Raw genomic sequence first — 144,179 nt, 5'->3', positions numbered from 1 at the left:
CAAGAGGAAATGGAGGAGAAAGAAGCCTTCATCTAATTACGAAGTTTAATAAACTCATTCCAAGGGGAATGCTTATTTTTTTTGTGTCCTTTGGGCAGACATTGTTTCCACATGGCAGGCTCACATGACTCACTGGCACAAATAAACACATCTCTTCAATATTTTCACACTTGTTACTTTGTGTCACCTTGGGTGTTTGGGCTCTTTTGTCTCACGGTGGAGAGACCCTTATTCTTTATTCTTCTTTCTTCCACTAGGTTATTTGCAATGCCTGAAGTTAATTGAACTTTTCGCCACATATTTTGTGTCTTCGATAGAGTTGAGGCTAAACTAAACAGATAAATACAGACACATTAAAACATTACGCATTTACATTGATTGTTCAGTTCAAATCAAATCAAATTTGAATTGTCACGTACACTTGTTTAGCAGATGTTATTGCGGGTGTAGCGAAATGCTTGTGTTCCTAGCTCCAACAGTGCAGTAATATCTAACAATTCACAACAATATACACCAATCTCAAAGTAAAATAATTTAATTAAGTAATATAATTGGGTATGGAATACAAGTGTATGTAAAACAAGCTGTGAGTATGTAACACAAGCTGTGAGTATGTAAAATAAGAGGGGAGTATGTAAAACAAGAGGGGAGTATGTAAAACAAGAGGGGAGTGTGTAAAACAAGAGGGGAGTATGTAAAACAAGAGGGGAGTATGTAAAACAAGAGGGGAGTATGTAAAACAAGAGGGGAGTATGTAAAACAAGATGGGAGTATGTAAAACAAGGTGGGAGTATGTAACACAAGATGGGAGTATGTAAAACAAGATGGGAGTATGTAAAACAAGATGGGAGTATGTAAAACAAGATGGGAGTATGTAACACAAGAGGGGAGTATGTAACACAAGAGGGGAGTATGTAACACAAGAGGGGAGTATGTAAGTCAAGGTGGGAGTATGTAAAACAAGAGGGGAGTATGTAACACAAGAGGGGAGTATGTAAAACAAGAGGGGAGTATGTAAAACAAGAGGGGAGTATGTAAAACAAGAGGGGAGTATGTAAGACATGCTGGGAGTATGTAACACAAGAGGGGAGTGTCCATTGACTTCAGAAAGTCCATACAACTTGACTTATTCCACATTTTGTTGTGTTACAGCCTGAATTCTCACCCATCTTCACACAGCACAGCATAATGACAAAGTGAAAATATGTTTTTAAAAATGTTTGCAAATTGATTAAAAATTAAATACAGAAATGTCTTGTTTACATAAGTATTCACACCCCTGAGTCAATACATTGTAGTAGTGATTACAGCTGTGAATCTGGGTAAGTATCTAAGAGTTTTCCATGCCTGGATTTATTTTTATTTTTATTTTTTATTTTATTTTTATTTTTTTTCATATATTGTACATATATTGTACAATATATGAACATTATTCTTTTCAGAATTTATTAATGGTCTATCAAATTGGTTGTTGATCATTGCTAGACATTTTCAAGACTCTGCAATAGATTTCCAAGGAGATATAAGTCATTCTGTTTTCGACTCTCTCTCTCTACCACACCGCTGTCTCTAACTCGGAGTGCTCAGGTATGAAAAGCCAATTGACATTAACTCATGAGGTACTGACCTGTTGCACCCTCTACAACCACTGTGATTATTATTATTATTTGACCCTGCTGGTCATTTATGAACGTTTGAACATTTTGGCCATGTTCTGTTATAATCTCCACCCGGCAGAAGAGGACTGGCCACCCCTCAGAGCCTGGATCCTTTTTAGGTTTCTTCCTAAAAAATGTTTTTTACAATGATGGCCTACCCCAGCCAAACCCGGACGACGCCCTACTGGACTCCCAATCATGTCCGGATGTGATTCAGCCTTCTCACTGAAAAGGACTGTCCTCTTGTTATAGGAATGTCAACCGTAGGACATCCTTAGTGTGTCAGTCATTCCTCTATATTGGTTACAACACCATTGTTGTATATTTCGATACTTCTTGGTCTAAGCATCACAGAATCTACAACTATAACCTTTTCATGTTATACATGTTATACATGTTATACAATGCCCATGCTTCCATGTGTGTGTGTGTGTGTGTGTGTGTGTGTGTGTGTGTGTGCACCACGTGCCTGTGTGTTTATGTTGGAGAGAGAGGGGTTTATATATTATACATACCTGTTACCACTCACAAAGCTTGGACAAAATGTCTTGGGACTTATAGTCTAAATTTAAAATTCACATTACACAACTCCTACTTTCCAGAATGTTGAAATTCTCACAGGAAACAGAGATGTTATTTGTGTGCCAAATTCACATTACACAACTACTAATTTCCAGAATATTGATAAATATCTTGCAGTATAGAGTGGCATGGTGGCCAAGCGGTAAGACATTCTGGGAACATGCAACTCTAAGCCATCAAATACAGTCTCTCAGTCCGTCCGTCCGTCCGTCTGTCTGTAATCTCTTACTATTCAAACATTTTCCACCTTGTCCAGTTTGCTGTTGTATTTGCCAGCCAACTAGCTCTTTTGTCATCACTAGCCAGGTATCCACCGCCCAAAATACATGATCAATATTTTTGTGTATGCTAAAATATGACACTCGTTGAATGTAAATGCCGTGCAAGGTTAATTGATTCGATAGCTTCCAAGCAAATGCCAATGGGACAAGGTGACTGAATCCCAGTTGGTTCTATCCATGCTGATGGGGCGATACTGCTGGCAATCTTTATCTGGCACAGAATTATGATGCCTGAGATACATTACATCTGTAACACTCAATTCATTTGTTCATTTGTTCTGTCATTCATTCATTCAGTTATCCATCCATTCACTTAATCAGACATTTGTTCATCCACCCGTTCATCCAACCGTTCCTCCACCCTTTTATCCCATCCATCCATCCATGTAATGTAGTTATTTGTATATATGATAGGGTACCTTATCACCAGTGTGAATATACAAATAACTACATTTAAACATTTAAACAACACATTGTTGAAACTTGGATAACTGCTTGAAAACAGATATGCCTCCCTTGCTTATTTGATTTCTTAAATTTGGAAACATTTTAAAACGAGACTCTCACTTGTTTGAGCATGTTGTCTACGTCAGCCTCTAATCGACTCTGCTCAGGGTCAAACCATTTCTAAAACATTATTATTGTACTGTCTATCTTGGTTAAACAGCTAAATTACAGAATACCAAAATGGTTCCCTTGGAAACAAGGAAGGTTGACAATGACCATTTTTTTTTTCTATGCATTTCTTTACATAAGAGAACCTGGACTCCTTCTAGAAAGCTCCATGGCTTAAAGTAGCTTTCCAGTGTGTAACCTCAGCCCTAACTGATGTGCTGTCTGTCACCTGAAGCAGGATGGCAAATGGTCCTGGAACACAAGGAAAGCACAAAGGACAATGCCCAAGAACTAGTCACCCCCTCGCCCTCCTAGAGACCCCAACATGTGCTGTCTGTTACAGTATCCAGAGGACTGAATCCATATCTGGTATCTAACTGAAACATGTCCCCTAAAGAGGACTCTGAAGCTATCTACGGTGCGTTCAGAAAGTATTCAGACCCCATGAATTTTTCCACATTTAGTTACGCGGCAGGTAGCCTAGTGGTTAGAGGATTGGACTAGTAACAGAAAGGTTGAAAGATTAAATCCCTGAGCTGACAAGGTTAAAATCTGTTGTTCTGCCCCTGAACAAGGCAGTTAACCCACTGTTCCTAGGCTGTCATTGAAAATAAGAATTTGTTCTTAACTGACTTGCCTATTTAAAGCCTTATTCTAAAATTTTCTCTCACAAATCTACACACAATACCCCATAATGACAAAGCAAAAACAGGTTTTTAGAAATTTTTGTAAATGTATAAAAAATATAAAACAGAAATATCACATTTACATAACTATTCAAACCATGTACTTTATATTTTGTTGAAACACCTTTGGCAGTGATTACAGCCTCGTGTCTTCTTGGGTATGACGCTACAAGCTTGGCACACCTGTATTTTGGGAGTTTCTCCCATTTTTCTCTGCAGATCCTCTCAAGCTCTGTCAGGTTGGATAGGGAGCGTCACTGTACAGCTATTTTCAGGTCTCTTCGGAGATGTTAGATTGTGTTCAAGTCCGGACATTCAGAGCCACTCCAGGACATTCAGAGCCACCTCTGCTTTGTCTTGGCTGAGTGCTTAGGGTTGTTGTCCTGTTGGAAGGTGAACTTTTGCCCCAGTCTGAGGTCCTGAGCTGTCACACCCTGACCTTAGTTCCTTTTTTATGTCTCTATTATGGTTTGGTCGGGGTGTGAGTTGGGGAGGGCATTCTATGTTGTTTTTTAACGCTTTCTTTTATATGTGTTTGGCCTGGTATGGTTCCCAATCAGAGGCAGCTAGCTGTCTATCGTTGTCTCTGATTGAGAACCATACTTAGGTAGCCTTTTCCCACCTGGTGTTTGTGGGTAGTTGTTTCCTGTTTTGTGTTTTCACACTTTCAGGACTGTTTTGATTTTAATTTCTTACATTCACTTTGTTATTTGGTATTTTCGTGTTCTGTTATAATAAATAATCATGGACACTTACCACGCTGCGTTTTGGTCCGATCCTTCCTACTCCTCATCCGATGAAGACAAAGATCGTTACATGAGCGCTCTGGAGCAGGTTTTCATCAAGGATCTCTCTGTACTTTGCTCCGTTCATCTTTCCCTCGGTCCTGACTAGTCTTCCCTCGGTCCTGACATCTCAATGATGATCAATGGAAACAGGATGCACCTGAGTCCAATTTCGAGTCTCATAGCAAAGTGTCTGAATAATCTGAATAATTAATCGGAAGTCTGAAGTTTACAGACTGACAGACCGACAGACCGACAGACAAATAGGCAGATAAATAGGCAGATAAATAGGCAGACCGACAGACTCATTTGAAACAGACAACATGTAGGCAAATATTTGGATCAAAATGTGTAGGGCTATGTGTGCACACAGGCACATAAAAGACACAGTACCAAATCCATAATTCTATCTACTTTCAGCCTTTTCTTTCCTCTACAAGATCTCATTCAGAAGATTCCCGAGGGGACCACAAAACAGTCTGATGAAGCCCAGAGAAGGAGAAACATTCAGTGCTCACCCTTCCCAAGGCCCTTCCAGGAACTGGTACACACGTGACAATTGTTCTGAAGTTTGAAACATCTATTATTACAGGGAAGTGTTTACCTCTGTAGCTCAACACATACATCACTCAAAATATTTTGCCAAAATACCCTGTCCATGGTCCTTCAATACCCTTGTCTAATAACGGCCATGGCCAACGAATATTAACTGAGTGCTGAGCCTTTGAAGACAAAAGGCTCACCTGACATTTCTGTTGAAAGAGATAGAGAGTTGTGTGCTATTTTTAAAAATTTTTATTAAAAGAATGTTGGGCAGTCTGCAATTTTCACTCTTTTTATGAAACATCAATATTTCAGCTAAAGAGCCTCTATCAGGCTGTGCTTTCTGAAGAGCAATTATCAGCCTGTGCTTTATGAAGAGACTTCATGTAGATCCTTTATCAGGCTGTGCTTTAAAATGAGCCTTTATCAGGCTGTGATTTATAAAGAGCCATTATCAGGCGGTGCTTTCTGAAGAGCAATTATCAGGCTGTGCTTTCTGAAGAGCAATTATCAGGCTGTGTTTTAAAACGAGCCATTATCAGGCTGTGCTTTCTGAATAGCAATTATCAGGCTGTGTTTTAAAATGAGCATTTATCAGGCTGTGATTTATATAGAGCTATTATCAGGCTGTGCTTTCTGAAGAGCAATTATCAGGCTGTGCTTTCTGAAGAGCAATTATCAGGCTGTGCTTTCTGAAGAGCAATTATCAGGCTGTGCTTTATAACGAGCCTTTGAGCTAGATTCAATCCAATTGCCCCCTTTTCTGCAATTCACCTTTGAAAGGCAATTCTTCTGTGTTTGCAGAGACTGCATTCACTCTAAATATATACATTACCTTTAAACATCAATCACGCTTTAACATGGATATCCCGCGATCTGGACTGAATCTAAGCCTTCTTCAGGCGTGTTTTTTTTAGAAAGAACAAAAGGAGGATGCATAAGCCTTTGTCCATGAGAGCTACTGGCTGTGTAGGCTTTCGTTCTAGCCCAACAATAACACACCTGATTCATCAGATCTGTGTCATTTTGACTAGTGCACTTAATGCTGAAGGATCAAATAAAACAACCACTGTCAGTAACGACTGAAAAACAAAATGATTTTGATATCTGGTTCAGGACTATCCTTGTCAATTCGTACAGACACAAAGGTCATCTTTGACTGTGAGACGTTTCTCACTTGTTTGTTTGTTATAATTTTGGTTTAGCTGTCCCTCGAGATGCCCGTAGTTGTTCGTTCTATATCAAAGGAAATAGGATGACAGATACAAGCTTCTCTGCCTCTAGGGAACCAAGTGTCACAATGGGACTCATTGACTGACAGACTTGGCTTCAAATACTATTTGAAATAGTTTCAAATACATTTTCGGTGGTTGTTTGAGCTTGCCTGGCTTAATGAACCGATCGAAAAGTCAGGAAACTGCAAACCCTGCACATCTGACACTACAGACAGACTCAAGCAAACGCTCAAAGTATTTGAAAAATGCCAAATTTCTTTTGAACCCAGTTATGCCTCGTATTACTATTCTAGATGTATTTGTCGAGCAATGAGCAGAATGTGACTTATGTCAAGAGTGATGGACAAGGAATAAGGATAAGCCATCATTTCACATGTTAACCATATACTGTATCTGTCAGCCATGGTCAAAGAAACCTTGACTAGTATGTAACACAGGAATAATGACTGTAATTAAAATGTTCCTTCGCTTTTGGCTCGATAGACAAACGGCTTCATGTACTGTACAGTATGCTTCAAGTTTTAACGTTTTCAAAGTTTATTCGTCATGTGTACTGGATACAGCATGTGTAAAGCAATACAGTGAAATGCTTACCCGCGAGCTCTTAACACAACAATTAAGTAAAGTAAGTAAAGTACATTCTGTACCATCACTCATTCATATATCTTTATGTACATATTCTTTATCCCTTTACACTTGTGTGTATAAGGTAGTAGTTTTGGAATTGTTAGGTTAGATTAGTCGTTGGTTATTACTACATTGTCGGAGATAGAAGCACAAGCATTTCGCTACGCTCGCATTAACATCTGCTAACCATGTGTATCAAATCAATTGGATTTGATTTGATTTTGAAGTAGTAAAAGTAACACAGTAGATAATAAAAAACAGAAATACAAGGGAGGATCAAATATATACAGATCAGTGCCAGTACCATATCAATGTGTTGAGGTAGGTACACATTGATATGGTACTGGCACTGATCTGTATATATTTGATCCTCCCTTGTATTTCTGTTTTTTATTATCTACTGTGTACTTTACTTACTTTACTTAATTGTTGTGTTAAGAGCTCGCGGGTATATGTATAGGTATATACTGCACAGATAAACAGGGCTAAAAAAAGAGTGATGGACAAGGAATAAGGATAAGCCATCATTTCACATGTTAACCATATACTGTATCTGTCAGCCATGGTCAAAGAAACCTTGACTAGTAGTACAGTTGTGTCAAGTTGGCTGCATGTCCTTTGGGTGGTGGGCCATTCTTGATACACACACAAAATTGTTGAGTGTGAAAAACCCAGCAGCGTTGCAGGTTTTGACACAAACTGGTGTGCCTGGCAACTACTACCATACCCTGTCTGTTCAGAGGCACTTCAATATTTTGTCTTTCCCATGCGCCCTCTTAATGGCACACATACACGATCCATGTCTCAAGGCTTAAACATCCTTCTTTAACCCGTCTCCTCCTCTTCATCTACGCTGATTGGAGTGGATTTATTAACAGGAGAACTCAATAAGGGATCATAGCTTTTCACCTGGACTTACCTAGTCAGTCTGTCATGGAAAGAGCAGTTGATCTTAATGTGTTGTACAGGCAGTGTATATAAACAGTATAACAAAAGACAGTGTACGGTAGTAGACATCTTAGAATAAAGGAAAGGTAGATAGCTAGTCAGTTGTACAACTGAATGCCTTCAACTGAAATGTGTCATCTGCCTTTAACCCAACCCCTCTGAATCCGAATAAGCTGCAGTGTATATATATATACACAGTACATATAAATATACACAGTACATAGAAATATACACAGTACATAGAAATATACACAGTACATAGAAATATACACAGTACATATACATATACACAGTACATAGAAATATACACAGTACATATAAATATACACAGTACATATAAATATACACAGTACATATACATATACACAGTACATATACATATACACAGTACATATACATATACACAGTACATATACATATACACAGTACATAGAAATATACACAGTACATAGAAATATACACAGTACATATAAATATACACAGTACATATACATATACACAGTACATATAAATATACACAGTACATATACATATACACAGTACATATAAATATACACAGTACATATAAATACACAGTACATATTTATTTTACCTTTATTTAACTAGGCAAGTCGGTTAAGAACAACTTCTTATTTTCAATGATGGCCTAGGAACAGCCTGTTCAGGGGCAGAACGACAGATTTGTACCTTGTCAGCTCGGTGGTTTGAACCTTCCGGTTACAAGTCCAACGCTCTAACCACTATGCTACGCTGCCACCCCTTATACAGTACATATAAATATACACAGTACATATAAATATACACAGTACATATAAATATACACACAGTACATAGAAATATATACAGTACATATATATATATATAAATATATACAGTACATATAAATATATACAGTACATATAAATATATACAGTACATATATGTATACAGTACATATAAATATATACAGTACATATATATATATACAGTACATATACTCGTAAGTAGATACAGCGCCTTCAGAAAGGTATTCACTACTCTTGATTTATTCCACTATTTGTTACAGCCTGAATTTTAAACGGATTCAATTTGGATTTGTTTTGTCACTGGCTTATACCCCATAATGTCAAAGTGGAATTATGTTTTTTTGAAATGTTTACTCATTAATTAAAAAGGAAATGCTGAAAATGTCTTGAGTCAATAAGAATTGAACCCCCTTTTTTTTAATGGTAAGCCTAATAAGTATTCAACCCCTTTGTTATGTTGAGGAGCCTAATTAAGTTCAGGAGTAAAAATGTGCTTAACAAGTCACATAATAAGTTGCATGGACTCACTCTTTGTGCAATAATAGTGTTTAACATGATTTTTTAATGACCACTTCATCTCTGTACACACATACAGATAATTGTAAGGTCCCTCAGTCGACCAGTACATTTTAAACACAGAATCAACCACAAAGACCAGGGAGGTTTTCCAATGCCTTACAAAGAAGGACAGCTATTTATACATAAAAATGCATTTAAAAAAAGAAGCAGACATTGAATATTAAACATGGTGAAGTTATTAATTACACATTGTATGGGGTATCAATACACTACAAAGATACAGGCGTCCTTCCTAACTCAGTTGCCACAGAGGAAGGAAACCACTCAGGGATTTCACCATGAGGCCAATGGTGACTTTAAAACAGTTACAGAGTTTAATGGTTGTGACAGGAGAAAACTGAGGATGGATCAACAACATTGTAGTTTTACTAACCTTTTTGACAGAGTGAAAAGAAGGGATCTAGAACTATTCCAAAACAGACATCTTGTTTGCAATAAAGTAATACTGACATTTTTTTATATATTACAACTGGGTCAAATATATTTTGCACAGGCAAAATCCTTGAGGAAAACATGGTCCAGTCTGCTTTTCCACCTGACACTGGGAGATGAATTCGCCTTTCAGAAGGACAATAACCTACAACAATAAATACAACGTCAAATCTACACTGGAATCGTTTACCAAGAAGACAGTGAATGTTCCTGAGTTACAGATTTACAGTTTCGACTTGAATCTACTTGAAAATCTATGGCAAGACCTGAAAATGGTTGTCTTAGTAATGATCAACAACCAATTTGACAGAGCTTGAAAAATGTTGAAAAGAATAAATGGGCTAATATTGCACAATCCAGGTGTGGAAAACCTCTTAGAGACTTATCCAGACTCACAGCTGTAATCGCTGTGAAAAGATGATTCTAACATGTATTGACTCAGGGGGTTGAATATTGATCTAATGAAGATATATTAGTGTTTTTATTTTTCATAACTTTATATTTTTTTAATTATTTTTACAAAATGTTATAATTCTTCTTCCACTTTGATATTACAGGGTGTTTTGTGTAGATTGTTGACCACAATTAAATCAATTTGAATCTCACTTTGTAACACAACTAAATTTTGGAAAAAGTCAAGGGGTGTGAATACTTTCTATAAATAATAATACAGTATATATATATAAGTATAAATAAGAATCTGGTGTGTATAAACAGCGTAAAAAACATGCAATGTGCAGCAGTATATTGAATGAGATCTATAAAGAATACAGTATATGAATACTCTGTGTGATAGACAGCAACAGAAGAAACAGTGCTTAATGTCTGTATATACATGGGACAGCAGTGTTGGCTGTGTGTGGGTGTGTGTGTGTGATGTATTGTTGTCTCTACCTTCTTGCCCTTTGTACTGTTGTCTCTGCCCAATAATGTTTGTACCATGTTTTGTGCTGCTGACATGTTGTGCTGCTACCATGTTGTTGTCGTGATGTGTTGTGAGTGTTGTGAGTGAGTATGGGTGAGTGAGTGAGTGAGTGAGTGTGTGAGTGTGTGTGAGTGTGTGTGTTTGAGTGTTTGAGTGTGTGTGTGTGAGTTTGAGTGGGTGTGTGTGTAAGTGCGGGTGGGTGTTTGAGTGAGTGTTTGTGTGGGTGGGTGGGTGTTTGAGTGGGTGTTTGTGAGTGAGTGTGTGTGTGTGAGTTTGAGTGGGTGTGTGTGTGGGTGAGTTTGAGTGGGTGTGTGTGTGGGTGGGTGGGTGTTTGAGTGGGTGTTTGTGAGTGAGTGTGTGTGTGTGTGTGATTTTGAGTGGGTGTGGGTGTTTGAGTGGGTGTTTGTGAGTGTGTGTGTGTGTGTGTGTGTGTGTGTGTGTGTGTGTGTGTGTGTGTGTGTGTGTGTGTGTGTGTGTGTGTGTGTGTGTGTGTGTGTGTGTGTGTGTGTGTGTGTGTATGTGTGAGTTTGAGTGGGTGTGTGTGTGAGTGGGTGTTTGTGAGTGAGTGTGTGTGTGTGGTGTCAGGGTAGAGACCTGTGGATGGGCATAGAGTCAGTGCAGGTATGTTACAACAGCGCAACTCGATTCACCAGACTTGACTATAAACCCTGAGGTAAACAGAAGCATAACCTATTGCCTCAGAAGGGCATTTCACACATGTTGTGTTTAGGTGACCTGACAGGCCAGATCAATCAGATGGTTGGTTACACACTGCACACGCTTCACAGATTTAAGGTGTATTGCATTGTTTGTTGACAGTATGGTTCTGCAGCAGTTTGGAAAGATTCTTTATAAGGTTGGTCATCCCAAAGTATTGGTAAGCTTGATAAAGCTTAGCAAAACATACTGTGTACAAAAAAAAGAATACAAATACCAAGCTATATTGTATGCTCCAAAAAAATTGGGAAATTATATTATTTTATGCTAATACAATTTCTCAGAGAAAAATATTTTATTTAACAAGAAAGAAAAGAAAAATCTATAAAACGATATGTAAAAATTAATGGCACCCCCTAAAGATTATTATATATAAAATCAAACAAAAATAAATCTGCATTATTAACATTCTAACTTTTACATTTTTATCTCAGCTAAAGGAATTGTATTGTGGCCTTCCATTGCTTCCTGTTTCACCGAGGTATAATAACAATCTTCAAGTAAAACACATGTAAAAATCACTTTGTCATTCATCAGCATGGGGATCCACAAACTATTCAGAATTCCCCTTGTCGTTGACGTGGGGGGGAGGTCATTCTTGGCAGGTGTGCCCCCCTCTACCCAACTCTATGGTCAGGTGAGGCTATTGGTCACGTGAGGTTCCTTTTCAAAAACGGGTGCTTCACACATCCAAAGTTGAGCAGTTGAAATATAGGTACCTTCGCTTTTATCAATGTTGAAGAGGACATCCTCCATTTTGTTTTGCGTTTGATTTCGCTAATGGCAGCTATATGCTAATGGCTCAGTCAAGGGGCCATTTTCTATAATTGATCTGTTCACTTGTTACATGTAGCCGGTAATCAAAAAATATATAAATATATATAATATCGGTTTTGCAACTTTTTGTGCTGTCCATTTTGTTATGTTGCTTATGACTGTTTTAAATTGCTATTACTTACTACTTGCTTATTTTTTCATTAGCTTTATTGTTTGTTAGCATGTCCCACTTACCCAGTGGTGTGTATTCATGAATGCCAAGTGAACAAATTATTCAGAAAAAAAACATACAAAATCATGTATCTTTTGTCTCTCTGTGTTTAATATATATTTCCTTCAATTCTTAAGATGCTGAATGTATCTCAACGGAGAAAGCATCCAAGTGAACAAAACAGTGCCCCTCTGTCTCTAAATATGTAGCCGATTTTATGTCTATCTGGTCAAAAAGAGTTTGACATTGTTGCCACCCGTAGTATTGAAAGCAACGGAAGCCAGCAAGTATTTGGCCTCCCTTGATAAAAAAAATAATAGCCAATCAGCATTGAGCTAAACTGAGTGAGCTCAGTTGTGATTGGTCCCAGAATAAGTGTCAAGGGAAGCCAGTTTGGCTTCACACCAATCACATTACGTTAGAAGCTCAGAGAAGCCAAACAAACATTTACAGAAAACTTTAATTGTTGCCGTTGTTCTCAGGTGACTAGCTAGCTAGCTAAAATCATCCCTTTCCTAAATCCACCATGGATGAAGATTATTATTTTTATTATCTTTATTTAACTAGGCACGTCAGTTAAGAACAAATTGTTATTTTCAATGACAGCCTAGGAACAGTGGGTTAACTACCTTGTCAGCTCAGGGATTCAATCTTGCAACCTTACGGTTATTAATCCAACGCTCTAACCACTAGGCTACCTGCCACCCCTAGGGATTTGGATTTGGAATAGGGATAGAGGGATTTAGAATATGAGAGTTCAACATGTAGCTAGATGTAGTAACATTAGCTTAATGCTAACCAGCTGGCCTGGCACATTGTTGCCCATGAAAGGAAGTTAGGCTAGCGAGCAATTATTTTAGCCAGGTAGCCTAGGACAACAAAAACTAAAAGCGTGTACTGTATGAAGAGTTGCAAAGGGTCGGGATTTTGCCGGAAATTTTCCATGGGAAGTTAAGCCCTGGAATTTGGGGAATTTTGCTTAAATTCATCCCAAAAAGTTAGCTTATAACAGTTAACCTTTTTTGTGGGATACACATAAGGCAATTATAGGCATATTGTGGTTAAACTATCCCCAATTCAATGGAATTGCAACCCTCTGAATGCACGGTGCATTCTTCCATCACACGTGCAATGCACTCTTCCATCAAATGTACACCTGATTCTCATGATCTGCACACTGATGAGAAGCTATTGAGCCCACACTTCTACACTGTCTGAGCAAAGGACTACATACTTTCTGGTAAGTTTTTATTACAATACTGGGCGGGGTGAATATTTTATATGACATACATTATTTTTGGTTAACTAGTAAATAGTAGCCTACAGCAAAGTGTGTTTAAATCATTTCTAACTTGTTAACAATTTCTGCTAGTTAGTTTTTGCTACCATGTGGGGTTTAGCTTGCTTGGGCCTGCTGACTGAGGAGTATTATTTCACCTGTTTCCATACATGTTTCATTTTAAAACATTTATCTAACAAATGTGTTGCTACTATTTATCTGCACATGGAATTGTATTTGTATTTCTTTTTTTTACTCATTTTTTTCTAATCAGATAGTGCCATGGGCACTTACAACAAGCAATTTCTGACAAAAGTCCCTCTACTTCTATTCAAGGTGAAAATTATGAATCAGACACCTTATCGATAGCAACAGCTCATGGTCCTCCTGGAATCAGATGTTTTTTTGACTCAATGAGGGAACGTAGTCAGAGAAATGCTGATGAATGTCTTGCTCGAGCTGCGTATGCAACTGGTTCCGGTCTGATGCTCACAGGCAATGTGTATTGTATCAAAATGTTCTTCGTCCAGCATACACCCCTGCAACCAGACATGCTTTATCCACTTAGTGGCTCGATGCAGAGTTCAACAGAGTTCAAGTGAAGGTCAAACAAATCATAGAGAAAGCAGACTGTATTGCAATCATCTCTGATGGGTGGTCAAATGCTTGTGTGCAAGGAATAACTAACTACATTATCTCCACCCCTCAACCAGTATTCTACAAGAGCACAGACACAAGGGACAACAGACACACCGGTCTCTACGTTGCAAATGAGCTGAAGGCAGTCATCAATGACCTTGGACCACAGAAGGTATTTGCACTGGTGACAGACAATGCTGCGAACATGAAGGCTGCTTGGTCTAAAGTGGAGGAGTCCTACCCTCACATCACACCCATTGGCTGTGCTGCTCATGCATTGAATCTGCTCCTCAAGGACATCATGGCACATGAAAACAATGGATACACTCTACGAGAGAACCAAGTAAAATGGTTAGGTATGTGAAGGGTCATCAAGTTATAGCAGCAAAGTGAGAAGAATAAGAGCACCACATTGAAGCTGCACCGGGAACAACTTTTGGGGTGGAAGGAGTCTCTCCAAGAAATGCCGATATGGACAGCCCCATCAAGAGGATCCTCCTGGATTATGTATTTTGGGAGAGAGTGGGAAGCAGCCTGAAACTCCTGAAACATATAGCAGTAGCCATTGCACAGACTGAGGGAGACAATGCCATCCTGTCTGATGTTCAGACTCTGCTTGCAGATGTAAGAGTAGAAATATGTACTGCCCTTCCCACTTCCCTGTTGCTACAAGCAGAGGAAACTGCAGTTCTGAAATACATCAAAAAGCGTGAAGACTTCGGCCTGAAGCCCATACATGCCGCAGCGAACATGTTGGACCCTAAGTATGCTGGATAAAGCATCCTGTCTGGTGCAGAGATCAACAAGGCCTATGGTGTCATCACTACTGTGTCTCACCACCTTGACCTGGATGAGGGCAAGGTTCTTGGCAGTCTGGTGAAGTACACTTCCAAGCAAGGGCTTTGGGATGGAGATGCAATATGGCAGTCGTGCCAACATATCTCATCAGCCACCTGGTGGAAGGGACTTTGTGGATACTGAGGCTCTTTCCCCTGTTGCCTCCATTATCCTCCAAATCTCACCAACATCAGCCACCTCAGAGAGCAACTGGTCCTTGTTTGGGAACACACACACCAAAGCACGCAAAAGGCTGACCAATACAAGGGTTGAAAAATTGGTGGCCACCTGAGTCATTTTGAGCCTGACAACGAGCCATCCTCAACAAGGTTGGAAAGTGACCGTGAAGATGAGGACTCAGAGTCTGATGTTCAAGGGGTGGACATTGAAGAGGTCCAGGGAGAAGACATAGAAGCCTGAGAGGAAGACAACCAAAGCTTTAGTTTCTAGACTATCATTTTACAGATGTATGTTGAAAACGTTTTTGGGAGATGATGGATCATTTGGGATAATTCAATATTCCCTTTCTTTTGTTGTTCAGTGAAATCATCCCATGTGAAGAGTTAACTCATTTAATTAAAGATCAATTCGTAACAAATGTTTTTATTTTTTATTCTATTGAAAGGATTTAATCATTTGCAATTATGTCTAATTCTGCCTCCATGTCACGGTTTTCTTTAGGTGAAGTAGAGTCAGACCAAAATGCGGCGTGGCTATTGCGATCCATGTTTAATGAAACAAAGTAAACATGATCAAATACAAAAACAGTAAACGTAACACGAAAACCGAACCAGCCTAATACTGGTGCAAAGTAACACAGAGACAGTAACAAGGACAATCACCCACAAAACCCAACACCAAACAGCCTAATACTGGTGCAAAGTAACACAGAGACAGTAACAAGGACAATCACCCACAAAACCCAACACCAAACAGCCTAATACTGGTGCAAAGTAACACAGAGACAGTAACAAGGACAATCACCCACAAAACCCAACACCAAACAGCCTAATACTGGTGCAAAGTAACACAGAGACAGGAACAAGGACAATCACCCACAAAACCCAACACCAAACAGGCTACCTAAATATGGTTCCCAATCAGAGACAATGACGAACACCTGCCTCTGATTGAGAACCATATCAGGCCATACATAGAACTAGACAAACTAGACATGTAACATAGAATGCCCACTCAGCTCACACCCTGACCAACCAAAACATAGAAACATACAAAGCAAACTATGGTCAGGGTATGACACTCCATATGATATGGTAAATATATCCAATGCAAAATAACATCTACATTTAAATGGTATTAATATTAATTCCCATATATTCCCGTTAATTCCCATATATTCCCATTAATTCCCACAGAAAGTTTCCACCTCTGAATATTCCCCAAAATGTACACCCCTAACTGTATGACAGTCATAGACCGTTTCAGCAACATGAAAGAGGATGGCATTGGCGTTTCTCTACAAGTAGGGTGAGTCAGCATGTTTTTTCTACTTGCACACACACACACACACACACACACACACACACACACACACACACACACACACACACACACACACACACACACACACACACACACACACACACACACACAACAAATCAGTACCATAGGCAAACTCATCATATTTAGCTTATGTTGATTGGACTAAATAGTTGTTGATATATTTTAGCTGCCACTCTATTAGACTAAGCATTGGTGATTTGATTATGTTGAAATGGTGCTGGAATAGTGGAGGCAACTCCTGTTTTCTTTGCGACTTGCGGTAACTCTCAGTGGTTCTAAATCAATAGTTGTTTTTTAGTCCCAAAATGTCAGAAACATTAAGTTGCTTGTAGGTCGTGTAACTGGTTGTTACATGATGTTTTGTGGACTTCACCAGACAGATGTTGCTCTCTAGTTTTGTGCTGAAACAAAGGTGTGGTTGAATTTATTCTGCCACTGTGTCTTCTTATTGTCTCGGCTTTTAGGCCAATATATCACAGTGGCAAGGCATATGAACTAACAGGTTATAGAGCAAACAACGCAATTATCACAACACATAGATTGTAAAATGGCTTTTTTCCTCCCCATGTGTCACGCCCTGGCCATAGAGAGGCTTTTATTCTCTATTTTGGATAGGCCAGGGTGTGACTAGGGTGGTCATTCTAGTTTTTTTATTTCTATGTTTTCTAGTATGGTTTCTAGTTTCGGGTATGGTTCTCAATCAGAGGCAGCTGTCTTTTGTTGTCTCTGATTGGGAACCATACTTAGGCAGCCTTTTTCTCACCTGTGTTTTGTGGGTAGTTATTTTCTGTTTAGTGTCTGCACTGGACAGAACTGTTTCGTTTTTTCACTTTGTTATTTTGTTTGAGTGTTTTTGAGTACTAAAGAAACATGAACACTTGCTGCGTTTCGGTCCAAGCCTTCTGACGCGAGACGTTACACCATGACTTAGCTTTCCCGGTGATTTTACCCGACGCTCTGCTACTTCACTTGCCACTATTAGGGCAACAAGAAGTTTAAAACCACTGGAACAGTGGTAAAACTGCCTGGTAGAGGACACATGCATATCTTGTCCCCACGCACAGGGAGGAAGATGGTTCAGGAGGGAAAGAAAAGCCCAAGGGCCCCAGTTGGAGAATTACAGAACTTGGTCATAGCTTGTGGTCACCAAGATTCCAAATCTACAATTAGATGCCACCTCCATGCTCCTTAGAGTTTCTGGAAAAGAAAAAAAAACTTTATTGAGAGCAACCCAAAAAATGTAAACGTCTGGAGTTTGGTAAACGGCATTGGCACTTGGATTGGGACCGGGGTGGACATATCAGTCCAAAATAGAGCTATTTGTAAAACTCTAAAGAAGGATAGTGAAAATAACCTCATACCTACTCGGTAGCGGTGTGTACAATCACAAGCCAAGCCAGTAAAAAAGTCATATTACAAATCAAATCAAATGTTATTTGTCAAAATGCGTCGAATACAACAGGTGTAGTAGACCATACAGTTAAATGCTTACTTACAAGCCCTTAACCAACAACGCAGGCTTAAGAAGGTACCTAAAAAAAAAAGTAAGCGATAAGAATAACATCTAATTAAAGAGCAGCAGTAAATAACAACAGCGGGGCTATATACAGGTGGTACGGGTACAGAGTCAATGTGGAGGCTATATACAGAGTATTACGGTGCAGAGTCAATGTGGAGGATATATACAGGGTATTACAGTACAGAGTCAATGTGGAGGCTATATACAGGGGGTACGGGTACAGAGTCAAAGTGGAGGTTATATACAGGGGGTACCGGTACAGAGTCAATGTGGAGACTATATACAGGGGGTACAGGTACAGAGTCAACGTGGAGGCTATATACAGGGTATTACGGTACAAAGTCTATGTGGAGGTTATATACAGGGGGGTACTGGTATAGAGTCAATGTGGAGGTTATATACAGGGGGTACTGTTACAGAGTCAATGTGGAGACTATATACAGGGGGTGCCGGTACAGAGTCAATGTGGAGGCTATATACAGGGGGTACTGGTACAGAGTCAATATGGAGACTATATACAGGGGGATACCGGTACAGAGTCAATGTGGAGGTTATATACAGGGGGGTACCGGTACAGAGTCAATGTGGAGGCTATATACAGGGGGTACCGGTACAGAGTCAATGTGGAGGCTATATACAGGGGGTACCGGTACAGAGTCTATGTGGAGGCTATATACAGGGGGTACCGGTACAGAGTCTATGTGGAGGCTATATACAGGGGGTACCGGTACAGAGTCTATGTGGAGGCTATATACAGGGGGTACCAGTACAGAGTCAATGTGCAGGGGCACCGGTGTTAAGGTAATCGAGGTAATATGTACATGTAGGTAGAGTTATTAAAGTGAGTATGCATAGATAATAACAGAGAGTAGGAGCAGTGTTCCAGAGGGGGGAGGGGCAATGGAAAGAGTCTGGGTAGCCAGATACAACCTACAGTATGTTGTGATAATTGCATTGTTTGCTCTATAACCCATTAGTTCATCTGCCACCGTGATATACACTAAAGCCGTGAAAACAAAAAAAGACAACATTCACACAGTGGCAGAATAAAAACAACTACATGTTTGTTTCATCGCAAACCCGGAGAGCAAAATCTGTCCGGTGAAGTCTACACAGCAATTATTAACCAACAGTTACATGACCTACAGCACGTTCAAGCAACTTAATGTTTTCTTCAGTTTACTAAACAACAACTGATTTAGAACCACAGAGGTACCGCAAGTCAGCACAGAGACAACAGGAGCCCTGCCTCCGCTATTCCAGCACCATTTCAAACTTAAGGGAAAATAGGATTTTGAATGGGACTGAATTGTATGTCCCCACAAGGTTAACTGTACAAGACTGTGTGAGTGTGTGTGTGTGTGTGCGTGTGCGTGTGTAAGTTTAAAAAAAAGACAAATAAATTGGGACTCACCCAATGCCATCCTCCTCTCTTTCATGTTGGCAAAACGGTCTATGGCTCTGTCATGCAGTATGCTTTTAGTTTTTGATGTCCTAGGCTACCTAGCTAAAAGGCTTACTAGCCTGACTTACTCGCATGGGCAACAATGAACCAGCTATGTTAGCTAGCTAGTTACAGCTAAGCTACATATTGAACTTCAATCGTCTCAGGCCAAAGGCACAATGTATTCATTTATGATTAGATCAGAATCACCATCATAATCATTTGCCTGTAAAGAGAATGAATTCAAAACCACCAGTCCGAATCTCCATTCATGTTTTATGAAAGGACCAAACGCAGGACGTCAACACAAAGCAGACCAGAAACAGACACGTTTTTTCCAGACAATTACGTTTTGCGTTGAATATGATTTGAGTGGCGGTAACATATCGTACTCTAAGTCCATGCAGACTTCAGATACATGGGCTACACATACTGAGACAGAGGGGGCGCTGTTTCCCTCACTCGGATGATTTCTCCTGTGAGATTCAGCCACTTGCGATTTGAAGGGAAATTATCAAAGCACAGGGAGATGAAATAAATTATTTTATCATTTGTATTTTTTTTTAATTGGTCAAATATTTGGGGAAGCTTCCATGAATACACGCAACTATACCTACTGTAAAATATGATGGCCAATCTTTGATGTTATGGGGCTATTTAGTTACCAAGTACCAGGACATTTTAGCCAAAAACCTGGTTGCCTTTGCCAGGAGGCTGAAACTTGGCCACAAGTGGATCTTTCAGAGAGACAATGACCGCAAGCCCACACACAAATCTACAAAGAACTCAATTGAAAACATATTGGGTTCGAATTGAAAAAATCAGTACATCAGCGCAGACCGAAGGATATCTAGTATCTGGGAAATATTCTGTATGTAGGAATGGTCTAAGATCCCTCCCAATGTGTTCTCCAATCTCATAAAACATTTTAGAAAAATGTTGTGTTGTTATCCTTACAAAGGGAGGATTAGGGAGGATTAGTATAATAAATAATGTATTAATATATAATATAATGTTGCATACAATATAGCTCAGTATTTCAATTATTTATTTTTGTATTTTTTGCTAATCTTTAGAAAGGGTGTGACTTTGTGTCAATTTCATCCTCATGCCTTGTCTGCAAGACATGTTTTTGAGTGACAATAATTAACACAAGAGCAATCTATTTTATATATATCAATCTATTTTCATGTTTACACAAGAGCATTGTGAGAACACACCAGTATTTTGGTGGTAATTAGCCTTGATCAATCCTACTATCCTACTGAATTAATTCTAATTCAAAATCATTGTTAAAAAAAAGAATTGCTATGTTAACGTATGCCAATAATATTGTTGAGCCAAGAAAAGTAGCCTAGAGCCATGCGCTTAACTGCCTCCAATTCCACTAGATAAGATGCCATTTGAAGCAAGCTTCAGGACATTGTTTCACGACCGGTAGTTAGATTTTTCTCCAACTTTTCCCCCAGTATGCGGAATCGTTCTCGGTCTGCTTCTCGCTGCAGCTGTGACTTCTCAATGGAGATCATTGTAGCGACAACACGTAGTTGGAGCTAGGGAGCTGAGCACCACAGTTATTGCAATCACGTTGAACGCGCCACTGTCTGTGGCAGTGGCATCGTCCGGACTGTGTGTGAGAGAGGAAGACATCAAACGACAGTAGTGGTAAGGGAAGGTTTATAAGATGTTACAGCACGGCTTTCTCAACACTTCAACTGTGGCAGTGCCTTTACAATGTGTTGGATTCTTTTTTGGAGCAATGGCTATGTGATTGCGGGTTCCTTTTGAGTGCGTTCCAGAGAGGAAAAGGTATGAACCGCTATTCACTTTATATGTTAATTAACTGTCCAAGGTTGCGATTTTAAATTCTAGTTAATTTCTTTAACATAAATGTTATGTATGCACTAAAAATGTGTTTCTTCAAAACTCTTGACTGGATATGTATATTTTCTCAGCAGAAATTGCCCTCAATAAATCTGGAAGAATAAAAACAAATTGGAATATTTTCAAATCCGACAATATCTGTTTTGCCTAGCCTATTTCTCCACAAGGTGTGTAAACTGACAGTGTTGTTTTGTTTCATGGGATTTATAATTGCATTTGATAGTGAGGCCTCTAATGATTATAAAAAAGCATCGTTGATTCATGAATTACTATTCTGTATAATATAAAGCTGTATATGTATGTATATTTAAACATGTCAACTTTGTATTAGTTTAAACTTTGATGTATATTAACCGAGTTACTATTTTATATTACTTTTTGGACGAATGTGAACTATCATTAATACTTCAACTGAAAATGTATCTAGGCTATCTTTATCATTACACTTTTGAGTGACAGTTTGGGTTTCACAATAAATACAGGCAGACATATGTCAGAAAATGGGGAAGGTTAACTTTTGCCGATATGAAATGACACAGTATCTCTCGGTATCGAACGTCTCTGCATCGTTCATCATTCGAGTCAATGATAGTGCGGTCTGAACAACGGAACTGTCCCTCCAGGTCCAGCGTGTAGGGTCTCTTTTGTCCACTGCGTGGCGTGAATGGTGGTAGCCAATAGTTTAGTAGGCAATGCAAACGTATTTTCGCGATTTCAGTCTCACAAAAATATAGCAATAATAGCACGTTTTTGGGCTTCTTCGGCAGTGTTTACCCGATTAAGTAGAATGCTGCTTCCTGTTGTCATGGATTTTTTATTTACAGTTTAGTGTAAAACAAATGGTTTAAATGTAAAAATTCATAATCAATATGCTGCAATAGGTCGTGATATTTTGCTAAATTAGTACTTAGATTATAAATTGCACAGCACCAACATTGGCCAACACTCCTAAAAATAAATGAGCTTGTTCTACTGTAGTCAGTAGCATGTGCAAATGAATCACTCACATCGATATTGTATTAAAATCAATGAAACTGGGACAATAACAGCAGCCAGATGTACCATTTGCTCTCTTCTAAAAGGGCACATCGGCAGATTTTTTAAAACTAGTCAAGTCGGCGATACAAACCAGCAACCTTTTGGTTACTGGCCCAACGCTCGTAACCGCTAGGCTACAAACCACAAAAAAACTTGGGTAAACTACAAATACCTGTCGATTAAATAATAGATGGCCAAAACAAAATATGAAAAAACACTTTTTTGCCTGGATAATTTCAAAGAATCATCACCTCACAGGTAGTTCTACATAGTGACATACTTTTTCATAGCTGACTGTCAAATCTGGGTATTTGTTTGTGAACAGCAACTTTTATGCAGAGAGTGCTCCGAATGATTTGTGCTGTTCGAAAATGACAACTGATGTCTTCCATAGGGTGGCTCACAATTAGCACAGCGTCTTCCGGGTTAGGCCGTCATTGTAAATAATTTGTTCTTGCCTAGTTAAATAACGGTTAATAAATGTATAAATAATAATACAAAAATCAACGAACATGCTAACCAAACTGGCTCCGTGCGTGCGTCCGAGTGCGCGCCATCGTGCTCAAGTTGATTTTATCTACAGCCTACCAGACACATTCCTGACACACAGGTTAAGATACCAAAAGCAACTGTGAACCAACTACATTAATTTAGGGACAGGTTGAAACACACATGAAACATTCAAGGACATTTAGTTAGCTTGCTGTTGCTAGCTAATTTTATCCTGGGAGATAAACATTGGGTTGTTATTTTACCTGAAATGCGTATGGTCATGGACATTTAGCTAGCTTGCTGTTGCTAGCTAATTTTATCCTGGGAGATAAACATTGGGTTGTTATTTTACCTGAAACACGTATGGTCATGGACATTTAGCTAGCTTGCTGTTGCTAGCTAATTTTATCCTGGGAGATAAACATTGGGTTGTTATTTTACCTGAAATGCGTATGGTCATGGATATTTAGCTAGCTTGCTGTTGCTAGCTAATTTTATCCTGGGAGATAAACATTGGGTTGTTATTTTACCTGAAATGAATATGGTCCTTTTTTTTACTGGATCTTTGTAGAACGTTGACCCCTTTTTGGAGTCACACAAAATCCTGTGTTCTCTACTACAACAATTCATCCACAAATGACAGGGGAATCCTAGATAGTTTTTAGTGAGTTTTCTTTGATAAAATCTCACCTCATAAATGTTTCTTCTTTGCAGATTTTATATGGCGGTTGGAAACCAACTTTAGGATGCATTACTGCCACCAACTGGACTGGAGTGTGAAAACTTGTTCATCTTTGTAACACCCAAGTGTGTATGTGTACATTTATTTTGCAATGGCTCCCTCACTAAACGTGGCCGGTTTGGTCAGCATGTTAGTCCAGCGATGGACAGAGGCGTATGATAAAACCAACGGTACCAAAGCAAAGATATTTGTCAGTTTAAAGCCACTCAATTATGTGTGGTGAAATTGCAAGCTTGTTTAAGGTAAGACTAACTGTTTTACATTAGTGAAATTAGCGCAATATAAAATAATTTTATTGCAAAAAAAATTCTACTTTTCAGTTTAAGATAATAAGATATGTTGCCCACTCAAATCTGTTTCTCACTCATTTAACCATTTGGAGAGTTTAAAAAACACAATTCAGTCGGGCGGTCAAGAATACAACCTTCATACTGTCCGTTGTAGCATGCTGAAAGTCCAACTTCCCTTGTTGTAGCAACATGTGAGCTGTAGGCCTATACCCTATAGTTATTCGATTTAAGTCATCTGATTGTAACATTTTTGTGGAGAATGCAAAGTCAACATTTTATGTTTTGAGGAACATATATTCAATTGGCAATATATTATGTAGGCCTAATATTACATTTAATGTTTATTGATTATTTTATGGCTTTTATTGGATGGTTTCGTTATGGTCACAAAGTTGACTCTCTCCATTAAAGGTCTTCATCTTGCTCCTGACCAATGTCCAAGGGGAGGAACAATTGACTGTCAGGACTAGTGAGACAATGCTGCATCTTCGTCCCCTCTGGAGGCCTTTATCCTATGGAGGACACTATGTCTACAAATTGAGATGTCTATGAAGTTGAATCAAATTATAATTTTCTTTAACAATTTTAGACAATATTTTTTCGAAATATATATATTAGGCTGCATTGTATCTTTAAAGGTATTTCTTCCCAAACAGATCGTTGTTGTTTTATTCCTTTGCTAACGTTGGCCTATAAGGTTGTGTATTGACGCTGCTGTGCACACCTGTTTATTATTCGGGCTGAGCTTGAACAACAAGACATGATTGAGGATGATGGTGTAGACCTTGTTTTTTGCCCGGCGGTAGGGACATGATAAGCGATCACGGCGGAGGCACTGCTTCACATGTTGATTATGTCCCTATACCGCCCTAATGTCCTAGTAGAGATGCTAATATGGTGTGTATGTGTGTGTGTGTGTGTGTGTGTGTGTGTGTGTGTGTGTGTGTGTGTGTGTGTGTGTGTGTGTGCCTTATTCCTTACAAAAAAAGATTGCAGTTTTGAAACTGCAGTAAAAGTGCAGTAACTGCAGTCAACTGTGGTATTTTGGACCCAGTGATTGCAGTGTACTAGTTATACTGCACTGTATAACTGCAGTTACACTGCAGAATGTCTGCAGTAAAAAAAAAGAAAACAGTGTTATTTTGGACTTCAGCCTACTGCAGTGCACTGCAGTTATATTGCACACTGACTGCAATCTTTCTTCGGTAAGGGATGTCTTGCAGAAAAGATATAGGCCTATGACAAATAAACAAGTAGAATCACGTGGCTCCATTTCAATGTTGTTTTTAATAGCTTACCTCTGTACTGGCATGTAGCCTATGATTCTTCAGGGTTTGATGTGTTAAATAAGAAGCACATCAGGCGGCTAGCGGCAAAGTGCAAAACGACTAGGTTATATTTAATGGTGTTGGTTAATAATGCCCCTCAGAAAAAGCTAGGGTGATGTTTTATGTTGTCGTTATTTTTGAGAGATGGTTTGATATATATTTATTAAAGCTTTTGTAAGAATCAATCCAACATAGGTTAATTAATGGGTTTAGGTCGGGCTTCGGGTTTGCATCATCATGCCTATGTCTCCAAACTGTTTCTCAACCACATGCATGGTAACTTCTCCCTCAGTCTCAGTCTCTACCACAATAAAGAGCTGCAAATTGAGTCGGCTGGCGATAATAATGAGGCCATATGTTACCAGTCACTGCCCGCGCTGTGCTTGATGTCCAGATGCCAGGAGCGGCGGGCATTTGAGCGTTCTGTCCCCAGCGGAGACTGCGGTCGTTCCCACAGCAGGGGCATGTGCTCTAGAAGCCTGTGTTCGCAAGTCGCTTCGAGGCAGCTCTCTTTCTCTAGCGAATGAGTTGAGGAGCGATAGAGAAGAATGGGAGCTACGGTACAGTAGTGGGAGAGGGGAAGGAGGGGTGTTGATGTGGAGGGATGGTGATGGTGCAAGCGCTCAAATTGCGCACTGTTTAAGTGCGCTCTCCTCTGGCTCTGTGGATTTTACAGTTACTGGTCACAGCGGGAAACGCGCGCTTGCCGCCTGTGCAACTCATGTCAGATGGCACGAGAGTCTAATGAGACTTCATCATCCTGTCTCAGTCCATTTGGGCGAGCCGCAGAAAAACTGTGTCCGTCGTGCAGTGCCAATACCGACAGAGGGCATATTTCCGGACAGGGATGAAAAATAAGTGGGGGAGAGAGAAAGAGAAAGAGAGAGAGAGAGAGAGAGAGAGAGTCTTCTGTTGTCAAGTCTGCTTTGAGCTATAGAACAATTTGCCCTGTGAGAGTGAGGGAGGGATCTTGGCCTGGGGGACCCATGGTACCCTGGTGTGCACTGTGTACATATCAGAGAGGAGAGAGGATTATTGTTTGTGTGTGTGTGTGTGTGTGTGTAGGGGCTGATGGGGGGTTTGGACACTCGTTGGCAAATGTTTGGGAGGGGTCTAGTGAGACCCAGCTGCTGAATAAAAGATAAACATACTGCTATTCTGCATTCCAAATCGCACCCTATTCGCTACATAGTGCTCTACTTTAGACCAGGGCCCATAGGACTGGGATTCAATCCGATCACGCTTTGTCTGCTTTTTATAGGCACTGTTTCTGTGTTTGCAGAAACCACATTCATTGTAAAAGCTGCATATTTTGCCTCAATCGGAAATAACATTTATTAAATGGTGCATAGCCGACAAAGCGCGATCAGATTGAATCCCAGCCCTAGTCTAGGAATACCTTGTTGGACCTAGACTCGGAGCTCCGGTACCGCTTGCCTGGATGGCAGGAAGCTTGGACCCAGTGATGTACTGGGCCGTACGCACTACCCTTTGTAGTGCCTTGCGGTCGGAGGCCGAGCAGTTGCCATACCAGGAAGTGATACAACCTGTCAGGATGCTCTCGATGCAGCTGTAGAACGTTTTGAGGATCTGAGGACCCATTACAAATCTTTTCAGTCTCCTGAGGGGGAATATGTTTTGTTGTGCCCTCTTCACGACTGTCTTGGTGTGTTTGGACCATGATAGTTTGTTGGTGTTGTGGACACCAAGGAACAGCTCAACCTGCTCCACTACAGCCCCGTCGATGAGAATGGGGGCGTGCTCGGTCCTCCTTTTCCTGTAGTCTACAATCATCACCTTTGTCTTGATCACGTTGAGGGAGAGGTTGTTGTCGGCAAACTTAATGATGGTGTTGGAGTCGTTCCCGGCCATGCAGTCATGAGTGAACAGGGAATACAGGAGGGGACTGAGCACGCACCCCTGAGGGGCCCCCGTGTTGAGGATCAGCGTGGTGGATGTGTTGTTACCTACCCTTACCACCTGGGGGTGGCCCGTCAGGAAGTCCAGGATCCAGTTGCAGAGGGAGGTGTTTAGTCCCAGGGTCCTTAGTTTAGTGATGAGCTTTGAGGACACTATGGTGTTGAATGCGGAGCTGTAGTCAATGAATAGCATTCATATAGGTGTTCCTTTTGTCCAGGTAAGTGTTCCGACTGGTTAAAAAGCGACTGCTCCTAAAAAGCATCGTCTCGTTTTAAAAATGGCATTTGTGGCATTGATAGGAGTCAGAAACATTTCACGTAGAGTAAACATTTACTATTTACTACATTTACTACAAAGTGTAAATAGGATCATTTTGGTCATAAAGTCAGTCTGGTCCAAAACAGAGATCTTTGAGATGACAGGAAAGAGTGGTATGAAACAGAATGAAATGTACCGTAACAGTTTTCCATGGGTTGGGTTTATTTTAATCCTGCCCACATGGCCACAGCTGGAAGCACCCAAGTTATCATCAATTCGGAGCATGCCAGCACGCGACCCAATTGATATACCCATGGTCAATTTGGTTTAACATTCGTTATCCATATGGGGCTAGTTAAAAACCATCAGTAAATTATACAATAAATATTTTAAAAGAGCAGTAGCTCCAAATTTGAATCACTTAAAAACCTCAAACCAACTTTAAATTGTAGAAATTCACATACAAATATTGAAAGCATTTAACGAGAGGACTAAAAGAAAATATTGTCCCATTTGCATTGTGTAATTTATTGATAGTCTCTTACTATCCCCAGAGATTGGCTATCTGAAGTCAAGCACATCAGCCGGTTGAAGCTAACTGGCTAAACAATTTGTCTAACTCTTTCCATTCCCGAACACACACACACACACACACACACACACACACACACACACACACACACACACACACACACACACACACACACACACACACACACACACACACACACACAGCATCCACATCAACCACACCCTGAAACCAACTCACGTTAGAATTCAATCATGGCTATTTCTTAATGAACCAAATCTAAAACTGGTTATGGTAAGGGTTAAGGATTATTATTTTTTTAACCAGGTAAAACCCATTGAGGTTAAAAACGTATTTTGCAAGGACGACCTGACAAGAAGGCAAAACATGGAAATAACACCGTGTCCATAAAACATTACAGAGAAATACAGAATACACACAAAAGACAAAGTGTCACAAGTTAAAGATACAATTGAAGATTAGAAACAACTGCAGTTATAATAAACAGTGTTGTCGATCAGAGTCTTTAAAACAGGCAAGGACACTAAACTCCCCTAACTTTAAAGTCTTCTGAAGCATGTACCAGGGTGAAGGGGCGTTATGGGAAACAGATTGTTTCCCCATCTCAGTTCTAGTCTTAGGACAGCAATGACTGTGAACGAAGACTATATTGAGTGACTGATCTGGTCAATAAGGAACAGAGATACAAAGGGAGTTGTCCCATCAATGATTCGTACACAAAAAAGTGTACCAGTGCTTTAGCCTCCTGGTGGAGCGACAGGTCCATTTCACCATAGCATGCAGATCACAGTGATGGGTGAGTGATCTAGTATTGGTGATGAATCTTAAAGCACCATGATACACTGTGTCCAGAGTTTTCAAGATACTTGCTGAGGCATATAGACAATATCACCATAATCCAGCACAGATTTTTTTTTAAAAGTGCTTTGAACAAGATCTTTTCTAACCAACATTGAAAAGCAAGATTTGTTCCTGAAATGGAAATCCAATTTCAACTTCCGTTTCTTGGTCAAGTAATCAATGTGAGTTTAAATTTAAACTTTTCGTCTAACCTAATCCCAAGATAATAAGAGGTGACCCTATCAATTTGCTGGCCTGTTATAGTTCAAAATCTGCAGGTGACTCCAACTGTTAACTTTCAGGGAAGAGAAAACCATGACCTTTGTTTTCCTTGCACAACTGCTTTTGAATACCTTCAAAGGCCAACTTCTCAATACTAGCTGAGAATAAATCATTGCGTCATCAGCATACAGATAGAGATTTGCAGAGTCAACAGTCTTCCCTAAATCATTTATATGCAGTGTGAAAAAGGATCGGACCTAAAATTGAGCCTTGGGGAACTCCTTTTGTAAGCTTCCGAATCTCCGTTTGTTTTTGTTTTTTTGTTTTTTTAACCTTTATTTAACTAGGCAAGTCAGTTAAGAACAAATTCTTATTTTCAATGTTGGCCTAGGAACAGGCCAACATTCTGCCTTGTTCAGAGGCAGAATGACAGATTTTTACGTTGTTAGCTCGGGGATTGAATCTTGCAACCTTTCGGTTACTAGTCCAACGCTCTAACCACTAGGTTCCATACCCTCCTTAGCTACCCACTGTGGTCTGTCAGAAAGATAGTTTTGGAACCAATCCATCAACACTTAAACCAACCTTTTTTAGTCTATACAACAGCAGGGCATGGTCAACAGTGTCCAAGGCCTTCGATAAGTCAATAAAAAGTGAAACAGTGATTTGTCTTGTCCTGATCATCTAGAATATCACCTACAACCTTACTTACAGCAGTAACTGTACTATGCTTGGTTCTAAAACCAGACTGGAATTGAGATAAAATTGAGTTATTATTAAGAAAGTCTTTCAACTGTGAGTTCACAAGGTATTCCAAAACTTTTACCAGTGCAGGCAGTTTTGATATGGGTTGATAGTTATCCAACGGACAGATCTAAACCTTTATGTAAAGGCGTAACATAGGCTGCTTTCCAGACCTTTGGAATGGTATTACTCACCAATTGAAGAATGTAATATATGAGTGAGAGGGGCAGCAATGAACTCTGCACCAATTTTTTTTTTGAAAATGTGGGTTTAATTCATCCGGGCCAGCTGTTTTCTTAATATCAATAGATTTTTACTTCCTTTACAACTTCTGAAAGCTCAATCTCGGTAAAATGAAATGGATGAATCATAGGCCTGCATGTGGCAGTTTCATTCACAGTCTCATTTGAGATGTTAGGAGGGAGTTCATTATCAAATTAAACTCAGCTTTAGCAAAATGCTCATTAAACATGTCAAACAGTTTATTCTTGTCAGTCACATCCCATTGAATTTGAGGTCACATTCAGCAGAAGACCAGAGGAGTTTGTATTAGCATTCATGGATTTAAATGGTTTTCCATAATTTTGTTGGGTTATTAAGGTTTGCCTCGTAAAGCCACGAGCCTTTACGAGGTTGTAATAGGCAGTCATGTTGCCGCTAGTAGCCGGTATTGAAGGCATCTCCCGAAGACCTGGGGACATGGACAAACGTTGACATCTGAAGTTGATCTGGTGTGACCTGGCTGGGAATAACATCACTTAGATTACCATCAAGTTTATACACAGTAGCACCAACTCTCAGGGCTTTATTCAGTCGAATCTGCATTACAGTATTTTTGGATCTAAACTTATGACTTCTCGCAATGACAGCTATTAAAAATATATCCATGGTTATGCACTACGTAAAGACAGTCTGAAATTAGAGTTTTCTAGTTTTCTATCCACCAAGAATGGATCTCAGATCCTCTGTCTCGCAAACACATAATACTGCCCTCCTGCTATCGTCTTAGCCAGCCGTCCAACTGAAAAGCTAGCAATTTGAAAGAGGTATTGTTAAACTAGCAGCGTTATATTTGTTTCATGTGCATGACCACTCCTGTTGGAATTTTGTTGGCTAATATAAAGAAAGATTTGACATTGCCAGATCAGGACAAATGCTTCCGTTGTAAGTGTGTAGTCATCAAGTTCTGCCCCGCTCTACTCTCATCTGTGGTCATTGCACAATAATGACTCATATTGCAAGGGTTAGGGTGAACAGGGGTAGGACATAACATGTACAGCAGAGTTTCCCATAATTCCATTCAGGTTTAAAAGCGTTTGTTTTCTTTTCATATATTTTAATAAAGCTAGTTTCAAATCGTAGAAATTGGCTGTAACCCCTCAGTGTTTGCATGTTTGAGGGTTCTGAGTAGGACTGTTTGATTTCATGGTGCCAGATGGGCAGGCTTTGCACTTTTGGGGCAACTCCATTGGTTCCATTGTGCAGGGCAGAAACATACCAGTAGCAGTTGATTCCAGGTTTGAATGTCAGGTCCATTCAGGTCTGGTAGTGGAGATGACCCAGGACAGAGTTTTGGAAACCCAGATCTAGAATAGTAAAAAAAAGAAGAAAAAAAAAGAAAGGCCCCCGGCATCTACATGCGACACTCTACGAACTGAGCCAAACAGGAATAGAATAGTGAGACGTTATCTGATCATCTAGGTGGTAATTTCCTGTGCCACTGCCAATAGCTGTTTAGCTCTTCTTGAACTCTTTACTTCTTCATTTCAAAAGACTGCATGTACAGTATGCTGTTTAAAGAGAAGACATCTAGTCAGTTACTAAGCGCTTGTAATAACTCCATGTAAAGTGAGGCTTATAAAAGAGATTAGAAGGTTTAGATAAGACATTTCCCCTTCATGCATCACCTCAGAAGCACTGCAGCGTGTGGGAAGAAAGAGGGACGAGAGAGAGAGAGAGAGAGAGAGAGAGAGAGAGAGAGAGAGGGGGCAGAGGCAGAGAGTGAAAAACAGAGGCAGGGAGAGAGAGGGGGGGGAAGAGGCAAAGAGTGAAAAACAGAGGCAGGGAGAGAGAGAGGGGGAAAGAGGCAGAGTGAAAAACAGAGGCAGGGAGAGAGAGAGGGGGAAAGAGGCAGAGTGAAAAACAGAGGCAGGGAGAGAAAGAGAGGGGGAGAGGCAGAGTGAAAAACAGAGGCAGGGAGAGAGAGAGAGAGGGAGGGAAAAAGGCAGAGTGAAAAACAGAGGCAGGGAGAGAGAGAGAGAGAGAGAGAGGGGGGCAGATGCAGAGAGTGAAAAACAGAGGCTGTGAGAGAGAGAGGGGGCAGATGCAGGGAGAGATAGGGAGGGAGGGGGGATGATCAAAGAGAATGGCATAAATTCATCTTGCCCCTCTGAACAAAGGGCCTTGCGAATGGTGAAGAGAGTCTGTGGGTTTATGTCAACACAACTTCCAGACTTACGGTACCCCATTTCAAACTTCTAAACAGCCAAATACGAACCCCCATATTGAACCAAATACGATATGTCACCATGTCCTGTCAGCCGTCAATCAAACTGCACAATAACAGTGATGTCATTCACTCGTTAAACTGATGGTTAGGTTGAGGAAATAATTCCAAGAAATTAGGGTTAAGGTTTGGTGTAGGTTTAGGAATGAATTCCAAGAAGTTAGTGTTAAGATTTGGTGTAGGTTTAGGAATTAAATTCCAACAAGTTAGGGTTAAGGTTTGGAGTAGGTGTAGGCTTTCATTCAGGGTGGTAAGGTTAGAGTTAAGGTTTGGGTTTGGGTAAAAAACAACAACAACAAAAACAAGTTCCTAGCACTGGGTACGAACCTGCGATGTTCGAAGCCATACAGTATATCACAGTTTAGCCCATCCTCAACCCCATTGACAACACCCTTAGTGAAAGAGTAATTGTCACGTAAATACATTAACTTGCCATCACATTATTTCACCATGATGGGGTTGGTGTAGAAATGTGTGGCAGGCGTGTAATTCACTGGAGCTTGGATTTCTTTATCTCAGACACAATGGATCTCAATACCAGACACTATGGATCTCAATACCAGACCCTATGGACATCAAGACCAGACCCTGTGGATCTCAAGACCAGACCCTGTGGATCTCAAGACCAGACACTATGGATGTCAAGACCAGACACTATGGATCTCAAGACCAGACACTGTGGATCTCAATACAAGACACTGTGGATCTCAAGACCAGACACTGTGGATCTCAAGACCAGACACTATGGATCTCAAGACCAGACACTATGGATCTCAATACAAGACACTGTGGATCTCAATACAAGACACTGTGGATCTCATGACCAGACACTGTGGATCTCAAGACCAGACACTATGTATCTCAAGACCAGACACCATGCATCTCAATACCAGACACTGTGGATCTCAAGACCAGACACTGTGGATCTCAAGACCAGACACTATGGATCTCAAGACCAGACACTATGGATCTCAATACCAGACACTGTGGATCTCAAGACCAGACACTGTGGATCTCAAGACCAGCACTGTGGATCTCAAGACCAGACACTGTGGATCTCAAGACCAGACACTATGGATCTCAAGACCAGACCCTGTCGATCTCAAGACCAGACGCTATGGATCTCAAGACCAGACACTGTGGATCTCAAGACCAGACACATAGTGGCAACAAAAAAGCAGCCTTTGGGTGCATGGTTTCCTGCTTGTTGATAGCCTTGTAAAGTTCAAGTGCCATCTTGTTGTTTTTGTTGTTTTCCTGAGGTGGAATGTGTACACCAGTCACGATAACAGATGAAAACTCTCTCGGGAGGTAGAAGGGTCGGCATTTGAGCTCGAGACTTCCACTGAGCTACAGTCGGCACACCATTTGTTGTTGATGAAGAGACATACCCCTCCCCTCTGGATTTTCCTGAATCCAATGTTCTGTCCTCTTAGTGAATGGAGATTCCATCGCATTGAATAGCCATAGGAGGTACAGTATCTTGTCCAAAGGCCACGTTTCAGAAAAACTGAGAATATTGCAGTTAGAGAGGCCCGTTAATAGCAAATCAGTGATCGGAGGTCATTCATCTAATTATCAAGTACATTTGCTATTAGAATTGAGGGAAGTGGTGGCCGGTTTTAACCTTCTAAGTCTCACCAGGATGCACGCTTTACAACCTCTTTTTTTGCCTGACTTTACTCTTGGATAAGATTGGGATGGAGGTACACAAAGGGCCCAGGGCAGATGAGTCGAAGTTGAAGCCGGATTTGAGGGTCGTAAGTGCTGATCTGATGTTCAAAAAAAGTTAAGAATCAGAAAATAGCAAAGTTGGGTCGGAGTTTGCATGACGGCAACCATACATTCGTGCTCCATCTTGTTCCAGACTCTAAACCAGGGATGGGCAACCGGGGGCCCATTGATCTTTGTAAGTCAATCTCTAACTGATAATTTCTCTCTCTCTGTTTTATTCGCAAGGTGTGTGGGGGGGGGGGGGGGGGTCTAAGGCCAGCTGTGACTGCGTGTGAGTATGGATGTCGGTACGCAGACTCGCGAGCCACTGCGATGAGTTCAGATTGTTTATGGTCCCTGCTCTAAGTGTTTGGCTTTAAAAAGACTCTGCACTCTTAGAAAAAAAGGGTTCCAAAAGGGTTCTTCTGCTGTCCCCATAGGAGAACCCTTTTCGGTTCCAGGTGGAACCGTTTCTTGGTTCCATGCAGAACTCTTTTGCCGTTCCATGCAGAACCTTCTGTGTCAAGGGTTCTACGTGGAACTCAAAAGGGTTCTACCTGGAACCAAAAGGTTTCTTACCTGGAACAAAAAAAGGTTATTCAAATGGTTCTCCTATGGGGACAACCGAAGAAACCTTTTAGGTTCTAGAAAGCACCTTTTTTTTCTAAGAGGGTGTACTATACTACCGAAAGTCTTTCGCTCACTTTATTCCCCTAGAAACACTGTCGAAGGATTCTAAGATTAGATATTTCGTCACTTGAACTAAAGGTTATATCCATTTAAACTCCAGCGAATCTCCTTATTAATCAAGCGCTGATGTGGAGTTGAGTTTTACTCGGGATGAAAATCTTCACTTTATTTGTCCCAATAGTTACTTTCTGCCATCTTTTTTTGTGCTCGCGTCATCAGTTATACTGAGGAGAAAAGAGGGAGAGTTCTTGTCAAGCCGAAGGCTGTACATGACCGTTTATTCTGTTTATTTTAACTTTGGTTGTTGTTGTTGTTGTATAATGCATCTTCAAGGTCTCCCTCGAAGGGAGCGTGCTGAAGCTCTAATGACACACACACACTCTAATGCCATTGCCTTTTAGTAGAGCTCAGGGTGATAAAATACATTTGTTTCACCCAACACACACATACACTGGTACACACACGGACACACACATGATCCTGATGCCCTCCACGAACCCAAACAGTTTCCGTGCTAAAACAATTCAACATGGTTCCATGGCCTGCCCCTCTCTTCCTCTCTCTCCCTCTCCCTCTCTCTCTCTCTCTCTCTCTCTCTCTCCCTCTCTCTCTTTCTCTCTCTCTCCCTCTCTATCTCTATCTCTTTCTCTCTCTCTCCCTCTCTCTCTCACTCTCCCTCTTCCTCTCTCTCTCCCTCTCTCTCTCCCTCTCTCCCTCGTCTCTTTGGAACTCCACCATTAGTTTTATAAGTGACGAGTGATTTAATCATCTCTGAAAGGAAAACTTCCCCAGTCTTTCGAACGGTACAGAGATGATCGAGGCCTTCCATGGCTAGTTGCCTAGTGAAGTGAATACGACCCAGTAGTGAAATACGTGTAGTTCAACTAGTAATTTTTGAAGTAGCTTAGTGTTAGTTAAACACGTTTTCAAATCTTGGTAGATTCAGTAGTTGTAGTTAGCAACCATTTTCTTTCTTTTTCAGCAGCAGACCTGAATAATTCTCACTTGACATTTTTTGATAGGCTACATTACACATTCTGTGAACATCTGACTTCTGTCTTTCAATTTGTAGTCTATGACATTTCAGATTTAGATATGATAATTTATCACAAAGTAGTTTTGATGTAGGGAACTACTATTTTCAAAGTAACTTTAGTTAAATACACTAAATCTCGATCTTCGCCTCTCCCGAGTCCGTATGGGAGTTGAAACTGGGAAAAAAAAGAACAATCTCTCTCTCTATCTCTCTCTTGCTTCTCCTTCATTTTGGAATAAATTAATTTGTTCAAAAATGTTATGCACTGCAGTGCTAGCTAGCTGTAGCTTATGCTTTCAGTTCTAGAGTCATTCTTTGATCCTTTAATTGGGTGGACAGCATGTCGGTTCATGCTGCAAGAGCTCTGATAGGTTGGAGGACGACCGGAGGTTGTCATATCTACTGTGTAAGTCTATGGAAAACGGGGTGAGAACCATGAGCCTCCTATGTTGTGTATTGAAGTCAATGTACCAAGGGGAGTACGGAAGCTAGCTGTCCTCTGGCTACACCATGGTGCTACGCCTACAGAGTGCTGTTGAGGCTACTGTAGACCATTGCAAAACAGTGTGTTTTAGGCAATTATTTGGTGACGTGAATATAGTTAGTCTAGTTTTATCTAAAAAAGGATAACTTTTTAAATGTTTTAAAATGGTTCTTTTTATGAAATTCACTGAGGGTTCTCCCCTTCCTCCTCTGAGGAGCCTCCACTGGTGTATAGGCCTACTACTGAATGCCAAGCAAACGCCATTGTAATGCTGTGCAGCTGGAGTATTCTCGTCATATAGCTGCCCACAGGCATAGCGCTCTTTTATCTCTTACAGTAAGAGCAAACAAAGGCTTCTGGAAGTGAGCAGACTGCTGATGTCATTTCCACACAACTCAAAAGGCATGGGCTCTACCAGGAGCTACAGTAAGTCACACAGAGACAATGAGAGAAGGTTTTCTCCACGTTGATATGAGCAGACAAATCGCTCCCAGGGAATCTGCAGAGTGAGCAGTTCTGTATTATATGACTGCTTCCTTGTTCCTTCGAGCATCTAAAAGGAAGTGTCCACTTGTGTTATTAATGCTTGTTATCATATACGCAAGCCGTGGCATGAGAATGTTCATACTTACATTTATTCCCTTTCTCCACCCCACCTTCTTTCTCCCTCTCCCCCTCCCCTCTCTTTCTCCCTCTCCCCCTCCCCTCTCTTTCTCCCTCTCCCCCTCCCCTCTCTTTCTCCCTCTCCCCTCCCTCTCTTCTCCCTCTCTTCTCCCTCTCCCCCTCCCCTCTCTTTCTCCCTCTCCCCCTCCCCTCTCTTTCTCTCTCTCCCCCTCCCCTCTCTTTCTCCTCTCCCCTCCCCTCTCTTTCTTCCTCTCCCCCTCCCCTCTCTTTCACCCCTCCCCTCCCTCTCTTTCTCCCTCTACCCCTCCCCTCTCTTTCTCCCTCTCCCCCTCCCCTCTCTTTCTCCTCTCCCCCTCCCCTCTCTTTCTCCCTCTCCCCTCCCCTCTCTTTCACCCCCTCCCCTCCCCTCTCTTTCTCCCTCTGCCCCTCCCCTCTCTTTCTTCCTCTCCCCCTCCCCTCTCTTTCACCCCCTCCCCTCCCCTCTCTTTCTCCCACTGCCCCTCCCCTCTCTTTCTCCCTCTCCCCCTCCCCTCTCTTTCTCCCTCTCCCCTCCCTCTCTTTCTCCCTCTCCCCCTCCCCTCTCTTTCACCCCCTCCCCTCCCCTCTCTTTCTCCCTCTGCCCCTCCCTCTCTTTCTCCCTCTCCCATCCCCTCTCTTTCTCCCTCTGCCCCTCCCCTCTCTTTCTCCCTCTCCCCTCCCTCTCTTCTTCCTCTCACCCTCCCCTCTCTTTCTCCCTCTGCTCCTCCCCTCTCTTTCTCCCTCCGCCCCGCCCCTCCCTCTCTTCTCCCTCTCCCCTCCCCTCTCTTTCTCCCTCTCCCCTCCCTCCTCTTTCTCCCTCTCCCCCTCCCTTCTATTTCTCCCTCTCTCTCTCCCTCCCCTCTCTTTGTCCTCTCCCCCTCCTCTCTCTTTCTTCCTCTCCCCCTCCCCTATCTTTCTCCCTCTCCCCCTCCTCTCTCTTTCTTCCTCTCCCCCTCCCCTATCTTTCTCCCTCTCCCCCTCCCCTATCTTTCTCCCTCTCCTCCCCCCTTCTATTTCTCCCTCTCTCTCTCCCTCCCCTCCCCTCTCTTTCTCCCCTCTCCCCCTCCTTCTATTTCTCCCTCTCTCTCTCCCTCCCCTCTCTTTCTCTTTCTCCCTCTCCCTCTCCCCCTACCCTCTCTTTCACCCTCTCCCCTCCCTTCTATTTCTACCTCCCTCTCCCCCTCCCTTCTATTTCTCCCTCTCTCTCTCCCTCCTCTCTCTTTCTCTTTCTCCCTCTCCCCCTCCCCTCTCTTTCTCCCTCTCCCCTCCCCTCTCTTACTCCCTCTCCCCCCTCCCTCTCGTTCTCCATCTCCCCCTCCCTCTCTGTCTCCCTCTCCCTCCCCTCCCCTCTCTTTCTCCCTCTCCCCCTCCCCTCTCTTTCTCCCTCTCCCTGTCCCTTCTCTTTCTCCCTCTCCCCGTCCCTTCTCTTTCTCCCTCTCCCCTCCCCTCTCTTTCTCCCTCCTCCCCCCTCCCCTCTCTTTCTCCCTCTCCCTTCTATTTCTCCCTCTCTCTCTCCCTCCCCTCTCTTTCTCCCTCTCCCCCTCCCCTCTTTCTCCCTCTCCCCCTCCCCCTCTCCTTCTCCCTCTCCCCCTCCCCTCTCTTTCTCCCTCTCCCCTCCCTTCTCTTTCTCCCTCTCCCCCTCCCCTCTCTTTCTCCCTCTCCCACTCCCTTCTATTTCTCCCTCTCTCTCTCCCTCCCCTCTCTTTCTCCCTCTCCCCCTCCCCTCTCTTTCTCCCTCTCCCCTCCCCCTCTCCTTCTCCCTCTCCCCCTCCCCTCTCTTTCTCCCTCTCCCCTCCCCTCTCTTTCTCCCTCTCCCCTCCCTTCTCTTTCTCCCTCCCCCCCTCCCCTCTCTTTCTCCCTCTCCCACTCCCTTCTATTTCTCCCTCTCTCTCTCCCTCCCCTCTCTTTCTCCCTCTCCCCCTCCCCTCTCTTTCTCCCTCTCCCCCTACCCTCTCGTTCACCCTCTCCCCTCCCTTCTATTTCTACCTCCCTCTCCCCCTCCCTTCTATTTCTCCCTCTCTCTCTCTCTCCCTCCCCTCTATTTCTCTTTCTCCCTCTCCCCCTCCCCTCTCTTTCTCCCTCTCCCCCTCCCCTCTCTTACTCCCTCTCCCCCTCCCCTCTCTTTCTCCATCTCCCCCTCCCCTCTCTTTCTCCCTCTCCCTCTCCTTCTCCCTCTCCTTCTCCCTCTCCCCCTCCCCTCTCTTTCTCCCTCTCGCCGTCCCCTCTCTTTCTCCTTCTCCCCTCCCCTCTCTTTCTCCCTCTCCCCCTCCCCTCTATTTCTCCCTCTCCCCCTCCCCTCTCTTTCTCCCTCTCCCCATCCCCTCTCTTTCTCCCTCTCCCCCTCCGCTCTATTTCTCCCTCTCCCCCTCTCTTCTATTTCTCCCTCTCTCTCTCCCTCCCCTCTCTTTCTCCCTCTCCCTCTCCCCCTCCCCTCTCTTTCACCCTCTCCCCCTCCCCCCTCTTTCTCCCTCTCCCCCTCCCCTCTCTTTCTACCTCTCCCCCTCCCCTCTCTTTCTCCCTCTCCCCCTCCCCTCTCTTTCTCCCTCTCCATCTCCCTCCCCTCTCTTTCTCTTTCTCCCTCTCCCTCTCCCCCTCCCCTCTCTTTCACCCTCTCCTCCTCCCCTCTCTTTCTCCCTCTCCCCTCCCTTCTATTTCTACCTCACTCTCCCCTCCCTTGTATTTCTCCCTCTCTCTCTTCCTCCCCACTCTTTCTCTTTCTCCCTCTCCCCCTCCCCTCTCTTTCTCCCTCTCCCCCTCCCCCTCCCCTCTCTTACTCCCTCTCCCCCTCCCCTCTATTTCTCCATCCCCCCCCTCTCTTTCTCCCTCTCCCTCTCCCCTCCCCTCTCCTTCTCCCTCTCCCCCTCCCCTATCTTTCTCCCTCTCCCCGTCCCCTCTCTTACTCCCTCTCCCCCTCCCCTCTCTTTCTCCCTCTCCCCCTCCCCTCTCTTTCTCCCTCTCCATCTCCCCTCTCTTTCTCCCTCTCCCCCTCCCCTCTCTTTCACCCTCTCCACCTCCCCTATCTTTCTCCCTCTCCCCCTCCCCTCTCTTTCTCCCTCTCCATCTTCCCTCCCCTCTCTTTCTCCCTCTCCCCCTCCCCTCTCTTTCTCCCTCTCCATCTCCTCCTCCCCTCTCCTTCTCCCTCTCCTTTCTTCCTCTCCCCCTCCCCTCTCTTTCTCCCTCTCCCCCTCTCCTCTCTTTCTCCCTCTCCCCTCCCCTCTCTTTCTCCCTCTCCATCTCCCCCTCCCCTCTCTTTCTCCCTCTCCCCCTCCCCTCTCTTTCTCCCTCTCCATCTCCTCCTCCCCTCTCTTTCTCCCTCTCCCCCCCTCTCTTTCTCCCTCTCCATCTCCCCCTCCCCTCTCTTTCTCCCTCTCCCCCTCCCCTATCTTTCTCATTCTTTCTGATAGGCTCCAATTATCAACTGCAGGTGTGAAGTAGATGTGTTCTGACACCTTGGCAAGCAGCAATCACAATCCATCCGTCTGTCTGCCGAAGGATACACTTCCTCGTTAAACACCACCTGGAGTGTCTCTTCTGTTGACCCCCCCCCCCCAGTTTATTCAGTGAATGGTGGACAAGGCCGGTGGATGGTGGACAACGCCGGTGGATGGTGGACAACACTTCTTCTTGAGTCTTTTCCAGTAAAATTTCAACAAACAAATTGTATCAAAAAAGATGCGACTGAACTGTCCCCCCATGTGGAGTGTGATTAGCGTGTTGACTGTGCTCGTACCCCTTTGGGAGATGGGCTGCTCTGGCCTGACCTTGAACTCAGTGCCCCTGCATCAGGTCGGGATGTACCAAAGGAGCGGCGAAGGGGGGGCACACCCCAGGCAGAGGCGCAGCTGGGTGTGGAACCAGTTCTTTGTGCTGGAGGAGTACATGGGGGACGAGCCACTCTACGTGGGCAAGGTAAGACTTTCTGGGCTGTATTTCTACAGTAAATAGGTGGAGGTGTGACTGTGCTAATGTGGAAAACGTACAGGTTGGGTAAAGTACATAAATATTTAAAAAAGGAGTTCATGCTACTTGTGTTATTCAATATTTCTGTACGTTTTTATTCATTTGTTAGAGATGTGAATTCACAGGAAGGATATATGAGCAACAGAGAAACGTGTTTCAGAGAGTCTTGAGTTCACAGGCTTTTGCCCATCTCCATGATCTGCTCGTGTAGAAAACATCTCGATAAAAGACTGCAAGAAGAGTACAGAGTTAAAAAAAAAAAATAATAGCAGGGTAAAAACAAGTTCGGGGGGTTTATTTAGTGAGGAGAAACTTTCAGGAGGTTTGCTCATAGAGCTGACAGTATCCCCATTCTACATGACAGACGACCATACCCGATCTGCAAAATGGCTTTCTATCTGAACGCTCTGTAACATTGCATCCTCCTGAACCAGGCCCCCTTGGTGTCCATTTACGTCTCCTGCTTAAGGTCTGACAACAATTCTCTTTTTTGATAGGGCACCTCCAACTTGAAGTAATGAATGGACTTCTACACCTGCATTACTTGTTGTTTGGGGTTTTAGGCTGGGTTTCTGTACAGCACTTTGAGATATCAGCTGATGTACGAATGTTTATATAAATACATTTGATTTGTTTCGACTTCAGGCGAATTGTGATTGTGGCAGCTAAACCGAATGGCTGGTACATATATCCACCAGGCAGAGGTCAGCTCGTATTGTTACACAAGGGTGGGAGGGGGACCGTTCCTTCTGTTAATTTATCTTTTTTGGGGGGTTGGCGGCGGGCTAGGGACCCCATGCTACTCCCTCAGTGAATGGTCCCATGTGGTTCTGTTGGATATGTGTTGTGCTTGGGGGGGGGGGGGGTACCAGTACGTTGGAAAAATGTCTGAAAATGTTTCCACTCCCTACTGTAAGTTGCACTGGATAAGAACTTAGGCTTTGTACAGCTACGTACAGCAACAAGGAGGTCTGTGTCAGCTACGAAGACAGAAGATCCTTCCACTTAGCAGGAATGACACAGCCTGAATGACACAGGCTGTATAAGAATTTACACATTTATTCTTATCTCTTAATCAACTCTACCATAGGCTATAGAAAATAAAGACGGGTACTTTAAACGGTGACATTTGGTTCAGGCTCACTCTTATTCTCATTTTACGATCTGAAAGAGAAGCAGAACAGCAACTGTAGCAGAGTCCTCTGGAACGCGACTGAGAGTGTATTTGATTCGCCAACCCAGTCAAATCTGCGCTGACGAGTTCGTTGCTATCAAAGCCTTTCTTTATCTATTCAATTGCTTTCAGTATTCACACAGCTCTCATATGTAGATGGCACGGGGCATACAGATGAACGTGTCTATTTCATTTGTGAATCCGTGAGGTTGTTTGAACACGCGTGTCTCTCATGGTGGGGGTGAATCTAACGAGCGATGCCTGACACATGAACGAATCTTGAACATGAAAATGGGAGGACAACACTAGGAAGCCAAGAACGTAACCATTTCAGCAGTTCTGAGCCCCTTAGTCTCTTCTGCACTTATTTAAATCCTTTCAGTCAGCGTGTTGTCAGGCCTCGGGATACAAACCTCATATCAGTCAGCGTGTTGTCAGGCCTCAGGATACAAGCCTAATATCAGTCAGCGTGTTGTCAGGCCTCGGGATACAAACCTCATATCAGTCAGCGTGTTGTCAGGCCTCGGGATACAAACCTAATATCAGTCAGCATGTTGTCAGGCCTCGGGATACAAACCTAATATCAGTCAGCGTGTTGTCAGGCCTCGGGATACAAACCTAATATCAGTCAGCGTGTTGTCAGGCCTCGGGATACAAACCTAATATCAGTCAGCGTGTTGTCAGGCCTCAGGATATAAACCTCATGTCAGTCAGCATGTAGTCAGGCCTCGGCATACAAACCTCATATCAGTTTGCATATTGTCAGGCCTCAGGTTATAAACCTCATATCAGTCGGCATATTGTCAGGCCTCAGGATACAAACCTCATATCAGTCGGCATATTGTCAGGCCTCAGGATATAAACCTACTTCAATGTGTTGAACTATACTATTTTTACGGACGGACAAAGGATTGCCACCCTACAGATGTTTACAATTCAAAATGTACAACACAATGTAAGGTTAAGGTAGAGCATAGAGATAGATGTTTACCACAAGTATACTCTGTAGAGCTAATCTGCAGTTGTCATAAATGTATTTCAATGTTTTATAATACATATACAGTATATATTATCAGGTGTAGTTTACAACGTATACTGGTAGGTTTAGTTTACAGCATATACTGGTAGGTTTAGTTTACAGCATATACTGGTAGGTTTAGTTTACAGCATATACTGGTAGGTTTAGTTTACAGCATATACTGGTAGGTTTAGTTTACAGCATATACTGGTAGGTTTAGTTTACAGCATATACTGGTAGGTTTAGTTTACAGCATATACTGGTAGGTTTAGTTTACAGCATATACTGGTAGGTTTAGTTTACAACATATACTGGTAGGTTTAGTTTACAGCATATACTGGTAGGTTTAGTTTACAACATATACTGGTAGGTTTAGTTTACAGCATATATTGGTAGGTTTAGTTTACAGCATATACTGGTAGGTGTAGTTTACAACATATACTGGTAGGTTTAGTTTACAGCATATACTGGTAGGTTTAGTTTACAGCATATACTGGTAGGTTTAGTTTACAGCATATACTGGTAGGTTTAGTTTACAGCATATACTGGTAGGTTTAGTTTACAGCATATACTGGTAGGTGTAGTTTACAGCATATACTGGTAGGTTTAGTTTACAGCATATACTGGTAGGTTTAGTTTACAACATATACTGGTAGGTTTAGTTTACAGCATATACTGGTAGGTTTAGTTTACAACATATACTGGTAGGTTTAGTTTACAGCATATACTGGTAGGTTTAGTTTACAGCATATACTGGTAGGTGTAGTTTACAACATATACTGGTAGGTTTAGTTTACAGCATATACTGGTAGGTTTAGTTTACAGCATATACTGGTAGGTTTAGTTTACAACATATACTGGTAGGTTTAGTTTACAGCATATACTGGTAGGTTTAGTTTACAGCATATACTGGTAGGTGTAGTTTACAACATATACTGGTAGGTTTAGTTTACAGCATATACTGGTAGGTTTAGTTTACAACAATGTCAGTAGGTTTAGTTTACAACGTATACTGGTAGGTGCAGTTTACAACATATACTGGTAGGTTTAGTTTACAACATATACTGGTAGGTGTAGTTTACAGCATATACTGGTAGGTTTAGTTTACAGCATATACTGGTACGTTTAGTTTACAGCATATACTGGTACGTTTAGTTTACAGCATATATTGGTAGGTTTAGTTTACAACATATACTGGTAGGTTTAGTTTACAACATATACTGGTAGGTTTAGTTTACAGCATATACTGATAGGTTTAGTTTACAGCATATACTGGTAGGTGTAGTTTACAACAAATACTGGTAGGTTTAGGTTACAGCATATACTGGTAGGTTTAGTTTACAACAATGTTAGTAGGTTTAGTTTACAACGTATACTGGTAGGTGCAGTTTACAACATATACTGGTAGGTTTAGTTTTCAGCATATACTGGTAGGTTTAGTTTACAACAATGTTAGTAGGTTTAGTTTACAACGTATACTGGTAGGTGCAGTTTACAACATATACTGGTAGGTTTAGTTTACAACATATACTGGTAGGTGTAGTTTACAGCATATACTGGTAGGTTTAGTTTACAGCATATACTGGTAGGTTTAGTTTACAGCATATACTGGTAGGTTTAGTTTACAGCATATATTGGTAGGTTTAGTTTACAACATATACTGGTAGGTTTAGTTTACAACATATACTGGTAGGTTTAGTTTACAGCAATGTTAGTAGGTTTAGTTTACAACGTATACTGGTAGGTGCAGTTTACAACATATACTGGTAGGTGCAGTTTACAACATATACTGGTAGGTTTAGTTTACAGCATATACTGGTAGCTTTAGTTTACAGTATATACTGGTAGGTTTAGTTTACAACATATATTGGTAGGTTTAGTTTACAGAATATACTGGTAGGTTTAGTTTACAACATATGTTGGTAGGTTGAGTTTACAACATATATTGGTAGGTTTAGTTTACAACATATATTGATAGGTTTAGTTTACAACATATATTGGTAGGTTTAGTTTACAGCATATACTGGTAGGTTTAGTTTACAGCATATACTGGTAGGTTTAGTTTACAACATATATTTGTAGGCTTAGTTTACAGTATGTTGTCAGGTGTAGTTTACAGTATGTTGTCAGGTGTAGTTTACAGTATGTTGTCAGGTGTAGTTTACAGTATGTTGTCAGGTGTAGTTTACAGTATGTTGTCAGGTGTAATTTACAGTATGTTGTCAGGTGTAATTTACAGCATGTTGTCAGGTGTAGTTTACAGTATGTTGTCAGGTGTAATTTACAGCATGTTGTCAGGTGTAGTTTACAGTATGGTGTCAGGTGTAATTTACAGCATGTTGTCAGGTGTAGTTTACAGTATTGTGTCAGGTGAGTTTACAGTATGTTGTCAGGTGTAGTTTACAGTATGTTGTTAGGTGTAGTTTACAGTATGGTGTCAGGTGAGTTTACAGTATGTTGTCAGGTGTAGTTTACAGCATGTTGTCAGGTGTAGTTTACAGTATGGTGTCAGGTGAGTTTACAGTATGTTGTCAGGTGTAGTTTACAGTATGTTGTTAGGTGTAATTTACAGCATGTTGTCAGGTGGAGTTTACAGCATGTTGTCAGGTGTAGTTTCTGCCACATTGCTTATACCTATCCAGTCCTTTTAGATCTGCAAAGGGGGACTCAAGAGGGACCTTGGATAGGAGGTTGGGGCTAGAGGCTAGGGGTCCGTTTGGGTTTGGGCCATTTCTGTTTTGTTTACTCTGCCTGTCTTCATCCAGATAGCTTGTCTGTCGGCAATCGGAGCATATAGCAGACACATCTGTGCCCTGTGCCGTGTGTTCTGTAGTCAGCGGATGGCTGTTCCAGAACTCAACATTGTTATTTTGTTGACCACTCCCCCTTTCATTCCCCTTCAACCCCAATCCACCCGGGTTTCACATTCAAGTTTCAGCGGACAGCGAGTCTTCCCTAAGCCCCCCCCCCCCCCCCCCCCCAAGCAGAGGCATATAGCACTTAGCCTATATCGAAGTGCTCTAAAAGTCTACTCTAGTGCTGAGCGGTGTTACAGTACTACATTGAGCCATGACTACATGGAACTCTATTCCACATCAGGTAACTAATGCAAGCAGTAGAATCAGTTGAAAAAAAACAAAAAGATACAAATACACCATATGGAACAGCAGGGGGGCTGTGAAGAGATACACACAGAGGCACAGGCACATGCTTACACAAACAGATGCTACATCACACGCACTCTACACACACTGACACATGGATTTTGTATTGTAGATACAGTATGTGGTACTAGAGTAGTGGAAACAGTTTGGGGAAGGCCCTTTCCTGTTTCAGCATGACAATGCCTCCCCCCCCCCCCCCATGCACAAAGCGAGGTCCATACAGAAATGGTTTGTCGAGACCGATGTAGAAGAACTTGACTGGCCTGCAAAGAGTCCTGACCTCAACCCCATAGAACACCTTTGGGATGAATTGGAACGCCGATTGCGAGCCAGGCCTGATCGCCCCACATCAGTGCCTGACATCACTAACGCTCTTGGGGGCTGAATGGAAGCAAGTCCCCGCAGCAATGTTCCAACATTCTAGTGGAAAGCGTTCCCAGAAGAGTAGAGAGGCTGTTATAGCAGCAATGTTCCAACATTCTAGTGGAAAGCGTTCCCAGAAGAGTAGAGAGGCTGTTATAGCAGCAATGTTCCAACATTCTAGTGGAAAGCGTTCCCAGAAGAGTGGAGAGGCTGTTATAGCTGCAAATGGGGGACCAACTCCATATTAATGCCCATGTTTCTGGAATGAGATGTTCAACGAGCAGTTGTCCACAGACTTTTGGTCATGTAGTGTACCTGCCTTAATATTGCTGGACCCCAGGAAGAGTAGCTGCTGCCTTGGCAGGAACTAATGAAGATGTTTCATAAATACAAATACCGCTGGTATATATAGGACCATGACTGCCTGAGAGATGCATCATCAGGAACGGGAGCCAATCGTCTGCGTTGGGTTTGGCGTTTTTTTTCAAGCGGTCAAGTCATGCTCGATATGGTAAACTTTAACTGACTCCAAAATGGCTGGTATTTAGTCAAGGTCATTATGACACGATTATGACATACATGCTCACGACACGTCTTAATGATGACATCATAATGCACCTGTAGGCTGTATGAGCAGTGTTACCACAGTAACAACCTAGATACAGTGGTCCTACAGAGCGCTGCTCTGGCCCACTATCAGAAGCTCATTCTAGGCTTAGTCAGAGTCATCACATAGCACAGTGGGGGGTGGGGGTGGGGGGTTGATTCTTGGTGGCATTCAGCCCACAAAAGACACGAGGGCCTCCACATTGAGACTCGAGGGGGATCATTGAAAATGGACAGACATGAGCAGTCGTTGTGATTGACTCATGCCACAGTAGTATTCTTGAAATTAATTGAGGTAAAATGGCATTTAGTTTTTACGCGCAATATACATGGAACACACTCTACAATTGGAAACACACTAGTGCCTTTCGTAAATGACATGTTCACAGAGGAAATTACTATTATTATTTTATTTCTCATGCTCCAGGCCTTTGATTGTTATAATTGTGTATTTAATTCCATATTACTTATGCCAATAGCATTTTGTGAATAAGGGATGCTTTATAAAAGAGACATTGGTCTCAATGGGATTGAAAATAATTGTCTGAGCCCGTCAGAAGTAAAGCAAGTGAGACAAAACAAGCTCAAAAGAGTCTCACAGCCAGTCACTCTAACCTGTCAGTCGAGTTCCCACAGATCATATGCACTTGAATATTCCATTAATTCGACTCAATTGTCTGAAGACAAGGACCAAGTGGAGTGTACCTCACAACAAACGACTCACGGGTCTTTTGTAGATATTTTTGTCTTTGGGTCATTCCACAAAAAGAGGGTCTTTTTGTGCCCCAATATTGAACTGTAAAAGCCTGTTATATTAAATGAAGTGCCCTTTAATATAGACCACATAGAGATTTAAATAAACCTTCTTTTTTTAATGAAAAAAGACTTGCTGAAGTGCCAAAATTAAAGTGCCAAAATTAAAGTGCCAAAATTCCGCATTTTGACATTTATTTATTTCATGTGATTAGTGATTCATTTACGTTTGTCCCTCAGGTTAACCCTGTGGCGTGAACTGAACTCTCATTTTAATATGGTGAAACTATTCCTTTTTCAATATTGTTAACATTATGTTAATGCCCTTTGAGTGTTAGAGCTGTTTGAAAAGACCTGCTGAAATGTCTGCCTGTTTTTGGTGGGATGGAGTTCAGGCGTGCCTGATGACATCAACAACATTTTAACCAATCTCATGTCGCATTCCATTTGGGGAACCATTTTTTTTTTAAATCAAATCAAATTGTATTAGTCACATGCAACAGGTGAAATGCTTACTGACGAGCACCTAACTGACAGTGCAGTTTTAAGCAGTTTTAAACAAATATGGATAATTATAAGAGATAAAAGTAGTTAAAGAGGAGCAGTAAAAAATAACAATATATACAGGGGGGTGTGGAGGCTATATACAGTGTATTACGGTACAGAGTCATAATGGAGACTATATACAGGGTATTACGGTACAGAGTCAATGTGGAGGCTATATACAGGGTATTACGGTACAGAGTCAATGTGGAGGTTATATACAAGGTATTACGGTACAGAGTCAATGTGGAGGTTATATACAGGGTATTACGGTACAGAGTCAATGTGGAGGCTATATGCAGTGTATTACGGTACAGAGTCAATGTGGAGGTTATATACAGGGTATTACGGTACAGAGTCAATGTGGAGGCTATATACAGGGTATTACGGTACAGAGTCAATGTGGAGGCTATATGCAGTGTATTACGGTACAGAGTCAATGTGGAGGCTATATACAGGGGGGAGCCGGTACAGAGTCATAATGGAGACTATATACAGGGTATTACGGTACAGAGTCAATGTGGAGGCTATATACAGGGAGGAGCCGGTACAGAGTCAATGTGGAGGCTATATACAGGGTATTACGGTACAGAGTCAATGTGGAGGTTATATACAGGGTATTACGGTACAGAGTCAATGTGGAGGCTATATACAGGGAATACCGGTACAGAGTCAATGTGGAGGCTATATACAGGGTGTACCGGTACAGAGTCAATGTGGATGCGATAAACAGTGTGTTACGGTACAGAGTCAATGTGGAGGTTATATACAGGGGGTACCGGTACAGAGTCTATGTGGAGGCTATATACAGGGAATACCGGTACAGAGTCAATGTGGAGGCTATATACAGGGTGTACCGGTACAGAGTCAATGTGGAGGCGATAAACAGGGGGGAGCCGGTACAGAGTCATAATGGAGACTATATACAGGGTATTACGGTACAGAGTCAATGTGGAGGCTATATACAGGGAGGAGCCGGTACAGAGTCAATGTGGAGGCTATATACAGGGTATTACGGTACAGAGTCAATGTGGAGGTTATATACAGGGTATTACGGTACAGAGTCAATGTGGAGGCTATATACAGGGAATACCGGTACAGAGTCAATGTGGAGGCTATATACAGGGTGTACCGGTACAGAGTCAATGTGGAGGCGATAAACAGTGTGTTACGGTACAGAGTCAATGTGGAGGTTATATACAGGGGGTACCGGTACAGAGTCTATGTGGAGGCTATATACAGGGGGTACCGGTACAGAGTCAATGTGGAGGCTATATACAGGGAATACCGGTACAGAGTCAATGTGGAGGCTATATACAGGGTGTACCGGTACAGAGTCAATGTGGAGGCTATATACAGGGAATACCGGTACAGAGTCAATGTGGAGGCTATATACAGGGTGTACCGGTACAGAGTCAATGTGGAGGCGATAAACAGTGTGTTACGGTACAGAGTCAATGTGGAGGTTATATACAGGGCGTACCGGTACAGAGTCTATGTGGAGGCTATATACAGGGGGTACCGGTACAGAGTCAATGTGGAGGCTATATACAGGGGGTACCGGTACAGAGTCAAGGTGGAGACTATATACAGGGGGTACAGGTACATAGTCAATGTGGAGGCTATATACAGGGGGTACAGGTACATAGTCAATGTGGAGGCTATATACAGGGGGTACCGGTACAGAGTCAATGTGGAGGTTATATACAGAGGGTAGTGGTACAGAGTCAATGTGAGGCTATATACAGGGGGTACCGGTACAGAGTCAATGTGGAGGCTATATACAGGGGGTACCGGTACAGAGTCAATGTGGAGGCTATATACAGGGGGGAGAGGGGGGGGGGGATGTGAAAAGTCTTGGTAGCCATTTGACTAGATGTTCAGGAGTCTTATGGCTTGGGAGTAGAAGCTGATTAGATGCCCCTTGGACCTAAACTCGGCGCTCCGGTACCGCTTGCCGTATGGTAGCAGAGAGAACAGTCTATGAGTAGGGTGGCTGGAGTCTTTTACAATTTTTAGGGCCTTCCTCTGACACCGCCTGGTATAGAGGTCCTGGATGGCAGGAAGCTTGGCCACAGTGTAAAGTGTTGGTCCCCTGTTTCATGAGCTGAAATAAAAGATCCCAGAAATTTTCCAGACCCTCAAAATCTTATTTTTCTCAAATGTTGTGCACAAAAGTGTTTACATCCCTGTTAGTGAGCATTTCTCATTTGCCAAGATAATCCATCCAGCTGACAGGTTTGGCATATTAAGAAGCTGATTAACAGCTTGATCATTACACAGGTGAACTTTGTGCTGGGACAATAAAAGGCCACTCTAAAATGTTTTGCCACACAACACAATGTCACACGTGTCAAGTTTTGAGTGAGAGTGCAATTGGCATGCTGACTGCAGGAATGTCCAACAGAGCTGTTGCCAGAGATGTGAATGTACATTTCTCTACCATAAGCCTCCTCCAACATTATTTTAGAGAATTTGGCCGTGCATCCAACCGGCCTCACAAACGCAGACCATGTGTAACCATGCCAACCCAGGACCTCCACATCCGGAGGGGGAGTGGGGGTGCTGAGGATTATTTCTGTCTGTAATAATAAAGCCCTTTTGTGGGGAAAAACTCATTCTGATTCGCTGGACCTGGCTCCCCAGTAGGTGGGCCTACGCCCTCCCAGGCCCACCCATGGCTGCGTCCTTGCCCAGAAGTGGAATCCATAGTTTAGGGCCTAATTTATTTATTTAAATTGATTGATTTCATTCTATGAACTGTAACTCAGTAAAATCGTTGAAATTGTTGCATGTTGCGTTTTATATATATATTTTTCTGTATAATGTATCTTTTGGACCGTATATGTCTTGATGAATCATATTTCCCAATGCTGGAACCCCACTGCTAAAAGCAACTACCAAGACCAAGAGGGTCTCTGAACCTCTCCACGTCTCCATACCGATCTGATTACCTGATTGCAAGGTGACTGGAATTAGTATCAGTAGTAACCTTGTTCATAGGCTGGTTAATATGTAGGCTACATGGTGAGCTGCAACCTTAATAAGACAGTTGAAGCGGGGTTTAATATCGTGCCACGATTATTAAAACATGCGCCCTCCGGGTCTCAAGAGGGCGCTAAGTAATATTGATAGTTATTATGGATGCGCATGGCTAGAGAATATGTAAGTCACTGAGGGGGTTGTAATTATTACAGGGCCTTGCTAGCGAGGGCTGTGGCCTGAGCCAGGATCCGTAGCAGTTAATTGGTGCACTCGGCATTTGAGGGTATTCCCCTTGGGGAATGTAAACCCAAGCTTCAGTCACTTTTAAAGCGCTGTACAAACTCAAACACAGAGTCAAACTTCCCAAGTTAATGTTTATATAGTCACAGTAGGCTGGTACTTTTATTTGATTTTATTTTAAATTAATAACCTGTATATGTCCACTTCCTCCAATAAGCCTAAAATAAAAAGCTCTTTCAAAATGGATACAGTTTCTCAGGCCGGAGTATCCTGGTCTGAGCTAATTGCATTTTCCCCTATCCTCCCCTTGATGTCCCATTCACTCTCGAGGGGAAGCCATTCTACCCCAACCACCCAACCTCCCTCTACTAAAGAGTACAGGAGGCAGTACAGGAGACTCTCACAGTCACAAAGTACAGTATCAGTGCATGTATGGCATAGCACAGGAGGTTGGTGGCACATTCATTGGGGAGGATGGGCTTGTGGTAACGGCTGGAGCGGAATTGGTGGAATGGCATCAAATACATCAGACACACGGTTTCCATGGTTTCCATGCGTTTGGTGCCATTCCATTTGCTCCGTTCCAGCCATTATTATGATCCGTCCTCCCCTCAGGAGCTTCCACTGATCCAGTGTTTAGCTAATTGAAGCCAGCCTCCCCACCACCAGTGGAAAAAAGCATGTCAGTCAATGTGGGCGAGAGCAGGTTAAATATGCATTCCCTACTCCACATTAATGATTCCCCCCTCTCACCCGCTCACCCTCACCACATTAATGATTCCCCCCACTCATCCTCACCACATTAATGATTCCCCCCTCTCATCCTCACCACATTAATGATTCCCCCCTCTCACCCTTTCACCCTCACCACATTAATGATTCCCCCCTCTCATCCTCACCACATTAATGATTCCCCCCTCTCACCCTCTCACCCTCACCAGATTAATGATTCCCCACTCTCATCCTCACCACATTAATGATTCCCCCTCTCATCCTCACCACATCAATGATTCCCCCCCCTCACCCTCTCATCCTCACCACATGAATGATTCCCCCCTCTCATCCTCACCCCATCAATGATTCCCCCCTCTCATCCTCACCCCATCAATGATTCCCCCCTCTCATCCTCACCCCATGAATGATTCCCCCCTCCCACCCTCTCATCCTCACCCCATGAATGATTCCCCCCTCTCATCCTCACCCCATGAATGATTCCCCCCCTCTCGTCGTCACCCCATTAATGATTCCCCCCTCTCACCCTCACCACATGAATGATTCCCCCCTCTCACCCTCTCATTCTCACCACATTAATGATTCCCCCCTCCCACCTTCACCACATTAATAATTCCCCCCTCTCACCCTCACCACATTAATGATTCCCCCCTCTCACCCTCTCATCCTCACCACATTAATGATTCCCCCCTCTCACCCTCACCACATTAATGATTCCCCCCTCTCACCCTCACCACATTAATGATTCCCCCCCTCTCATCCTCACCACATTAATGATTCCCCCCTCTCACCCTCACCACATGAATGATTCCCCCCTCTCACCCTCACCACATTAATGATTCCCCCCCTCTCACCCTCACCCCATTAATGATTCCCCCCTCTCATCCTCACCCCATTAATGATTCCCCCCCTCTCATCCTCACCACATTAATGATTCCCCCCTCTCACCCTCACCACATGAATGATTCCCCCCTCTCACCCTCACCACATTAATGATTCCCCCCCTCTCACCCTCACCACATTAATGATTCCCCCCTCTCATCCTCACCCCATTAATGATTCCCCCCCTCTCATCCTCACCACATTAATGATTCCCCCCCTCTCATCCTCACCACATTAATGATTCCCTCCTCTCATCCTCACCCCATTAATGATTCCCCCCCCTCTCATCCTCACCACATTAATGATTCCCTCCTCTCATCCTCACCCCATTAATGATTCCCCCCCTCTCATCCTCACCACATTAATGATTCCCCCCCTCTCATCCTCACCCCATTAATGATTCCCCCCCTCTCATCCTCACCACATTAATGATTCCCCCCTCTCATCCTCACCACATTAATGATTCCCCCCTCTCATCCTCACCCCATTAATGATTCCCCCCCTCTCATCCTCACCACATTAATGATTCCCCCCCTCTCACCCTCACCACCTTAATGATTCCCCCCCTCTCATCCTCACCACATTAATGATTCCCCCCCTCTCATCCTCACCACATGAATGATTCCCCCCTCTCATCCTCACCCCATTAATGATTCCCTCCTCTCACCCTGATATTCAGAAACATGACATCAAACAAACTGAGATAGTAGGGTATAATAATAAAACAATTAAAAGTGAAAAAAAGGAAAAGATTGTTAGTGCTCCCTTAGTTAATTTCATGTTCTGGATCAACACGCGCTCTCCTCACCCCAAAATCCCATTTGGAGTGTTTCCCAACATGTGAAATGTAATGCTGGGTATTTTAATGTAGCTGCCAGTCTCTGGGCTGCTCCACCATTTATCTAGCTGTCATTCTCTGTGTTACTCCACCAGTCTCTGGGCTGCTCCACCATTTAGTGTAGCTGCCAGTTTCTGGGCTGCTCCACCAATTATCTATCTGCCAGTTTCTGGGCTGCTCCACTGGTCTCTGAGCTGCTCCTCCAGTGTCTGGGTTGCTCCACCAGTCTCTGGGTTACTCCTCTAGTCTCTGGGCTGCTCCACCAGTCTCTGAGCTGCTCCTCCAGTCTCTGGGCTGCTCCACCAGTCTCTGAGCTGCTCCTCCAGTCTCTGGGTTACTCCTCCAGTCTCTGGGTTACTCCTCCAGTCTCTGTGTTACTCCTCCAGTCTCTGTGTTACTCCTCCAGTCTCTGGGTTACTCCTCCACCACTCTCTGGGCTGCTCCACCAGTCTCTGGGATGCTCCACCAGTCTCTGGGCTGCTCCACCAGTCTCTGGGCTGCTCCACCAGTCTCTGGGCTGCTCCTCCAGTCTCTGGGCTACTCCTCCAGTCTCTGGGCTGCTCCACCATTTATCAGAGCAGCAGATGAAAGTCATCAGGTTGGCAATCACCAGCACTTTCTCCTGGCTCATCTTCGAGTGCCACTGCAACAGCCATTCTCTCACACACACACACACACACACACACACACACACACACACACACACACACACACACACACACACACACACACACACACACACACACACACACACACACACACACACACACAATGACACACACGCACACACACACACACACACACACACACACAACCTAATAATGGAGCAAATGAATAGTCTGCCTTTGATATAATTAGGTAGATGGGCTGGTGGCTGTGGCATGAACAAGTTCGTTTAATTCAAGCCAGCAGAGCTCTTTATGTGTCGAAAATGATATGAGCAGACATTTCTGATTCTAGCGGCGATGATAAAAGGATAAAAGCTCTGGATTTCATTTGAATGGAGCCATACCACAAAGCAGTACAATACTATTTGCATTTATATAGCTAGCACTCTTGAGGCGTTCATTTATTCACCCCCCCAAAATATAAGCCAAAAGAATTTCAGACAATGAGACTGCAAGCACACAAGAGTCCAGTGAATCAATCTGAAGCTATCACATTTAAATAAAATCCCCCAGGATTCAAATACTTTTTGAAATCATTCAAATATCTTGAATGTTTGCTTTAGCCTGCCTGGAGGTGCCAAATGGGTGGGGTTTGCTGTTTTGCGACTATTCTATTGGTTCCATTGCACCAGGCAAGCTCAATCAAGCCACGCTTAAGAATTTGAAAGATTTCAAATAGTACTTAAACCCAGGTCTGCTAAGAACCTGAAGGTGTGCTGGGGTAATTATTTTGGTTCTTTCAGATATGTCTGTCTGTTTAGGCATGAGGGGCTCTCCAACAGACTGAAAATAAAATGATGAAATCTGTAGGCGCTTCTCCACCTGAGCTCAGAGCGGAGGAAGACAGCGGGAGCCAATTTCCGTCCTGGATCTGTCGTTTATTGTTAGATGTTATGAACAAAGACTTCAAAGTGAGATGAGGAACGGAGGCCCTGAAATGTCAAGCATTCTTTCTTTTCTCCGTCTCTCTCTCTCTCTCTCTCTTTCTCTCTGGGTCTCTCTCTCTTTCTCTCTGGGTCTCTCTCTTTCTCTCTTGGGTCTCTCTCTCTTTCTCTCTGGGTCTCTCTCTCTTTGTCTCTGGGTCACTCTCTCTTTCTCTCTCCATCTCTCTCTCTCTTTCTCTCTCCATCTCGCTCTCTTTCTCTCTCCGTCTCTCTCTCTTTCTCTCTCCGTCTCTCTCTCTTTCTCTCTCCGCCTCTCTCTTTCTCTCTCCGTCTCTCTCTCTCTTTGTCTCTGGGTCACTCTCTTTGTCTCTGGGTCACTCTCTTTCTCTCTGGGTCACTCTCTTTCTCTCTCTGTCTCTCTCTCTCTTTGTCTCTGGGTCACTCTCTTTCTCTCTAGGTCACTCTCTTTCTCTCACCGTCACTCTCTTTCTCTCTATCTCTCTCTCTTTCTCCTCTGTCTGTTTCTTTCTCTCTGGGTCTCTCTCTTTCTCCTCGGTCTGTATCTCCTTTCTGAGTCTTTCTCTCTCTTTCCCCTATATCTGTATCGCTTTCTCTCTGGGTCTCTCTCTTTCTCCTCTGTCTGTATCACTTTCTCTCTGTCTCTCTCTCTTTCTCTCTGGGTCTCTCTTTCTCCTCTGTCTATAACTTTCTCCCTGGGTCTCTATCTTTCTCTCAGGATCTTTCTTTCTCTCCGGGTCTCTCTCTTTCTCCTCTGTCTGTATCTCTTTCTCTCTGGGTTTCTCTTTCTCCTCTGTCTGTATCACTTTTTCTCTGGGTCTCTATCTTTCTCTCAGGATCTTTCTTTCTCTCGGGGTCTCTCTCTTTCTCCTCTGTCTGTATCACTTTCTCTCTGTCTCTCTCTCTTTCTCTCTGGGTCTCTCTTTCTCCTCTGTCTATAACTTTCTCCCTGGGTCTCTATCTTTCTCTCAGGATCTTTCTTTCTCTCCGGGTCTCTCTCTTTCTCCTCTGTCTGTATCTCTTTCTCTCTGGGTTTCTCTTTCTCCTCTGTCTGTATCACTTTTTCTCTGGGTCTCTATCTTTCTCTCAGGATCTTTCTTTCTCTCGGGGTCTCTCTCTTTCTCCTCTGTCTGTATCACTTTCTCTCTGTCTCTCTCTCTTTCTCTCTGGGTCTCTCTTTCTCCTCTGTCTATAACTTTCTCCCCGGGTCTCTCTCTCTTTTTCTGGGTCTCTCTCTCTTTCTCTCGGTGTCTCTCCCTCTTTCTCTCGGGGTCTCTCTCTCTTTCTCTCGGGGTCTCTCTCTCTGGGTCTCTCTCTTTCTCCTCTGTCTGTATCTCTTTCTCAAGGCCTCTTTCTCTCGCTCTGTCTCTCTCCTCCACAACACAATAAGCTGAGGGCACTACACTCTTAGAAAAAAGGGTTCCAAAAGGTTTCTTTGGCTGTTCTTTGGCCAGGTAAAATCTTTTTTTGTTCCAGGTAGAACTCTTTTTGGGTTCCATGTACAGTGATTACTCAACTAACAGTTTTGCAATTATGCTGCGGGACTTAGAGGTAATTTGTGGTTTAGGATGGTTGGTACCCTGCATCACTACTTCATTGCTCCAGACCACCACAAGGGGGAGTTAGAGCACTGGTTATGCTTTTGGGTCCCAAGGCACCACTGTGTCTCTAACTGACAATAAATGGGCGCCATAAACCAAATAGAAACTGATAATTGTGCACGACTGTGTTACACGACTGAGTGTAAGAATTGCTATTCCTCTGTCCTGCACGCACACACCCTCAAAAATACACTTATTGTTTGGTTTCTACTCATCAGTATTACTTTCTAAAACTCTTGTAACACTAAGATTTTTAAGAAGCAAACAGATCTTTCCACAAAATAACTTCATACTTCCTTAGCTAGCGTGCTAACCATTACCCTAACATATGGTTGTTGTAGACATTAACTTCATACTTCCTTAGCTAGCGTGCTAACCATTACCCTACCATATGGTTGTTGTAGACATTAACTTCATACTTCTTTAGCTAGTGTGCTAACCATTACCCTACCATATGGTTGTTGTAGACAATAACTTCATACTTCCTTAGCTAGCGTGCTAACCATTACCCTACCATATGGTTGTTGTAGACAATAACTTCATACTTCCTTAGCTAGCGTGCTAACCGTTACCCTACCATAAGGTTGTTGTAGACAATAACTTCTTCACCTCTCCCATGAGAGGTTACTGTAGTTACTCTTAGTGTAGTAGCACTGTTATTACTACAGTTACAAATGGTTGTTGTAGTAAACACTTTGCAATTACATAGTAAAGTTCAGCAGTTTTTTTTTTGAAGAATAAGTTGTGCTTTTCCAAATGTTTCCAAACAACGTCCTATATAATAAAGGGGGAAAGATTGAGTCTAAGTATTGAATTAGGGCCGCCACCTGTCAGCTCTCCGTCTCAGCCACCGCAATTGAATTTGCCTAAGCACAAGCCCATGCACTGTCTGGGAGGGCGGCCTGCCAAACCCGCCCGACGACATTCCCATCACTCAGGATATGGCATGCATTTTGACGCCCCTGATTTGTTAGGAGGGTTTATGTGCTGGCGAACAAGGAAGCTTATTGGGCGGGGAAACAGCTAGCAGTCAGAGACTGGTAATTGATGTCAGGCGACACAGCGCCACAACATATTCCTTAATCGGGTGACATTTGCAGCAGGGATGGTTCAGATTTAGGTTTTGTTGTGGCGGGGGACGGTTGAGATGTCGGGTTAGCCATGATACAGGAAGTGAGACAGATGAACACTAAATCAGTGTGTCTGAAACGAGCTGGGTTTGTAATCACGCTGGTGTAATTGGTGTTCGCCACATGCCAGTGGACAAATGAGGAGGCTCGTAATAGCCTGGTTCAATTGTCTCCCTTTATCTCTGTTGCAATATGCTGCGTTTGATAGACGTGAACACACACACACACACACAGATACAGACACACACACACAGATATAGACACACACATGCACATGAACACACAGACAAACACACACACACCATAGGTAGGTACATACGCCATGGGGTAAATATCACCCTGAGATAGTCGTCTTTGGGTCATTTGAGGATGCTGGGTAGTTTACAGCAGGGTTGAGGTCAATTCAGGTTTCCCATTCTGTCAATTCAGGTTTTCCATTCTGTCAATTCAGGTATCCCATTCTGTCAATTCAGGTTTTCCATTCTGTCAATTCAGGTTCCCCATTCTGTCAATTCAGGTTTCCATTCTGTCAATTCAGGTTTCCCATTCTGTCAATTCAGGTTTTCCATTCTGTCAATTCAGGTTTCCCATTCGGTCAATTCAGGAAATGATTTGATATTCAATCAAATACCCACTTAATTACAATATCATTATGTTCATTTGGTCTGTTGAAATAATGTGGAAACATTAGTTGCCTAAACCCTTTTTTGGTCCGGTGTGATGTTTCTCCACAGTGTTTGTGTCTAGATTTACATTTGTACAATCATTTTGTAGTCTGAAATTTGTTGTTTGTTGTTTACATTCCCTGTGGCAGATATAAAGCGACTAACTTCTGTCGCCATTGCTTGTGGTTACCTACATTCAATACTAACCCATATAGTTTTTTTTTGAGCCACTGAAAACTTGCATGTGGTATACGTTTCTATTCATCCTTTCTGGTGGGCCTTTTTCTAAGCAGATGTTAGTTATTGTCCTCAGCTGTAACATTGTGATACGGTACTCTAGCGCGTCTGTCCTGTGGAATGGTAGGAGATGACTACAAGAGATCTCAAAGACAGGGTTTAACCCACTAGACTTGGAAGAATGACAGACGTGAGCCTGGTTCTACTCTGTGTGGTCTTAGATATTTTCTGACATGACCTGAGCATCCTAAAGGGATAGATCCTGAACTAGGGCTGTTGCGGTGACCGGATTACCACCACAACGATAGTCATGAGTCAGGAGACCCACTGAGTCATGGTAATCTTCTGTAGGCCTACATGAATGGAGCTGATGCGTTGGTAGTACCCAACTCGCTAACGGCCATCAGGTTGCTAATGCATGGCATTGTACTTAGTGCTCTATTGTCCCTCTGATCACTCTAATCACTCGTAACATGATTCAATTTGAATAATTCTGAGGATAAATGGTGATATCTGAAATGGACTCAGGGATTTCCCAGCCTGGACACAATATGCACAAATACATTTGTGACTCGTTTCAGGAAACTAGGCGTCACCACTTCACATGAGAACTATTTGAAGGTAAACTTTTTATTTTTTTATTCTTCAAAATATTTTTTTGTTGTTGCCAGAAATGCCTTCTGGAACATGTGACCTTTCATGTGCCTTAATAACAAAATTGTCTGCCATCTGTAAATACAAATATAATTGTTCAATTTCATGCCTAGTTGGTTTAGCCACAGAAAAAGCCAGCAACCTTCCCTCGAGCCATGATTGGCTGGACATGCCGAGAGATGAGTCCGCCATGTAGCATGCGTCTCTCTAAAATATGAGCTGGTCAAAATGTGTAGGTAATCCTTTCTAGCGTTGCTTTTTTGAAAGATATCAGATAGTAGAACTGCATAAGTGTTGCTCTCCACTTTCTGGAGGACCGAGTTTTGAAATCAGTGGAATTAGATTATGATAGCTAAGGAGATGGAGAAAACTATGGCTTTTGATTGCAAATATGCAGACTGAGTCGAAACGAGAACACACAGAAGGCTGTTGTAAAACACCTGTCTCCGGATCACATTTTCAAACTAAGGGCAACCATGGCATCCGTGACAGAGATGGAGAAGCACCCATCCATGTATACGGGTAAGAGAGTCTAGCTAGCTATATTTTCAGATAATACACATTTCTAATTTGGTCATAAGTCGTTCCATTTCAAGTTAAAGTGTATTGTTGGCTAGCCAGCTAACATTAGCTGGCTGGCTAGCTAGCTAACATTATGTGTATGATCTGTGTAGTAATATTATTAGTGTCTCAGAGCCATTTGTATTGCTAGTTATAGCCTAAGGTTAGCTAGCTAACATTGAACCTGGTTGGTTAGCTACCTGCAGATTCATGCAGGGTAGTAACGTTATGAGTTGGGATTATGGTTCATTGTTTAGCTAGCTAGCTAAATGTCTAAACAAAAGATTTGCTATGCAAGTACTGTAACTATTTCAATAGAATGTTCATGATGTCACTGCGACAACTGTCGATAGACGTAGCTGGTTAATTTGCTCTGGCTATCTACTTCGATTTCAAAGCACTCTCGTCTGAGTGTGCCAAATAACTGACTAATCTAGAAACACTCAACAGCTGTTGAATATGGCCGGTGTCAGTAAATGTCTGCAAAAAAAAACTTCTTTAAATGGTTGCCAGCAGCACAGTTACAGTCACCAACGCTCTGGATAACATAAAAAACAGCCTAACCAGCTCTGCTGGTGAGTGTGTGTCTAATTTGTGTCTGGAAGTAGCTAGCAAGTTAGCCAACATTAGCCAATTAACTGGGGGGCTTGACTGCTGTTAGATCAGAACGCTCGGATCAACCCTACTTTTCGGCCAGAGCGCCAAGTGTGTGCCCTGAATGTTCCGAGAGCTGAACACTCTAAATTAAAAAATGTCCAATCTTAAAAAGCTTATATTTAAGCTTTTTATGAATGCCCAGAGCACACTCTGGAATTCCAGATTAAATTTACGAACGCACCCATAATATAAACCAGCCTTTAGTCTTGAAATCTTTGGTTGTTTAGTACATAGTCTCACATGTGAATCTTTAAAGAGATGGGTGGGGCTAAAACCTAAAAGGGTGTGAATGACGCTGAATGGGTGTAGACAATGAAGTAGGTACCAAAACATACAAAAGCCATTTTCTCAAAAGTAAGGTTACAGGTTTATCAAATTTCAAAGCAGAATTACTTTCCCATTGTTCTTCAACTGTAGTGTATTGTCGTGACTTTACTTTCAATAATCTAATGACTTTTATTTATTTAATCCACTAACGATGTAATTGTTACCAAATTAAATTAATCATACAACAATTAAATCATTAGAATTTGGGGTACAACGGAAGAAGTTGTTTAAAGAGTCACCATCTCCCGAATTAAACTCTAAAAGCTATTTAACTATAACATCCATAAAACAGTCAACATACCCATCATAACCTCTTGTAATATACTCATTCTGAATGATCTTAACCTTCTTGGATCTGCAAAAAAAACAGCCTTGCTCATTATTCAGTAAAATACAAATTGATTTTATTATTTAATTACTAGCTAACTAAATAATAACACAGAATAAACATACACCCTTTACATGAGACAAAGGTCCCTAGTGGACTGACAAAATATGGTGGTTTCTAGACAACGAATGAAGAGGGGTGGGGAGGAGACAGAGAGTAAGGGACACTTATCGTTGATACATTTCAGAATTATTCTCACATTAATCATATAGTTTGCTTACAAACCGGTGTACCTGTGGATGTATTTCAATGCCTACCTTTAAACTCAGTGTCTCTTTGCTTGACATCATGGGAAAATCAAAAAATTGTAGACCTCCACAAGTCTGGTTCATCCTTGGGAGCAATTTTCAAATGCCTGAAGGTACCACGTTCATCTGTAAAAACAATAGTACGCAAGTATAAACACCATGGGTCCATGCAGCCGTCATACCGCTCAGGAAGGAGACACGTTCTGTCTCCTAGAGATCAACGTACTTGGGTGCAAAAAGTGCAAATCAATCCCAGAACAACAGCAATGGATCTTGTGAAGATGCTGGAGGAAACAGGTACAAAGGTATCTATATCCACAGTAAAACGAGTCCCATATCGACATAACCTGAAAGGCCGCTTAGCAAGGAAGAAGCCAATGCTCCAAAACTGCCATAAAAAAGCCAGACTATGATTTGCAACAGCATATGTGGACAAATATCATACTTTTTGGAGTAATGTCCTCTGGTCTGTTGAAACAAAAATAGAACTGTTTGGCCATAATGACCATCAATATGTTTGGAGGAAAAAGAGGGGACGCTTGCAAGCTGAAGAACACCATCCCAGCCGTGAAGCACGGGGGTGGCAGCATCATGTTGTGGGGGTGCTTTGCTGCAGGAGGGACTGGTGCACTTCACAAAATAAATAGCATCATGAGGGGGGGAAATTATGTGGATATATTGAAGCAACATCTCAAGACAGGAAGTTAAAGCTTGGTCGTAAATGGGTCTTCCAAATGGACAATGACCCCAAGCATACTTCCAAAGTTGTGGTAAAATTGCTTCAGGACAGCAATGTCAAGGTATTGGAGTGGCCATCGTTAAGCCCTGACCTCAATGCTATAGAACATTTGTGGGCAGAACTGAAAAGGCGTGTGCGAGCAAGGAGGCCTACAAACCTGACTCACTAGCGTCCCACCTCGACAACAGCCAGTGAAATTGCAGGGCACCAAATTCAAAACAACAGAAATTCCATAATTAAAATTCCTCAAACATACAAGCATTATCCACCATTTTAAAGATAGACTTGTTGTAAATCCAACCACAGCGTCCAATTTCAAAAAGGCTTTACTGCGAAAGCACACCATGCGATTATGTTAGGTCAGCACCTCGTCACAGAAAATCATACAGCCATTTTTCCAGTCAAAGAGAGGAGTCACAAAAAGCAGAAATAGAGATGAAATGTATCACTAACCTTTGATGATCTTCATCAGATGGCACTCATAGGACTTCATGTTACACAATACATGTATGTTTTGTTCGATAAAGTTCATATTTATATCCAAAAATCTCAGTTTACATTGGCACGTTATGGTCAGAAATGCATTATCTCAAACAAACATCCGGTGAAAGTGCAGATCCACATCAAATTACAGAAATACTCATCATAAACATTGATAAACGATACAAGTGATAAACTTACAAATAAAGATAAACTTCTCCTTAATGCAACCGCTGTGTCAGATTTCAAAAAGGCTTTACGGAGAAAGCACACTTTGCGATTATGTTAGGTCAGCACCTAGCCACAGAAACCCATTCAGCCATTTTCCAGCCAAGGAGAGTGTCACAAAAGTCAGAAATAACATTAAAATTAATCACTTACCTTTGATGATCTTCATCTGGTGGCACTCCCAGGTCTCCATGTTAGACAATGTCCCTCTTTATGACCAAATACCTCCTTTTGGTTTGCGCGTTTTGTCCAGTAATCCGAATGCTTACAACGAGCAATCCAGACGGAAAGTTTTTAAAATCAATCCTCCGGTTGTTTTCGTCATAAATAATAAATTATATTTAAACAGGACAAAAGCTTTGTCAATAGGAAAGAAACAAGAAAGGATCCCGATCAGTTGCATGGCTGATGAATGGAAATTTCCACTGGCCACTGATTGAAAGTGCTGTATCTCCCTCATTTGTCAGAGTAAAAGCCTGAAACAATGCCTAAAGACTGGCCACATGTAGAGGAAACCACAGAGCTCGTGAACTGGGTCCTAAGTCTTTGCATGCTGGATAGGCTTTCAATGGAAAAACAGCCTTTCAAAATAATAGTACTTCCTGGTTGGATTTGCCTCGGGTTTTCGCCTGCCATATCAGTTCTGTTATAATCACAGACATTATTCTAACAGTTTTGGAAACTTTAGAGTGTTTTCTATCCAAATCTACTAATTATATGCATATCCTATCTCCTGGGCCTGAGTAGCAGGCAGTTTAATTTGGGTACGCTTTTCATCCAAAATTCCAAATGCTGCCCCCTACCCTAGTGAAGTTAAAGGCAATACTACCAATTACTAATTGAGTGTATGTAAACTTCTGACCTACTGGAAATGTGATGAAATAAATAAAATAATAAAAACTGAAATAAATCATTCTCTCTACTATTATTCTGACATTTCACGTTCTTAAAATGAAGTGGTGATCCTAACTGACCTAAGACAGGGAATTTTTACTAGGATTAAATGTCAGGTATCGTGGAAAACTGAGTTAAGTAAACTTCCGACTTCAACTGTACGTCTGAAATGCCTTCGTTCGTCGTTTCTCTCGGTCGGCACCAAGCCTTCTTGGAAAGGGTTTGGTTGGTATCTCCTGTGGGTGTAAGGCTCTGATTGTCCACAAGAGGTTACTATTTTTAATTTTTTTATTTCACCTTTATTTAACCAGGTAGGCTAGTTGAGAACAAGTTCTCATTTGCAACTGCGACCTGGCCAAGATAAAGCATAGCAGTGTGAACAGACAACACAGAGTTAGGCATACAAGTCGCAGTGGTGGGTGGTATAAGGTGCTTTAGTGACAAAACGGATGGCACTGTGATAAACTGCATCCAGTTTGCTGAGTAGAGTGTTGGAAGCAATTTTGTAGATGAAATCGCCGAAGTCGAGGATCGGTAGGATAGTCAGTTTTACTAGGGTAAGTTTGGCGGCGTGAGTGAAGGAGGCTTTGTTGCGGAATAGAAAGCCGATTCTTGATTTGATTTTCGATTGGAGATGTTTGATATGAGTCTGGAAGGAGAGTTTACAGTCTAGCCAGACACCTAGGTACTTATAGATGTCCACATATTCAAGGTCGGAACCATCCAGGGTGGTGATGCTGGTCAGGCGTGCGGGTGCAGGCAGCGAACGGTTGAAAAGCATGCATTAGGTTTTACTAGCGTTTAAGAGCAGTTGGAGGCCACGGAAGGAGTGTTGTATGGCATTGAAGCTCGTTTGGAGGTTAGATAGCACAGTGTCCAAGGACAGGCTGGAAGTATATAGAATGGTGTCGTCTGCGTAGAGGTGGATCAGGGAATCGCCCGCAGCAAGAGCAACATCATTGATATATACAGAGAAAAGTCCGTCTTCATAGTTGTCTAGTCTTCATGGGTTTTAATTCCTCAGAATAGCTACTTAGTTGTACAATGGATTGCCTGAGAGTTTGGATAGACAGAGTTTGAACCACTTTACATATGCAACTGTAGGCTGGTGATGTCCTGGTCTGATATGTGAGTTCATTTTATTCCCCTCAGGTTCAAAGTTCCAACCATTTCACATGTAGCGACCGCTCCACACTTTTCTGGTATAATGTTAACTTCGTTACCAATGCTTCAAGTCATGCTCCTTTCTCAAAAAGTAGACTTCAAATTACACTCATTCAAGATGGCCGTACTTCTTCATTCCACAAAGTAATAACCTCAACCAATTTCTAAAGACTGGTTGACATCCAGTGGAAGTGGTAGGAACTGCAAACAAGTCCCTTAGAAATCTGGTTTCCCAATGAAACCTCATTGAATAGACAGTGACCTCAAAAAAACAAATCAAATCAAATCAAATCAAATTTATTTATATAGCCCTTCGTACATCAGCTGATATCTCAAAGTGCTGTACAGAAACCCAGCCTAAAACCCCAAACAGCAAGCAATGCAGGTGTAGAAGCACGGTGGCTAGGAAAAACTCCCTAGAAAGGCCAATACCTAGGAAGAAATCTAGAGAGGAACCAGGCTATGTGGGGTGGCCAGAAACAAACATCTGAATGATTTGTCCTCGGGGGGTTGCCTGCTACATAAGTTCTGTTATACTCACAGACATGATTCAAACAGTTTTAGAAACTTCAGAGTGTTTTCTATCCACATCTACTATGTTATATTCTGGGGATGAGTAGCAGGTAGTTGAAATTGGGCACGCTATTTATCCAAAAGTGAAAATGCTGCCCCCTATCCCGAAGAAGTTCTTAACAAAGATACTTTCAGCACTGTTCATATCCTATGCATAACGTATTGGATGGAAACTTGACACATAAAGGGGGTTTCCTTTCAGTAATTACAGTATTACATCCATACAGTTTTTAATGACATCACAAAATTAAAAACAATATGACATTAGTTTTTCTACATCTCCCCACTGACTGTTCCACACATTCTTTATGATAGAATTATTGTTCCATTATCCACATTTTGGAAGTTAGATTTTTGGGTGGGCAAAAATCTCTGGAGACAAAGTGACATTCCTTTAGCCAATACTGGAGGGTAGAGAGAGTGTCAAAACCCCCACACCAATCCCCTCCTCTCCTCATTTCATATTTTGTGTCAAAACAGATTGAGCATGGCGGTAGAGAGCAGGGGAGGGGCCGTGTGGTACAGTAGCAGGCAGAGAGAGAGAGAGAGAGAGAGAGAGAGAGAGAGAGAGAGAGAGAGAGAGAGAGAGAGAGAGAGAAATAACTATTAACTCGCACTGGTAGACTAACTTATTGCTAGTTTTCATCTCATCTGATTACATAGTGCATGTCTTGAATGCATCAAACCGAGAGAAGCTAGTTATTAAGCTAGCTAGCCAGCATAACGATACTGCGCTTCTCCCTGTCCTACAGATACAAATAACACTCTATTCAGATTATTCTCATTTCACTTTTAATTCTATCATTTTAATTCCATCTTTCATTGATTAGTTATCTCCTAACTTGCTTGCCACACAAGCAGCAATGCAATTTTCTCTCTTTCTCTGCAGGAAGTGCAAGGCATGTCTTTTTTTTGCCACTTTTTCCAAATCATAAATATAGAGTGGCATCATGCAGCCAATGTATTTTGATTTCTATCACGTTGTGAGGTTTGTAGGCCTATCACAAGTAAGACACTGTGAGGTTTGTTGGCCAATCACAACTAAAGTTGCCAATTAACTTTAAATTAAGAATAGAGGACCTTGTTTTCAAATTCTCACTTTAATGCCTTTCACAGAATAGCCACTTCATGTGCACACACATGGATTGCTTTGCAATTGTTTGAGAATAATATCCATTCTATTATATTCAGCTATGCCTTGTTAAAAGTTCATTTGTGTAATGTGTTTCCTTCTAATGCGTTTGAGGCAATCAGTTGTGTTGTGACAGGGTGGTGATGGTATACAGAAGATAACCCTAGTTGGAAAACCAGTCCATATTATGGCAAGAACAGCTCAAATAAGCAAAGAGAAACGACAGTCCATCATTACTTTAAGACATGAAGGTCAGTCAATCTGGAAAATGTCAAGAACTTTTAAAGTTTCTTCAAATGCAGTCGCAAAAACAATGAAGTGCTATGATGAAACTGGCTCTCTTGAGAACCGCCACAGGAATTGAAGACCCAGAGTTACATCTGCTGCAACGGATACGTTTATTCAAGTTACCAGCCGTAGAAATTTCAGCCAAAATAAAAGCTTCTCAGAGTTCAAGTAACAGACACATCTCAACATCAACTGTTCAGAGGAGACTGCGTGAATCAGGCCTTCATGGTCGAATTGCTGCAAAGAAACCACTATTAAAGGACACCTATAAGAAGAAGAGACTTGCTTGGGCCAAGATACATGAGCAATGGACATTAGACTGGTGGAAATTTGTCCTTTGGTCTGGAGTCCAAATTAAATACACGCGAAGACTGCCGTGTCTTTGTGAGACGCGGTGTGGGTGCACGGATGATCTCCGCATGTGTATTGGAGGAGGAGGTGTTATGGTGTGGGGGTACTTTGCTGGTGACACTGTCTGTGATTTATTTAGAATTCAAGGCACACCTAACCAGCATGGCTACCACAGTGTTCTGCAGCGATACCCCGTCCCATCTGGTTTGCGCTTAATGAGACTATCATTTGTTTTTCAAACAGAACAATGACCTAACACATCTCCAGGCTGTGTAGGGACTATTTGACGAAGAAGGAAAGTGATGGAGTGCTGCAGCAGATTACCTGGCCTCCACAATCCCCCGACCTCAACCAAATTGAGATGGTTTGGGTTGAGTCGGACCGCAGAGTGAAGGAAAAGCAGCCAACAAGTGCTCAGCATATGTGGGAACTCCTTCAAGACTGTTGGAAAAGCATTCCAGGTGAAACTGGTTGAGGGAATACCAAGACTGTATAAAGCTGTCATCAAGGCAAAGGGTGGCTATTTGAAGAATCTCAAATATAAAATATATTTGTTGAACACTTTTTTTGGTTACTACATGATTACATATGTGTTAATTCATAGTTTTGATGTCTTCACTATTATTCTACAATGTAGAAAATAGTCAAAATAACGAAAAACCCTTGAATGAGTAGGTGTGTCCAAACTTTAGACCGGTAGTGTACTGAACTGAGTGACATAGCATCCTATAGGGATAGATCCTGAACTGAGGAACAGAGCATCCTATATGGATAGATCCTGAACTGAGGAACATAGCATCCTATAGGGATAGATCCTGAACTGAGGAACAGAGAAACATACCATCCTATATGGATAGATCCTGAACTGAGGAACAGAGCATCCTATAGGGATGGATCCTGAACTGAGGAACAGAGCATCCTATAGGGATAGATCCTGAACTGAGGAACATAGCATCCTATAGGGATAGATCCTGAACTGAGGAACAGAGAAACATACCATCCTATATGGATAGATCCTGAACTGAGGAACAGAGCATCCTATAGGGATGGATCCTGAACTGAGGAACAGAGCATCCTATAGGGATAGATCCTGAACTGAGGAACATAGCATCCTATAGGGATAGATCCTGAACTGAGGAACATAGCATCCTATAGGGATAGATCCTGAACTGAGGAACATAGCATCCTATAGGGATAGATCCTGAACTGAGGAACAGAGAAACATACCATCCTATATGGATAGATCCTGAACTGAGGAACAGAGCATCCTATAGGGATAGATCCTGAACTGAGGAACAGAGCATCCTATAGGGATAGATCCTGAACTGAGGAACAGAGCATCCTATAGGGATAGATCCTGAACTGAGGAACAGAGCATCCTATAGGGATAGATCCTGAACTGAGGAACAGAGCATCCTATAGGGATAGATCCTGAACTGAGGAACAGAGCATCCTATAGGGATAGATCCTGAACTGAGGAACAGAGCATCCTATAGGGATAGATCCTGAACTGAGGAACAGAGCATCCTATAGGGATAGATCCTGAACTGAGGAACAGAGCATCCTATAGGGATAGATCCTGAACTGAGGAACAGAGCATCCTATAGGGATAGATCCTGAACTGAGGAACAGAGCATCCTATAGGGATAGATCCTGAACTGAGGAACAGAGCATCCTATAGGGATAGATCCTGAACTGAGGAACAGAGCATCCTATAGGGATAGATCCTGAACTGAGGAACAGAGCATCCTATAGGGATAGATCCTGAACTGAGGAACAGAGCATCCTATAGGGATAGATCCTGAACTGAGGAACAGAGCATCCTATAGGGATAGATCCTGAACTGAGGAACAGAGCATCCTATAGGGATAGATCCTGAACTGAGGAACAGAGCATCCTATAGGGATAGATCCTGAACTGAGGAACAGAGCATCCTATAGGGATAGATCCTGAACTGAGGAACAGAGAAACATACCATCCTATAGGGATAGATCCTGAACTGAGGAACAGAGCATCCTATAGGGATAGATCCTGAACTGAGAAACAGAGCATCCTATAGGGATAGATCCTGAACTGAGGAACAGAGCATCCTATAGGGATAGATCCTGAACTGAGGAACAGAGCATCCTATAGGGATAGATCCTGAACTGAGGAACAGAGCATCCTATAGGGATAGATCCTGAACTGAGGAACAGAGCATCCTATAGGGATAGATCCTGAACTGAGGAACAGAGCATCCTATAGGGATAGATCCTGAACTGAGGAACATAAACCAGCCATGTTTCAAAACATGTTGGAAATACAATAATTACAATGAATACACAATAACACATTTTATTGTAATTACATAGAACAATTTGTCTGGAGAGCATATATTTGTCTTCCAAACATATTGGAAGCATTATTCAGTCATTTCACATGCCATGGAATATGTTAGAATTGCAAACATAATGTGTTAATTCCCTGTAGGGTTGACTCCTGAAAAAAGATGATGACTTATCAGTGGAGGCTTTAATATCTGGCCTAAATTTGATGACTTATTTACATGATTTAAAAATCAAATTTGACGATGGTGTGCTGTGATTTCTTAAGTCGTGGTCTACTCAATTTGTTTCTATGGTATTTTTTTTAGATATTGTTTTCACATCAGTTGGGGAAAACACTGCTGAAATATCAGAAGTGTTCTTTCCTTGTTTTTGTTTGCACAACTATAGCCCTTGAAAACATGTTGTTATTTGAGGAATCTGAAGGTACAGTATCTACATGCTAGGGACAATGACTACTACCTATTTCGGCAGCATCCAAAGCATTCTTCAGTTTCAAATGCTTTATTGATATTCTACTACACTTACTGCAATGTGGCCTTGACGGAATTGATCACCTCACCTATTCAGAAATCTCAAAATATTTGAACAACTTTGAACAAATAACCCAAAGCTGAAAACTAAAGCATAAACATTTCAACGTTTAAATTCAGCAGCAGCCAGACTTGACACTTTGGGCCCAAGCGTGTCACTACAATGCCGTGCAATGCAACTTAATCAGCTACAGGCAGTCACTTAGAAAAGAGCATTGAGCTATGCCACAGAGACCGTCTTTTTATTGGGGCTGCAAGCCTTTACCCGTAGAGAGTAAGACGGATATGGACTTCTTTGTTTTTCTCCTTGGTTCAATACTGTATTCACAAACCGAGCAGAACACAGAACAAAAACACAACCCTGTACCCCAAACACTCTCTCTCTCTCCTCTCTCCTCTCCTCTCACTCTCTCTCTCTCTCTCTCTCTCTCTCTCTCTCTCTCTCTCTTTCTCTCTCTCTCTCTCTCTCTCTCTCTCTCTCTCTCTCTCGTGCTCTCTCTCTCTCGTGCTCTCGCTCCTTCTCTCTCCACTCACCACTCTCCTGAGTTTAGAGGGTTAGATTGAGTACCTGAAAAGTAGGATGGTTTCAATAGAAGGGGAGAAAAAGCTATGGGCCTGGTTTGTGGCCCAGGCCCCCTCAAGAGACTGACGTTAAATAAGGCTTCTCGGACAGAGAAAAAAATCTTTCTCTATGTGAAACAGAGGGAGAGAAAGAGAGGGGGTGGATGGGTAGAGATGGAAATAAAGATAGTGTAAAGGGAGTCGGGAGGGAGAAGGGCAACAGAGATTTCCTGTTTGATATCACATGGAAGCCTTTTTTTAAATTCTCCAGACAAATATGATAAGAAGAACTGATTGTATTACGTTATTTTATGCAAATAAACCCAAAGATACCATTGAGTTATTATAAATCTCAGTAATCCCCAATGTAATATGAAAAACACTTCGAACAACACCTTCACACAGGATGTCCGATTTGAAATAGATTTGATGACCAAAATTAGCATTTTAACTTGAAATGCAGTGACTAATATTTGAATGAAATCCATGTAAATAAAGAGTGAAGTTTGAATAAAACAAAATATTGAGCTGTGAAAATCCATCTTGGTAAACCAACTCTAATAAATAAGAAATGACAGAAAAAAAAAACATTTTCTTAAAACAGATCTCCCTGAAAACTAGGGCACCTGAAGTGGTGCCTGAGAAATGTAAAGCGTGTGGTATGTTGACGTATTGCATTTAACAAAATATCCTCGACCAGGGCTGGCAATTGGTATTCATGTGTTCCAGAAATGATCTGATTGTGAAAAAGACTGAGGTTGTCAAGAGTCTAGGTGATGCTGGTAAAAGGCAGAGTCAGGCGCAGGACACAGAGATGAGTAATAACCGTCACTAAAAAAAACTATATTCCATGAAGGAGACAAAATAATCCAGTTCACAAAACCAGACAACTTGACAATAACAAACACACACAAAATCAAGGGGGAAACCAGAGGGTTAAATAGGGAACAATGATTACGGAATGGAAACCAGGTGTGTACAATGAAGACAAAACAAATGGAAAATGAAACGTGGATCGGTGGCAACTAAAAAAACGCTGACGTCGACTGCCGAACGTCGCCCGAACAAGGAGAGGGACCAACTTCGGCGGAAGTCGTGACAGACGTGTGCAGAGTAAAAGAACAGAAGAACTCGACATAATCTCAACACGCAATTTCCAGCAGTTTTGACCAAATGATAACCATTTCAACATGATCTATACTATATTAGTTAAATAGTATGTATTTCTTAATAAATGGTTTAGAATGTCCTTATTTCGTGGAGTTTGGACTTGGATCCCTTGATAAGTCATGGCTTTTTGTAGGCAGTCGAGGAGTTGGAACTAGATGTCAAAATAAATCCTATTTTCACTAAAGCAATGATTTTTGGCCGATATTATGACTAAATGTATATTTTCTGGAATAAATCCCAGATTGTTTGGAGTGTTTGTTTATCATTCAGTTCTAGAATTCTTTTGAAGAATCCATTTGACACAGGCACCAGTCAGTAGTTTGGACACACCTACTCATTCAAGGGTTTTTCTGTATTTTTACTATTCTCTACATTGTAGAATAATAGTGAAGACATTAAAACTATGAAATAACACATATGGAATCATGTAGTAACCCAAAAATGTTTAAACAAATATTTTATATTTGAGATTCTTCACATGGCCACCCTTTGCCTTGATGACAGCTTTCCACACTCTTGGCATTCTCTCAACCAGCTTCATGAGGTAGTCACCAGGAATGCATTTCAATTAACATGTGTGCCTTGTTAAAAGTTAATTTGTGGAATTTCTTTCCTTCTTAATGCGTTTGAGCCATCAGTTGTGTTGGGACAAGGTAGGAGTGGTATACAGAAGATAACCCTATTTGGTAAAAGACCAAGTCCATATTATGGCAAGAACAGCTCAAATAAGTAAAGACAAACGACAATCCATCATTACTTTAAGACATGAAGGTCAGTCAATAAGGTAAATGTCAAGAACTTTTAAAGTTTCTTCAAGTGCAGTTACAAAAACCATAAAGTGCTATGATGAAACTGTCTCTCATGAGGACCGCCACAGCAAAGGAAAACCCAGAGTTACCTCTGCCGCAGAGGATACATTCATTAGATCTAGCTGCACCCCAGAATGCAGCCCAAATAAATGCTTCACAGAGTTCAAGTAACAGACACATCTTAACATCAACTGTGTGAATTATTACTTATTTTACCAGGTAAGTTGACTGAGAACACATTCTCATTTACAGCAATGACCTGGGGAATAGTTACAGGGGAGAGGAGGGGGATGAATGAGCCAATTGTAAACTGGGGATGACTAGCTGACCATGCAGGCCAGATTGGGAATTTAGTCAGGACAACAGGGTTAACACCCCTACTCTTACAATAAGTGCCATGAGCTCTTTAAAGACCTCAGAGAGTCAGGACACCCATTTAACATCCCATCCGAAAGACAGCACCTTGTCACAGGGCAGTGCCCCCAATCACTGCTTGGGGTATTGGGATATTTTTTAGAGTGCCTCCTACTGGCCCTCCAACACCACTTCCAGCAGCATCTGGTCTCCCATTCAGGGACTAACTAGGACCAACCCTGCTTAGCTTCAGAAGCAAGCCAGCAGTGGTATGCAGGGTGGTATGCTACTGGCCTTCATGGTCAAATTGCTGCAAATAAACCACTACTAAAGGACACCAATAAGAAAAAGAGACTTGCTTGTGCCAAGAAACACAAGCAATGGACATTAGACCAGTGGAAATCTGTCCTTTGGTCTGGAGTCCAAATTGGAGATTTTTGGTTCCAACCGCCATGTCTTTGTGAGACGCAGACTAGGTGAACGGATGATCTCCGCATGTATGGTTCCCACCGTGAAGCATGGAGGAGGAAGTGTGATGGTGTGAGGGTGCTTTGCTGGTGACACTATCTGTGATTTATTTAGAATTCAAGGCACACTTAACCAGTGTGGCTACCACAGCATTCTGCAGTGATACACCATCCCATCTGGTTTGCGCTTAGTGGGACAATCATTTGTTTTTCCACAGGACAATGACCCAACACACCTCCAGGCTGTGTAAGGGCTTTGTGAACAAGACGGAGATTGATGGAGTGCTGCATAAGATGACCTGGCCTCCACAATCACCCAACCTCAACCCAATTGAGATGGTTTGTGATGAGTTGGACCACAGAATGAAGGAAAAGCAGCCAACAAGTGATCATTATATGTGGGAACTCCTTCAAGACGGTTGGAAAAGCATTCCAGGTGAAGCTGGTTGAGAGAATGCCAAGACTGTGCAAAGCTGTCATCAAGGCAAACGGTGGCTACATTGAAGAATCTCAAATCTCAAATACATTTTTGATTTGTTTAACACTTTTTTTGGTTACTACATGATTCCATATCTGTTATTTCATAGGTTTGATGTCTTCACTATTATTCTACAATGTAGAAAACTGAGTAGGTGTGTCAACTTTTGACTGGTACTGTATATAGAGAAACTTAATATTGACATTCCATTTTAAGGTGTCATAATTCTTAAGTAGTTTTGTGTTGTATTTTAACCTCTGCTCTTCCCCTGTAGCTTCACTCGGACGTGGACAAGGGTGAAGGGCAGGTGAAGTACGTACTCAACGGAGAGGGAGCTACCTCCATCTTCACCATCGACGAGAACACGGGTGACATCCATGCCACCAAGCGTCTGGACCGCGAGGAGCAGCCTTACTACACGCTCCGGGCTCAGGCCAGGCACCGCCACACCAACCTGCCCGTGGAGCCAGAGTCTGAGTTCGTCATCAAGGTCCAGGATATTAACGACAATGAGCCAAAGTTTCTGGATGGACCCTACTCAGCCAGGGTCCCCGAGATGTCCCCAGTGGGTGAGTAGCATTAAGGGAAATCATCAACACAGTGTGCAAAACATGTCAATCAAATCATATCAACCACGACATTTCAACTACGTCATGTCAACCTGTTTTGCCTGCTGGAAAGGCCTATAGCGTGGTGCAGAACATTGATAGGGGGTGACAAGCAATAGACATACACTGTAGTAGTATGGACACTGTAGTAGTATGGACACTGTAGTAGTATGGACATGGACACTGTAGTAGTATGGACACTGTAGTAGTATGGACACTGTAGTAGTATGGACACTATAGTAGTATGGACACTGTAGTAGTATGGACACTGTAGTAGTATGGACACTATAGTAATATGAAGACACTGTAGTAGTATGGACACTGTAGTATTATGAAGACACAATAATAGTATCAAGACACTGTAGTAGTCTGAAAACACTGTAGGAATATGGACACTGTAGTAGTATGGACACTGTAGTAGTATGGACACTGTAGTAGTATGGTCTCTATATTAGTATTGCCACTATAGTAGTATAGACACTGTAGTAGTATAGACACTATAGTAGTATGGACACTGTAGGGGTATGAACAATGTAGTAATGTGAAGACACTGTAGTTCTATGAATATATTATAGTATTATGGACACAGTATTAGTATGAAGATATTGTAGTAGTATGGATACTGTAGGAGTATGGACACTGTAGTAGTATGAAGACACTGTAGTAGTATGGACACTGTAGTAGTATGAAGACACTGTAGTAGTATGAAGACAATGGTATTAGTATGGACACTGTAGTAGTATGAAGACAATGTATTAGTATGGACACTGTAGTAGTATGGACACTATAGTAGTATGAAGACAATGTATTAGTATGGACACTGTATTAGTATGGGCACTGTAGTACTATGGACACTGTATTACTATGGGCATTGTAGTAAGATGAAGAAGCTCTAGTAGTATGGATACTGTAGTACGATGAAGACAATGTAGTAGTATGGACACTATTAGTATGGACACTGTAGTAGTATGGACACTGTAGTATGGACACTGTAGTAATGTGAAGACACTGTAGTAATTTGAAGACACTGTAGTAGGATGAAGACACTGTAGTAGTATGGACACTGTAGTAGTATGGACACTGTAGTAGTGTGGACACTGTAGTAGTGTGGACACTGTTGTAGTATGGACACTGTAGTAATGTGAGGACACTATAGTAGTATCAAGACTCTGTGGTAGTATCAAGACACTGTAATAGTATCAGGACACTGTGGTAGGATGAAGACGCTGTAGTAGTATGGAAACTTAGTAGTATGAAGACAATGTAGTAGTATGAAGCCACTGTAGTAGTTTGGACACTGCAGTAGTTTAGACACTATGGTAGTATAAAACACTATAGTATTATGGTCACTAGTAGTGTGAACACTGTAGTAGTATGGATGCTGTAGTACTATGGACACTGTAGTAGTATGAAGACACTAGTAGTATCAAGACACTGTAATAGTAACAAGACGCTGTAGTAGAATGGGCGCTGTAATAGTATGGACACTGTAGTAGTATCGTCACTGTGGTATTATGAAGATACTGTAGTAGTATGGACACTGTGGTAGGATGAAGTAACTGAAGTAGTATGGACACTGTGGTAGTATGGATACTGTAGTAGTATGAAGACAATGTAGTAATATGAAGACACTGTAGTAGTATGGACACTGTATTAGTGTTGACACTGATGCAGTACGAAGACACTATAGTAGTATCAAGACACTGTAGTAGTATCCAGACACTGTAGTTTTATGGACACTGTAGTTTTATGGACACTGTAGTTTTTTGGACACTGTAATAGTATGGACACTGTAGTAGTATGGACACTGTAGTAGTATGGACACTAGTAGTATGGACACTAGTAGTATAGACACTAGTAGTATGGACACTGTAGTATTATGGACACTGTATTAGTATGAAGATATTGTAGTAGTATGGACACTAGTAGTATGGACACTAGTAGTATGGACACTGTAGTATTATGGACACTGTATTAGTATGAAGATATTGTAGTAGTATGGACACTGTAGTAGTATTGACACTGTAGTAGTATGAACAATGTAGTAGTATGGACATTGTAGTAGTATGGACACTCTAGTAGTATGGACACTGTAGTAGTATGGACACTGTAATAGTATGGACACTGTAGTAGTATGGATACTAGTAGTATGGACACTTTAGCAGGATCGTCACTGTAAGAGTATGACGACACTGTAAGGGGAACAGTGTCCCCTCTGCAAGGGGAACAACTACTTCTAGGTTTCAGAGCGACGAGTGACGTCACCGACTGAAACACTATTAGCACGCACCACCGCTAACTAGCTAGCCATTTCACATCGGCCACACTAGCACCATCTGAGCTAGCCTCCCTCTTTAGCGCGAGTGAAGTGAGTTTGGAAACAACTGAATGTATGCGTCTTGGAAGTAGTTTTCACATACAAACTTTACACTGTATGTCCCAACTCATAACCAAATATGCTTCCCAAAAAATAACATGTTCGCTGTGGTAGAGCGTTTATTTTGATTGGTGATTTTCTGCATTTATCAGAGTGCCATCAGCCTGATCTCAGATGGGTCCATGTAAACAGGATTATTAGGGAAGTCGTTCTTGTAAAGCATGTAAACGTTTTAATCTAACTATTATATCAATCTGACTATCTGCAATAATCACATTATTGTGTGCATGTAACCGCACTGTAGTATGGAGACTTTAGTATGGAGACTAGTATGGAGGCTGGTATGGAGACTAGTATGGAGACTTTAGTATGGAGACTTTAGTATGGAGACTAGTATGGAGACTAGTATGGAGACTAGTATGGAGACTAGTATGGAGACTAGTATGGAGACTGTAGTATGGAGACTAGTATGGAGACTAGTATTGAGACTAGTATGGAGACTTTAGTATGGAGACTAGTATGGAGACTAGTATGGAGACTAGTATGGAGACTAGTATGGAGACTAGTATGGAGACTGTAGTATGGAGACTAGTATGGAGACTAGTATGGAGACTAGTATGGAGACTTTAGTATGGAGACTAGTATGGAGACTGTAGTATGGAGACTAGTATGGACACTTTAGTATGGAGACTAGTATGGAGACTGTAGTATGGAGACTAGTATGGAGACTAGTATGGAGACTAGTATGGAGACTAGTATGGAGACTAGTATGGAGACTAGTATGGAGACTGTAGTATGGAGACTAGTATGGAGACTAGTATGGAGACTTTAGTATGGAGACTAGTATGGAGACTGTAGTATGGAGACTAGTATGGACACTTTAGTATGGAGACCAGTATGGAGACCAGTATGGAGACTAGTATGGAGACTAGTATGGAGACTTTAGTATGGAGACTTTAGTATGGAGACTAGTATGGCGACTAGTATGGAGACTTTAGTATGGAGACTAGTATGGAGACTAGTGTGGAGACTAGTATGGCGACTTTAGTATGGAGACTAGTATGGAGACTAGTGTGGAGACTAGTATGGAGACTATTGTGGAGACTAGTATGAAGACGTTAGTATGGAGACTAGTATGGAGACTGGTATGGAGACTGTAGTATGGAGACTAGTATGGAGACAAGTATGGAGACTTTAGTATGGAGACTTTAGTATGGAGACTAGTATGGAGACTAGTATGGAGACTAGTATGGAGACTGTAGTATGGAGACTAGTATGGAGACTAGTATGGAGACTCGTATGGAGACTGGTATGGAGAATAGTATGGAGACTTTAGTATGGAGACATTAGTATGGAGACTGTAGTATGGCGACTAGTATGGAGACTTTAGTATGGAGACTAGTATGGAGACTAGTGTGGAGACTAGTATGGAGACGTTAGTATGGAGACTAGTATGGGGACTGGTATGGAGACTGTAGTATGGAGACTAGTATGGAGACTAGTATGGAGACTAGTATGGAGACTAGTATGGAGACTTTAGTATGGAGACTAGTATGGAGACTACTATGGAGACTTTAGTATGGAGACTTTAGTATGGAGACTGTAGTATGGAGACTTTAGTATGTAGACTACTATGGAGACTTTAGTATGGAGACTTTAGTATGGAGACTTTAGTATGGAGACTCTAGTATGGAGACTTTAGTATGGAGACTTTAGTTTGGAGACTAGTATGGAGGATGTTTTGTTTGACATTCTCAGTAGTTTTGTTTTTCAATTCCTGGCTTATAATATCTGGAGCAAATGTTTTGGCCGCTAGGCCATCGTCCTATAGCCACACCGCCTCGTGATAAGATGGAAAGCCAGTGAGGAACTGGGCAAGCTGCAGTATAATTGGCTCTTTTCTCTCTTGTGATTTTCATTGACAATGGATCGCTACCCAAATGGCACCCCTATGCCCTAAATACACTGCACTAATTCTGACCAAGGCTCATTAAATGTAGGGCTCTATTTAGAGAATAGGGTGCCATTAGTGTATCACACCATTGTCAATGAAAATGTCATGAGAAAAGATCCGCTTATATCGCAGCTTGGACTTGTCCTCGCTGGCTTTTCATACATCTTATCTAAAATCGTTAACACCAGATGGGAGATTAATGGAATTTATTAAGAGACAATGATTTGTTTAATCTGGTTATTAGAGGCCAGAGCTTGTTTGTGAGAAAGCCAACCTTTGTGACCAAAGACAAAATGTCTCTCAAGATCTCTCTTAAGCCAATTGGACAAACAAGATGGAGAAAGAAACCTGAAATCTGCCAGCTATAGTGTTTTATTTTGTACCTGGGGAAGAGTTACAGGGGAAAGGAGGGGGGGGGGGGGGGGTGAATGAATCAATTGGAAGCTGTGGATGATTAGGTGGCCATTATGGTATGAGCGCCAGATTGGGAATTTAGAACAGGACACTGGGGTTGACTCCCCTACTCTTACGATAAATGCCATGGGATCTTTTTGACCACAGAGAGTCAGAACTGTTCTCCCATCCAGATACATCTGGTTTCCCATGCAGCAGCATCTGGTCTCACATCCTTTTTCATATCGTTCCTACTTTCACTCCTTTGTATGAAATTATAAAATGAGTGAGAATTCCTGCTCCTCTAAAAATAAAAAAATATAAAATGCGGCTTGTGTAGCTGTGCTGTTCTTCAGTGCGGCGTATGTAAACATAATAAATGTTCTGGAACCTTCTCCACGGTTCTGCGCCATGACACCAAATGGGAAAGGTCCCCAAACGTCTTTATGGACTTTTTACAACCGAGAACATTTAACTATAATTTCTCTTTTGAGCCAAAGAGTCATAAATACTGCTTAAATGAGGGATCTGGCGGGTTCTATTACCGTAAAAGTAATATATATTTCCCCAAAATGTGAGAGCTTTAATGTTCTCTTTAAGTGCCACCAAAGTACCAGAGTGGTGACGTCTCTATAGCCCTTATGAAAGAAATATGTTCAAATCACAATTGGCCGGCGAAGGTGAAACACATAAAAATAAAAAGACTAGAAACATCCAGAACTTGAGTTTTGCCTTCATAGACAGATGACAATTCATAGTTGAATTGAACGTGGTGAAAGAGAAGCTGCCTGTGAAGCTATTTAACAACAATAAAAGGAAGAGGTGGTCTTTTGAATCACAAGTTGAAACAAACAAAACGGGGAAATGATTTCACTCAATCCAAGGGTAAAGCTACCTTTGCTCTACCAATACATGTGAAGAGTGAATATACCTGGCTGAAAAGGGTCCCATTTGTACTGAATTGATTGTGCTGAAGAATTACAAGGCTAGTTGAATCACCCAAGTAGTGATTGGTTGACATTTTATATGCCGATATTGTATTTTTGAGAATACACTATTTTCTTGGTGTGTGTGTGCGTGTGTGTGTGTGTGCGTGTGTGTGTGTGTGTGTGTGTGTGTGTGTGTGTGTGTGTGTGTGTGTGTGTGTGTGTGTGTGTGTGTGTGTGTGTGTGTGTGTGTGTGTGTGGGTGTGTGTGTGTGTGTATACCAAAACAAATGGTGAAACATATGCATGCAATCAAAACTCACAGCTGTACGTCTGTGGTTGCTTTCATGCGGGATGGCTTAAAAGTTATTGTTTTTCACATGGTGGATATTATCAACTCAGAAAACAACTTTTATTAGCATTCCAGTTGTTTTAATTTGGATCATGTCCAAAAAGTTAATGGAGCATAAGCAGTCTCTATCACAACTTATGATATTACCAAAGTAATGGGTAGGAACAGTTTGAATTCCATATAAAGGCAAGACAAGCTCTAGCCTACCCCATGCAATTGCTACAACCCTACTGTACTCTATGGAACACTGTTCTTATAAACGGGGAACACGTTGGCCTTTGATGTAGATTTAGGGTTGGAATATTCTGGTAACTTTCCCCCCAAAATCCCCAGTTTTACAGAAATCCTGGTTGGAGGATACTTGATTTCCTGCTCATTCTCTTTTGATTCCGGGAATCTTCCGACTGGATTCCATTCATCAAAACTGGATGATGTGTTGATAATGAATCAGCTGTGTAGTGTTAGGGCAAAAACAAAAACGTGCTCCCCTTTGTGTTCCCGGGATCAGGATTAAGAAACACAGGTGGATAAACACCAGTATCTAACCGGGTCCTCGTGAGATCAAATCCTGGTCCACAGCTACTTCGACTCAAATATTCCCCCCAAATTTCTCTGTCCGGTCGGTTCAACTTGGACTCTCAATTTTTTATTTTTTTGTGACTGAATTATTTCTTATTGCAGGCACATCTGTGGTGACGGTGGTAGCGACTGATGCGGACGACCCCACATATGGAAACAGTGCCAGGGTGGTCTACAGTATCCTTGAGGGCCAGCCCTACTTCTCCGTGGAACCAAGAACAGGTCAGCAATACATCACATCACAGTGGTGATGAGAGGCTCTTTGCTCTCTCCTGTCGTTTATACAGTATTTATACACCAGTGATTAAACCTCAGCGGGGTTGTATTTATTTATTTTTTTAGATTACAAAACTGTGAAATATGAGAGATATTGGAGAATTCTAACATTATGTTACACAGCAAAGTCAAGTTTCCCCAAACAATTAGATTGAAAATGTATTTTAGAGCGTTTTTTTTTCATGTTTTGTCAATTTTCAGTTTATAGATTAAATGCACGACTGAGTGTTTCCTCACAATTCCGATGACGTTTGTCCCATCTTGGGCGAAAGACGTCGCGTTTTGAATCAACGCTCATTCATTTAGATTTGTGTAGCTGGATCTGGCCCCTGGTGCCTGATGAGTTTTTGATCAAGTTGTCCCTCAACACCACTTCAGCTGGCAACACAGCGTCTGATTGAGGCGGATGTAAAAACCTTAAATGCAATCAACGTGTTTTCATTACCGTGCTCTTTTCATCACATATAATGTAGCCTCGTCATCGGTTAAGACAACAAGTCTCTTGATTAAGCGTTCTTGAGAACGTGTTGCTACAGTCTAGTAAGAGTCAGGAGGGAAAAGGGGAAAAGGGAGGGAGGCTTTTGATTTGAACTCAGTGACTTTGATTCAGAGGAATAACTAAATATATTTTGAAAGACGGGAATGTGAATCGGATGACGCTTAAGTGAACAAAAAAAGTGAATTATGATGAATCCGTGTTAGATTGTGTGTAGAAAACTCTCTTGGAGAGATTTTAGAAGAAGTCATTTGTCTGCATCTAGATGATCTGAAAATACAGTGTTATTAGAGGAATATACTGTATTTCCACTTGGATTTACAGTATGCAACGTCATACCTGCTATCCTCCCCTTATTTCACCTTATAATTGGATGTACATCACTTCGAAAGGAGGAAATAATGCTTTAGAAATGAGCCTCTCTGTGTCTTTCCCTACTGTCACTGTTCAATTAAATCTGTCAACCCCTTACAAATATATATCAAAGGTAGAAATTATTATCTATTTATCCTTTCTAGGGGGTTTATGCTAGCCACTTTGTTTCTGCACTTTGTGGTTTTAGGCTGGGTATCTGTAAAGCTCTTTGTGGTTTTAGGCTGGGTATCTGTAAAGCTCTTTGTGGTTTTAGTCTGGGTATCTGTAAAGCTCTTTGTGGTTTTAGGCTGGGTATCTGTAAAGCTCTTTGTGGTTTTAGGCTGGGTATCTGTAAAGCTCTTTGTGGTTTTAGGCTAGGTATCTGTAAAGCTCTTTGTGGTTTTAGGCTGGGTATCTGTAAAGCTCTTTGTGGTTTTAGGCTGGGTATCTGTAAAGCTCTTTGTGGTTTTAGGCTGGGTATCTGTAAAGCTCTTTGTGGTTTTAGGCTGGGTATCTGTAAAGCTCTTTGTGGTTTTAGGCTGGGTATCTGTAAAGCTCTTTGTGGTTTTAGGCTGTGTATCTGTAAAGCTCTGTGGTTTTAGTCTGGGTATCTGTAAAGCTCTGTGGTTTTAGGCTGGGTATCTGTAAAGCTCTTCGTGGTTTTAGTCTGGGTATCTGTAAAGCTCTTCGTGGTTTTAGTCTGGGTATCTGTAAAGCTCTTTGTGGTTTTAGACTGGGTGTCTGTAAAGCTCTTTGTGGTTTTAGACTGGGTATCTGTAAAGCTCTTCGTGGTTTTAGTCTGGGTATCTGTAAAGCTCTTTGTGGTTTTAGGCTGGGTATCTGTAAAGCTCTTTGTGGTTTTAGGCTGGGTATCTGTAAAGCTCTTTGTGGTTTTAGGCTGGGTATCTGTAAAGCTCTTTGTGGTTTTAGGCTGTGTATCTGTAAAGCTCTGTGGTTTTAGTCTGGGTATCTGTAAAGCTCTGTGGTTTTAGGCTGGGTATCTGTAAAGCTCTTCGTGGTTTTAGTCTGGGTATCTGTAAAGCTCTTCGTGGTTTTAGTCTGGGTATCTGTAAAGCTCTTTGTGGTTTTAGACTGGGTGTCTGTAAAGCTCTTTGTGGTTTTAGACTGGGTATCTGTAAAGCTCTTCGTGGTTTTAGTCTGGGTATCTGTAAAGCTCTTTGTGGTTTTAGACTGGGTGTCTGTAAAGCTCTTTGTGGTTTCAGACTGGGTATCTGTAAAGCTCTTTGTGGTTTTAGACTGGGTATCTGTAAAGCTCTTTGTGGTTTTAGTCTGGGTATCTGTAAAGCTCTGGTGTTTCAGACTGGGTATCTGTAAAGCTCTTTGTGGTTTTAGGCTGGGTACCTGTAAAGCTCTTCATGGTTTTAGACTGGGTTTCTGTAAAGCTCTTTGGTTTTAGGCTGGGTATCTGTAAAGTTCTTTGTGGCAACTGCTGATGGAAAAAGGGCTTTATAGATACATTTGATTGATACAACTCAAACTATGGTTATGATGGTTCTCCTGATGTTAGTGTTAGGGAGGTGCAGGTGTACAGTAGTCTGTTTCCAGATTAAAAGCCTCTCCTCTGCCATCAAAGACGGTGTTTACAACCTATTGTAATGCGTTGCCTCTCATTACATCAGATGCATGAACCAGAGTGCTGACCATGGGCGCCGGGGTCAAACTGTAGTAATGTTCCTGAGTTATGGAGCATTCTAGAATACAGCAACATGGGCATTGTCATACCAGGGAGAAAGTATTCCCAGCGAGCATTAGTGGTTGCAATGTCATCGTTATGACGTCTTTTATGATGTTGTGGTCAGGTTGTGTACTGGCTGTTTAAGGATGTTTTATTAATGTGGTTTCATCAACAATAAAAAATATGTTGTAATCTAATGATCCAACAAGATAAAAACCTAAATATGACGTCTTTTAGATGGTGTCTTAATTTCGCAAATCTCGCAATCTTAGCCCGCTGTGTTGGTGGTTGTGGAATTTGTCTATTTTCCCCCCTATATGTATCATCTTATAATGAATCTGAGTAATTAATGAATCCGTTGATTCAAGCCGGGTGATTTGCCACATAGAAGACATAACAGAAATGGATTCATAAAACATACCAAGTTGTACTATAAATGAATGTAAAGTAAAGTGTTACTTCATCTTTTTTTGCAGGCGTGGTCAGGACGGCTCTGCCCAACATGGACCGCGAGGCTAGGGAACAGTATCTGCTCGTCATCCAGGCCAAGGACATGGTGGGTCAGATGGGAGGACTCTCCGGGACCACCTCTGTCACGGTGACGCTCACTGACGTCAACGACAACCCACCACACTTCTCTCGCAGTAAGAGCCTCTTTACTTTATCATGGTCAGTTAGCCCTAAACCCAACACCGCTATACACATCTCAAGGAACCATGGAACCTTGCTGGTTACAACTTGATGTTATTGGGGTTTATTTGAATGCACATTGATACCCCCTAGATTTGATGTGGGCACTCCGCGGAAAATCCAATTAACATAATACATTTTTTTAAACACCAAAATTCGTCAGTTTATTAAAGTAGAGATACCTGTTTTTTGGCAGTCTCAATCCATCACATCCGCTGATATCGCCCTTCTATATCTGCTGTGAAAGGTGGCAGAGCTAAAGCGGTGTTTGTCAGACCATTTGACAACCTGAAAATCGGACTTATCACGAATAACGTCTGTAGCATCTGAACAGTTTGGCCTACAAAACTATTATAACGTGTCTGCGTGGACACGAAGGGAGCAGCCAGGCGATAAGCTCGGCCACAGAGCGAAGGTGGAAAATGGTCTCCTCGATAACTTGTGTGTCTGGGCTGGTTTCTCTCCCTCCATCTTTTTCTCTCTCTGGATTTCCTTCTGTCTCCCCTCACCCCTCTCTCTGGTTCTTTCCCTCTCGGTCTGTCTGTCTGTCTGTCTGTCTGTCTGTCTGTCTGTCTGTCTGTCTGTCTGTCTGTCTGTCCCTCTCTCTGTCTCTCTGTCTGTCTGTCTGTGTCTCTCTGTCCCTCTGTCTGTCCCTCTGTCTGTCCCTCTGTCTGTCTCTCTCTCGCCTGTAGAGAGTTATCAGTTCAGCGTGCCCGAGTCCCTGCCGGTGGCCACGACGGTAGCCAAGATAAAGGCGCTAGACTCAGATGTGGGACCCAATGCTGAGATGGAATACAGGATCATGGACGGGGACGGTCTGGGACTGTTCCGAATCACCCCCGACCCAGACACACAGGAGGGCCTCATCACTCTGCAAAAGGTCAGACCTCAGGATAAGACCCACATGCAGACAGTTCGAAGTGACAAAAGTTTATTACAAAAAACAGGGGGCAGGCAAATGACAGGTCAAAGGGCAGGCAGAGGTCAGTAATCCAGAGCAGGAGTCCTAAAGGTACAGAACAGCAGGCTCAGGGTCAGATATCAAATCACATTTTATTGGTGTTGAATTACAACAGATGTGAAAGTGTGTGTGTGTGTGTGTGTGTGTGTGTGTGTGTGTGTGTGTGTGTGTGTGTGTGTGTGTGTGTGTGTGTGTGTGGGGTGGGGGGTAGAGTCTAATGAGTGCCAGTAGAGCCACTGCAATGGAGTTAGTGCAAAATAATTCATATAAATGAGTAAATAAAAAAGGGTAGCCATTTTGTAAAATGTCCGGGTAGTCATTTTATTAACTGTTCAGCAGTCTTATGTCTTGGGGTTAGAAGCTGTTCAGGTGCCTTTGGTTCCAGACTTGGCGCTCCGGCACCACTTGCCGTGTGGTAGCAGAGAGAACAGTCTGTGACTTGGGTGGCTCGAGTTTTTGACATTTTTTAGGGCCTTCCTCTGACACTGCCTGGTATAGAGGTCCTAGATGGCAAGAAGGTTGGCCCCAGTGATGTACTGGGCCGTATGTACTAGCATCTGCCAAGCAGTCAAATGTCAATTAGTTGCCTTACCAAGCGGTGATCCAGCCAGTCAAGATGCTCTCGATGGTGCAGCTTTAGAACTTCTTGATGATCTGAGGGCTCATGCCAAATATTTTCCGCGTCCTGAGGGGGAAGAGGTGTTGTCATGACCTCTTCACGACTGTGTTGGTGTGTTTCAACCATAATAGGTTCTTAGTAATGTGGACACCGAGGAACTTAAAGCTCTCGACCCGCTCCACTACAGCCTCGTCGATGTGAATGGGGGTGTGCAGTCAACGATCAGCGATCAGCATTCTCACATAGGTGTTCCTTTTGTCCAGGTGGGAAAGGGCAATGCGGAGTGCAATAGAGATTGGCTATCTGTGGATCTGTTCGGGTGGTATGCGAATTGGAGTGGGTCCAGTGTTTCTGGGATGGTGTTGATGTGAGCCATGACCAATCCTTCAAAGCATTTCATGGCTACATATGGGAGCTACGTGTCGGTAGTCATTTAGACAGGATGGAGAAATGGCGCCTGAGGCCCACTTATGTAGGCCCGAAGATCAATTTACAATAAATAACTTACTGTTGAGAGTTAGAATAGTAGAATACACAACCTGCAAATTCTAAATTTGGTCGCGCATCGGCAGTTTTTCCGAGCATCAAAATATCCCATAAGGCTAAGGCCAGCTCTGGCTACATGTGTGGGGTGGGACTAACCTGATCCATCCTGGCACTAACCTGATTCAGATAAACAAAGGTCCAGATTTAAATCACAAATGTCTTAAGGTTGAAAATACGTTAATAAAGCCACAGTCTGTAAGACATCCCAGTAATTTCAATGAAAGAAATACAGTACAATTCTGGAATTTGAAGAGCTTGACTTCTAAATGTCAAGGGCATCTTTTCACTTAATCATAAAGGTATTGACTCTAACCAAAATATCATTACCACTAAAAAAACACTGAAGCTTCAAATGGAGTTAAGCGTTTCCATTCAACTTCTTTTCTTGTACAATTTGAATGAATTACAGACAGTGAGTGTATGCTCAATACCTTGCACTTGATATCTTAAAAAGCAATACTTTCATAACTCTGACTGGAGATGTATATTTAGGAGCTCAGAGAAGGTAGAAGACATGTTAAGAAGATAGTGCTTCAGAAAACATATGTGTCATATATCTTTTTCTTAAAATCACTATTTTACCTCGGCACAGTTCTATACCGTGAGTCAATATCGCGGCAGGGTTCAGAGATTGATGGAGGCTTATATGAGTTCAGAACATATCTATATGTCTAAAGTTTTAATGGCACATGCACAAGTACAGTGAAATGCATTTCTTGCAAATTCAAAAACTCAACAATGTAATAACCAATAACAATGTATTACTCGAAAAAACACAAGAAATAAGAAGAAATATGTAACACTGAATTAACACAAGTAATTCAGCATATTATATACAGAGTCAGTTAATACCACACTATATACAGGGTCAGTTAATACCACACTATATACAGGGTCAGTTAATACCATACTATATACAGGGTCAGTTAATACCATACTATATACAGGGTCAGTTAATGCCATACTATATACAGGGTCAGTTAATACCATACTATATACAGGGTCAGTTAATACCATACTATATACAGGGTCAGTTAATACCATACTATATACAGGGTCAGTTAATACCATACTATATACAGGGTCAGTTAATACCATACTATATACAGGGTCAGTTAATACCATACTATATACAGGGTCAGTTAATACCATATTATATACAGGGTCAGTTAATACCATACTATATACAGGGTCAGTTAATACTATATACAGGGTCAGTTAGTACCATACTATATACAGGGTCAGTTAATACCATACTATATACAGGGTCAGTTAGTACCATACTATATACAGGGTCAGTTAATACCATACTATATACAGGGTCAGTTAATACCATACTATGTACAGAGTCAGTTAATACCATACTATATACAGGGTCAGGTTAATACCATACTATATACAGGGTCAGTTAATACCATACTATATACAGGGTCAGTTAATTCCACACTATATACAGAGTCAGTTAGTACCATACTATATACAGGGTCAGTTAATACCATACTATATACAGGGTCAGGTTAATACCATACTATATACAGGGTCAGTTAATACCATACTATATACAGGGTCAGTTAATACCATACTATATACAGGGTCAGTTAGTACCATACTATATACAGAGTCAGTTAATGCCATACTATATACAGGGTCAGTTAATACCATACTATATACAGGGTCAGTTAATGCCATACTATATACAGTGTCAGTTAATACCATACTATATACAGGGTCAGTTAATACCATACTATATACAGGGTCAGTTAATACCATACTATATACAGGGTCAGTTAATACCATACTATATACAGGGTCAGTTAATACCATACTATATACAGGGTCAGTTAATACCATACTATATACAGAGTCAGTTAATGCCATACTATATACAGGGTCAGTTAATACCATACTATATACAGGGTCAGTTAATGCCATACTATATAGTGTCAGTTAATACCATACTATATACAGGGTCAGTTAATACCATACTATATACAGGGTCAGTTAATACCATACTATATACAGGGTCAGTTAATACCATACTATATACAGGGTCAGTTAATACCATACTATATACAGGGTCAGTTAATACCATACTATATACAGGGTCAGTTAATACCATACTACCATTTGGTTGTGCATCAGCAGTTTCCACATGATTTATTCCAAGTTTTAGTTGAGGTTTAGGGTTTAGTGAATGATTTGTCCCAAATACAATGCTTTTAGTTTAGAAATATTTAGGACATAAGTGTTCCTTGCCACCCATTCTGAAACTAACTGCAGCTCTTTGTTTAGTGTTGCAGTCATTTCAGTCGCTGTTGTAGCTGACTTGTATATTGCTGCCTCATCAGCATGGCTTTACTCAAAGCCAGTATCATGTCATTAGTAAAGATTGATAAAAGCAAGGGGCCTTAACAGCTACCCTGGGGAATTCCTGATTCTACTTGGATTATGTTTGAGAGGCTTCCATTAAAGAACAACCTCTGTGTTCTGTTAGACAGGTAACTCCTTATCCACAATATCGCAAGGCGTGTAAAGCCATCGCACTTAAGTTTTCCATCAGCAGACAATGATTTATAATGTCAAATGCCGCACATAAAGTCTAACAAATCAGCTCCAGCAATGTATGTCTTGGGGTGGTTGGAGTCTTTAACGATTGTCCGGCGCCTTTCTACCACATCGCCTTATATAGATGTCCTGGATGGCAGGGAGATCGGCCCCAGGGATGTACTGGGCTGTCCGCACCACTTTCTGTAGCGCCATGGGATCGAAGGCGGTGTTGTTGCCATACCAGGCACCACGTTGTTTCCTGCCATTGGTTTATTCTGGTGCAGCCCTGCCCCCTTGTGTGATTATCATCTACTCATGTGCGTCTGAAAAGATGATTCTTGTCCTCAATAGCATGCAGCGAATTCACACTGGATGAAAAGACTAAATGAGTACTACCTCCTGACATTTAAAGCATACTCAATGGTCAAAATGTATACAACTTTTTATTTTTGCGTACCCACGCAACCTACTATTTAGAATGCAAGTGCTGGTATTCAGACAAACCCGCAGTCTGACCCTACCTCTTTGTCTTTTTCCTTCCTAACCGTCTCTCTCTCTCTAACCTTTCCAATCGGTAGGGCCTGGACTTTGAGACCAAGTCGAGCTACACCCTGCGTGTCGAGGCGTCCAATAGAAACATCGACCTGCGATTCCTGTCCCTGGGGCCGTTTAGCGACACAGCGACAGTGCGCCTCAACGTGCAGAACGTGGACGAGCCGCCTGTCTTCTCCTCGCCGTTCAGCAAGATGGTAATCTCGGAGGAGGCAACGGTAGGCACCACCATCGGGACCATCTTCGCACACGACCCAGACTCCACCAACAGTCCCATCAGGTAGGGTTGTGGCCAGGATTCATCATCGCAAGTTCACAATCTCTATGCTATGGTACTGTTTGAATGTTTTTGGTCAGTTCTGCCTTTTTGTGTTCCTTTGTTGTTAGTAATGGCTTGTTATGTATTTGGTATGCATCAGTTGTAGCCTTTATCCAGTGGTGGAAAAAGATTTATTTAAAAAAAAATTGTTTATGGATAGCCATGAGCATGATCCAACGCTCAGACATAATTTACAAATGAAGCATGGGTTTAGTGATTCCTCCAGATCAGAGGCAGTAGGGATGACCAGGGATGTTCTCTTGATAAGTGTGTGAATTAGACAATTTTCCTGTCCTGCTAAGCCTTCACTTTTGTGTGTCAGGGGAAATGTTACGGAGAAAAAGGTACATCATTTTATTTAAGGAATGTAATGAAGTAAAAGTAAAAGTTGTCAAAATATAAAATATAAATATCAAGTACAGATACCCCTTAAAAAACTACTTAAGTAGTACTTTAAAGTATGTTTACTTAAGTACTTTACACCACTGCCATTATCATTCAAAGTAAGGTAGAGAAAATCGACAGATATTTCATGGAATTTTAGTTGTTGAAAGCTCCTTAATTATAACAGCCTGCATGTATGCATGCCTGATTAATGCATTCTTAATGCATTTCATACAGAAGATCTATAGAAGTGTTTCCATGGCTGGAGCCAGTTGAATGTGGCTCTTGATAGGAGAGCCTTTCCCTCTCTCCTGTTGACTTCACTCCAGATACTCTATAGACCGCAACACCGACTTGGAGCGTTTCTTCAACATAGACGCCACCACCGGTGTCATCAGCACCGCCAAGCCCCTTGACAGAGAAGTTAACGCCGTACACAACATCACCATCTTCGCCACGGAGATCCGTAAGTCAAGTGTTCTTACTCTGCTCTGTCCACACGGTTGCTACATTACATCCGGGTTGTTGTCAATCAACGTTGCAACTTAGATATATTGTCCAGAAATGTACACAATATGCAACTACATAGTGCACCTTTATCTATTTAGCCCCCCCCCCCCCCTCTTATCGGCTCAAGAGCACACCCAAAACCTATGTAGTATCTCTTCACCAGTGACATCACACACAAACTGTAAGGCTGTTGTAAGACATGTCAATCATTACCTCTAGCTACTTTACACTCTTAGAAAAAAAGGGTTCCAAAAGGGTTCTTCGGCTGTCCCCATAGGAGAACTTTCAGGTAGAACCCTTTTGGGCTTCATGTAGAACCCTCTGTGGAAAGAGTTTGACATTACATGCAACCTAATAATGGTTTTACCTGGAGGGTTCTCAAATGGGGTCAGCCAAAGAACCCTTTTAGGTTCTCGATAGCACCTTTTTTCTACGAGCGCACAAGAGGGTCACTCTTCAATTTTGTTACACTCATTGTGACTGCACAGTGGAGTGGACCAGTGCCTTCACCGTACCTGCGACTTAAGACTATATTTCACACTTGACAAATCTCGAATTCTATTAAAATGAAGTAAAATCCCGTATCATAAAATACAGACTTAAGCTTCCTATGCTATTTCTCAATGAATATCATTAGTCGAAGGCTCACTGGGATTTTACCAATTTCGCTTGGCAGTCTGGAAAGCAGAAGGTCTCCTTGACTCTAGAGGAGAGTTCTGAGCAGATGCTCTGCTGCAGTAGAGGTCGACTGCTGTTGATCGCCGGCTCCAGAACTCGTGGCGTTTGATCGAGCCCCACCATGATTCCAAATGATGGCCGAAGCTGGAGCACACACACACACACACCACACACACACACACACACACACACACACACACCACACACACACCACACACACACCACACACACACACACACACACACCTCCTAACTCCCAGGCTTTCCGGCTGATGACTTTGTCCGTGACCTTTGGCAAAAGACGTGCACCTGTTCCCCGATCGCTCCATCTGACTCACTTCTACTGAGGCTGGAACTCAGTCAAACCTGCACTGAGGTTGTATGGTTGTAACTATTATACAAACTCTTCCAAATTGGTACCGGGGGGAATGGGGTAAGGTGACCCAAAGGGGTATGTAGAGGGTTCCCTTATTTCTACGAATCCATACACAAAATGTATAATTTGAACAAATATTTAGGAAGAGGTCATCATTTCATGGAGTCCGTGAAGGAGGAAACCACATGGAAAAAGGTGGTAAGCAAGTTAGGTAAAAAGAAATCTTTTTTTTTTCACTAAGTCAAATGAATTTAATGTGTTTCATGATGCTTGTATCTAAACCAAAGTAGATCAGTTTAAGATTGTTCTATACATCAGTTGAGTCTCAATAAGATTCAATATAAGGACCTAAACCTAGCATTAAAGTGCATCCTAGCTGTGTGGGCTAATGTAATCTAAACGTTTGCCTTGGGGTAAATTAAGCCAATGGTTGAGCCAATGACAAGTTGAGCAAATTGAAGCGTTTTCTAATATTGATCTGAATTCTGTTGAGTGTGGAGTCTATGATTGTGAGTTCTGCTCCAATATCAAAGTAGCCCTTTGGGGACACAGTACTCGAATGCCACCTCACTTAAAGTCAATAGATCATGGTTCCCTGACAAAAAAAAACATTTTTTTGCAGTTTTGAAACTGCAGTAAAAGTCCAGTAACTGCTGTCGACTGTGGTATTTTGGATGCAGTAATTGTTGAACAACTGCAGTGTAGATGCATTGCAGCTCCCTTGAATGTATCTTGGCAGGAGAGATCGAGGTGTCTTCTACTTATCTCTGCTTGAGGAAACATCCCCAAAGAAACAATGTATCCATTGTGTTAGCCAGAGTTTGCAATTGGCTAAATAATTAAGGTGTGTATGAAAACAAATCATAGGGCTGGTTCCAAAGGACACGGATTAGTTTAAGTCCTGGACTAAAAAACATGCTCAAATAACAAGTCCAGGACAAGGCATAGTCTGTATTTGGGAAACTGGCCCTAACTGTGCTATCAGATATAATGATCCAGCTCACCTTAACAAATGGAGGCCTATCACCCTTCAAAATATTTGCAAAATGTCCTATATGATAATACAATGTGCTATATGATAATGCAATGTGCTATTTGATAATGCTATATGATAATACAATGTGCTATGATAATACAATGTGCTATACGATAATACAATGTGCTATATGATAATGCTATAAGATAATGCTATAAGATAATGCTATAAGATAATACAATGTGCTACGATAATACAATGTGCTATATGATCATGTTATATGATAATACAATGTGCTATATGATAATACAATGTGCTATATGATAATGTTATATGATAATACAATGTGCAAATGATAATGCTATATGATAATACAATGTGCTATATGATAATACAATGTGCTATATGATAATGCAATGTGCCATATGATAATGTTATATGATAATACAATGTGATATATGATAATGCTATATGATAATACAATGTGCTATATGATAATACAATGTGCTATATGATAATGGTATATGATAATACAATGTGATATATGATAATGCTATATGATAATACAATGCGCTATATGATAATACAATGTGCTATATGATAATGCTATATGATAATACAATGTGCTATATGATAATACAATGTGCTATATGATAATACAATGTGCTATAGGATAATACAATGTGCTATATGATAATACAATGTGCTATATGATAATGTTATATGATAATACAATGTGCTATATGATAAGACAATGTGCTATATGATAAGACAATGTGCTATGATAATACAATATGTTATATGATAATACAATATGCTATATGATAATGCTATATGATAATACAATGTGCTATAGGAAAATACAATGTGCTATATGATAAGACAATGTGCTATATGATAATACAATATGTTATATGATAATACAATATGTTATATGATAATACAATGTGCTATATGATAATACAATGTGCTATGATAATACAATGTGCTATATGATAAGACAATGTGCTATATGATAATACAATGTGCTATATGATAAGACAATGTGCTATATGATAATACAATGTGCTATATGATAAGACAATGTGCTATATGATAATACAATGTGCTATATGATAATACAATATGTTATATGATAATACAATATGTTATATGATAATGCAATGTGCTATATGATAAGACAATGTGCTATATGATAATACAATGTGCTATATGATAATACAATGTGCTATATGATAATACAATGTGCTATATGATAATACAATGTGCTATATGATAATACAATGTGCTATATGATAATACAATGTGCTATATGATAATACATTGTGCTATATGATAATGTTATATGATAATACAATGTGCTATATGATAATGCTATATGATAATGTTATAGGATAATACAATGTGTTATATGATAATACAATGTGCTATATGATAATGTTATATGATAATACAATGTGCTATATGATAATGCTATATGATAATGTTATAGGATAATACAATGTGTTATATGATAATACAATGTGCTATATGATAATGTTATATGATAATACAATGTGCTATATGATAATGCTATATGATAATGTTATAGGATAATACAATGTGTTATATGATAATACAATGTGCTATATGATAATGCTATATGATAATGTTATAGGATAATACAATGTGTTATATGATAATACAATGTGCTATATGATAATGTTATATGATAATACAATGTGCTATATGATAATGCTATTTGATAATGTTATAGGATAATACAATGTGTTATATGATAATACAATGTGCTATATGATAATGCTATATGATAATGTTATAGGATAATACAATGTGTTATATGATAATACAATGTGCTATATGATAATGTTATATGATAATACAATGTGCTATATGATAATACAATGTGCTATAGGAAAATACAATTGCAGGAAATACTGGACTTCAGATGTGAGATGTTTCTTTTATAAATTGGATGAAAGGCTGGCATCTTTGGAGAGCGTGTTTCATGACTCGTTTGACTCACTTTGCCATGGAGATACAAAGTTATAGACAAGTTGTACCAAAGCCAATTTCCAAGAACTAAATATAATTAATAAGACTTTTCACAAAGCAGTGTGTGAATTTAATTAACACTTTGAGTGTTGATTTAACACTGTTTTTATTTATTTGATTTTATTACACTGGAAAATTTGCAGTGTGAGCATCTAACTTGCCATTTGCAAGGTTTGCAATTGGCTTTGAATTACTCTGCAGTATTATTCAGGTATCATAAAAATTCATTGCAACTTTCAACCTTTTCAGTGGCATGTTGAAAGTGTCATACAGTAGTTGAGTGTTAGAATTTATTTATACTTATCGGTTCTAAATATCTTTGGTTTTCTTTTGACTTGATTTTATACACCTGGACATTCAGGAGAATGGACATTTACAGTATGTTCAGATAGAAATGTATTGTGTAGATCAAATATGACTGTCAGATAGATTGAAATAGTTTAGGAGATTGTGTGTGTGTTCTAGTCAATCCATTTCAACATGCAATTCCGGATACAGCCCTACCGTTCGTTGGAGGCAGCCAATCAGAAAAGTAGTCACTGAGATCTGGATTCAAATATTTAAAAAAAAATAGCCATCTTTGGGGGGGGGGGGGTGTACTCACCTCCAAAGTAACTGTTCGTTACCACGTAAAAATCTCTCTCTCTGTTTCTCTCTCTCTGTTTCTCTCTCTCTCTGTTTCTCTCTCTCTGTGTTTCTCTCTCTCTGTATATCAGCAGCAGGTGTGCATGATGTACTGACAGATGTGCACAATCTATTTCTATGTCGAGCTGCAGTCAACAACTGTGGAGACATGTAGATAATGCTACAGTAGTGAAAGGAGTATACTGTGTCTTCAGAAAGTATTCATACCCCTTGACCTATTCCACATTTTGTTGTGTTACAGACAGAATTCAAAATGGATTGAAAAAATGAATGCAGTCATCTACACATAATACCCAATATTGACAAAGTGAAAATATGTTTTTACAAATTGTAACACATGTATTAAGTATTCAGACCCCTGAGTCAATACATTCTATTTTCTTGGCCACATTTTTTGCAGTTTTATTTTAACATATAATTGCAAACAGGATGCATATTTTGGAATATTTGTATTCTGTACAGACTTCCTTCTTTTCACTCTCTGTCATTTAGGTTAATATTGTGGAGTAACTACTGTGTTGTTGATCCATCAGTTTTCACCCATCACAGCAACTCTGTCATTTATGTTAATATTATGGAGTAACTACTCTGTTGTTGATCCATCAATTTTCTCCCATCACAGCAACTCTGTCATTTAGGTTAGTATTATGGAGTAACTACAGTGTTGTTGATCCATCAGTTTTCTCCCATCACAGCAACTCTGTCATTTAGGTTAATATTGTGGAGTAACTACTGTGTTGTTGATCCATCAGTTTTCTCCCATCACAGCAACTCTGTCATTTAGGTTAGCATTGTGGAGTAACTACAGTGTTGTTGATCCATCAGTTTTCACCCATCACAGCAACTCTGTCCTTTAGGTTAATATTATGGAGTAACTACAGTGTTGTTGATCCATCAGTTTTCACCCATCACAGCAACTCTGTCATTTAGGTTAATATTATGGAGTAACTACTGTGTTGTTGATCCATCAGTTTTCTCCCATCACAGCAACTCTGTAACTGTTTTAACATCACCATTGGCCTCTTGGTGAAATTCCTGAGCAGTTTCCTTCCTCTCCGGCAACTGAGATAGGATCTTGTATCTTGTATCTTTGTAGTGACTGGGTGTATTGATACACCATTCAAAGTGTAATTAATAACTTCACCATGCTCAAAGGGATATTCAATGTCTGTTTTTTTGTTTTGTTTTTTTACCCATCTACCAATAGGTGCACTTCTTTGCGAGGCATTGGAAAACCTTAACGTAACCTGGTCTTTGTGGCTGAGTGTTTGAAATTCACTGCTCGGCTGAGGGACCTTACAGTTAATTGTATGTGTGGGGGTACAGAGATGAGGTAGTCATTCAAAAATCATGTTAAATACTATTATTGAACACAGAGTGAGTCCATGAAACATGTTATTTCACTTGTTAAGCATAGTTTTACTCCTGAACTTATTTAGGCATAACAAAGGGGTTGAATACTAATAGACTCAAGACATTTCCGCTTTTCATATTGTATTAATTTGTAAATATTTCAAAAAGAAAATATTCCACTTTGACATTATGGGGTACTGTGTGTAGGCCAGTGAAAAAATCATCTCAATTTAATCAAATTTCAATTCAGGCTGAAACACACCAAAATTTGTAAAAAGTCAAGTGATGTGAGTACTTTCTGAAGGCTATAAGCAATGGGATTTCGCATTACAAACACATGTATGTTAACAGGAACTGATATTGTGATATTGGCCACGTTCCAGACCTACAAAGCAGTTGAGCTGCAAATTAATCAAGGATTTGGGCATCAGATTGCAATATCATGTTAATGCTGTTACTGTTATGTTAAACACTTTCAGGGGTTGTGTGATTTGCGAAACTAATGTAGGCGGCCTGGAACACAGCCAATGTGTTATCCACTAGATTATATAGATGGCAACTGGCACTTACTAAATGTGTGCTGTATTAGTAAACTAGCTATTGGCACAGTTGAAGCAAGGCTTTACATCAGGGTCATGTTCATTAGGGCGTGTTCACACCACAGCCAAACATTTTGCAACGGAAAACAAAAAATAAACCAGTTCAGATAGCACCTCCCCTTTTCACTCTCATTTTAATCATTTTCTCCCCTTTCATACCTGCTGAACACAACCCAGGAATTGTGAGCAAAGCAATGCGGAAATTATTACATCTATGCCTTAATTAGACTGAACTGACCGGTCGCGTAGGACAGGCAGACAGCTGATGATCGAGCACAGGTTTGAACCCACAGCGTTGTAGTGAAACTCAAAGTAAAACATCATTTTGCAGTATAATTTCTCTAGCTTCTTCTGGCTAGATTAATTGATTTCTGTAATCGAAGGAAAAAACCTTTTAACTTTGAGCTGCAGCCTAGATAAATGTAAATCATACTTCATATCCTCTTCGTCAGCCAGAAGAGCTGGCCCACGGTGAGGACATTTACAGGGATGAGAAAGAGGGAGTCTGTTGGAATGATATTGTGGACATATGCTTTTTACCATAGAGGACTAATGGAGAGAGGGTTGGTGTAATGGCCAAGCACACACACACACGGTGTACAAACACAAACAAACACTCCCATGCGTGCGCACACACACACACACACGCACACACACACACACACACACACACACACACACACACACACACACACACACACACACACGCACACACACCCTGCCAGATGTTGTCCTTCTGGTGGAGCTGGTGCCATTTGCCCTCCACAGGTGTTCAGTGTTTGCCGGTGGAATTTATGTATTACAGAATTCCCCAAGTAATCAGAGGGGATAAAGTTCTAACTAAATATACCCATTACTTTTGACTGAAATCACAGGGGATAATGTTCAAACTAAACCTACCCATCACTGTTGACTGAAATCACAGGGGATAATGTCCAAACTAAACCTACCCATCACTGTTGACTGAAATCACAGGGGTAATGTCCAAACTAAACCTACCCATCACTGTTGACTGAAATCACAGGGGATAATGTCCAAACTAAACCTACCCATCACTGTTGACTGAAATCACAGGGGTAATGTCCAAACTAAACCTACCCATCACTGTTGACTGAAATCACAGGGGTAATGTCCAAACTAAACAGAACCATCACTGTTGACTGAAATCACAGGGGATAATGTCCAAACTAAACCTACCCATCACTGTTGACTGAAATCACAGGGGTAATGTCCAAACTAAACCTACCCATCACTGTTGACTGAAATCACAGGGGATAATGTAAAACTAAACAGAACCATCACTGTTGACTGAAATCACAGGGGATAATGTCCAAACTAAACAGAACCATCACTGTTGACTGAAATCAGAGGGCATAATGTAAAAATAAACAGACCTATCACTGTTGACTGAAATCACAGGGGATAATGTAAAACTAAACAGACCTATCACTGTTGACTGATATCACAGGGGATAATGTAAAACTAAACAGACCCATTTCTGCTGATCGCACCTGTGACTCTGGCCACATGCTACAGATGTAGAGGATTATTCATATTAAGACATAAGCGATTCCAGATACAGCCAACCCATCTGTTGAGGAAATCTATCTCTCCCCACATTAATTACACCCGTGTCTTTGAGAGACAACCAGATCTCAGGTATATTTTCCTCAGCTCACCACTCGCCACTTATGGTTGAACTGTGGAGATATCTGCAGAGAAACAGTTGAGGGACATACAATAAGTACCCCAACATCAATGATAGGAACATCAATCTCTGAGGTATACCGTTTACTATGACATAGCAGAAAGTGTTGGTTCCTTTCGAGGTTATTATTTAAAGTTCAATAGAACTAGTAATACCAATTCATCTTGATTATGAAGATGCTATACATAGTACATGATCATGCATCACACACAGTATGTGGTCTTTGGGCCATTGGTCATTACACACCGAGTTTGTAGGAAGTTGAAAATGATATAAAAACACGGATCAACTATTCTCGTGAGTCTGTTTTTTTTACAAATCTGTATTTATATCTATGAACGTTCTGCCTTCAGACCACTCTCCGGTGGAGAATTTAGCGTGCCGAGAAACCTTGGCCTGTTGGTTAGCCCAATCCATGATTTATATTAAGATAAAGGTTCAGCTGAAGAGAAGGTAAACAAGACAAAAATTTGCTTGTTAAAAAGCAAACAACATGCGTCGTCTGAGCATGCCGAGTCACTCAGTGAAGACCACAGAGTTGTTGTCGAGCTCCAACCCTTAATAAGAACACTTCCAGACACCCCACAGTCTTCCAGACCTCCTACACAGTCTGTTTTCCTTATGTTTTCTTAAAAGGGATAGTGCACCACATTTGATGTAAATATTGTGTAGCTCCATAAAGTTATTTTAACACACACTAATACAGGTGAAATCAGTTAAAGGAACTCCATGTTGTGGGGCAGAACATGAACATGTCCCAGACAGTGCTGTTGAAGTTACTGTTGACCTTCATTGCAAAACAGTTTATTTTAATACATTATTTGGTGACATATGAATATATATACAACTATATATATATAGTATAGTTTTACTACTAAAAATACTTTTTTAATGTTTCACTATTTACATTTTTATGAAATGCCACGGAGGAGGATGGTCCTCCCCTTCCTCCTCTGAGGAGCCTCCACTGCCAGATACATGCATTTTTTAAATATATATATATTTTTAATTGAATTGACACATGCTTATAGACCAGAGAATTTGGTTGTGCTTATCCTTGACCACTTGTTCCTTTGTTTCCCCCCAGTGGACCCATTGCAAGTGGGAAAGGGTGTAGTTCTGATCACAGTGACGGACATCAATGACAACGCGCCTGTCTTCGCCATCGAGTATGAGACCTACCTTTGTGAGAGTGCCAAACCTGGACAGGTATGTCAACATCTTATGATGCATTCAAAATCTCCTATTGGTAATGGAAGACTGAGGGCCATATACTGTACATTAGAATGGGATGACACAATTGAATGTTCTGATGCAGAGTTCAAAGATGATATGATTTTGGTAGCGCTGTTACATTGAATAAAACAATTATATTGCATATCATTGTTGCAATTAAAACAAATGAATAATTAGCCGTGTTGGGGAGTAGGGAACTAGATGTAGTTAAATTAGTAATTTAAGAACATTTTGCAGTCGCTTGGTGGTAGAACTAAATTCAAACATTGGTAGTGTTTTCAGTAGTTAATTACTTTCTTTGCCATGTAGCGGTGTAGCTAACTACTGGAACTACACACTACTGTTTTACCATGTAGCGGTGTAGCTAACTACTGGAACTACACACTACTGTTTTACCATGTAGCCGTGTAGCTAACTACTGGAACTACACACTACTGTTTTACCATGTAGCGGTGTAGCTAACTACTGGAACTACACACTACTGTTTTACCATGTAGCGGTGTAGCTAACTACTGGAACTACACACTACTGTTTTACCATGTAGCCGTGTAGCTAACTACTGGAACTACACACTACTGTTTTACCATGTATCGGTGTAGCTAACTACTGGAACTACACACTACTGTTATACCATGTAGCAGTGTAGCTAACTACTGAAACTACACACTAATGTTTTATCGTGTAGCGGTGTAGCTAACTGTTGGAACTACACACTACTGTTTTTCGCAAAAAGAAGTAGGCAATTCATTTCCTTTCTTTTTCATCATCAGACCTCCCTAATTCTCACTTGAAACATAGTTTTTGTGTTTAATAGGCTAAATTACACATTCTGTTAACATATGACCCGGAAGTGATCTATTCTTGTAATTTGTAGTTTATGACATTTCAGATTTACATGTGATACTTTTTTAAGTAGTATGGATGTAGTGAACTACATTTTCAAAGTAACTTCAGTTAAGTCAAATATATTTTTCTAAGGGTAGCCTTAGTGTAACTCGACTTTTTCCAGTGTGAAATCATTGGTAGCTTGGTAAACTATATTTTCGGATTAGCTTCACCAGCACTGATAATTAGGCATATATATATATTTGTTTTAAATTTATTTTACCTTTATTTAACTATAGGCAAGTCAGTTAAGAACAAATTCTTATTTTCAATGACGGCCTAGGAACAGTGGGTTAACTGCCTGTTCAGGGGCAGAACAACAGATTTGTACCTTGTCAGCTCGGGGGTTTGAACTCGTGACCTTGAACTCGCAACCTTCCGGTTACTAGTCCAACGCTCTAACCACATTTTGAGGTGGAAAAAGATTTTCTGCACCATAATTGTCTCATAGCCAATTGTATAAAACAACAGCGGTCAGGTGAAGGTAGTTAGAGGCGTCACATGGATCTCCATAGCAGGTGCCTAATCAGGGGATCAAAGCTTTGTGCTGCCATGTGGAAAAGGGTTTTATAGGGGGATGCAAAACAGGACTGTGGGGGGATTGTGGCATGAAATTGGTTTGTGTGAAAACGTGGCGTGGTGTCAAGTACTCGGTGTCAGCTTGCCACGGCAGCCAACCAGCCAAGCTGAGACCACACATTTACTTATGCATCCATTCTCTGTCTCTGTGGATTGGGAGCACAGCTGTGGTGTGTGTGTGTGTGTGTGACATTACACCTTTTTGTGTTGTGAAAATGGCATCATTAAGTCCTCACAACAACAAAAAACAATACCAGTGAATTCTTCACACCACATTGACATACCCCATACCCAATAATCTCTTCAAGCAATCCATTGAAATACAATAGCATCACACACCACTGCCCGCCATAATTATAGTAGGAGATGATAGCCATATTAAATATGTGGTGCTCTCTTAATGAGTGCAATTAAGCCCAATCAGGTTAACAGGGATACACGGCCTGACAGACATGTGTGTACTTTGGTGACCTTTGACATTAGAACGTTGTCTTTTATGTAATGGCTGAGTTCAAGGCCCTCATGCGCTTCCAATGAGGCGATTATCCACATGAATGGATACTTCTCTTCCTCATGGGCCACTGCCTGTAGAGATACAGATGGTATGGCCGAGGAGATAACATGTCCTTTATGATAACTATATATTAAATAGTTAGTATTATATTTATTTAACTAGGCAAGTCAGTTAAGAACAAATTCTTATTTACAATGACGGCCTACCCCAGCCTCCCCTAACCAGAACAATGCTGGGCCAATTGTGCGGCGCCCTATGGGACTCACGATCACGGCCAGTTGTGATACAGTCCGGGATCGAACCAGGGTCTGCAGTGCCACCTCTAGCATTAGAGATGCAGTGCCTTAGACCGTTGCACCACACAGGAATTGGGTAGTTTGAGCCCTGAATGCTGATTTGCTGACAGTTGTGGTATATTACGGGTATGACAAAACAGGTATTTTTACTGCTCTAATTACATTGGTAACCAGTTTATAACAGCAATAATGTACTTGGGGGGGTATATGGCTAATATACCATGGCTAAGGGCTGTGTCCAGGCACTCAGAGTTGAGTCGTGCGTAAGAACAGCTCTTAGCCGTGGTATATTGGCCATATACCACATCTCCTCGTGCCTTATTGCTTAATTATACAGACCTATGTCCAATATATACTGTATATGCACGTTAGACTAATTTAAATGTTTGTCTTGAGTTAGCTTACGTGCCTCACTGCCTGTAGAGACACAGATGGTAAGACAGAGAAGTTATATCGCCTTTATGATAACTCTATATTGTATACTGTAGTTAGTGGTATTCAATCTCATATGGAATAACTCTATATTGTATACTGTAGTTAGTGGTATTCAATCTCATATGGAATAACTCTATATTGTATACTGTAGTTAGTGGTATTCAATCTCATATGGAATAACTCTATATTGTATACTGTAGTTAGTGGTATTCAATCTCATATGGAATAACTCTATATTGTATACTGTAGTTAGTGGTATTCAATCTCATATGGAATAACTCTATATTGTATACTGTAGTTAGTGGTATTCAATCTCATATGGAATAACTCTATATTGTATACTGTAGTTAGTGGTATTCAATCTCATATGGAATAACTCTATATTGTATACTGTAGTTAGTGGTATTCAATCTCATATGGAATAACTCTATATTGTATACTGTAGTTAGTGGTATTCAATCTCATATGGAATAACTCTATATTGTATACTGTAGTTAGTGGTATTCAATCTCATATGGAATAACTCTATATTGTATACTGTAGTTAGTGGTATTCAATCTCATATGGAATAACTCTATATTGTATACTGTAGTTAGTGGTATTCAATCTCATATGGAATAATGATATATTATTGTAATGAACACGATGGGAGACAGAGAGCTGGTTTCAAGCGCAGGGCGCAGCAGGTGTTTTTTTGTAAAGGACCACAGGAGGAGGCAGGTAGCTGGGTCCAGGGGCAGGCAGAAGGTCATACACAGGAGGAGGCAGGTAGCTGGGTCCAGGGGCAGGCAGAAGGTTATACACAGGAGGAGGCAGGGAAAAGGCTGTAACGTTGTCAGGCAAGAGGTTGATAACAGGAAATCCTATTATATAGTTAGTGGTATTAAATCTTATATGGAATAACTATATAGTATATAGGTAATGGTATTAAAACTCATATGGAATAATTATATAGTATATAGTTAATGGTATTAAATGTCATATGGAATAACTATATAGATTGTGGTATTCAATCTCATATGGAATAACTATAAACAATGTTTTATTTAACTAGGCAAGTCAGTTAAGAACAAATTCGTATTTACAAAGACGGCCTACACCGGCCAAACCTGGACGACCCTGGGCCAATTGTGCACCGCCCTATGGGACTCCCGATCACAGCCAGTTTTGTCTGTAGTGACGCCTCAATCACTGAGATGCAGTGCTTAGACCGCTGCGCCACTCGGGAGCCCTATATAGTTAAAGGTATTCGATCTCCTATGGAGTAACTATGTATTATATAGTTAGACATTTTGTCAATTAAGCCATTTTTGTTTGTAACCCAGAGTCAGATTCATTTATGTCTCTCTTTTTAAAGGAAGTTGAAGGTAGTTTCTCGACCGATTTCTAATTAGCGTTAGCTCAATGACTGGAAGTTTATGGGATCAGCTAGCTGATCATGACCAAATCAGTGTGCTAATGCTAGTTGTCAAAATGCTCAAATTATCTCTTTAAAGGTTAGACTGATTTGAGCTCCAAAAATTTTATATACACGTATACTCTAGAGTACCTGAATATTACTCTGGCCTTCAACATGTTTGTGCTGTATAGCCAGCTGCTGTGGTAATTGTAATGCCAATCTTGGAGTTGACATGCCAATCTTGGAGTTGACATGCCAAACTTGGAGTTGACATGCCAAACTTGGAGTTGACATGTCAAACTTGGAGTTGTAGGAGTTGGCTATATAATAAAAACAGATCTGAGACCAGCCTTCCTGGCTGAACACCACCTGTGTACCATCTAGAATTGGGGCCGAGAAGACATTTTAATAACTGTCATCATGCATTATGTAATTTAAAATCCGTCAACAGCGGTAACTTGTGAAAATCATTGTCATCCCGAGGCTGTGCCACTTAAACAATTCAAAGGAGTCCCTGTTTGCCCGCACCGAGACACTGAGCAAAACAACATGAAAAACCCTAGCCTACATACTGTACATACACCTTCTTCCAAATGACTTAAGTGGATTCCTGTACTACTTTGAAAAGAAACTTCAGGACAATGATTTTTTTATTTTTTTTATTTCACCTTTATTTAACCAGGTTGGCTAGTTGAGAACAAGTTCTCATTTGCAACTGCGACCTGGCCAAGATAAAGCATAGCAGTGTGAACAGACAACACAGAGTTACACATGGAGTAAACAATTAACAAGTCAATAACACAGTAGAAAAAAAGAGAGTCTATATACATTGTGTGCAAAAGGCATGAGGAGGTAGGCGAATAATTACAATTTTGCAGATTAACACTGGAGTGATAAATGATCAGATGGTCTTGTGCAGGTAGAGATATTGGTGTGCAAAAGAGCAGAAAAGTGAATAAATATAAATGGTATGGGGATGAGGTAGGTAAATTGGGTGGGCTATTTACCGATAGACTATGTACAGCTGCAGCGATCAGTTAGCTGCTCAGATAGCAGATGTTTGAAGTTGGTGAGGGAGATAAAAGTCTCCAACTTCAGCGATTTTTGCAATTCGTTCCAGTCACAGGAAGCAGAGAACTGAAACGAAAGGCGGCCAAATGAGGTGTTGGCTTTAGGGATGATCAGTGAGATACACCTGCTGGAGCGCGTGAGATCAAATCAAATCAAATCAAATTTATTTATATAGCCCTTCGTACATCAGCTGATATCTCAAAGTGCTGTACAGAAACCCAGCCTAAAACCCCAAACAGCAAGCAATGCAGGTGTAGAAGCACGGTGGCTAGGAAAAACTCCCTAGAAAGGCCAATACCTAGGAAGAAACCTAGAGAGGAACCAGGCTATGTGGGGTGGCCAGTCCTCTTCTGGCTGTGCCGGGTGGAGATTATAACAGAACATGGCCAAGATGTTCAATGTTCATAAATGACCAGCATGGTCGAATAATAATAAGGCAGAACAGTTGAAACTAGAGCAGCAGCACAGTCAGGTGGAAGTTGAAACTGGAGCAGCAGCATGGCCAGGTAGACTGGGGACAGCAAGGAGTCATCATGTCAGGTAGTCCTGGGGCATGGTCCTAGGGCTCAGGTCAGTTGAAACTGGAACAGCAGCATGGCCAGGTGGACTGGGGACAGCAAGGAGTCATCATGTCAGGTAGTCCTGGGGCATGGTCCTAGGGCTCAGGTCCTCCGAGAGAGAGAAAGAAAGAGAGAAGGAGAGAATTAGAGAACGCACACTTAGATTCACACAGGACACCGAATAGGACAGGAGAAGTACTCCAGATATAACAAACTGACCCCAGCCCCCCGACACATAAACTACTGCAGCATAAATACTGGAGGCTGAGACAGGAGGGGTCAGGAGACACTGTGGCCCCATCCGAGGACACCCCCGGACAGGGCCAAACAGGAAGGATATAACCCCACCCACTTTGCCAAAGCACAGCCCCCACACCACTAGAGGGATATCTTCAACCACCAACTTACCATCCTGAGACAAGGCTGAGTATAGCCCACAAAGATCTCCGCCACGGCACAACCCAAGGGGGGGGGCGCCAACCCAGACAGGATGACCACAACAGTGAATCAACCCACTCAGGTGACGCACCCCCTCCAGGGACGGCATGAGAGAGCCCCAGCAAGCCAGTGACTCAGCCCCTGTAATAGGGTTAGAGGCAGAGAATCCCAGTGGAAAGAGGGGAACCGGCCAGGCAGAGACAGCAAGGGCGGTTCGTTGCTCCAGAGCCTTTCCGTTCACCTTCCCACTCCTGGGCCAGACTACACTCAATCATATGACCCACTGAAGAGATGAGTCTTCAGTAAAGACTTAAAGGTTGAGACCGAGTTTGCGTCTCTGACATGGGTAGGCAGACCGTTCCATAAAAATGGAGCTCTATAGGAGAAAGCCCTGCCTCCAGCTGTTTGCTTAGAAATTCTAGGGACAATTAGGAGGCCTGCGTCTTGTGACCGTAGCGTACGTATAGGTATGTACGGCAGGACCAAATCAGAGAGATAGGTAGGAGCAAGCCCATGTAATGCTTTGTAGGTTTGTAGATAAGGCGGAGCTTTACCTAGCATGGACTTGTAGATGACCTGGAGCCAGTGGGCCAATATGTAGCGAGGGCCAGCTGACTAGAGCATACAGGTCACAGTGGTGGGTGGTATAAGGTGCTTTAGTAACAAAACAATGATTTTGATGCTGCTGGGATCTCAATAGACCATCATCAGATAAGGAGTAGCAAAGAATATCAAAACTGTAACTTACGCATATGACATAAAAGTCAACTTCTTTGGTTTTGCATTGGCGAGATGTATGTTCACCATGGTTAAATCATGTTTAAATCCGAGCTCCAACAGTGCATTAGTATCTGACACAACAAAGTATCACAACAATACACACAAATCTGACTCCAACCTAAGTGTATGTAAACTTCCGACTTCAACTGTATATAATATTTACAAAACCAACGTCAACAGTGCCTTAGACTCCTGTGAGTTCGGCATTCACTGCCAATACCTGATTGTAATTGGATGACAAGGCCAATCCTGTAAAAACAAACAACTTGATTGTGTCCCTGATTGACTAAGAAGCCACAAAGAGGGCTTGAAGACAGTTTGTGTGTGTGTGTGTGTGTGTGTGTGTGTGTGTGTGTGTGTGTGTGTGTGTGTGTGTGTGTGTGTGTGTGTGTGTGTGTGTGTGTGTGTGTGTGTGTGTGTGAGTGAGTGAGTGAGTGAGTGAGTGAGTGAGTGAGTGAGTGAGTGAGTGAGTGAGTGAGTGAGTGAGTGAGAGAATATTGTTTGCATTCTTCTGTCTCTCCCTCAGGACTCCTGTGTGACGAGAACCCGACCTCACTAATGCTCCTGTGGAAGCAAGTCTGTGACCAAGGGATTGCTCCCGTTACCCTTGTGTGAAAGAGAGTAGCATTCATTATCAATGATAACATGAAGACATCTCAAACAGCTACCATTAAGGCCTTAGAAACAACATACTGGGCACAGTGTACCTACCGGCCCTTTGAGAGAGACAGCGGAAGACTGAGCATAATTGGAAATCAAATCAAAACTTCTGAGACCGTGAGGGTTGTTGAAGTGGTCACAATCACAAACAAAATAGTCAATAGATTGTTGAGAAATTAGTGTTCTTATTTTTAAGTTCTTTGAGGTTTCTTATTGATTGGGTAGTCCTGGTTGTCCTGGTTGTAGCCTGGACGCTCAGCTGGGGGAGTGTGGGGGACGCTAAGAAGGGGTTTGTGGTGTACTTCAATCTGTCAACAGGAAACTGTATTGTAGGACAGGGGTCTAAGCTGGAAGGGTATTACAATCAAGCAGGCATGTTTTGTTGTTACAAATGGTAATGACCGGTTGCAATGATCAGCGGTAGGGGAGACTAGGGCTGGTTGTCACCTGTTTGACTTTTTCCGATATTAGAAGAAAATAGCAATTACTAAGAACCGAGAGCAAAATAAAAATCTGCACACTGGTACCTACTCCCAAGTACCTCGTTTTATCAAGCATATGGCATTTAATCAAAATAAGAATGTGTTCTTAAACTGACTTGCCTAGTTAAATCAAATTGAAAAATACAAATAAAATAACATATGCCCCAACACCATGTTCCTAATGAAACTTGGGAAGCCTACAAGTTTGTACATAGAATTTTTGTTCCATATTACAATTTACTCCAGAACCTGGGACAAATGTTTTTTTTTAACAAATTTGAGCATAACACCTCTCAATACAAGTACCATAACCATAACAGGAAAAATAGTCATATTAGTCTCTTTCTTAGTTATTGCATCATATCCCCGAGAATACCTTGTTCCCAATGCTTTCTTATTAAAAAAATACACCCGGAGGAACAAATGATTTAGATATGAAAACAAAAGAGCATTGTACGTTTTTGTAAATCACGTTTTGTATGTCATCTGTTATGACTTAATTACCTTTCAGTATAATTATAATAACGTTTCAATCATTTTGTGCTAAAGACACATTTTTATGTCGTAAAAGCCCTTATCACTGTGACAGCAAAGAGTAAACATAAATGGTTGTTTGTCCTGTGGTCAGTTTTCCCTTCGTGTCATTTGTGTGCCAGTTTCAGTCTCTTTGGAGCCTTAAATTACTGTTTATCAATATACACTATGGAAAGGTAGTCGCTAATCGTTTATGTAAAAGCTTGCATGTCTGCTGTATGGTTTGAATGAGATGATAAGAGACTACAAGAACCACAAACCCTTAGATTTAGGTTTGTGGTTTGGGAGGTGTGTCTCTTTCTGTCCGATAGGGTATTTTCAGTAAATTAAGGATACCTTTCCCACCATCGGTCCACACACCTAGATATTTCAATTTAGATAGAAATAATTATAATCTGCAATGGCATTCTTAAAGTTCATTTGTAAAGCAATAACATCTTGCCATCACTGTCATATTTTTTAAGTGTTCATTGTGCGGCGCGTCGTCCAGGTTTGGTCGGGGTAGGCCGTCAGTGTAAATAATCATTTGTTCTTTTAACTGATTTGCCTAGTTAAATAAAGGTCAACTAAAACGTTTGCCTTTTGAAGGAGAGTCAATACAAGGGATTACCAATAGCTGTTCCTAGTTGTTCATTGTTAATGGCACTATCCTTACATGACCCATGCTCCTCCCTGGAGGTTTTCCTTACAAAAGCAAAGCAATAATGAACAAGCCAAATGTATTAATTTCCTAAACCCCAAAAGGTTTCCACTTCAGCCGTTGCAATGGAAAACAGATGGCGGGTGTGTAAGCGGGTATATAAGCGTCAGTCCCTAAGTCCCATCGGCATCCCACACCTGCAATGGGGTTATTCGTGTAGTTTGTCTCGCTCTGCCTTCTGTTTTCTATCTCAGGGTGCCTGCTCTATTGTTTAGGTGCCCTTGATTCGGCCATTTTTCCAACTGTCATCCCATTATTGGTTATGATGTGTCGTCCAGAGCTGATTTTGACTGCCAGGTGTTTTTCACACAATGGCAGACGATGAAGAAGAAGAATAATACTAAATCCCATACAGAGTACCATTGTTATATGTCGGTCCAGCACTTGTCAAAGTTATTATTTGAATGTATGTCTTTTTCCATAATGGCTGCTGCCTTCCTAAATGGCTGGTATAGGATTTGAATAGTAACTGGCTGGCTAACAAGTAGACCCACTGTAGCGTGACGGGTCTGAGGTGTCGTCTCTGCCCAGCCTTTCGTACACGTGTAGCATTTCTAGCTGACTGCATGTTCTCTAGGGGGGCTTCCATGGAGCGACGGATAATAGTGTTAACAAGGCTACAGTTTGTTATCACAGATAACCGATATAATAATACACCTACAATATACACTACACGATCAAAAGTATATGGACACTGGTTCTGGGAAGTATATACACTACACAATTCAAAAGTATATGGACACTGGTTCTGGGAAGTATATACACTACACAATCAAAAGTATATGGACACTGGTTCTGGGAAGTATATACACTACACGATTCAAAGGTATATGGACACTGGTTCTGGGAAGTATATACACTACATGATCAAAAGTATATGGACACTGGTTCTGGGAAGTATATACACTACACGATTCAAAAGTATATGGACACGGGTTCTGGGAAGGTGTCCGCTAGGTGTTGAACATTGCTGCGGAGATTTGCTTCCATTCAGCCACAAGAGCATTAGTGAGGTCGAGGCACTGATGTTGGGCGATTAGGCCTGGCTCGCAGTCGGTGTTCGATGGGGTTGAAGTCAGGGCTCTGTTCAGGCCAGTCAAGTTCTTCCACACCGATCTCGACATGCATTTCTGAATGGACCTCGCTTTGTGCACGGGGTTATTGCCATGCTGGAACAGGAAAGGGCCTTCCCCCGATTCTAGACTCACAATTCTAGAATGACATTCCAGAATCGTCTAGAATGTCATTGTATGCTGTAGCGTTAAGACCGTTATTCCTACTCCACCAAACTTTACAGTTGGAACTATGCATTGGGGCATGTAGTGTTCTCCTGGCACCGCTAAGCCGACATTCGTCCTTCGGACTGCCAGATAGTGAAGCGTGATTCATCCATCCAGAGAATGTGTTTCCACTGAGTCCAGTGGCTTGTGTGCGGCTGCTTGGCCATGGAAACCATGGAAACCCATTACATGAAGCTCCAGACTAACAGTTCTTGTGCTGACGTTGATTCCAGCGGCAGTTTGGAACTCAGTAGTGAATGTTGCAACCGAGGAAAGACGATTTCTACGCGCTACGTGCTTCAGTACTCGGTGGTCCCGTTCTGGGAGCTTGTGTGACCTACCACTTTGCGGCTGAGACGTTGTTTCTCCTAGATGTTGAACGGTGCAGATCTAGCAGGGCAGAAATTTCAATAACTGACTTTTTGGAAAGGTGGCATCCTATGATGGTGCCACGTTAAAAGTCACTGAGCTCTTCAGTAAGGCCATTCTGCTGCCAATGTTTGTCTATCGAGATTGCATGACTGTCTGCACAATGTTATACACTTATCAGCAACGGGTGTGGCTGAAGTAGCCAAATCCATTAATTTTGAAGTGGAGTCCACATACTTTTGTGTGTGTATATATATATATATATATATATATATATATATATATAGTGTACCTATAATATAACTATAATATACCTATAGTACCATTAACCATGGGCACTTTTCAGTCAAGGGCCCTTTTTGGGGAAATAGCATGATCTTGAAAGGGTGAACAATACAGTATATATATGGGTAAAGCATGCTATCTTCCAAGTGTATGTTATATGATCTATAATTTACATATCTATCTCGCTGTCGGCTACTTGACCCATGACACCGTTTTTGAACCCTGTCCTCATAGCAATATACTGAAAACAAATATAAACGCAACATGTTGGTCTCAAAGCAGAAAATGAATCATAAATAAATCAAACAGAAAATTAAAACAAATAGAAAAGACATAAATAACACTTATATAAAATAAACTGTTTATTTATACATTATTAATTTGATGATCCTAAAAAAGCGCCATAAACCTCTCAAAGTCCTGTGCCAAATATTCACTCACTGTTAAGTGAGACGGGACAACACATATTGAGCTACCTAAACAAATAAGACACTAAATCCATCCAGATAATCACGTGGGTTTAAACTTTAAATCCTAGCACGGACATGGTAGCATATTTAGGTATTTATGTCAATTTATCACAAAAAAAATACAGTTGTTGTTGCTTTACTCACTCCCACCGTGCATCCCAAATTGAATCATATTCATTATATAGGGCTCTGGTCAAAAGTAGTGCACTATGTAGGGAATAGGGTGACATAGGGCTCTGGTCTATAGTAGTGTACTCTATAGGGAATTGGGTGCCATAGGGCTCTGGTCAAAAGTAGTGCACTATAGAGGGAATTGGGTGCCATAGGGCTCTGGTCAAAAGTAGTGCACTATGTAGGGAATTGGGTGCCATAGGGCTCTGGTCAAAAGTAGTGCACTATGTAGGGAAGAGGGTCCCATTTGGGACAGAAACCCTGTTGGCATGGTGGTGCATTTCCAGTTTCCAGGAGATTTTCTCATATTGACGTTTTGTGCTGACTTTCTCTTCACGAGGGCAGGGCTCGGCACGGCCGGTGTTTTACCCAGCCAAAGCTAGGGGGATTAGGCAACCGCAGAGCATCGGGCCGGGGGGGAATCTTCTTATAGCGCCACCTGATGAGGCCTACACTGATAATCATCTTTTAAACACAGCACTTTTAAATGTTGTTTTTTTTCTTCATGTGTGTCATAAATCGTAAGCCAGCCCGGGAATGGCTTTTCCACTTTAATGCTTAAATTGTCCGAGGCAAACATTGTGTGTACTGATTTCTGTGTGTGTGTGTGTGTGTGTGTGTGTGTGTGTGTGTGTGTGTGTGTGTGTGTGTGTGTGTGTGTGTGTGTGTGTGTGTGTGTGTGTGTGTGTGTGTGTGTGTGTGTGTGTGTGTGTGTGTGTGTGTGTGTGTGTGTGTGTGTGTGTCTTCTTTGTGTGCAAGTATTAGTTATTTGGCTTAAACCTTTTCCATTTGGTTTGGAAGTGATATGATGGTGTTTATGAGATCATTTCAAGGTGATATAATAATAGAATTCACACTTCTATGTATTTTAATCTATTTCAAATCAAATGTTATTTGTCACATGCTTCATAAACAGCAGGTGTAGACTAGCAGTGAAATGCTTACTTCCAGGCCCTTCCCAACAATGCAGAGTAAAAAAAATGTTTGTGATTATAGAAAAACAATAACACCAAGGAATATATATACACAATTAGTAATGCTAACTTGGTTATATACACAGGATACCAGTACCAAGTCGAAGTGCAGGGGTACGAGGTAAATGAGATTAGATACAGTGCCGAAAGTATTCGCCTTTTAACATGTTTGTTTTGTTACAGCCTGAATTTAAAATGGAATACATTTAGATTTTTTTCTGCCACTGCCTACACATAATACCTTATAATGTAAAAGTGGAATTATGTTTTTGGACATTTTTATAACTTAATAAAAAGCTGCAAATGTTTAGGCAAGCCTAAATAAGTTCAGGAGTAAAATATTTGCTCAACATGTCACATAATAAGTTGCATGGACTCACCTGTGTGAACGACTTCCTCATCTCTGTACCCCCACACATATAATTATCTGTAAGGTCCCTCAGTCAAGCAGTGAATTTCAAACACAGATTCAACCACAAAGACCAGGGAGGTCTTCCAATGCCTCGCAAAGAAGTGCACCTATTGGTAGATGGGTAAAAAAAATATCCCTTTGAACATGGTGAAGTTAATAATTACACTTTGGCCAGTGTATCAACTTGGCGCTCCCGAGTGGTGCTGCGGTCTAAGGCACTGTATCTCAGTACTAGAGGTGTCAATACAGACCCATGTCCAATTCCAGGCTGTATCACAACCAGCTGTGATCATCGGGGCCCATAGGGCAATGTTCAATTGGCTCAGTGTTGTCCGGGTTAGGGTTTGGCCGGGGTAGGCCGTCATTGTAAAATAAGAATTTGTTCTTAACTGACTTGTTAAATAAAGGTTAAATAAAATTAAAATAACAAAAATCAATACACCCAGTCACTACAAAGATACAGGCGTCATTTCTTAATTTAGTAGCCGGAGAGGAAGGAAATTGCTCAGGGATTTCACAATGAGGCCAATGGTGACTTTAAAACAGTTACAGAGTTTAATGGTTGTGACAGGCAAAACCTGAAGATGGATCAACAACATTATAGTAACTACACAATACAAACTCAACTGACCGTGAAAAGGAGGGAGTCCGTATAGAACATGTATCCTGTTTGCAACAAAGCACTAAAGTAATACTGCAAAAAATAAAACATCAGGGCCAAATCGTGGACAAAGTGACAAAAAGGAAGCCTGTACAGAATTTTAAAAATCCAATACAACACATTACTGAGTACTACTCTCCATATTTTCAAGCATAGTGGTGGCTGTATCATGTTATAGGTATGCTTGTAATCATTAAGGACTGGAGAGTTTTTCAGGATAAAAAAAAATGTATAGATTGGAGCTAAGCACATGCAAAATCCTAGAGAAAAACCTGGTTCAATCTGCTTTCCACCAGACACTGGGAGATGAATTCACCTTTCAGCAGGACAATAACCTAAAACACAAGGCCATATCTACACTGGAGTTGCTTACCAAGAAGATGGTGAATGTTCCTGAGTGGCTGAGTTACAGTTTTGACTTTAAAATATTTGAAAATCTATGGCAAGACCTGAAAATGATTGTCAAGGATCAACAACCATTTAGTCAGAGCTTGAATCATTTTGAAAAGAATAATGGGCAAATGTTGCACAATCCAGGTGTGGAAATTTCCAAGAAACTTACCCTGAAAGATTAAGTTGTAGTCACTGCCAAAAGTGCTTCTAGAAAGTATTAACTCAGGGGTGTTAATACTAATGTAAAGGAGATATTTCTATATTTCATATTAAATACATTTGCAAACATTTCTAAAAACATGTTTTCACTTTGTCATTATGGGGTATTGTGTGTAGATGGGTGAGGAAGAAAAATATTATTGAATCCATTTTGAATTCAGGCTGTAAACACAACAAAATGTGAAATAAGTCAATGGGTGTGATTACTTTCGGTAGGCACTGTATGTACAGTGCCTTGGGAAAGTATTCGGCCCCCTTGAACTTTGCGACCTTTTGCCACATTTCAGGCTTCAAACATAAAGATATAAAACTGTATTGGATCATTCAGAGATCCTCACTGAACTTCTGGAGAGAGTTTGCTGCACTGGGGCTGAATAATTTTGCACGCCCAATTTTTCAGTTTTTGATTTGTTAAAAAAGTTTGAAATATCCAATAAATGTCGTTCCACTTCATGATTGTGTCCCACTTGTTGTTGATTCTTCACAAAAAAAATACAGTTTTATATCTTTATGTTTGAAGCCTGAAATGTGGCAAAAGGTCGCAAAGTTCAAGGGGGCCGAATACTTTCGCAAGGCACTGTACATATAGGTAGGGATAAAGTGACCAGGCAACAGGATAGATAATAGACAGTAGCATCAGCGTATGTGATGAGTCAAAAGAGCTAGTGCAAAGAGAGTAAATGCATATTGTTAAATAGTTAACCAATCACTATGGACTAACTATTTAGCAATCTTATGGCTTGGGGGTAGAAGCTGTCCTGTTGGTTCCAGACATGGTGCAATAACTTGGGTGGTTGGAGTCTTTGCCAAATTTTGGGGCCTTCCTCTTTTTGTTGTTCTGCAGCAGACCTAGCTTGCAATACACACACATTTATCAAGTCATATCATATAAGTATAATACCAGGTTCTACTAACAATACTCTATATCAACCTAATGAAAAACATACCAATGTAACATTATTGTTATTTTTATGGGTATTGTTGAAAGGGTCATCATTATTGGTAAGAGGCTAATCCTGACCACACGCACGAGGGTTCAATGGGGATTTTGTAGGTGGTGTAACGGTCTTCTAAATTAGTCCCAGCCCGTATATATTGAGTGTGGTACTGCCTTTCCCCTCGATGTATCACTAATATCACCATCCATATTGTCATGTCAGATGTTATAGCTGGTGTTTTACAGTATATGGCTCTATCTCTTGGTGTGGCCTATTGTCATCTCTGAAAATGTCGTCTGTGCGTTTTTATTATAAATGTTGATTTGGCTCTTCTTTTTTCACTCAGTGGTCCAGTATAGAGTTCATATTATACCCTTTGGGGGTCATGGTGGAGAAAGAAAACAGCCAGGCTAATCCTCAGATAGGCTCCGCAAATCCACCAAGAGTCAGGAGTAGCTTAACATTTGATTTGTGGTTTATCAAGTCAGCCATATCATCCATGGTTCTGAAAAAGGGAGTAAATATTCTGTAAATAAATGGGGTTATCGCAATAATATATTCAAACAACAAAGAAAATCATTGTATTTCATTGTATTTCATTGTATTTCATTGTATTTCATGCACAGATTGAAGTAGAATTCAATTAACTCTGATCAATCCATGATAAAGACATGCACTCGAATCTGCAGGAGAGATCCAGAGGAACAAATTAATGAATAGAGGTAATTAATAAAAGCATTTGAGAGAACACATTATTATTATTATTTTTGGGTATTTTACCCTTTTTCTTCTCTCCCCGATTTCAATGTTGTCTCATCGCTGCAGCTCCCCAACGGGCTTGGGAGAGGTGAAGGTCGAGTCATGCGTCCTCCGAAACATGACCCGCCAAACTGCGCTTCTTAAAACTTCTTAGGGCTGCAATCCTGTTAACGGGATGATATGACAACAGCCAGTGAAAGTACAGGACGCCATACTCAAAACAACAGAAATCCCATAATTAAAATTCCTCAAACATACATGTATCTTATACCGTTTTAAAGGTAATCTTGTTGTTAATCCCACCACAGTGTTCGATTTCAAATAGGCTTTACAGCAAAAGCACCACAAACGATTATGTTAGGTCACCACCAAGCCACAGAAAAACACAGCCATTTTTCCAGCCAAAGAGAGGAGTCACAAAAATCACAAATAAAGATAAAATTAATCACTAACCTTTGATGATCTTCTTCATATTTCTATAAAAAAAATCTGAGTTTACATTGGCGCATTACGTTCACTAGTTCCAAAAACATCCAGTGATTTTGTATAGCCACATCGAATCAACAGAAATACTCATCATAAATGCAGATGATAATACAAGTTAGACACATGGAATTATATATATACCTCTCCTTAATGCAACCGCTGTGTCAGATTTCAAAAAAACTTTACGGAAAAAGCAAACCATGCAATAATCTGAGACGGCGCTCAGAAAACAAATACAATTTTCCGCCATGTTGGAGTCAAACAGATATCAAATATTACGTTATAAATATTCCATTACCTTTGATGATCTTCATCAAAATGCACTCCCAGGAATCTCTGTTCCACAATAAATGCTTGATTTGTTCAATAATGTCCATTATTTATGTCCAAGTAGCTACTTTTGTTAGCGCGTTAGGTATACAAATCCAAACGCTCGTACATAACTTCGGACAAAAACTTCAAAAAGCTATAGTACAGGTCTTAGAAACATTTCAAACTAAGTATAGAATCAATCTTTAGGGTGTTGTTATCATAAATCTTCAATAAAGTTCCAACTGGAGAATTCCTTTGTGTCTAGAGAAGCAATGGAACGCAGGTCGATATGTGAATTGCGTGTGACCAGGAAATGTCTCTCTGCCAGTAACCTGACTCATTCCCCTCTCATTCAGCCTCACAATACAATAGACGCCTCATTCAAGTCTCTAAAGAACGTTGACATCTAGTGGAAGCCCTAGGAAGTGCAACTTCATCCATATCCCACTGTAAATTCAATTGGGCCTGGGTTGAAAATCGACCAACCTCAGATTTCTCACTTCCTGTTTGGATTTCTTCTCAGGTTTTTGCCTGCCATATGAGTTCTGTTATATTCACAGACATCATTCAAACAGTTTTAGAAACTTCAGAGTGTTTTCTATCCAATTCTAATAATAATATGCATATATTAGCAACTGGGAATGAGGAGCAGGCCGTTTACTCTGGGCACCTCTGGTCACCTTTCATCCAATCTACTCAATACTGCCCCTGCAGCCATAAGAAGTTAACTTTTTAACACGGAAGTCAGTTGCATCAATGTGTCGGAAGAAACACTGTTCAACTGACAACAGAGGTCAGCCTGCAGGCGTCCGGCCCACCACTAGGAGTCACTAGAGCATGATGAGCCAGGTATAGCTTCCCCAGTCAAACCCTCCCATAACCTGGACGGCACTTAGCCAATTGTGTGCCACCCTATGGGACACCCGATCACGTCCGGTGGTGAAACAGCCCAGGAACGAACCCGGTCTGTAGTGATGCCATTAGCACTGCATTGCAGTGCCTTATACTGCTGTTCCACTCGGAAGGCCCGGGAGCACATATTTATATTGAGGGAACACATTTTTATATTGAGAGAATACATTTTATATTGAGAGAACACATTTTCATATCGAAGGAACACATTTTTACATCGAGGGAATACATTTTTACATCGAGGGAACACATTTTTACATCGAGGGAACACATTTTTATATCGAGGGAATACATTTTTATATCGAGGGAATACATTTTTACATCGAGGGAACACATTTTTATATCGAGGGAATACATTTTTATATCGAGGGAATACATTTTTACATCGAGGGAACACATTTTTACATCGAGGGAACACATTTTTACATCGAGGGAATACATTTTTATATCGAGGGAATACATTTTTATATCGAGGGAACAAATAAAAAAATCTGAGGCAAACAGAGATGAAAAAAAAAGGAGGGAAATTATTATATTTTTTTTTCACTATGACCCTTAAGGGGTCCCGTTATATTAAGACAGCTCTCGACAGTAGATAAATACAAGTCCTGCTGAGACTGTTCTAATATAGACACCGTACTACAGAATGCAACACAATAAACTGAACTGACCTGAACTGAAAGTAACCTTTGGTCATCTATCCCCTACAGGTCATTGAGACCATCAGTGCTGTTGACCGAGACCAGCCTCAGAGTGGACACCGCTTCTTCTTCTCCCTGACCGCTGAGGCTGCTGGGAATCTCAACTTCACCCTGAGAGACAACAAAGGTAAGTGCCTGACTCGGAATGGGTAGGGGTAAAGGTTAGGGTATAGGGTAGAAACGCCACAACTTGCACAGTTGGCAGCAGAACAGTCTAAACAAATAAGGGAGCCAATCAAAATGGATGCTTGGTCACCAGGCAGGAGCAGCTCCACAACCATATTGTGGTTTCCTTGCCTTGATTGTCTATTTTCCATTATGTAAACCCTATATCAGCTAATGTTTGTCATGGTTTGTTGGAATCCACCAAGTATTACTGTCTGAACACAATTTTATCAGTGTATTGATATGCCTCCCCCCTCCCCAAGACAACACGGCTTCTGTGCTGACCAAGCGAGGGGGTTTCCAGCGCCGCCACCAGAATGTGTACCGCCTCCCCGTCCTCATCATGGACAATGGGAGCCCCGCCCTCAGCAGCACCAACACCCTGTCCATCCGGGTGTGCGACTGTGACCCTGATGGGATCCCCCAGTCGTGTGGGAGTGAGAACTCCATGCTCTCAGCGGGCCTCAGCACCGGGGCCCTCATTGCCATCCTCGCCTGCATCCTCACACTACTGGGTAAGCCATTTTACCGAAACAAATCAGGGCCACATCAGTCCTGCAAGCTCCTTCATGTGGCCCCTTGACTGATATCTGATGTTTTACTGCATTAACAGTGTACACTGTTGGAATATAAAATACTGAGTGGTCAAGGCGAAGTGGTCAAGGCGTTAGACTTGAAATCTCCTCAGTCAGGTTTGAACCTTGCTCGCAGAGCAACAACAAAACTGTTTTAGGGCTCCCGAGTGGCGCAGCTGTCTAAGGCACTGCATCTCAGTGCTAGAGGTATCACTACAGACGCTGGTTTGATTCCAGGCTGTATCACAACCAGGAGTGATTGGGAGTCCCATAGGGCGGCGTACAATTGGCCCAGTGTTGTCTGGGCTAGGCCATCATTGTAAATAACAATTTGTTCTTAACTGACTTGCCTAGTTAAATACATAAAAACAACATCACTGTAGAACATCAGGCATGAACAACTTAACTATAGAACATCAGACCTTAAGAACTTAACTATAGAACATCAGACCTTAAGAACTTAACTATAGAACATCAGACCTTAAGAACTTAACTATAGAACATCAGGCCTTAAGAACTTCACTATGGAACATCAGGCCTTAAGAGCTTCACTGAAGAACATCAGGCCTTAAGAACTTCACTATGGAACATCAGGCCTTAAGAGCTTCACTGAAGAACATCAGGCCTTAAGAACTTCACTATAGAACATCAGGCCTTAAGAACTTCACTATAGAACATCAGGCCTTAAGAACTTCATTATAGAACATCAGGCCTTAAGAACTTCGCTATAGAACATCAGGCCTTAAGAACTTCACTGTAGAACATCAGGCCTTAAGAACTTTACTGTAGAACATCAGGCCTTAAGAACTTTACTGTAGAACATCAGACTTTAAGAACTTCGCTATAGAACATCAGGCATTAACCACTTCACTGTAGAACTGGGGAATTAGCTCAAGTGGTAGATCGCTCGCTTGGCATGCGAGAGGGAGCGGGATCAAATTGCTTAGATAATTGCTGGTTGTCACAAACAAAATCACACAAAAACTAAAATATACACTACCCTTCAAAAGTTTGAGGTCACTAAGGGATGTCCTTGTTTTTGAAAGAAAAGCTATTTTTTTGTCCATTAAAATAATCTAATCAAATTGATTAGAAATACAGTGTAGACATTGTTCATGTTGTAAATGACTATTGTAGCTGGAAACGGCTGATTTATTTAATAGAATATCTACATAGGCGTACAGAGGCCCATTATCAGCAACCATCACTCCTGTGTTCCAATGGCACGTTGTGTTAGCTAATCCAAGTTTATCATTTTAAAAGGCTAATTGGTCATTAGAAAACCCTTTTGCAATTATGTTAGCACAGCTGAAAACTGTCGTGTTGATTCAAGCAATAAAACTGGCCTTCGTTAGACTACTTGAGTATCTGGAGCTGCCTAGAAGGCCAGCATCCTGGAGTCGCCTCTTCACTGTTGACGTTGAGATGTGTTTTGCGGGTACTATTTAACTGCCAGTTGAGCACTTATGAGGCGTCTGTTTCTCAAACTAGACACACTAATGTACTTGTCCTCTTACTCAGTTGTGCACCGGGGCCTCCCACTCCTCTTTCTATTCTGGTTAGAGCCAGTCTATTTCCATATCAGGCTGCCTTATGAAGAGGTTGTTGTGTTGAACGATGTTGTGCCATGCATAAGGTTATTTTCTCCACTGAGATTCTCCCATGTGTTTGTCAGTCACACTCTATGTTAGGAGGTGTCATGGTCCAACCAAGCTCCTCGTGCATCTTGCAGCTATGGGATGTAGGGAGACAGTGTAGTTTGTATTTCATACTTCACATGGTTTTCAAACAAGTTAAACCTCAGACAACTTCTACATTCAGGCTTTTCCCCAATACTCTTTTGCTCTTTTCAACCCTTTCTTTTTTACTTTTGGATTTCTTTATCTTGCCCCTTTGTAAATCTCTCTCTCTCTCTCTCTCTCTCTCTCCTCTCTCTCTCTCTCTAGGCCCTTTCACCTAAGGTGTCTATCAACAGATTGCTTTGTGATTATTATTTTGGGGATAGAGAGAACTAGAGAGAGAGTGACGGGATAGATACAGTCAGTTTTCCAGTTACCTCAGGCTCCTGAGAAAACAGAGGTTTGAGTGAAAGGTCCCTTTCAAAGCTGCAGTTGTGTTATTACTACCCCCAATGATCTCTTTGCTTAACACCATCTCGGTTAAACAGAATGACTCAACATATTTTCTGTTGTTATGGCCTCCTATAGTCAACTGATCTAAGATCAGTTTTGCCTTTTAGATCATAATGAAGCAGATTATATGGACCTTAGAAATCGTTTTCATGTCTCTATTTGGTTTGGTCAGGGTGTGATTTGGGGTGGGCATTCTATGTTTGTGGCATTCTGTTTTTCTATGTTTTGGCCGGGTATGGTTCCCAGTCAGGGACAGCTGTCTATCGTTGTCTCTGATTGGGAACCATACTTAGGTAGCCCTTTTCCCCTCCTTTCTGTGTGGGAAGTTGTCTTTGTTTGTTGGCACTATAGTCTTAAGCGTCACGGTTGGTTTTTCGTATTGTTTACATATAAATAAAAGGAATATGTCACCACGCCACACCTTGGTCCTCTTCTTTCAACGGCCGTGACGGGGGGGTCTGATCCAAGATCAGTTTTCCTACTCCGAGATGCTTTGAGTTTCTATCTCCAACGATCATCTTGAATTTCCAAAGATATATGAGGCATGGTTATATGATGTATTTACATGATTTGGCCTCAATGTTCAATCCTGTTATCGTGGAGAATACATTGTGTGGCAGCATCCTTGTATTTCTGAAGACCTCTCCCACATGTTCTTCAGACGCCCAAAGTTCTTCCTGCCTGTCTGGGGCACTGGGTCTGCATCTCACATGGCAACCTATTCCCTTTGTAGTGCACTACTTTTGACCAACCTCCATAGGGCTCTGTTCAAAAAGTAGTGCACTACGTAGGGTATAGGGTGCCATGTGAGACGAAGACTAGGATTAGTCTATCGCTGCAAAGCCTCAACCGAGCCGCCATTTTGTGCCAACTAAGCCTTTTCCTCTGGGGGTCCAGCCCAGCCTAATCCGTCATGGTCGAGGGCGCGGGGCTGGTGTATATGTAGAGAGCCAGGAGAGACAATGCGGAAAACAAAAAATTACAATATTTTTTAAATAGGGATTTAACTACCGATGAACTTACTGTGTTGGTCACTTATGGTGCTTGAGTCACACTGGGAGAGAATCACAAGGCCCCAAGCTAAGCTGTCCCCACTGAGTCACACTGGGAGAGAAGCACAAGGCCCCAAGCTAAGCTGTCCCCACTGAGTCAGACTGGGAGAGAAGCACAAGGCCCCAAGCTAAGCTGTCCCCACTGAGTCACACTGGGAGAGAAGCACAAGGCCCCAAGCTAAACTGTCCCCACTAAGTCACAATGGTAGAGAAGCACAAGGCCCCAAGCTAAGCTGTCCCCACTGAGTCAGACTGGGAGAGAAGCACAAGGCCCCAAGCTAAGCTGTCCCCACTGAGTCACACTGGGAGAGAAGCACAAGGCCCCAAGCTAAGCTGTCCCCACTGAGTCACACTGGGAGAGAAGCACAAGGCCCCAAGCTAAACTGTCCCCACTAAGTCACAATGGTAGAGAAGCACAAGGACTCAAGCTAAACTGTCCCCACTGAGTCACAATGGGAGAGAAGCACAAGGCCCCAAGCTAAACTGTCCCCACTGAGTCACAATGGGAGAGAAGCACAAGGCCACAAGTTAAACTGTCCCCACTGAGTCACAATGGGAGAGAAGCACAAGGCCCAAAGCTAAACTGTCCCCACTGAGTCACAATGGGAGAGATGCACAAGGCCCCAAGCTAAACTGTCCCCACTGAGTCACAATGGGAGAGAAGCACAAGGCCCCAAGCTAAACTGTCCCCACTGAGTCACAATGGGAGAGAAGCACAAGGCCACAAGCTAAACTGTCCCCACTGAGTCACAATGGGAGAGAAGCACAAGGCCCAAAGCTAAACTGTCCCCACTGAGTCACAATGGGAGAGAAGCACAAGGCCCCAAGCTAAACTGTCCCCACTGAGTCACAATGGGAGAGAAGCACAAGGCCCCAAGCTAAACTGTCCCCACTGAGTCACACTGGGAGAGAAGCACAAGGCCCCAAGCTAAGCTGTCCCCACTGAGTCACACTGGGAGAGAGGCGCAAGGCCCCAAGCTAAGCTGTCCCCACTGAGTCACACTGGGAGAGAAGCACAAGGCCCTAAGCTAAGGTGTCCCACTGAGTCAGACTGGGAGAGAAGCACAAAGCCCCAAGCTAAACTGTCCCCACTGAGTCACACTGGGAGAGAAGCACAAGGCCCTAAGCTAAGGTGTCCCACTGAGTCAGACTGGGAGAGAAGCACAAAGCCCCAAGCTAAACTGTCCCCACTGAGTCACACTGGGAGAGAAGCACAAGGCCCCAAGCTAAACTGTCCCCACTGAGTCACAATGGGAGAGAAGCAAAAGGCCCCAAGCTAAACTGTCCCCACTGAGTCACAATGGGAGAGAAGCACAAGGCCCCAAGCTAAACTGTCCCTACTGAGTCACAATGGGAGAGAAGCACAAGGCCCCAAGCTAAACTGTCCCCACTGAGTCACAATGGGAGAGAAGCACAAGGCCCCAAGCTAAACTGTCCCCACTGAGTCGCAATGGGAGAGAAGCACAAGGCCCAAAGCTAAACTGTCCCCACTGAGTCACAATGGGAGAGAAGCACAAGGCCCCAAGCTAAACTGTCCCCACTGAGTCACATTGGGAGAGAAGCACAAGGCCCCAAGCTAAACTGTCCCCACTGAGTCACACTGGGAGAGAAGCACAAGGCCCCAAGCTAAACTGTCCCCACTGAGTCACAATGGGAGAGAAGCACAAGGCCCCAAGCTAAACTGTCCCCACTGAGTCACAATGGGAGAGAAGCACAAGGCCACAAGCTAAGCTGTCCCCACTGAGTCACACTGGGAGAGAAGCACAAGGCCCCAAGCTAAGCTGTCCCCACTGAGTCACACTGGGAGAGAGGCGCAAGGCCCCAAGCTAAGCTGTCCCCACTTAGTCACACTGGGAGATAAGCACAAGGCCCCAAGCTAAGGTGTCCCCACTGAGTCAGACTGGGAGAGAAGCACAAGGCCCCAAGCTAAGCTGTCCCCACTGAGTCACACTGGGAGAGAAGCACAAAGCCCCAAGCTAAACTGTCCCCACTGAGTCACACTGGGAGAGAAGCACAAGGCCCCAAGCTAAACTGTCCCCACTGAGTCACAATGGGAGAGAAGCACAAGGCCCCAAGCTAAACTGTCCCCACTGAGTCACAATGGGAGAGATGCACAAGGCCACAAGCTAAACTGTCCCCACTGAGTCACAATGGTAGAGAAGCACAGGGCCCCAAGCTAAACTGTCCCCACTGAGTCACAATGGGAGAGAAGCACAAGGCCCCAAGCTAAACTGTCCCCACTGAGTCACAATGGGAGAGAAGCACAAGGCCCCAAGCTAAACTGTCCCCACTGAGTCACAATGGGAGAGAAGCACAAGGCCACAAGCTAAACTGTCCCCACTGAGTCACAATGGGAGAGAAGCACAAGGCCCCAAGCTAAACTGTCCCCACTGAGTCACACTGGGAGAGAAGCACAAGGCCACAAGCTAAGCTGTCCCCACTGAGTCACACTGGGAGAGAAGCACAAGGCCCCAAGCTAAGCTGTCCCCACTGAGTCAGACTGGGAGAGAAGCACAAGGCCCCAAGCTAAGCTGTCCCCACTGAGTCACACTGGGAAAGAAGCACAAAGCCCCAAGCTAAACTGTCCCCACTGAGTCACACTGGGAGAGAAGCACAAGGCCCCAAGCTAAACTGTCCCCACTGAGTCACAATGGGAGAGAAGCACAAGGCCCCAAGCTAAACTGTCCCCACTGAGTCACAATGGGAGAGATGCACAAGGCCACAAGCTAAACTGTCCCCACTGAGTCACAATGGTAGAGAAGCACAGGGCCCCAAGCTAAACTGTCCCCACTGAGTCACAATGGGAGAGAAGCACAAGGCCCCAAGCTAAACTGTCCCCACTGAGTCACACTGGGAGAGAAGCACAAGGCCCCAAGCTAAACTGTCCCCACTGAGTCACAATGGGAGAGAAGCACAAGGCCCCAAGCTAAACTGTCCCCACTGAGTCACAATGGGAGAGATGCACAAGGCCACAAGCTAAACTGTCCCCACTGAGTCACAATGGTAGAGAAGCACAGGGCCCCAAGCTAAACTGTCCCCACTGAGTCACAATGGGAGAGAAGCACAAGGCCCCAAGCTAAACTGTCCCCACTGAGTCACAATGGGAGAGAAGCACAAGGCCCCAAGCTAAACTGTCCCCACTGAGTCACAATGGGAGAGAAGCACAAGGCCACAAGCTAAACTGTCCCCACTGAGTCACAATGGGAGAGAAGCACAAGGCCCCAAGCTAAACTGTCCCCACTGAGTCACACTGGGAGAGAAGCACAAGGCCACAAGCTAAGCTGTCCCCACTGAGTCACACTGGGAGAGAAGCACAAGGCCCCAAGCTAAGCTGTCCCCACTGAGTCAGACTGGGAGAGAAGCACAAGGCCCCAAGCTAAGCTGTCCCCACTGAGTCACACTGGGAAAGAAGCACAAAGCCCCAAGCTAAACTGTCCCCACTGAGTCACACTGGGAGAGAAGCACAAGGCCCCAAGCTAAACTGTCCCCACTGAGTCACAATGGGAGAGAAGCACAAGGCCCCAAGCTAAACTGTCCCCACTGAGTCACAATGGGAGAGATGCACAAGGCCACAAGCTAAACTGTCCCCACTGAGTCACAATGGTAGAGAAGCACAGGGCCCCAAGCTAAACTGTCCCCACTGAGTCACAATGGGAGAGAAGCACAAGGCCCCAAGCTAAACTGTCCCCACTGAGTCACAATGGGAGAGAAGCACAAGGCCACAAGCTAAACTGTCCCCACTGAGTCACAATGGGAGAGAAGCACAAGGCCACAAGCTAAACTGTCCCCACTGAGTCACAATGGGAGAGAAGCACAAGGCCCCAAGCTAAACTGTCCCCACTGAGTCACAATGGGAGAGAAGCACAAGGCCCCAAGCTAAACTGTCCCCACTGAGTCGCAATGGGAGAGAAGCACAAGGCCCAAAGCTAAACTGTCCCCACTGAGTCACAATGGGAGAGAAGCACAAGGCCCCAAGCTAAACTGTCCCCACTGAGTCACATTGGGAGAGAAGCACAAGGCCCCAAGCTAAGCTGTCCCCACTGAGTCACACTGGGAAAGAAGCACAAAGCCCCAAGCTAAACTGTCCCCACTGAGTCACACTGGGAGAGAAGCACAAGGCCCCAAGCTAAACTGTCCCCACTGAGTCACAATGGGAGAGAAGCACAAGGCCCCAAGCTAAACTGTCCCCACTGAGTCACAATGGGAGAGATGCACAAGGCCACAAGCTAAACTGTCCCCACTGAGTCACAATGGTAGAGAAGCACAGGGCCCCAAGCTAAACTGTCCCCACTGAGTCACAATGGGAGAGAAGCACAAGGCCCCAAGCTAAACTGTCCCCACTGAGTCACAATGGGAGAGAAGCACAAGGCCACAAGCTAAACTGTCCCCACTGAGTCACAATGGGAGAGAAGCACATGGCCACAAGCTAAACTGTCCCCACTGAGTCACAATGGGAGAGAAGCACAAGGCCCCAAGCTAAACTGTCCCCACTGAGTCACAATGGGAGAAAAGCACAAGGCCCCAAGCTAAACTGTCCCCACTGAGTCGCAATGGGAGAGAAGCACAAGGCCCAAAGCTAAACTGTCCCCACTGAGTCACAATGGGAGAGAAGCACAAGGCCCCAAGCTAAACTGTCCCCACTGAGTCACATTGGGAGAGAAGCACAAGGCCCCAAGCTAAACTGTCCCCACTGAGTCACACTGGGAGAGAAGCACAAGGCCCCAAGCTAAACTGTCCCCACTGAGTCACAATGGGAGAGAAGCACAAGGCCCCAAGCTAAACTGTCCCCACTGAGTCACAATGGGAGAGAAGCACAAGGCCACAAGCTAAGCCGTCCCCACTGAGTCACACTGGGAGAGAAGCACAAGGCCCCAAGCTAAGCTGTCCCCACTGAGTCACACTGTGAGAGAGGCGCAAGGCCCCAAGCTAAGCTGTCCCCACTTAGTCACACTGGGAGATAAGCACAAGGCCCCAAGCTAAGGTGTCCCCACTGAGTCAGACTGGGAGAGAAGCACAAGGCCCCAAGCTAAGCTGTCCCCACTGAGTCACACTGGGAGAGAAGCACAAAGCCCCAAGCTAAACTGTCCCCACTGAGTCACACTGGGAGAGAAGCACAAGGCCCCAAGCTAAACTGTCCCCACTGAGTCACAATGGGAGAGAAGCACAAGGCCCCAAGCTAAACTGTCCCCACTGAGTCACAATGGGAGAGATGCACAAGGCCACAAGCTAAACTGTCCCCACTGAGTCACAATGGTAGAGAAGCACAGGGCCCCAAGCTAAACTGTCCCCACTGAGTCACAATGGGAGAGAAGCACAAGGCCCCAAGCTAAACTGTCCCCACTGAGTCACAATGGGAGAGAAGCACAAGGCCCCAAGCTAAACTGTCCCCACTGAGTCACAATGGGAGAGAAGCACAAGGCCACAAGCTAAACTGTCCCCACTGAGTCACAATGGGAGAGAAGCACAAGGCCCCAAGCTAAACTGTCCCCACTGAGTCACACTGGGAGAGAAGCACAAGGCCACAAGCTAAGCTGTCCCCACTGAGTCACACTGGGAGAGAAGCACAAGGCCCCAAGCTAAGCTGTCCCCACTGAGTCAGACTGGGAGAGAAGCACAAGGCCCCAAGCTAAGCTGTCCCCACTGAGTCACACTGGGAAAGAAGCACAAAGCCCCAAGCTAAACTGTCCCCACTGAGTCACACTGGGAGAGAAGCACAAGGCCCCAAGCTAAACTGTCCCCACTGAGTCACAATGGGAGAGAAGCACAAGGCCCCAAGCTAAACTGTCCCCACTGAGTCACAATGGGAGAGATGCACAAGGCCACAAGCTAAACTGTCCCCACTGAGTCACAATGGTAGAGAAGCACAGGGCCCCAAGCTAAACTGTCCCCACTGAGTCACAATGGGAGAGAAGCACAAGGCCCCAAGCTAAACTGTCCCCACTGAGTCACAATGGGAGAGAAGCACAAGGCCCCAAGCTAAACTGTCCCCACTGAGTCACAATGGGAGAGAAGCACAAGGCCCCAAGCTACACTGTCCCCACTGAGTCACAATGGGAGAGAAGCACAAGGCCCCAAGCTAAACTGTCCCCACTGAGTCACAATGGGAGAGAAGCACAAGGCCCCAAGCTAAACTGTCCCCACTGAGTCACAATGGGACAGAAGCACAAGGCCCCAAGCTAAACTGTCCCTACTGAAGCAGTGTGGCATTTCAGAGTTTTTTGTTGATGTTATTTCCATTCAACACATTCGTCCCGATTCATGGCCCTTTTAATTGCACCTGGCCCAACTCGTTTGTGTTCAGTAGGACAGACAAAATAAAGCACATTCATGTGGCTGAATAATTGTAATGAGGCAAGCTTGGAGTTTCTGTTATTTTCTGTACTATCGAGGCAGTCTTTACGAATTTTAGGGGAGCTCCTCAAACTATGACAGCAGCTGTTCCAGAGGTTCATTGTGAGTTCACAATACTGCACCGTTGTTCCCTCTACCTCGTAAAGCTGGATCCAGAAATAGATCAACCATAAATACAGAGGACATGTAAGGTCATCTGACATAAACTCAGCAAAAAAAGAAACGTCCTCTCACTGTCAACTGCGTTTATGTTCAGCAAACGTAACGTGTGTAAATGTTTGTATGAACATAAGATTCAACAACTGAGACACAAACTGAACATGTTCCACAGACATGTGACTAACAGAAACGGAATAATGTGTCCCTGAAAAAAGGGAGGGGTCAAAATCAAAAGTAACAGTCAGTATCTGCTGTGACCACCAGCTGCATTAAGAACTGCAGTGAATCTCCTCCTTGTGGACTGCACCATATTTGCCAGTTGTTGCTGTGAGATGTTACCCCATTCTCCCACCAAGGCACCTGCAAGTTCCTGGATATTTCTGGGGGGAATGGCCCTAGCCCTCACCCTCCAATCCAACAGGTCCCAGACGTGTTCAATGGGATTGAGATCCGGGCTCTTCTTTGGCCTGTCTTGCAGGAAATCAAGCACAGAATGAGCAGTATGGCTGGTGGCATTGTCATGCTGGAGGGTCATGTCCGAATGAGCCTGCAGGAATTGTACCACATGAGGGAGGAGGATGTCTTCCCTGTAACGCACAGCGTTGAGATTGCCTGCAATGACAACAAGCTCAGTCCGATGATGCTGTGACACACCACCCCAGACCATGACGGACCCTCCTCTTCCAGATTGATCCCACTCCAGAGTACAGGCCTTTGTGTAACACTCATTCCTTTACTGATAAACACAAATCTGAATCCAGAAATCTGGCAGTGGCTTCTGATTAAAATTCAATTTTTGCAATTTCGATGAGGCTCTCTTGTTCAGATATCGGTAAGTGGACTGGAGGCAGGGCATGAAAGGGATATCGAATCCAGTTGTTTGTGTTATCATTTTTGGGAAAGTACCTGCGTAATTGCGAACACAACTCATTCAGGTGCTTCGCTATATCAAATTTGACATTGTCTGTAAGCTTGAGTTCATTTGCACACAAAAAAAATCATACAATGATGGAAAGACCTGTGTGTTGTCCTGTTTATTGCAGACAGAGAAGAGCTCCAACTTCTTAATCATAGCCTCAATTTTTTTCCTGACAATTGAATATAGTTGCGGAGTGTCCCTGTAATCCTAGATTAAGATCATTCACGCGGGAAAAAACATCACCCAGATAGGCCAGCCCCCGAACAGAGTTCAGGGGCCTTACTTTAACAGAGGTTAACCATTTTCACTGTGGTTTTCAAAACATCTTTCAAGCTGTCAGGCATTCCCTTGGCAGCAAGAGCCTCTCGGTGGATGCTGCAGTGTACCCAAGTGGCATCGGAAGCAACTGCTTGCACGTGCGTTACCACTCCACTAGGTCTCCCTGTCATGGCTTTTGCGCCATCAGTACAGATACCAACATGAGCAGCAGCTATGTTTGGCTACATACGGACCATTCGTGAAATTCCTGGGAGAGAGTAACGGTTCATGTGATTGGATATGAATTATTTGTCTAGGCTACCCGTATTTGACATTGTGTTGTTATTTCGCTGAACACTAGATGGTTTAATTTTATTTTTGGCAGTGGAACGAGGCTATTCAGATGAGAGAGAAAAAACTCACCCAAATGTAAAGCCCCGTTGAAAAATATAAATTAACTGTTTGAAAATATGAAGGAATTTTTTTAATATTTTTTTTTTTTAATGTATTTTTTAATTTACATTTAAAAAAAACTGTGAATCACATTTTTATTTGGCGTACCCCTGATGGCATTGCACGTACCCCTGGGGGAATACCTGCCCCAAACAAACAACTCGGAGACAACTCATAAATAGTCCCTTATAGATGTGTCAGTCAGTCAGGTGGCTCGCTGCCGGCAGAGACTTCTATTGCATTAACATTGAAGCCTATCTCAGCAGGACCTCGCTAAAAGCCCGGTTACAGCCTCTAAAAGCTAAAATCATCTTGATATCATAAATGGTCTGTACTTGTATTTATAGCTCTGTCCATGAGTTAAAGAGTGGCTATATTTCTCCACCCTCATCCCTCAGCTGTTTACCAAAATCAGTGGTCGGGGAGTCGGATCTTTTACTGTTTCTTTTCATGTTTAAAGATTAAAGTTACCATTACACCTCAGCAGATTCACATCTGACATTTTTAGGCAACCAACATATTGATGACCATTATATTAAGTAATCTATTATTGAATGAATTGGCTGACGTTTTCCATTGTCTTTTTAAAAATGAAGCGAGAACTGTGTCAATATTTGGTGTGTCAGTCAGACACCCAGTCCCCAAAAACCAGTGGCCTGTATCAGATAATATACGACAGTGACTGTGGCTCAATCTGTTCCCTTCGTTCTGGCTGACAAAGACTGTCATTGTGGTAATCGGTGAGTGTCCCCATTCAGCAGAAGTATATCATCGCTCTCTTTCAGTGTTGAATTTAGCATGTAAATCTTGGTGTGGTCAACTCCGCCAATTTTGTGGGATGCATGCCAGCAAAGCCACTACACAACACAACACTAAACAATACATTTGTTGCACTGTAACAGTGACAAACGTTGCCCACAAACTGTTCGGGCCGACATAAAGCTGTCCCAACAGCAGACCCTTCAGCACCATGGAGTGAATCCTTACCACCGCTACACCTGGCTATCAGCGGAGCCTTGTCTGGCAGAGAAACAGTTCATTCAGCCTCATTTACTGCCTTTTAAAAAACCATGGCTGATATGGCTGACTTTTTTCAACAAATGTGGTTTCTACTGACAATTGATTTGATTTGAACTATGGCATAAGGGAACGATGAACAGATAAGATGCAAAAATCATACAATGTGATTTTCTGGATTTTTGTTTTAGATTCCGTCTCTCACAGTTGAAGTGTACCTATGATAAAAATTACAGACCTCTACATGCTTTGTAAGTAGGAAACCCTGCAAAATCGGCAGTGTATCAAATACTTGTTCTCCCCACTGTAGAGAGAGAGAGAGAGAGAGAGAGAGAGAGAGAGACTCAGAGAGAGACTCATTATGTAATATGTCGATGAGAATGGGCCCGGTGCTAAATTATTCCGCTTGTTGTCCCATTGATTTTTGCAAGACGGATTGTTTTCTCAATTCAATTACGGAAAATTGGGCATAATGTTCAATTGATTTACCGCACATTTTTCCTCATTCTTCTTTGGCTGAACTGCCGTGTTGCTGTGCCTTAAAGTGAAGCCTGCCACGTGCAATGTGTATCACTGCACGGGTCCTTTTGTAGCACGTTTAATTTTCTATGTATGAAAGTGGTGTATCTGGTCCAAAACACAGTTGTGTATTATGTCAACGCCACAAAGCGTGACCGAGGAAGCTTGCAATCTATAAAACCGTAGTTTTGAATGAGTGTGCATGGGGTCCTTGTGATGCTTTCTCAATCAAAATACAACATCTATTCAACCGTCGGTAATTGTCGATGTATTACAGTAGTATCTGTTTTTATTATTATATCATCTTTATTTAACAACATAAGTAAATTGAGAACCAATTCTCATTTACATTAACGACCTGGCCAACAGGCATGAATTGCAACAGTGAACGGGACAACGGACAATAACACTGAAAATACATAAAACACAATATACCGACGAAAGGTACTTATTGATCAAATATCAGACAAAGATTGGTTAATTTTGATAGACATATTAGTGGTATGTGACACGAAATGCATGTTTAAGATGGAGTACATTTGTGTATTCAGTCAGTGTCACAAGCTGTGTTATTTGTTTACTGTACCCAGTAGTCTTTTCAATTGAATGAAACAACATGTGGCACAATCTTGCCTCCAGCACCCATGCTCACAAACACAAAGGAAGTCCTCATTCATGTGGTATGTCATTGCGCTAAACGTTATTATTTTCAGTTCAGCACATGTCCAAATTCATGTATTTGTATTTATTGTGTGCATAATGGCCAGTTGGACAAAGAATGAACAAACAACACCCTTCAATGTTTCATTATAATGACCAAACAAACAAACAATACCTCTCAAGGTTTCATTAGGATGTATTTTTAAACTGGAAGAACTTGTCCCGATTGGTATTCTTAAATCACTGATGAATGATCTTGAGACTGATTCCCTGACCTGTCAATGTTTTTAATTGGCTGTTTTATGATTTTGTTATACTCTTGTGAATTCAATGGTTTTTACTAGATTACCTGCAGTTTTTCATGTTGTTTGTCTGTCATTTTTGTAATGACTTGGTGCTACATATCTTGGCCAGGACGCTCTTCAAAAATATGTTTTAAATCTCAATGAGCCCTTCCTGGTTAAATAAAGGTTTAAAAAAATTATAATAATCCCCTCAAGGTTTCATTAAAATCACCAAACAATACCCCTCAAGGTTTCATTAGAATCACCAAACAATACCCCTCAAGGTTTCATTAGAATGACCAAACAATACCCCTCAAGGTTTCATTAGAATGACCAAACAATACCCCTCAAGGTTTCATTAGAATGACCAAACAATACCCCTCAAGGTTTCATTAGAATGACCAAACAATACCCCATTATTATTCTTAGAACCCTTTATTATTCTTAGAACCCTTTATTATTCTTAGAACTCTTTATTATTCTTAGAACCCTTTATTATTCTTAGAACCCTTTATTATTCTTAGAACTCTTTATTCCATCCTCCTCATCTCCCTCTCTTCTCCCCTCCTCCTCATCTCCCTCTCCTCTCCTCCTCTTCCTCCTTCTTATCTCCCTCGCCTCTCCCCCTCTTCCTCATCTCCCTCTCTCCCTCCTCCTCCTCCTCCTCATCTCCCTCTCCTCTCCTTCTCCTCATCTCCCTCCTCTCCCCTCCTCCTCATCTCCCTCTCCTCCTCCTCCTCATCTCCATCTCCTCTCCTCCTCATCTCCCTCTCCCCATCCTCCTCCTCATCTCTGTCTCCTCCTCCTCCTTATCTCCCTCTCCACTCCTCCTCCTCATCTCCATCTCCATGTCCCCCTCCTCCTCCTCATCTCCGTCTCCTCTCGTCTCCTCCTCCTCATCTCCATCTCCACTCCTCCTCCTCATCTCCATGTCCCCCTCCTCCTCCTCATCTCTGTCTCCTCTCCCCCTCATCTCCCTCTCCTCTCCTCATCTCCCTCCCCTCTCCTCTCCACACCCCACCCTCCACCCTCCACCCCCAGCATCCACCCTCCACCCTCTGCCTGTTTAGCCCAGGGAGGTGGTATAGTGCCTGGGGATGAGGTATGGGTTGGGCAGCTTCCATATTTTAGCCTGGCGGTGGCAGCGTTAAAGGATGGATCATTAGACGTTTGCCTCCCCTTCCTCGCTTGCTCACTCAGCAGCGACGGGTGTTATTTTCAGCTCTGGGAGTATAGATTTGACTCTGATGGGGAGATGAGGGGTCCTGGCAGGCAGTTTCTCTAACCCCCGATGGGTGGACTGTGACTGTGTCTCGGGGAGCGTGTTTGTGTGTGTGACACAAAGATGTTGTGTGTGTGTGTGTGTGTGTGTGTGTGTGTGTGTGTGTGTGTGTGTGTGTGTGTGTGTGTGTGTGTGTGTGTGTGTGTGTGTGTGTGTGTGTGTGTGTGTGTGTGTGTGTGTGTGTGTGTGTGTGTGTGCGTGCGTGCGTGCGTGCGTGCGTGCGTGCGTGCGTGTGTGTGTGTGTATGGTGTGTGTGTGTGTGTGCGTGCGTGCGTGCGTGCGTGCGTGCGTGCGTGCGTGCGTGTGTGTGTGTGTGTGTGTGTGTGTGTGTGTGTGTGTGTGTGTGTGTGTGTGTGTGTGTGTGTGTGTGTGTGTGTGTTCGATGAGGGGCGATGTATGGCTTAAGCTTTATATGCAAGCAGCTGTGGATATATGTGCACAGCCCACGTCGTCAAGTGCTCAACTATGGAGTGTGCTGCGCGGCAACACTATATTATTCTTTAAAGGGGTAGTTCATGCAAAATCTATATTTGGGTCACTTTTACCCTTACCTTGAGTTGTGTCTGAAGGCCCATGGTAACAGAGTCCACAATAATCCATTATTTACTTCAGGCTGGAGTTAATATATTAGCATCGTCAGATTTCATGAATGGAAACAGCTGAACCAAACCTGCACTGCAAGCCAAAACTTCCTCAAAAACACTTTCCCTTTCAGTTGGTGTGTTGTTTGATTTAGGTATAACCTAGAGTATGTACCTTCAACTTTGCTTTTGGCATTTTACGAGTAAATTGGTTTATATTAAGACTTTTTAATTTTTTTAAAACTTTTCTATCTTGTCAGAAGGTACCATCGAAAATTGAGAAAGAGAGAGGTCCTTGCTACGTTGACATGCTATGCTACGTTGACATGCTATGCTACATTGACATGCAATGCTACGTTGACATGCTATGCTACGTTGACATGCTATACTACGTTGACATGCTATGCTACGTTGACATGCTATGCTACGTTGACATGCTATGCTACGTTGACATGCTATGCTACGTTGACATGCTTTGGGGACAGCACTTGGACCGTTTGCTTTTTTTATGGGCTTTATGACTGGCATATACTCCTGTATTATTACTCAGATAGGCATATGCTGTGTTCATTTCAAAGATTTAGCGCTGGCCTGCCCAGCGTAAGCAGCTTGTGGGAGCAGCCAACTGCATGGGGACACTCACCGACTGCCCCCCCCCCCCCCCCCCCCCCCCACACACACACACACAAATGGCACCCTATTCCCTATATAGTGCACTACATATGACCAGGGATCATTGGGCTCTGGTCAAAAGTAGGGCACTACAGTATATAGGAATTAGGGTGACATTTGGGACAAAGCCACTGTTAAACCCTGATATGTAAATAGGTTTGTCTGGTTGTTTATCTCTGTGTGTGCACGTTCCAACAACATGTGCGGGCTAAATAGCATATTTCACAAAATCGAAATCTTGCGAATCTCGTGAAGTAAACCTGAAATCAACCTGAAATCATCCTGAAATAACCTTAACTCAGGACTGTGATGACTAACACTTTTTCCAGAGAGAGAGAGAAGGGGGGGGGGGGGTCTGAAAACCCAGTGAATAGAATAACATTGGCTTATTGTAATAATGGCGGTAAGGGTCGTATGGATGGGGTAAGGGTCATGTTGATGGGGGTAAGGATCGTGTTGATAGGATTAATGGTTGTGTTGATGGGAGTAAGTGTCTTGTTGATAGGGTTACGGGTCGTGTTGATAGGGGTAAGGGTCGTGTTGATGGGGTAAGGGTCGTGTTGATACCAAGTGTCCTAAACCCACACAGGTGACAGACAGAGCTGTCCTATCGTTGCTAGTATTTTTCAGTGTACAACCCAAAATTCTGAAGGAACACCTCTGTACTCCAAAATGGTCCTGGACAGAATTGCGATGGCTCTGTTTTTTAGTTTGATGAAAAATGTCTCCCCAATGATATTCATTGGCATACCATTATTTCATTGTCTAATCATGATTAACTCATCTTGGTCCTCTGCCCTTTGTTGATAGTGATGCTGACTGCCTTCTTCTCTCTGTCTCTCCCTCTGTCTCTCCCTTTCTCTCTCTCTCTCACTCTCAATTACATTTCAATTTAAGGGCTTTATTGGCATGGGAAACATATGTTAACATTGCCAAAGCATGTGAAGTAGATAATAAACTAAAGTGAATTAAACAATACAAATTAACAGTAAACATTACACTCACAGAAGTTCCAAAAGAATCAAGACATTTCAAATGTCATATTTTGTCTATATAAAGTGTTGTAACGATGTTAAAATAGTTAAAGGGAAAATAAATACACATAATTATGAGTTGTATCTGTCACGTTCTGACCTTAGTTCCTTTGTTTTGTCTTGGTTTTAGTATGGTCAGGGTGTGAGTTGGGGTGGGCAGTCTATGTGCGTTTTCTATGATTTGGTATTTCTGTGTTTGGCCTGGTATGGTTCTCAATCAGAGGCAGGTGTCGTTAGTTGTCTCTGATTGAGAATCATACTTAGGTAGCCTTTTCCCACCTGTGTTTCGTGGGTGATTATTTTCTGTTTTGTGTCTGCACCAGACAGAACTGCTTCGGTTTCATTTCGTTCTCTTGTTGTTTTATTCTTTAGTGTTCTTAGTTATAATAAATATCATGAACACTTCCGACGCTGTGCATTGGTCCTCCGATCCTTCCTATCTACTCCTCGTCATTGGTTGTCCTTTCTTGTGACAACAGGTCACAAATCTTGCTGCTGTGATGGCACACTGGTATTTCAGTAGATATGGGAGTTCATCAAAATTGGGTTTGTTTTTAAATTCTTTGCGAATCTGTATAATCTGATGGAAATATGTGTCTCTAATATGGTCATGCCTGTTCTCTCTCTCTGTCTCCCTCTCTCCACAGTGCTGGTCCTGTTGATCATCACCATGCAGCGACGGAGGAAGAAGGAGCCCTTGATCCTGGACGAGGAGCGTGACGTGCGCGAGAACATTGTGCGCTACGATGACGAGGGCGGCGGCGAGGAGGACACCGAGGCCTTTGACATGGTCGCTCTGCGCAACCTCAACGTAGTCCGTGAGAACGGCAGCAAGAACCGCCGTGATGTCACCCCAGAAGTGCCCACCCTCTTCTCGTCTTCCCGGCCACCGCCGGACAACGGCATCTTCCGCGAGTTCATCTGGGACCGGCTGAAGGAGGCCGACGTGGACCTGTCAGCACCGCCCTACGACTCACTGCAGACGTACGCCTTTGAGGGCAGCGGATCAGCCGCAGAGTCCCTCAGCTCGCTGGATTCCCTGAGCATGGACTCAGAGCAGAACTACGACTACCTCAGCGACTGGGGGCCACGCTTCAAGAAACTGGCAGACCTCTATGGCCACAGCGACGGCGGCAACCTCTTCGTCTCTTAGCCCTCGGTTGAGCCCCGCCGAACCATCAGCGCGGACAACAGAACAAACAAGTGAAGTAAACAGAAGGATATGAATAAGGATACAAGAAAGGACATTTTAGATGACGATAGGATGATGCTGTACTCTGAGAGGACATTTGATTGGTGTGTATAAATGCATCAATGTGGGTTGAGAATTAACTGTAGGATGGTGGTTTTCCATTCAAAATGCTTGTTTTGGGCACTCTGCATACTGGCTAGATTTTTCAAAGGATGACATTTTGGAGATTTTGTTTGTAACGTTTTAACATGAAATGATGCAAAGCTTAAAATGTTGGGACGGCCTCCAGACCCGTTGGAAGGACCTCAACGCACAAATGTCCAGACATTCTCATGTCACAGTGACGTTCAAACGGAACAAGGAGTGAACCGATATCTATGCTTCAGTGGTGTTACAACAGTGACATTTTCAAGTACAACATCTTGTCATGGTGAAATGAGTAGCCTGACCTCTTCAACTGGCCCTGTAGTCTGTCCCAGGGTTCACTATGATCTGTAACATTTGTTTCAAACTGATATTTAGAGGTTCACAGCTTTGCTGTAAAACCTATTGTTATTCTTATATTATAATGTTTTCCTTGACATGGTAAAATAACTCAAGCATAGATTGATAACTTTTGTTTGAATTCGGCACACAAAAACTAGAGGCCATGAGTAACTTGGTCTAAAAGAATGGTACTGATTGACCTATAGGTGGCGCTGTTATACGCAGTCTCATTTAAACCCTCATATCCGCCGCCCAGTATGACCTACAGACTTTAAACTTTGTATGTAGGTGTCTTTCCTCATACTGAACAAATTTACCTCAAGGACCCATAAGGCCAGCCAGGATAGATTTTCCTACATCTTGGACATTTTGGAAAACCTTTGAAAACCGTAAACTCATGATATAAATAAGGGATTGATTAACAGGGCTGAGTAATTATTAAATCTAGAAATCTGATTTACGTGTCCATTTAAATCCTTTGTAAATCCATTTCACAATGTACTATCAATTTGCAACTTCTTAGTGTCATCAAAGACATTACCATGATGAACCATGTTAAGTTTGGCATTGATATCGTAAAGGCCGATTTTAGCCGTTTTTATATCAAATCATTTCTTGTCAACAATTAAATACCTTACTGTAATAGTTTTCCATTGAAATGGACAATAGTTTTTAGCAAATAACTATTTCTCAAGCAAGACCCCATGGTGTATGTGGGGATGGGAAAACTCAAAACTAGCTGTTATTGGCAGGGAGGTTTGGAACTCTTTGTTATTGGTCTATTAACCAATTTACCGCCAGGTGAGATCACCAGGTGGTAAATTGAACTCCCACCCATGCAAACCTTCTGATTTAGAACATTCAGTGTAGATTGTATTTTCAAAACATGGCAGAGTTATTGACACATTTTTTTTTTTATACTGCAAATAAATTCCACAGTGGCCTGTCAACATGAAACTATTATTGACATCCCGAAAATTAACCACACTTAATTATTATTAACAACTCATTCTTTTCATATGTAACGCTCATGCTCAACCACATTCACCTCATAAAACCATACGTCACTTTCACTCCATATTTTGATTGCACTTAAAGGAAGATGCTTCCAACATGATAGAGTGCTTTGTTATTCAATTGATCTTGTGTCCTTTGTCATCCTCCGAGCCCTGTTCATTGCTGCTGGCAGGCAGTTATATTTATGGAAGAGATTCTCAAAACAGGATAAATCCTTATGGATTTTACAGCAGGTTTTCATCAATGGTGGATTTGATCAATTCAGGCTTACTCTGGTCCATATTCAGTAGAGCTCACTGTAGCAACATTTTTTGAAACAGAAAACAGAAATGGGTGTTTCTTATTCGACCGGTAGTCTAGTAGTCTCTCTCCCTTTTCTTCCATTTGGTGCCTACCGAACACGGTCACGATCTACAATCCTATAACGGTATCTAGACACCTGTCCGATTTGTCCGCTCTCACGCTCAAGATCCGAATGAACATGCTTAGAGTGTCACAATGCCTCTGAACGGTGTAGCAGGGAAGGTGAGATAAGACAAAGAGACTGGGGTTGGGGGGGTAGCGATGAAGAGAACACTATCATGTCACAGCCTGGAAGCCTTGTAAACATCTGCAGTGATTGCACCGTATCGGTAAGTTCAAAATTTAAAGCTGTTGTGGTTGTTTTATCTATCCTATGAGGTGTTCTAGCAACCATGATGGTTAAATTTTTTTTTTTTTTTTTTTTTTTTACGGAAACATAGCTGTAACAGCATTGGAAAATACAGTTAGTGTTGGGAAACGATTTACAGCAAAGCTGTGGGCACTTGTAAAAATACTAAGCCATGGAGAATGTCAACTGTTATTTTGCATGCAGTGAGTAGAAATGGAACTGTGGGAAATCCAGGATGGAAGAAGCAAGGCAAAAAACAGCTGGGAAACAAAACAAATCTAGTGTTTGGTTAAGAGCTCTGATGAGGCCTTATACATTTGATGCTCATTAGAGAAAACATTACAACCTAAATGGAACCAACACAGTTCTGCATATCCTTTTTCCCACTATCGTGCTGACCCAAACCGTACAATGTTGGCAATATATTTTTTCTCATTGTTCCATTTCAACAGTTTCATCAACTATAGTGGATGTGTAACTCCCCCCCCCCCCTGCCCAGGGGTTATTTGAGTTACATAAAAACAATAAAACCTTTTATAGGATTCTTTTCAGTTAGAAAAACACATTTAATAAATACCTTTCGGGGTTTTCAATGATTACATTTGAGCTAATCTCTACCACAACTGATAATTAAGTAATTCTGCTTCCAAAGTGATGATAATGAAGATTGAGGTTATTTTCTTTAGTGATGGCTGTCATCGTTAAGGAAACACAATTATTTGTTAACTGTCTTGCTAAATGGAATTTTAAAGAGATATCGAAATCTCGTCAGGCCTGGCTCAAAGTTTTAATAAATATACATTTAATTCAGCAGATTGCCAGAGATCATCTGCACTTGGATGAGACACTAGGGGAGAGGCTTCGCTTTACCACACAAATTAGTGTATACAGAAAGATATATACACAAATTAGTGTATACAAAAAGATATATACACAAATTAGTGTATACAAAAAGATATATACACAAATTAGAACTATTGTCAATAATATTATGAGTTTGTTCTATATTTCTTTGGTGTAGAAAGTTGGAGAAGCATTTCATTTGCACACATTCTTAAATTGACTCAGTTGTTGTTCTTGTTACGGTATTAGAATACTGCAAACCCTTAGGTTTGCCACGGAATATTGATGTCATAATTCATTTTTTAAAAGAACTTAAGAATTTAGGAGTACCTGCACTTCTCTTTCATTGGGATATTTATTTTTCCTATTTTACATTATGGAAACAACTTCATGATTATTTGGTAGATGTTTTTTTTGGGGGGGGGGGAGTTTGTTACGAAAGCATTGTATGTACACACGGCTTGTTTTCACTCTGATCTAAGGAATATGACACCTGGTGAATATCAAAGTGGCCTTGCCTGTTTAGGAAAAGAGAAAATGGACAACTGGTGTCAAGTGGCTGATAAGGTGTTCACATGAGGACATCCTCAGTCTCAGCAGGATTTGTGTCCGTCTCACCGTAGACTGACGACATTCTGAACCCCAACACAACTCAACACTACTCAGCAGACAATCACTGCTCTGTTTGTTTTCTCCCTCAGCCCAGCCAGTCTTGTGTATTTGTGCATAGAGAGAGGAAACTGAATCTCACCTTTTTTTTGTTGTAAAGGAACTGTAAAGGAAATGCCGACAATGGCTCTTGACTGTAAGTCACCTGTTCAACTTTCAATAAAGTCCTAAATATTGTTTCATTCTAGTTTTTGTCTCATGGAATAATATACTGCCTTGTAAATTTTCACATTCTACCCTATAGCATTTCTTGAGGTTCACTTGCATACCGACCAGCTCTCACAGTCTCAGAATTAGACGTTAACCCGTGTTTCTTATTAAAGTCAAATTTCGAGGCTAGTTGCAAATGTCAAATATAGATCTGTTTAAGGTTAAGTTTATCCATTATATCTGAAATCTTAAGGTTAGGCATTTACTCTGAATGGTTAAGGTAAGGGTTAAAGTTTGGGATAGGCTTAAAACTAAAATCTCAAAAAACAACTTTCTGTCACTGGATTCAAACTTGCAACCTTTGGAATTAGAGCAAAACCCAAACCTATTTGAATGTAGCAGCGCTCACTGCTGCCCCTAGTGGCCGGTTTCCACATCATCTCCCGACATCCTCAGACATGGATGGACCTCGAATACTTGTTTCACGGGTGACCTGGGTGTGCTTACAGTATTTCATTGCATCCATGGGTGAAGACTCAAAACAGTTTGCCGGAAGCATGAGCAGTAAGTGATTTATAAATGGTAAAATATGTTTTGGTTATTACTGCATGGTCGGAACTAGAAGCACAAGCATTTCGCTACACTCGCATTAACATCTGCTAACCATGTGTATGTGACAAATACATTTGATTTGATTTGATTTTGTAGAGGGCTATTGGCTTACACACAAATCATCTCAATAATAGCTTAAAAGAAAACCAGATCTGCAAA

The 144,179-nt window shown here is 42.0% G+C and overlaps 1 protein-coding gene and 1 long non-coding RNA gene across 2 annotated transcripts; both read left to right on the top strand.

The window, feature by feature from the left end:
- The first annotated feature begins 21,168 nt into the window (after positions 1–21,168).
- Positions 21,169–24,845, top strand: LOC109871667 (uncharacterized). The gene is made up of 3 exons (XR_002252332.2): positions 21,169–21,437; positions 23,757–24,026; positions 24,486–24,845. It is a non-coding gene; the product is annotated as an uncharacterized LOC109871667 (long non-coding RNA).
- Positions 24,846–40,456: 15,611 nt separating this feature from the next.
- LOC109872251 (cadherin-7-like) lies at positions 40,457–143,435 on the top strand. Its single transcript, XM_020463423.2, has 11 exons — positions 40,457–40,916; positions 75,123–75,417; positions 82,139–82,258; positions 85,335–85,502; positions 86,241–86,428; positions 90,800–91,053; positions 91,806–91,942; positions 101,463–101,584; positions 120,296–120,413; positions 120,715–120,966; positions 139,047–143,435. The coding sequence occupies exons 1-11, from the start codon at positions 40,680–40,682 to the stop codon at positions 139,550–139,552; spliced, it is 2,397 nt and encodes a 798-aa protein (XP_020319012.2). The 5' UTR covers positions 40,457–40,679; the 3' UTR covers positions 139,553–143,435.
- The last annotated feature ends 744 nt before the right edge of the window (positions 143,436–144,179 follow it).

Source organism: Oncorhynchus kisutch, linkage group LG27 (genome assembly GCF_002021735.2).
Source record: "Oncorhynchus kisutch isolate 150728-3 linkage group LG27, Okis_V2, whole genome shotgun sequence".
NCBI classification, from domain to species: Eukaryota; Metazoa; Chordata; class Actinopteri; order Salmoniformes; family Salmonidae; genus Oncorhynchus; species Oncorhynchus kisutch.
The sequence above is the reverse complement of the archived record's forward strand: the minus strand, read 5'-3'. Positions and strand labels throughout refer to the sequence as shown.

Bases quoted from the DNA above. Each gene is read 5' to 3' on its own strand.
- LOC109872251 (XM_020463423.2), top strand. From the start codon at position 40,680: ATGCGACTGAACTGTCCCCCCATGTGGAGTGTGATTAGCGTGTTGACT. The intron at 120,414-120,714 runs GTAAGTGCCTGA...CCCCTCCCCAAG, and splicing joins CACCCTGAGAGACAACAAAG to ACAACACGGCTTCTGTGCTG. The intron at 120,967-139,046 runs GTAAGCCATTTT...CTCTCTCCACAG, and splicing joins CTGCATCCTCACACTACTGG to TGCTGGTCCTGTTGATCATC.